The sequence below is a fragment of the Rhinatrema bivittatum genome, unplaced genomic scaffold (assembly GCF_901001135.1).
Source record: "Rhinatrema bivittatum unplaced genomic scaffold, aRhiBiv1.1, whole genome shotgun sequence".
NCBI classification, from domain to species: domain Eukaryota; kingdom Metazoa; phylum Chordata; class Amphibia; order Gymnophiona; family Rhinatrematidae; genus Rhinatrema; species Rhinatrema bivittatum.
Window position 1 is genome coordinate 734,729 of NW_021820334.1, and position 144,179 is coordinate 878,907.

Sequence of the window (144,179 nt, forward strand, 5' to 3'; positions counted from 1 at the left end):
ACTCATTCCATTCCACTCATTTTATAATCTCGATCATATCTCACCGCAGCCGTCTCTTCCCTAAGCTGAAGAGACCTAATCTCTTTAGCCTTTCTTCAAAGGAGAATTGTTCCATACCCTTTAACAATTAGGACATCCTTCTCTGTACCTTTTCTCACAATACTGATGGGGTTTTGAGGTGTTGGAGTGGATTCTTGGATAATGTGGTGATGGTCACTCCCATGGGGAGTAGCCCCGTGAGGAACCACAGTACTAGGCTAGACTCTATACACGCAGATACAGAGAATTTGTATTTATTATAAGGTTTGGTGGTACTGCCCAGGGGTAGCAGCAGTGAGGTAACCCAGTAGAGTAGTCCAGGGGTCCTCAGGAGAGGAGACCAGTCCCACGTTCGTGTAGATGGTAGGCAGCGCAGGGTAGAAGAGAGAGTCCCAAATGTAGACTCCCAGCACTGAAGTTGAAGATGAGACAAGCTGACAATAAGAACATAAGAACATAAGAAAATGCCATACTGGGTCAGACCAAGGGTCCATCAAGCCCAGCATCCTGTTTCCAACAGTGGCCAATCCAGGCCATAAGAACCTGGCAAATACCCAAAAACTAAGTCTATTCCATGTTACCATTGCTAATGGCAGTGGTTATTCTCTAAGTGAACTTAATAGCAGGTAATGGACTTCTCCTCCAAGAACTTATCCAATCCTTTTTTAAACACAGCTATACTAACTGCACTAACCACATCCTCTGGCAAAAAATTCCAGAGTTTAATTGTGCATTGAGTAAAAAAGAACTTTCTTCAATTAGTTTTAAATGTGCCCCATGCTAACTTCATGGAGTGTCCCCTAGTCTTTCTACTATCCGAAAGAGTAAATAACCGATTCACATCTACCTGTTCTAGATCTCTCATGATTTTAAACACCTCTATCATATCCCCCTCAGCCGTCTCTTCTCCAAGCTGAAAGGTCCTAACCTACAGGGGCCGACCAATGGCACTGGTAGCCCCTGTGACATAGTAAGGGCAAAGGCTATCGGCGCCATTTTCAATACTGGCAGCCGACGGTCTGAGTGCAGGAAGTCGCTCCCAGACCCCCGCTGGACTTTTGGCAAGTCATGTGGGGGTCAGGAGGGTCCCCCAAGAGTTGCCAAAAGCCCCTGGTGGTCCAGCAGGGGTCCGGGAGCGATCTTCTGCACTCGGGCCATCGGCTGCCAGTAATCAAAATGGCACCGATAGCCTTTGCCCTTACTATATCACAGGGGCTACTGGTGCCATTGGTCAGCCCCTGTCACATGGTAGGAACACAAGATGGCACCAGCCATCCAGTGCTCCTACCATGTGACAGGGTCCGGCCAATGGCACGGATACCCTGTCACATGGTAAGGGCAAAGAGCCATAGGCGCCATTTTGATTAGTGGCAGCCGACGGCCCGGGAGCGGGAGAACGGCCCAGAGTGGGAGATCGCTCCCGGGAGCAGGAGATCGCTCCCGGGACCCCACTGGACCACCAGGTACATGTAAAAAGTTTTTGGGGGCGTCGGGAGGGTAGGGAAAGCTTAGGGGTTAGTTTTAAAGGGTCGGGGGTGGGTTTAGGGGTTATTTTTGTTTGCTGTTTTTCCCTCCCTCACCCAAAACGATAAGAGAACCCCCATGATCAATATTGTGGGGTTTTCCTATCGTTTTGGGGGAGTCCCCAATTTTTGACGATTTTGAAAATATTGGCGATATTTTCAATCGTCCGAAGCCCGATTCACATCCCTAGCGAGTACTGGTTTCCTGATAATACCTGTGAAGTAGAAGAGGCCCCCGAGGAGCAGATACCCTGATAGTAAACCTGAGGGGTGAAGAGTTCCAGGAGAGCTGGAATGGCAGAGTAGTATAGGTACGGAGAGCAAATCCCATCTGTAGAAATCCCATCTGTAGAAATCCCATCTGTAGAAATGATAGGAGCAATGGATGGCTGGCACCATCTTAGAAAATAGCACGGGCCATCCATTGCTCTTTCCATGTGACAGGGGCCAACAAATGGCACCAGTAGCCCCTGTCACATGGTAAGGGCAAAGGGCCACTGGCACCAGTTTGTTTACTGGCAGCAAATGGCCAGAGAGCAGTAGATCGCTCCTGGGACCCCCGCTGGACCACCAGGGATTTTAGGCAAGTTTTGGGGGGTCGGCAGGGTGGGGGGGGGGTGTCGTAATTAACTAAATTTGAAGGGTTGGGGTGGGTTTTTATTTTTTCCATTTTTTTTTTTGGCGAAAATTGCCGAGAAAAATAAACGACCCCTTGGAAAACGAAGTTTTCCACAGGTCGCCTGACCTGTGGTCGCCTGACCTGTGTCGCCTGACCTGTGGAAAAATGGAAAAAATAAAAACCAACCCTGACCTGGAAGATAAAAACTAAGCACATCTCTAATAAGCAACATAACATGTAACAGAGACTAACATTTTTTAAAATACACCAAGAAACTCTGCCTGATCATGTCAGAACTTGCTCGGGCAAGCCCCAGCTTAGCTGAAAGATTCCAACTTGTTTTCATGACAACGCAGCCTTATATAAGCAGTAGCAATGAGTAATCTTCTATGCAATGTCTGTCTGAATGAGTGAATCATATGCTAAAACTGTATGAAATGTCGTGCCAATGTCGTAATAGCCGTGACATGTTTTGTTACATCTGTGGTGAGTTTACTCTTAAAGAACAGAAAAGGAGTATGACTGCACTCATTAAGAAGGCATATGAGTTATATTTCGGGTGCAAAATTGGTGACCAGAACAGAGCATGGGCTTCTCATATATGTTGCACAACTTGCACCAGTACTCTGTGAGCTTGGCTGAAAAGTGTGTGACCGTCCATGCCGTTTGCCATCACAATGATATGGAGGGAACAGAAATATCATATAACTGATAGTTACTTCTGCATAATGAATGTGTCATGATTCTCATCAAAGAACAGGAATTTTATTGAGTACCCTAATCTTGTATCGGCAATGAGACCAGTGCCGCAAGACGACAGTCTTCCTGTTTCAAAACCACCAGAGGTGTGGACACTTGACAACGAGGATTAGGAGGTAGGCAATGAAGATGAGCTATTGCAGATGGAAGCTGCGGCTGATCCTGACTTTGTGTCAACATCTAGTGATCCTCATTTAATATCTCAGTCAGAACTGAATGATCTGGTCAGAGATTTGGCTTTATCGAAGAGTCAGGCAGAGCTGCTTGGGTCAAGGCTTCAAGGATGGAATCTTTTGTCATCTGATACAAAAATTTCAATATTTCGCAGCCATCATGAAGATTTGACAAAAATATTTCAACCAATAGACAGTCTGACTTTTTGCTGTGACATTAATGGATTGTTTTGTGCTCTCAGATGTGACCACGACCTAACAGAATGGTGACTGTTTATTGATTCATCAGTCTTAAGTTTGAAGGCAGTTTTGCTGCACAACGGCAATATCTACCCATCAATACCTGATGGACATGACGTTCATATGAAAGAAATGTATGAGAACATGCAGCTACTGCTGAACCACATTGAGTACTCAAGGTACAACTGGAATTTGTGTGGTGATCTCAAGATAGTTGCAATTCTACTGGATCTGCAGCTTGGTTACACCAAGTATTGTTGCTTCCTTTGTTAGTGGGACAGTTGAGCAAGAGATTTGCATTATGTCAGAAAAGTCTGGCCTCTTCACAAGAAGTTGGTTCCAGAGCAGAAGAATGTTGCGTATGACCCATTGATGGATCCAAGTAAGATATTTCTTCCACCTTTGCACATCAAACTTGGACTGAGAAAAACTTCATTAAGGCAATGAACAAGCAAAGAAAAGCCTTTGATTATTTGTGTCAAATGTTTCCATGCATAAGTTACGCCAAGGTAAAAGAAGGTGTTAAGGACTGCTGCTGTTGACCTGCCACCTGACTGGTAGAAGGAGCAGAAGTCTTTAAAGGAGCTTGAGGAATACTCATCCCCTTTTCAAATATTAGTGTTCTCTGTCTTGCAGAAGGGGCCCCCTGACTACAGATACTATCAACCAAGGTGCACATTGAAGGGAATGCTGCATGTTCAGGGGATGCTTCATCCCAGAATTAATTAAGTGACCTAGTTGCTTCCCTTCTCACAATAGCTACAACATACAAATCATGGGTCCTCCCACATTCGAAAATTGCTCCAAATCACAGATTTATTTCATGATCCCTTTCTTCTGCCTGCATCCTTGGGGGTGAAAGATGCTGCTGGCACTGAAGTGACGTTGGAGACAGTTGGAGTCTGAGGATCTGGGTCAGAGGATTCATTCATCCTTTCTTCCTGCGCTGTCAGTATGACTTATACTCCCTCACAAACATCAACTCCTGCCTCTCTCTCCTCTGTCAGTGAGGTGGAACCTAGCATGGTACTGACTAAACCCACTAATAGTGAACCTTCAGCTAATGTCTCTCCCATCTCTGCTTCAGGAAATCCTTTAAAGGGAGATTCTTCAAGCTCTGATTCAGAGGAAGTGGATGACAAAACTGTGTTTATGGACTCTGCTGCACTAAAGGATTGTGTTGCTGGTGCTATAGGTTTCACAACTTGTACATGTAGTTCTAAAGGCACTGGTAGTTGTACTCTGTGGCTGCTGCTACTAGTGCCTTCCTCTGACACAACATTATCTGGCAGAGACACTGATGGAACTGGCACATCATCCCCAAATCTCAATTTTTTTCAGCTTGACATGATTGACTCTCTTACTGACATTTTTGATTTTAAAAAAATCCATTTTTTTTTTTTGCTTGGAGGTCTCACTGTTGTCTTGCTAACAAATCCCCTACCAACAGCTGTGGGCTTCCCATGTCCTCTAGTACCTTTGTCTGACATGATGAACTTATATCTTCTTCTGTGCTAGACAAAAGATGTTTTAAGTTAATCTTTATTTTTTAAAATGGATAGAAACATAGAAACATAGAAATGATGGCAGAAGAAGACCAAATGGCCCATCAAGTCTGCCCAGCAAGCTTCACACATTTTTTCTCTCATACTTATCTGTTTCTCTTAGCTCTTGGTTCTATTTCCCTTCCACCCCCACCTTTAATGTAGAGAGCAGTGATGGAGCTGCATCCAAGTGAAATATCTAGCTTGATTAGTTAGGGGTAGTAGCCGCCGCAATAAGCAAGCTACACCCATGCTTATTTGTTTTACCCAGACTATCTTATACAGCCCTTATCGGTTGTTTTTCTTCTCCCCTGCCAATAAGCAAGCTTCTCCCCTGCCAATAAGCAAGCTACACCCATGCTTATTTGTTACACCCAGACTATGTTATACAGCCCTTATTGGTTGTTTTTCTTCTCCCCTGCCGTTTGAAGCAGGGAGCTATGCTGGATATGCGTGAAGTATCAGTCTTCTCCCATGCTGTTGAAGCAGAGAGCCATGCTGGATATGCATCGAAAGTGAAGTATCAGGCACATTTGGTTTGGGGTAGTAACCGCCGTAACAAGCCAGCTACTCCCCGTTTTGTGAGTGCGAACCCTCTTTTCTTCTCCCCTGCCGTTGAAGCAGAGAGCTCTGCTGGATGTGTGAAGTATCAGTTTTTCTTCTCCCCTGCCGTTGAAGCAGAGAACTATGCTGTATATGCATTGAAAGTGAAGTATCAGGCTTATTTGATTTGGGGTAGTAACCGCCGTAACAAGCCAGCTACTCCCCTCTTTGTGAGTGCGAATCCTTTTTTCCACATTTCCTCTTGCTGTTGAAGCTTAGAGCGATGTTTGAGTCACAGTAAGCATGTGTATGTTTATTTAATAAGGGTATTGTCTCCAGGCAGTAGCCATCATTCTGGCGAGTCACCCACTCTTCATTGGCAGCCTCTTGACTTTATGGATCCAGAGTGTTTATCCCACGCCCCTTTGAAGTCCTTCACAGTTCTGGTCTTCACCACATCCTCCGGAAGGGCATTCCAGGCATCCACCACCCTCTCCGTGAAGAAATACTTCCTGACATTTGTTCTGAATCTTCCTCCCTGGAGCTTCAAATCGTGACCCCTGGTTCTGCTGATTTTTTTCCTACGGAAAAGGTTTGTCGTTGTCTTTGGATCATTAACACCTTTCAAGTATCTGAAAGTCTGTATCATATCACCTCTGCTCCTCCTTTCCTCCAGGGTGTACATATTTAGATTCTTCAATCTCTCCTCGTACGTCATCCGATGAAGATCCTCCACCTTCCTGGTTGCCCTTCTCTGTACCGCCTCCATCTTGTCTTTGTCTTTTTGAAGATAAGGTCTCCAGAATGTTTGTGTTGTTGTGAGGGCTGGCCGCAGAACCACGTGGCCAGCCACACTCACCCCCCAAGCTGGTCCAGCCCTCTCCCTGGCATCCTGGAGCTGCCATTATAACTTCCTATCAGTGCGGTGGGGCGGCGATACTGCTACCATCGTGCTGCCTGCTTCAGCTGCTCCTAAGTGCATGCGCGTGGCTCTCTGCTGAACTTAAAGGGGCCACGGCGGGAAAGCTACCCGCAGTCCTGGATGTCAATGTCAGCCAGAAGCTGTATTTAAGGCAGCCCCTACTGCCAAAGCCTTGCCTCAGCAACAGGTTGAACTGAGAATTAGCGAGTTGCTCCACTTGTTCTGTTTCTCTGTGTTCCTGCTCCAGGTCCTGTTTCTCCATGTTCCTGCTCTAGGTCCTGATTCTTTGTGTTCCTGTCCCAGCTCCAGGTCCCGTGCTCCAGTCCCGGATCCACTCTCCTGTCCCTTGGATGGTTCTGGTTTTGACCTCGGTATGTTCTTCAGATTTCACCTGCCTGCTGCCTACCCTGACCTCTGGCCTGTTTCCTGGATTTGTCTGTCTGCTGCCTGCCCCTGACCTCAGCTCATCTGAATCTGCTTTCACCTGTCATTCTCCTGGATTTGTAGCTCAGAAACCCGTGCCTAAGTCCAGCTGGCCCCGGTATACAAGGGCTCAACCTGCAGGGAATGAGGGTTGGTAATGATGAAGGTCCAGTTGGGTCTCTACACCGCTCTGCTCCGCCTGCCGACGGTGGGAACATGCAGAGGGGATCTCCTTTTGCAGGTAGCATCAACCCCACCTCAGCCCAAGGGTCCACATTGCAACAGCTTGCTGAGGCCATGAACCTGGAGGACCTCTGGGGCCTCCAGGCCATACCTTGCACAGAAAATTTAACAACAGCAGCAGTTCTTGGATATGTTGCAATGTCATTGGACTGAATAAATACCCACCTCAACACCTCCCACTAACACTCCTCCTCCCTAGGTGGCACCTGTGGCCTCCTCCATTCATCTTCTGGCCCCCTCCTAGGTATGCCGGCAACCCTAAACAGTGCCACAGGTTCCTAAACCAGTGCTTTATGCACTTTACCTTACAGCCTACACAATTTTTTACAGATGTCATCAAGACCACGTTCATCTTCTCCCTCCTTGATGAGATGGCCTTGGTATGGGCTTCTCCCCTGTGTGAGTGTGGGGACCCACTTCTCCAGGACCTGCAGTGCTTCATCCTGATGTTTAAGCAAACGTTCGATGTGCCAGACCGTCTAGCCGTGACGGGGTCAGATATCCTGCACCTTCACCAGGGGACAAGGCCCCTGATAGACTACACTATAGAATTCCACACCATGGCAACAGAACTTGGCTGGAGGGAGGATTGTCTAAAGATCATCCTCTCATGAAAATCTTTGAATACAGGCGGCATAGAAGCAAGGGAATAACAGTCTATGAACATTACCAAGATTCTTGAATTATCCATACAGATTACTACAAGGGGGTCAATGTTGATATCATTTGCTTTTGAAAATGATAGAAATATGGTATTAATGGGGGGTGTGATGACATCACCGATGAGCATGGAGGCTTGAGGAAAGAGCTCCCGGCACTATCCTGTATATTTTGCATTTAGAGACGGTATCCGCTATTTTTCATTGCTGCAATTCAGATCTCCTGCAACCCCGAAGTCGTGAGATGGCGGGGAAATGAAAAACTGTTAACTTGCAACAATTCTCTTTTGTGAAATTGGACGGAAATAATGGCACACAGGCGGAGGAGCAGGCCTCAGGAGGCGAAATTGAGCCTGATTCAGACCATGCGGCGCCACAAACTTTTAGTGACTTACTGTCGCGTATGGAGCTCCAGGAGTGGTTTATCGAGCTCCGTGCCAATATGAAGCAACACAAACTGGACCTCCAACAGCTCATCACTGATATTAAAGAGGAAATGGCGACCTTGGGCAATCAGGTCGACGAGCTTGACATGCGCATGGAGCGCCAAGAAGAATGCTTACAGAAGGCGGGAGAAGCACAAAACGTGAGTCGGGCAGAGCAGCTAGCCCTAGAGGAAAAAATAAGGACCTGGAAAATAGGTCCCGCAGGAATAACCTGCGCATTAGGGGGGTACCAGATACTCCGTAATTTGCAGACTGCAGGGAGGTGGCCCTACGTATTTTCAGTTTTATCATGGCCTCGGCATCACCTGCGGGGATGGATGGGGAGCCCCTATCGCCGGCCTACAGTATCGAGCGGGCACACCGCATACAGGGGCCTCGCAACGTGGAGAGGCCAAGGGACATATTATTATGCATGCAAATCTTTTGTGAAAAAGAGCGCATCTATTCAGTTGCCTGGAAGCAGCGCGATTGGTTGTGGGAAGGCCATAAAATCAGCGTATACAATGATCTGGTGGCTTCAACCCTAACTAGTGTGACTTCTGCGCTGCAGGAGCGGGCAGTTCGGTATCGATGGACCTTTCCTTTTGGCCTCCTTTTTACCATCGAGGGGGTTACCTATCGGGTCAAGAGCATCGCAGAGGCAAAGGAGGCGTTTAATAAAGCAAATATCCTGAATGAATTGCCTACGGCTCGACCGGGGGAAGTTCCATATTGCATGACGATTACACCACAATGGCAAAGAGTGGGCAATGCCAAACGCCTGGATCGCCAGAAAATTACTCCAACTCAGATAGGCCGTGGCCCAGTGCTTGGACTGTGAATTCCTGCAGCGGACTGCAAGTACTACACTATGCGGAGGAATATGACCGTCGCTTGATTCTTCTTCTTTTCTCGCATCTTACAGGACTTTCACCATCGGTGCTTATCATATGATGGAACCACATTTTTTCTTTTAGTGGTTTATTTTAAACATTGATCTCTTTTCTCTCGATAATGCATCGCAACCAGAGACTATATGCCGGACAGCTCCCTGTTCAAGGTTACACACCAACCCCATATTTAGTGGTATCCTGGGAGAGAATACATTATGTTTGGGGGGGATGGGAAGGGTGGGGATATTGAGCATGAGCTCTTACTGTCTATTGGATATGGACAGCCAAATCATGTTGCTCGACAGGGTTTTCTGGACGATAATGGATCTTTGGTTTTGTGGGGGGGTTAGGACCCACAGATGGCATTGAAATTGTGGTCCCTTAATGTTAAGGGCCTTGATGCCCCTAAAAAGAGACAACTTTTGCAGAGAGATTTGCAGCAGCAGCAGCAGCAAGTCTCTATAGCCCTGATCCAGGAAACTCATTTGTGCAAGCGCCATGAGAGGCTGCTCCAGATTTCTGGATATCCTAATGTATACCCGGCAGTGAGCACACGGAATACCATATATGCTGGGGTGGGTATCCTCATAGCACAATCAGTTACATATGAATACATTTCGCATATAGCAGACCCCGCCGGGAGGTGTATTCTTTTAAAGATAAAGTTGGATCAGCAGGTTTACACCATATTGAATATATATGCTCCTAACCATGATCAGGGGCCTTTCTTGCGCTCTTTCTATGACCCATTGTCTCACTATGTGGAGGGGCTAGTACTCTGGGGGGGGGGGGGGTGGGTGGGTGATCATAATCTAGTCCGGATTCCAAGGGTTGACGCTTCTCATCGCATAAAGTCCTGTAGCTGGGCAGCTTCAGCTGAACTGACTACCATTCTGCGACATTGGGGGTTAGTAGATATTTGGTGATCCTGCAATCCCTTATCTAGGATGTACACTTTTTACTCCCACCCCCATAATTCATATTCAAGAATTGATTTTATTTTGGTGGACAAGGGGCTTCAGAATCAGATTGCAGATGTAGGGTTGGAGACATTACCTGGTCCGATCACCCACCTGTATGGGCATCTATAATACTGGCTCCTCGGGATTCTGGTCTGTGGTTCTGGAGATTGCGTGAGGACCTACTTGGGGATATGGCGCATTGTACATTAGTGAATGAGTATCTCCGGGATTATTTCCAATCTAATACTGGGTCTGTGGCATCAGCAGGATCTTTTTGGGAGTGCTCTAAACTAGTTATACGGGGAAGACTTATGGCATTAGCCACTTGTTAAAAGTGGTAACTTCTGACTAATTAACTCAATGAATACCAGCTTCAAATAGTTTAAAATAGATTTAATAATGAAGGAAGGCATTGATTCCTTCATGGAGAAGCGACACAAAATAAGTGGAATATGATTCTAAGCTTGCTCAAAGATCTGACTTGAGTGCTCAGCCTTATAAAGGGATTCCATCAGTCCATCCCAGAATGTCTGCAAAAGCCAACCCATGTACCTTATAGCCAATCAGTATATTTTAGCATGTGTCGTGCTCTTACTGTAGGGGCCTCTTGTTACCAGAAGTAGAGAATAAGAACAAATTAGTTTCGTTTTCCTGGGAATTATGTCATCTGTGCTGGCTAATTCTCTGGTAAGTTTAGTTATCATAGTGCTTCATAGTGCAATCAATCCACTCAGCGCTGGATATTCTTACATCCGCCCCTTTGAAGGGTGACGGCTAGGAGCCCTTCACACCTATCTGCGTCGCATATCGCCTGTCTTAGGCTGCCCAGCCTAGTTAAGGCTACTCCTTACTGGCGAGAGACATTACCCGTCTTCGTACCGATATGCTCATTTTTCACAGATAGTCGTCACAGGTGGTGGGGAATGGTTTAGAGTCATCGTTGGAATCCAGAAGCATCAGGTTCAATGTTTCAGCTTGATTGAGCATGATCCGAGCGCTGGTCTGTGTTATCAGCATTTCAGAGACTTGATCGCGGCATCTTCGTAGGCAGATACAGAGGCACGGTAAACAGAGGCAGACAACTAGCCCACGTAAGGCAATCGTACACATGGAGCCAATTAGAATTTTGAATCCTGAACCTAAACTAGAAAACCATGAGCCAAGGGATCCAAATGGATCACTGACATCAAGTCCTTTCCAAGTTTGCACTGGTACATGTGCAATTGTTATCATGTTGCGGGTGATCTCTTCAATTACTTCACCCTTGTCGTCTGTTTGAAGACAACAATTACTGAGGTTAAATTTACCACATAATCCTCCTTCTACAACTAGTATGTTATCTAATGCTAGACGATTCTGGTAAATGGTATTCCGGAAACCCTTTTGCTAAGCGGCTAATATTCTCAGTGCTTTAGCAGTTTCATTAGTAATTATTTCAACAACAGCTTGCAAGTTTATAATACGATTTAACATATAAATTGGAGTTCTATAACCCCAAGAGCTATTCTGATAGGTTACAATACTGAGCCAATAAGAATTTACCATTTGGGCTTGCATGGTATAGTTGAGAAAAGATTGAGACAAACAAGAGGAATTGCCTATAGCTATAGTGTGTAATACTGTGTAAGGTCTATGGATGCACTTTGTTGCAACAATGGAGTGGGCCAATATCCACTGCGCTTTACATGAGATAGAATCGGTGCTTTTGCACATGGGTGTCACAAATATAGCAATCAGGAGGGAAAAACCTAACAGAGCAGTTGGATATCATTCTTAAAAGGTACAGAGATAGTATTAAAAGGTAATCAGTTGGAATGGACAAGGAGGAGAAGGAAAAAACAACAAACAAAAACATAAGGCACGTTCTGGTCATAGGTAGGAGTAGGTACAATTGCATATCCCTGTGAGAGTAAGCCTCAGTTAGAATGGGTAAATTTCTACAAGGAGGTCAATCTCAGAATAAGCATAAAGGCCACAAAACTACCAGGAAATATTTTTGAGAGGGTGTAAACAAACTCCAGGTAAAATCTAAGAGGAAGTGTTACAGGAAAAGATGTTCAAAAAGGTTCAGAGAAATCAAAGTATAAAGGGAATAGGATATTGGAATATGAAAGGCCAGCAAAGTAATTACTATAGGTACAGGCTGCAGAAGAACAAATAAGTCAAAGAGATACAGAGGTACCAACAGTAAGACGAGTGGAAAAATGCTAGAAATAGCTTACAGCAAATAGGACAGCATGAATTTAACGTACTCTGATGTAGCAGAAATATATATACACATAAGAAAAGGGACATCCAGAGAAAAACCAGATAGTTAAAGGATAAGGGTGTGTATGGCCAAGCCAAATCATTACCACATCTATAGGTCAAATCCCAGGATGCGGGATACTTAAAAATGAGGGAAACCGACCTTTCGGTAGGGAGTCAAAGGGCAAATGTCATAACTAGATCCTGAGGAGTGTCTCCTTTGTGGACTTGTATCCATTGTTGGGCGGGGGCTTCAGTAGGGTCAAAACAGGTAATAGTTGTTGGTACATACACTGTATTGTGTGGAATTATGGGAAAAATATGTAATTGTCCCTTGACAATCATAATGGGATTTGTATAGCAGAGTGGAAGTTTTAGTCGTACCATCTATAGTTACTGTGATGCAAGCATTACAATTCGGGTCAGTGGTGCATACAGGAAGTATGCCATTCCAAAAGGATAATACACAAAAACATGTTAATGCAAAAAGTGAATACCAAACTGAAAATACAAAAGCAAACTGATAGTAACAAAGAAAAGAAGGCAAAGAAAAAGGGCTGTTGAAACATTAGGCAAGTGCAGTCATGTGACAAAGCATCTGTAGGCCCAATAGTGGATATAATGTTGTCCAAGGATAAGGGATTCAAGAAAATATTTGACCATACTGGGGCATATCTCGCTCTAAGAGAGCAATCAGTGGGATATAGTATGTGGGTAATGTGATCAAGGCAGCTTTCATAAACAAGGGTAATGGGTGAAGAAAAGCATATTACATAATCATATAAAGATATAAGAGGTTGGGGTTAGACTGGGAAAATACTACAAAACTTGGAAAAAAACAGCAGTAATTCTGTCCAAATAATGGCAACTTGCAAATAGGTCCAAACAGCATCTGAGCAAGACAAAAACAATGAATATGATGTATGATGGCAGTCTTTGAAAACAGTTCACAGTCCAAGTCAGGATAATCTTTGAATTCAATGATGCAGATGGGGGGAAACAGGTCATTCAGCTTAGTGCACGTCAGGGACAGGACACAGCTGTGCAGTTCAACAGTAGGTAGGTTACTTGATCAGAATCTACCATAAGGGTAAAATAAATTCAGATTAATTAGGGAGAAGAGTCCACCACAGACATCACATCACAAAGAACATTAAACTTTGACACACAACGGCACTCATTCATCAGGACACAGAAGACAAACAAGAAACACATGGTTTACTTCTGATGAGCTCAAACCCCTGATCAAAAATAAGGATAGGCCAAAAAAAAGTGTAAAAAAAGTACTGAGAAAATGTCTAGATCGATCTAGAATAAAAACAAAAGAAAAAGCAAAAAGAAATCTGTTGAAAAAGGAGAAAATATAATCTTCACCAATCTTCAAATGGTCCAACGGCTCTTGACCTGGGGAAACATAAAATCTGAGAACAGATAAAGGTTAGAGGAATTACAGCTCAATTGAAACTAAAGATCCTGATATGAATTCAGCAAATTGCAGTCATAAAGCTACTGTTGGTTCTTTAATATGGCTGCGCCACTAGGAGGCGCTGTGCTCATTAATATTCAGCATCCACTCTTTTTTTTTTTTTTGCTGGGAAGACAGTCCTGCGACAAAATTATTGTGACTGGGATAACTCTTGCGCTGCCGGGGAAAACTTTCACCTCTGTAAAATGAGGAAACATCATTAATTAGAACATGTAACTTATACAGAAGGGCAATTCCTAATTTACAAGAAAAGACAGGGCGGTACTGTAAGTGTGCCAGCGCGATGATCAAAGCCCGGTATACTGTGAAAGAGACGGAATCCTGACTGCTAAATAATTCGTTTTTGTTCTCAATGTCCCAAGAACTACTATGATTAGCCTCAAAATTGTTTAATTCCTTACCAATCCTGTTTTAAACTAAAGTTTTGAAACTAAACTGATCAATTCATTAAAATGGGGGCTCTTTTTTTTTTTTATGTATATTGTTTGTCCGTAGTCAAATGAAAGGGAAGAATTTAATTAAACCTAAAAACAGGAAACGTCCTGTAAGGCTAGGAGCAAAGAAATCGATAACAGGAAAGAAACTTATAATCACAGAGATTGCACAAACCGTAAACGACAAGCAATGAACACTGGCAGGAGAAAGGGGGGGGGGGGGGGGGCTGATGCTCCCCCTGCTTTCTTTCTCTGTGTGCAAACAAGCCGTAAACTTTAATAGCGGTAATTAGCGGAGAAGCAGGGAAAGGAAAGGTGAACCAGAACTATAAAAAGGGGAGGGGGGGTGTCAACTCCCTCCACGGGAAAACTACAATACCCAAGAGCTCAAGCAAAATGGAAGGAGGGGGGAAAGGGGGGCTAAGCCGAGCAGGCTGATAGTGCCTGCTCTCCCTGATACAGGAATTTACAAAGGTGGGGGCGAACCTGAGTGGGCAGGCTGCGAAAGGGGGCAAGGGGGTGGGAGGAAACGCAAGAATCACTACAAATCCCAGAAAGCAAGAGGGGGCTATATAAGGGGGGGGGGGGGGGAGAGCTGTGCCAGCTCCCTGGCTGATACAGAAAATTGGCAAAGGTGGGGGAGATGAGTACTCTGGGCAAGTGGACCAGACAATGGTACTTGCTCTCTGCCTGATACAAAGAAGGGGGGCTGGGGGGGGAAGTTCTCCTGCTCCCTGTCCCACTACTCAAACAAAGAACAAAAAAAATGGAGCTTCGAAGAAATTGGGCAAGTTTTTAGCAGGGAAGAAAACGTAGATTTCCAGAACTACGGCAGCACTTAATCAAAGCAAATAAAAATGTCAAACAGCGAGCACTCTTAGTTCTCAGCATCACATAACTTTAGGAAGAATACACAGATTGCAAATCACTGAGTCACACAGCTAAGTAATAACTAAAACAAATACTGAGACACGGGCGCTGTGCAGAGAGAGAAGAAAAGGAGGGGTTAGGATACAGTACCTGACACTAAAAATTCCGATGCAAGGGAAGGCTACCGGAAGCCACAGAGTAACAGTAAAGTGTTAAGATGCACACTGAAACCAATTGTAAGCAGTGCAGATAAGCATGTAACTTGAAACTGACAAACGTTACAGCCGAAAGTAATACCAACAAAACTAATTAAATACAAGCACTGAAAGCACTATATCTAGCCAGCACCAGTGAGAGCGAGCAGACTCATTAATTCTAGAAACAGCAAATGAGACAGGAAAAACACAGTCACAAAAACTTGAAAAATAAACTTGAAAAATCAGCACTTAAAACTTAAAAATCTAGTCTCATGGGAAGTCCACACCAATGATGAAACAGTTAAGCAATTCTCCAATGTAACCTCTCCCTGTTCTTTTTAGGTGGGAAAGCAGGGCAAACAGGAGGGTAACTAAGCACCGTGCACAAACGCAAAAGGGAAGGGAGTAATCAAACAGGGAAATGAAATAAAACAGGAGAAGCATGTAGAAAGAAAAAAAAAATGAAATGCATATGGAGCACAGCAGGAGGGGGAGGGGTGTGGGCAATGGCCAAAGAACTGGAGACGAAGCCAGGTACCAGCAGGCACTGACGTGAGAAAAGAGGAATGCCCAGGAGAAAGGGAGGGGTGGAGGGAGGGGGGCGTGACAACTCACAGCACTGGAAAACTACGAGGCAAAGGGTGGAGAAGCAAAACTCAATTTCCCAACATGCACTGGGAGGAGACACAAAAAGCCCAGAAAGCAAAGGGAGGGGCGAGGATGGAGGGATGCTAGGTAGCTTCCTGGCAGATACAGGAATGTGCGAGAGGCAAGTGCAGCGGACGAAGGGACCATCTCAGCCTGATACAGGAATGTGAAGGGGGGGGGGGAAGGAGGGGGGCAAAGGGAAGCGTTTTTTTTTTTTTTTTTTCAGAACAAAGAAAGTTTCAGAAAATCAGAGCAGGGGAATTAGCAATGAAAGAGAAATCCACAATGCAAATAAAATTGACAAACAGTGGCGAGAGATACCTAAATGTAATCAGACCAGAATGCAGAGTGTCATTAACTTTGACTGCAATAAATGAGAAGGCAGAGTCGAGGAGAGAAGAACTAAAATTCCAAACTGCTGTAAAAGTCTTAAGAAAGTTTTAAATAATACAGAACAAAAACAATTGAGGAATGGGCAGCGTCTAAATTAGCTATACACACACGAGGCTACAACTTTAAGAGATTTATACACACACGAGGCGACAACTTTAAGAGATTTATAGCTTCCTAGTAAATCTGAAACCAATACAGACAAGGAAAAGAATGCCATTCAAAGGAGCACTACCTGCAATTAAACTAGAGCAGCAGAGAAGTACAGAGGCGCAATAAACTAGTAAGAAATGAAAGAAAATACACAGACAACTTAAACATTAATCAAATCAACACTTTTAAATAAACTTAAAAATCCAGTCTCATACATACCAAACAAATGAATGCCACACCTCACAATCGGCGTCCCGAGTTGGAAGGATGCAGCTATTAGGGATGTGAATCGTTTTAGGACGATTAAAATTATCGTCCGATAATTTTAATATCGTCTTAAACCGTTATGGAACACAATACAATACAGATTCTAACGATTTATCGTTATAAATCGTTAGAATCGTGAGCCGGCACACTAAAACCCCCTAAAACCCACCCCCGACCCTTTAAATTAAATCCCCCACCCTCCCGAACCCCCCCCAAATAACTTAAATAACCTGCAGGTCCAGCGGCGGTCCGGAACGGCAGCGGTCCGGAACGGGCTCCTGCTCTGAATCTTGTCGTCTTCAGCCGGCGCCATTTTCCAAAATGGCACCGAAAAATGGCAGCGGCCATAGACGAAAAAGATTGGACGGCAGGAGGTCCTTCCGGACCCCCGCTGGACTTTTGGCAAGTCTCGTGGGGGTCAGGAGGCCCCCCACAAGCTGGCCAAAAGTTCCTGGAGGTCCAGCGGGGGTCAGGGAGCGATTTCCCGCCGCGAATCGTTTTCATACGGAAAATGGCGCCGGCAGGAGATCGACTGCAGGAGGTCGTTCAGCGAGGGTTCCGGCGCCTCGCTGAACGACCTCCTGCAGTCAATCTCCTGCCGGCGCCATTTTCCGTACGAAAACGATTTGCGGCGGGAAATCGCTCCCTGACCCCCGCTGGACCTCCAGTAACTTTTGGCCAGCTTGTGGGGGGCCTCCTGACCCCCACGAGACTTGCCAAAAGTCCAGCGGGGGTCCGGAAGGACCTCCTGCCGTCCAATCTTTTTCGTCTATGGCCGCCGCCATTTTTCGGCGCCATTTTGGAAAATGGCGCCGGCTGAAGACGACAAGATTCAGAGCAGGAGCCCGTTCCGGACCGCTGCCGTTCTGGACCGCCGCTGGACCCGCAGGTTATTTAAGTTATTTGGGGGGGGGGGGTTCGGGAGGGTGGGGGATTTAATTTAAAGGGTCGGGGGTGGGTTTTAGGGGGTTTTAATGTGCCGGTTTTTCGATTTTTTGATTTTTCACGATTTTTAACGATTTTTCACGATATTTTACCCCCCCAAACGGCAACAATACGATTCCCTCCCCCTCCCAGCCGAAATCGATCGTTAAGACGATCGAGGACACGATTCACATCCCTAGCAGCTATACCTACATATTGACATTCGGACTACAGCTACGAATTCAGTAGGTTAGGGTCAGAGCTCCCTGCCGTAACCCTAATAAGGAATCAGAGCTCTTGCCTTGACCTCAATTAGGAGTCAGAGCTCTTGCCTTGACTAAACTTAGCTAGAGGTGGCTGCCACCGACCTATCATAACAGAAGATATCTCACTGGGGCCTCCAGATGTTAAAAGTGGTAACTTCTGACTAATTAACTCAATGAATACCAGCTTCAAATAGTTTAAAATAGATTTAATAATGAAGGAAGGCATTGATTCCTTCATGGAGAAGCGACACAAAATAAGTGGAATATGATTCTAAGCTTGCTCAAAGATCTGACTTGAGTGCTCAGCCTTATAAAGGGATTCCATCAGTCCATCCCAGAATGTCTGCAAAAGCCAACCCATGTACCTTATAGCCAATCAGTATATTTTAGCATGTGTCGTGCTCTTACTGTAGGGGCCTCTTGTTACCAGAAGTAGAGAATAAGAACAAATTAGTTTCGTTTTCCTGGGAATTATGTCATCTGTGCTGGCTAATTCTCTGGTAAGTTTAGTTATCATAGTGCTTCATAGTGCAATCAATCCACTCAGCGCTGGATATTCTTACACACTGTTGGGAAAAGGAAAAAGGAAAAATGCAGAAACAAATTACTTTGCGAACTCAGTAGGCTTGCGCGCCAGCATGAGCTCCACTTGAATCCATCTACACTGCAGCAACTGTGCGCTATTCGGATGGAGTTGAATTTATTGGATGCAGCGTGGACAGCTCACGCTTTAGACTGCACAAAGCAGAGATATTTCGAGGGCACCAATAAAGCTGGATGAGTGCTAGCTTGCCAGTTAAAGCATCGTGCTATCCAGAATAATATTGCTAAGATTAAGCACTCGGGGGGACATTACGTTACTGCCACTCCGGATATCCGCGAGTGTTTTAACAAATTCTATGAGACCCTTTACCGGAGGGATGCTACTATCACTGATCAGGCCATAGATCAGTATATCCATACCATGCAACTCCCCAGCTTAACTGAAGCCCAACAGGTGCTTTTAGAAGCCCCACTCAATCAAGCTAAGGTACAGGTGGCTATCCAAGATTTGAAAGTAGGTAAATCTCCAGGTCTAGACGGCTTTATGGAAACTTATTATAAGAAATGTGGGGCAAACATTGTTGCCCCACTTACAGACTTTTTTAAGAGTCTTAGGGATGGGGATCAATTGCCACCTCACACTAATGTAGCAGGGATTACTATTCTAGCCAAGCCTGGGAGGGACCCTACGCAATGCAGCTCCTATTGCCCAATTTCCCTTATAAATATTGACTTGAAGATACTGGCAAAAGTATTGGCAGCTCGCCTCAATTCGGTTCTCCCTGGGCTGGTTCATAAAGATCAGGTTGGCTTTATTCCACAAAGAATGGCTGCAGATAATGTGTGCAAAGTTACTAGAGATGTGCATTCGTTTTTGCCGAATTGGAAAATTGCAACAAAATTGTTCAATTCGGCATGTTTCAGGGAGCCCGAAAAAAATCAGGATTTTCCCATTTTTTCGCAAAAATTCGTTTTTCCGATTAGTGCGCACTAACGGGAGTCAGTGCGCGCTAACTCCCGTTAACGCGCACTAACAAAAACTAACAAAAAGTTATAAAATCTAACGGTTTTTGTTAGTGCGCGCTAACGGGGAATTAGTGCGCGCTAACGGGGAGTTAGCGCGCACTAACTAAAAATCGATTTTTCGCGAAAAAAAAGACCCGAACCGAAAAAAAATGACATTTTCCATGGCGGCCGAAAAACGAAGAACGACACGAACACAAAAAACGATGCACATCTCTAAAGGTTACGTATATTCTTTGGTGGGTAAAGAAGCGGAAAATTCCGCTTTTATTATTAGCGATCGATGCAGAAAAAGTGTTCGATCTTGTGCATTGGGAGTTTCTATTTGCCACATTATGCAAGATGCATTTTGGACCTATGTTCATTCAATGGATATAGGCCCTTTATCATGAACCTGCTGCTCGAATAAAAGTTAATGGGGGATATGGGGGTACATTCCCGGTACAATGAGGGACTAGGCAGGGGTGATCTCGTTCACCTCTATTTTTTGCCCTTTTCCTGGAGCCCTTTGCTGCTAGGGTCCGAGCCTCTGATAAAATCTCTGGGGTACAGATGGGGGATCTGCACCTCAAATTATCCCTTTTTGCGGATGATATCCTTGTGACAATCACCAACCCGACTGTGTCCCTGCCGGAGATCACTACTGAAATTCAAATGTTTAGTGCGGTATCTGGCTTTAAAATTAACCTCGATAAATCTGAGATACTTAATGTATCGGTTGATGAAGCTGTTGTACATAACCTATGCCACCATTATCCATTTAAGGTGGCCACTGATTCGATTAAGTATTTGGGGGTTCATGTTGGGGCAAATGTTGACGACCTATTTAGCCTTAATCATGTCCCTCTAGTAAAAAACATCCAGAAGGATATACAGGCCTGGGATAGGGGTACCTACTCCTGGATGGGTCGAATTGCTATAGTAAAAATGAATATCTTACTTAGATTTTTATACCTGTTCATTACTTTATCTGTATACCTCAGTCCAGCTATCCTGCGCTCGTAGCAAAGGATACTATTTGATTTCATATGGCGCAAGAGGCTTCCTCGGGTATCTCGCCGATTACTTTATCTGCCAAGGGACAGAGGAGGACTTGGTGTGCCTAATTTAGCATGGTATTACACGGCTGCTCAACTTATTGCCATTCCTGATAGTCACAGAGTGGCTTCTGCAAAACAGTGGGTATCGTTTATAGAGCAAGCTTGTGGACAAATGCCATTCTCTGCCATGATTTGGCAGCCACACACCACCTGGGTTGCCACTGGTTATTTACCTCTCTCTCTAGATACTATAATGCGATTGTGGATTAAATGGAAGAAACACATTATAGGGGATCGCATGTGTTTCTACTCCACTCATGTTTCTTACCTGGGTAACTTTCCTGCTGGGCGAAACAATCCCACTTTTAAGGGCTGGTTTGATAGGGGTCTTACTCAATTAGAGCATTTTATGGGGGGAGGCTCGGTGATGACCTGGTCACAGCTCCAGAGTGCATATCAGCTTCCCTCCAGGTATTTCTTAGCGGGTCATCAGATTTATCATTTTCTCCATACCTCTGCTGTGCTTTCCTCTTTGACTAAAGGTAAAACATTATTTGAACACTATTGCAATGACATTGATAAGAAGAGGGGAATGGTTTCCAAATTGTATGTTTTACTGATGGGGGTGGATACCCAGCCCTTCCCTCATACTCAGGCTTGGAAAAGGGACCTGGGTCATTTCATCATTATGGAGAAATGGACACAATTATATCTAGCAGCAAGGAAGTGCTCTGTGTCGGCAATCATGCAGGAGAACTGCTATAAATTGATTATTCTATGGTACTTAACACCGCAACTTTGCATCGGCGATACTCAAATATTAGTGACACCTGTTGGTGCCAGTGTGGGTTAATGGGAACCTTTATTCATATGTGGTGGTCTTGTCCCCCTGTAAAGCTGTTGTGGACACAAGTAGCACAATGGTTGGAAAACATTTTGCAATTACACAACCTCTACGACGCTGGTTTTATGTTAATACATTTACCCCACAGGGTATTGACCAAACCACAAGCTTTGTTGTGCCAACAAGTATTTATTGCCACACGTCTGGTCATTGTGAGTCACTGGAAGCAGACCGATGTTCCCTCTCTCAAGCTTATTCAACAAAATGGTCATTACCTTTGCAAGATGGCTGTGATTACTGCGGAATTACATAATTCCACAGCGCTCTTTAAGGAAACATGGATGCCCTTTCTGGACTGGGAAAAAGCAGCTGTTCCTTAGGACATTTACATTATGGAAAGTTGTTTCCTTCTTTTCTTTTGTTGGAAATTGTCTTCCAGCCTTGTTGTCTTTTTAGTTGTATACATAGTGATATGATGTACCTTTATTGTTATTTGTGAGCTCATGGTGGGGGGGGGGGGGTGATGGGGGGGAATATAGGGTAGTAGGATTCACCGTGGGATCTGGGAGGTCTATCATCTGGGTGAAAAATGTTGAAAACTTCTGTTTCATGCTACAATGATGTTATGTATACCTTTTTTGTTGAGTTATCTTTCAACCTAATAAAATTATAACTTCAAAAAAAAAGAAATATGGTATTAAAATTTTTCTTTAGAAATAGGATGACTAAATACTATGGACAAAATGTCTGGATTTTTCCAGATATAGTACGCCCCACTCAAGAACGTAGGAAGGAGTTTCTGCAGATGAAATTAGAGGTGATAAATTGGGGGACTACTATGACCTTGAAATATTCATGCAAATGTTTTGTTAGGAAGCACTAGGAGAGCGGTTCCGCTTTCCAGGGGAATGTGTGTTCTTGGACCATGACTCGACCCCAGAGGAACTCTGAAGAGGTGCTGCGGCAGGCGAGGCATGCCCGATCATGGGCTGGACAAGAGCGAGGCTGGACTGAAGACAGAAGACTGAAAATATTGATCCTCCTCCAGACCTGCACGCTTCGGGAAGACTAGCAATGCGATAGTGATCTTATGAACAGTCCTCCAACCATTCCAAGACCTTTCAGACCTGCCGCTGGGTATGGCAAGAAGCGGCAGGATGGATGGAGGCCAGGGCAGTGAAGACTGGAACATGGAAATTCAGACAAAGACTCAGGAATGAGGTACTTGGATGCACAGATGAGGACTCAGGAATGATGTACTTGGATGCACAGACGAGGACTCAGGCAAGGTTCAAGGTATTCAGGAGACTCAAGCAAGGTTCAAGGTATTCAGGAGAGTCAATCAAAGTACTGGGTTGAGACTGTGATGCAACGCGCCCTACACAGTCCACTTGCAGGACTGGTCGTGGACCACGCTGGACTTGAAGTAGCCTCTAGACGAGAAATGGAGTAATGAACAGAGCATGTCTCAGAAGCTGTAGAGGCCTGCACCAGGGCACACCCTACACAGCCACCAGTGACTGGTTGTGGACCACGCTGGAATGGCACAGGTATTAGCAGAGTCTTTGGCATGGGCGGAGCGAACACAAGGGACTCCATAAACCAGGGACAAGGATACAAGTGGAAGTCTCCCAGAGCTTTCTGCTGCAGAAGTGAGGAAGGCATTGCACCATGAGGCGCCCTACACAGCCTGCCCGTGGGACTGGTTGTGGACCACGACGTGGCAAGCCAGGAAGGGTGGCAATGAGAGACCAGGGGTTCAGGACATCTGGACTGGAACACAGACTTCAGGAACAGGAGAAGAACATCACGGACATCAGGAAAAGGAGACAAACATCTGGACTGGATCATGGATTGCAGGAACTGGAAGACAGACAAGGCTGACCATGGGTCAGGAACAGCAGGCAGACATCTGGACTGGAACATGGACAACTGGACAAGACCAGGAGCTCCAATGAAGAACAGGAAACACAGGATCTTGAAGAAGAGCTAGAACATGGATGACTCCTGGAGCGAAGGACAGGAAAATCCCAGGAGCGTCTAACTCCTTGTGAAGGCAATGCTGGAATGAACGCTGGGCCCTTTTGTAGAACTGAAGAGGACAATGCCCAGGGAGGAGCCAGCAGGGAGGCCATATCTGGCTGGCCCTTGAAGAGCAGGAGAGAGGCGCGCGCCTGTGCCCTAGGAAGCTGGAAGAAAAATCAGAGTCGTTGGTGGCGTCCCTGCCACGTGGAAGGCCCAAAGAAGCAAGCAGGAGTGGCTCCCACTGTGAAGAAAGAAGAGAGGACTTCAGGCTGGCTGCCAGCTAAGGACCCGGGCAGCAGCAGCAGCATCAGAGCTGCAGCCCTTCTGCGAAGCTGGAGGGAGAGAGGCAGGCTGCAGGAGTGGCACCCGGCTGCGAAGATAGACAAAGGGGCACAGGCAGTGGCAGAGACGGCCTCTCTGCCGCTCGAGGACCCCAACCGTAGCAGCTGTGGCTCCTGCCACGAGAGATGGCTCCCAGCTGAGCACAGCCCTGCTGCGCAGGCCGAAGAAGATTGCGGCGTTCATGCTGAGTCAGGCAGGAAGGCGTCAGTGGCCCGACTGGCTGCGAAGGTAGGGAGCCTGCCCGCACTCCTTGTGGGCAGGTTCACAACATGTTTATTGAAATATCAAGAAGAAACCTATATATTTCTAGAGTCGGAACAACTTAGGAGCTTTCTAGATGAGAAATCTGGAAATGTGTAAAAGGGATAAGTGATGACTCCTCTTATAGAAAGGTTAATGTCTTATATTGATTGAAAAAAATATTTGAGCTCCATATTTCCTGTAAAATCTTGGTTCTGGAATTTCCAAACACATTGAGAGATTTTGTGTTAGAATATGTAAACCATTCCTTTATGTTTGTTGGATATTTTACCTTAGAAAATAAGGTGTACAAATTCTCTATTCTTTTGTCAAATGATATTGTAATATTTCTGAAAATGCAAAATTAAAAATTAAAAAAAATACTCTTCATTATCCTTGTAAATGCGTTGTTAAATTTCATAATTCCATGTATGTATTTTTTGAACCATCACAGCTACGATTCTTTCTCGACTCACACCCCAATTTGACATAACCAGTGCAGTTTGGTCTCTTTATTTTTTCTTTTTGCCTATTGTCTTAGAATTTCTGTATCCACCCCTCTCCAATTAATTATAATACAGTGGTATAAAATATAATTATTACCTGTAAGTGTAGTATAGTAGATTTTTTGCAATAGAATTGTTTTCTGTTTATACCACCTGTTTCCATTCACAAGTTTATTGAGTGTAATAATTAAAAATGCAATAAAAATAAAATTGGAAAAAAAATAGTCATCTGAGAAACATTTTGGGATTGCAAATCTTGTAAGTTTAATATTTATATTAGACTCAAGTACTAGCATTTAATTAGCATTTATTATTGTTATTTCATAAATGAATAAAACAAAGATTAGTACAGAGAAAAGTGCAGCTTCTTGTTTAATAAAAGCTTCCGAAGTCAGAATAAAATGAATTTTTATTCAGAATTAGTAAGGTTACAAGAATTTTGATTTTTGTCTCGGTGCAATATATTGCATTTCTTCTATATACATTTTAGATAAAGAGTATAATCCTTTAAATATGGGAAGGTTCTTTTTTATATTTTCTTCTCAGAATTCATGCTTCTGTTCTTTTAATCTTGTTTGACACATATCTCTGTGATTCCTTCATGTTATTCTCATATATTACTAGTTACTGAACAATTTTGCTCATGCATCCTTATAACACTTTATTTCTAAAGCTGTTCAGTGAAGTAATGACAGCTATACCTGAGAGCTATCTACTTCAGGGTCTTATTTTGTTTAATAAAGATTGCTTTAAAATGAAATCATCCACATTAATTTGGTTGGTGCAACTTGTTTAATCTTGTTGAGTGGGCATTAAACAATTCCTGAGCTGAATATTATAGGATTCCTTCAAATACTTGTATTCTTATATTAACTTACATTTATTGATGTAAGGAAATATGTGGGCTTGTTCATAATACATTAGCCAGCGCTCAACACTATAGAGGCTGAAGCAAGATATTTATATGCATGTATGTGCACCAAAGAAATGTTTGTCAGTTTAACATTTTCTTGTTTTTCCAATGATATATGTTCTAGTGTTCATCTCTGGCTTCATTAAGATGATATAACATTTGGGGAAAAATATACAAACCAGGAGACCTGAACTGGAAGACAGAATGGCAAAGACCTCCACAGCCACCATATACTTCCCTCTGGTGCTTAGGTATGCAGGGATAAAAGTCACCCAAACACTGGCAAAAACCAGCATGCTGAAGGTGATGAACTTTGCTTCATTAAATGAATCGGGGAGATTCCTGGCTAGGAAGGCAACTAAGAGACTTACACAGGCTAAGAAACCCATGTACCCCAGAACACAGGAGAAAAATAGAGTTGAACCCTCATTGCATTCAATGACTATTTTCCCAGTCTCAGCTGCCATGTTGAATTCTGGAAATGGAGAATAATTTGTTATCCATGAAATACAGAGAATGATCTGTACCAATGAACAAGCAGGAACAATATAAACTGGTAGCTTGAAATCCACTAGCATCTTCATCTTGCTGTTGGGCTTTGTGGCATTGAAAGCCATAACCACTGTGATGGTTTTGGCTAATATGGATGACAGGCAGATGGAAAAGATGATCCCAAAGACAACCTGTCGGAGCATGCATGTGACCTTTAAAGGGCGGCTGATGAATATTAAGGAGCAGAGGAAGCAGAGCATGAGAAAGATAAGGAGGAGGTAGCTGAGTTCCCGGTTGTTGGCTTTCACAATGGGAGTGTTGCGGTTCTTAAGAAAAAGTCCAAATATACATGCTGTGAGTGTAGAACAGACAATGGAAATGGCTGCCAGACTTCCTCCCAGGAACTCATCATAGGAGAGATATTGGATGACTTTGGGTATGCACTGATCTCTCATGCTATTTGGCCACTGATCATCTGGGCATTTAATACACTGGTTGCTTTCTGTCAAGACATAGAATATATGTTAATAATACTTCACAAAATTAATGACGAGATGGGCATATGTAATACTCTTTCCTTTCTGAACACAATATCAGAGCCCTTATCTACTCTTTCATCACCTCCAGTTTAGGCTACTCTAACCTGTCTCCTAGTGAGCCATCTCTCTCCACTGCAATTTATCCAAAATGAATCTTTGCAACCTATCTTTAGACCCTCTTCTCAAATCATTACATTATTTATTTATCCATTTCTTCCTCGCTACAGCATCCTTCACCCTGCAATTCCTCACTACATCTCTCCTCTTATCTCTCTCTGCATTTCTCTTTGTGAACTCTGCACACTAGGCAAGTTACTTTTTTCTCGGTCCTTGTTCTCCACTGCCAAATCCCGACTCCATGCTTTCTACCTTGCTGCACCATATGCTTGAATAAACTTCCAGAGTTGCATCATGCTTCCTCGCTGACATTATTCCAACCCTATCTAAAAACCTATCTTTTAGAGGCTGCTTTTAAATCTTTACCCCTGATTATTCTGCGGACATCCTTACTGATTTTAACCATTTCTTCATAAACTAATCTCCCAAAAGGCTATTTTGCTCTGTTTGTCTTGATTAGTTTGTAAGCTCGACAGAGCTGGGACTGTCTCATGTGTTTTTTTACACTTCCGCACATGTTGAATGGCACTATAGAAGTGATAGTAGTAATAGTAGTAGTAGTAGTAGTAGTAATAGTAATATCACATCTTGCACAGTTATGCTTTTAATAAAGTTTAAAGAAGTTAAAAGGCTGGTGTATATAAAGGAGATGCTTATGAAAGACAAACTCTCTTCCACACTGTCTATAATCCTTATATTATTTTCAGGAAACACCTGCTTTCATAAAATAGGAATTAATACATTCAAGGGTAGCTAAATAGATGCTACAAAAGCAAACACGATTCTTTATGGTCCAAGGGTGAAAAGAGAAATGCCACCAAAGCATAAACTAGAATAAATTGCATGATAGATGCCTGTATTCTACTAGGCTTCATTCATCAAGGCAATCAGGGACAGAAAAAGGAACACCATAGGCCACAGGGATGCCAGTTCAGAATCAGCAGGCTATAACTCTCTAGAAATCAACTGGGTTGATGCCAGCAAATTGATAGAGACCGTATACCATTCAGCAGGGTCATCAGATTAGGCAGGCAAATGTTTAAGGAACAGTCTTGCTAGTTTTGTTTATTTTTGATTATTAGAAAGTTTGGTGCTAAGACATTGGAGTGTATGTGTGGGTCAGGAGGGCAGGGCTAGAGACTGGATGTTTGACTAACTATGACAGCTTGTCTGTAATGTCCTCGAGAGACATATTTCAGTAGTCAAGACCAGGATAAATTGAAGCTCCTCTAGTACAGTATTGTTTATCCTGCAGCCCATATTTGAGGGACAGGTCACCAGCTATCAAATTTCTGTTGCATTCGTGCCTGCTTTCGCCCTCGTTCCACCCTCTCTACCTGTGTGGTGACTCCCTCCATGCCTGATGGACAGCTTGATGCCGTGGCATCTCCATGCCGATTCTCCTTGGTGTCCCCAGGCCGGCTCGACACTGCAGATCCGCCATGTTCCTGATGATGTAGGGCGCGGGCACGCGTGCTCTGAAGTATGTACCAGCAAGGGCGCAAACCTCAGGGGCGTCCCCCTGTATTGACATCATCTGCTTCCAACATAAAAGGTCTTTACTTTTGCTAACAACTCGAGTTAGCAAGGACTCCATTTGGACTAGCTCCGGCTGTCCAAAGACCATCTTGCACACAAAGGATTGTTTGCGGGATTTCTCTGGACCCACTTCACTCTTACAACATTGCCTCTCCGGACCTACCAAGGGTAACCACTCCTCAGGGGCCTCATTCTCTTTCTCTATTTCAGATAACAGAAAGGAACCGGTACTCGCTCCTTGAGGGCCCATGATCCTAAACTCTCTGAAGACTCTCCATTGCCTGGAAACGATCACAAGAGACAGACATTGTGAATTATTGTTTCAGACTCAGATAGGAACTGGTGCTCGCTCCTTGAGGGCCTATGTTCCTGAATGCTCTGAAGATTCTCCTTGCCCAGAAGCCATCGCAGGTACAGACATTGTGAGTTACTATTTTCAGATGGTATATAGGAACCGGCACTCACTCCTCGAGGGCCTATGTTCCTGAACACTCTGAAGATTCTCTATTGACTAGAAACTAGGGATGTGAATCGTTTTAGGACGATTAAAATTATCGTCCGATAATTTTAATATCGTCTTAAACCGTTATGGAACACAATACAATAGAGATTCTAACGATTTATCGTTAGAAATCGTTAGAATCGTGAGCCGGCACACTAAAACCCCCTAAAACCCACCCCCGACCCTTTAAATTAAATCCCCTACCCTCCCGAACCCCCCCCAAATGACTTAAATAACCTGCGGGTCCAGCGGCGGTCCGGAACGGCAGCGGTCCGGAACGGGCTCCTGCTCCTGAATCTTGTTGTCTTCAGCCGGCGCCATTTTCCAAAATGGCGCCGAAAAATTGCGGCGGCCATAGACGAACACGATTGGACGGCAGGAGGTCCTTCCGGACCCCCGCTGGACTTTTGGCAAGTCTCGTGGGGGTCAGGAGGCCCCTCACAAGCTGGCCAAAAGTTCCTGGAGGTCCAGCGGGGGTCAGGGAGCGATTTCCCGCCGCGAATCGTTTTCGTACGGAAAATGGCGCCAGCAGGAGATCGACTGCAGGAGGTCATTCAGCGAGGGTTCCGGCGCCTCGCTGAACAACCTCCTGCAGTCGATCTCCTGCCGGCGCCATTTTCCGTACGAAAACGATTCGCGGCGGGAAATCGCTCCCTGACCCCCGCTGGACCTCCAGGAACTTTTGGCCAGCTTGTGGGGGGCCTCCTGACCCCCACGAGACTTGCCAAAAGTCCAGCGGGGGTCCGGAAGGACCTCCTGCCGTCCAATCGTGTTCATCTATGGCCGCCGCCATTTTTCGGCGCCATTTTGGAAAATGGCGCCGGCTGAAGACAACAAGATTCAGGAGCAGGAGCCCGTTCCGGACCGCTGCCGTTCCGGACCGCTGCTGGACCCGCAGGTTATTTAAGTCATTTGGGGGGGGTTCGGGAGGGTGGGGGATTTAATTTAAAGGGTCGGGGGTGGGTTTTAGGGGGTTTTAATGTGCCGGTTTTGCGATTTTTCAATTTTTCGATTTTTCACGATTTTTCACGATTTTTCACGATATTTTACCCCCCCAAACGGCAACAATACAATTCCCTCCCCCTCCCAGCCGAAATCGATCGTTAAGACGATCGAGGACACGATTCACATCCCTACTAGAAACTACTCCAGATACAGATTATTGTGAGTGACCATCGCTCTCTCACAGCTTCCCTGGAACCAGGTACTTGCACCTCGAGGGCCTAATCCTTTCCAGCTACTGAGCTATCTCAAGACCTTGTGTGAGTTATCTTCTAGTACTGGCTATGTATATCTGGATATCCTGTCTATTCACTCTCTATAGTCTCTTTGCAGCTCAGCAACCTGGGAATCGCAGTTCCAGTATCTGAGGGACTTCAGCCCTGCCGGGCCTACCAGCTCATTACTGCCACCTCTGGTGGTTATACTGCTTATCTAATAAAGAACTATCTGTGTCTGTCTCCATATTTCAGCCTAGCCGGTGGTCCCTCTCGGGACTTCTTCCTGGGGGCGTTTTCATCTGCCATCGACCCAAGGATTCACCTATTTTCTTTCTGTCCAGCAGAACACAATCTCTCCAGTACTCCGCTGGTACATATTGTCAACTCTGCAGTCTACATTAACATTGCCATTCCTTAGCAGACCCATAGGAGGTAGTTCTCTACAGATTGTTATTCCTCCCCTGTGGGTAGAACTCTATCAGACTGCTGTTTGCATCTGTTCGTTCCTCCCATCCACATCGCAGATCCTGCAACAGATTGCTAACCGCTAGCAGTATTACAACAGATTGCTGGCTCCTCCCCTTGTGGGAGTATCCAGCCACAGGATCCTATCAGATTGCTAACTCTAGCAGCCGATTCCATAACAGATTGCTGACTCCTCCCTTTACAGGAGTGTCCAGCAGCAGATCCATAACAGATTGCTAACTCCAGCAACAGATCCCTAACAGTTTCAGAGATTCAGGCTCTGCTTATGCAGAAAATAACTACCTTGGAGGTTGTGCAGAGGATGGAGTGTGGGGAGAAAGGAGAGGAAAGGCAAGAGGCGAGGAGGGGATAGAGAGGAGGAAGGATGATGAGGGCAGGAGTTGCAGAGGAAGTAGTAGGAGTAGGCACCAGTGCAGGAGTAGAGAGAGGCATCATGGAAGGGATAGGATGGAGTGGGAGGAGGAAGGGGCTAGCCAGGCAAGTTCAGGGGCGGAGTAGGGCATGCTAGAGATAAACAGAGAGGGCAGAGGGGGAGTTGGAATGGTAGGGTCAGGAGGGGAGAGGGGAGCAAGATGGAGAGTGAGGAGGACACCTCTCCAGGAGAGGAAATGGCACCCCCTTCAGGCAGCAAGTGAGCACCATACCATCATCTAAGGGTCATAAATGTCAGCACACAGGAGAACGACTTGGTCATTGCAGGAGCCCTTCAGGGATCACGCTGTTTGGCAACTGGGCACAAAGGGGCAGATATGGAGCAATATTGCTTAATCCATCACCAGCCGAAGTGGAATCCCAAGAAGTGCCGAATAGGTTACCCACCAATACAGGGACATTAAGGCCCTTCTGAAGGCCAAGGTAGCAGTGAGAGCCAAACACCAATGCCAGATGGAAGGAGGATCACCCTGTCCAATCCAGCTTACGCAGATGGAGGAGCAACTGATGGAAAGGCTGGGGCTGGATGTGTTCGAGGCCATGACTGAGGAGCTGGACACAACATGAGCTGCAGCTGGCAAGCTTACCTCACCCTTAAATGGGCAGGAATCAATGATAGGACACAAAATTTGGCATAAGATGCTCACTATGCCAAGATGAAAAGTACACCTCTCATGCTGAATAAAAAAAAAACAAAAAAATTGCTGACATGTGTATTTATGTCTTTTTTTTCTTTCTTCTCTTTTGTTTCCACAGCTCTCAAGTGCCTAAGTGTCGGTCCCAGCCAGGAATGGCCAGGACCCACCTAGGATGACCCTGGGAGCAGCTTCCCAGTAGCGGTAGTACAGAGGCCTTTACTGATGGATGCCAAGATGCAGTGCAGCAAAGAGGAGGAGGGGAGGAGCAGCAACCACAGGAATCACAGCCATTGTTGTTGTTGCACTACCTAGTCTCAACAAGCCCACTTCAGGTCTCCCTTAATCTGGCCATCTTCATGGAGGAAGGCAATCTTGACTGGCAACCTTCTGGAGTGCACACCACGCCAGCATGTGGTGTCACCATCGCCAGGCCAGGTGGAGGGCAGAAGCCACCTATGCCCATCTTGGTCCCTCACACACCACCAGTGTCATCAGCACCAGCACCGCCAGCTCCACCGGTATTGACACCGTCAGCAGCACTGACACTGCCATCAGAACCTGCACCAGCACCAGCAGCAAAAATGGATGCAGGTGAACTGAGGCACTTGCGAGGAAAAATACGGGTCCTCCGAAGGTCAGTGGACTGACAGAACAGGATACTGCAACAAATAACATCTGCCAGCTCGCAAAATATGAACTTCCTTGTTGCTGTCTTCAGTAATAAATGTGCTGACACACATACTGCACCAGAGTAGCCTTTGGAGTCCTCAGCTCCATCACCATGCAGCTGTCCCAGAGAATCAAGATGCTGGAGACATAGGCCCCAAAAGGTATGCCCCCCCCCCCCCCCCACACACACACACACACACAAGTGTGTATCCTTGAATGGATACAGAAAATGGCCAGGAAGGGCTAAGAAGGCAATTTTTGCAAGAAGAATGCGCCAGCCTCTTTTTTTTTTTTTTTTTTTAATTTATTGCAATTTTACATTAATATAATCAAGTATACAAGCTTGAAAGAAATGGAAATTTAACATCACCAATTATAACAAGGAAATAGAAAACTCAGCATATCTTATAATATACATCAATGTTTAAATATATACTGTCAATGTCATCAAAGTCCTCAAATGAGGGAATCCTAAACACCTAGAAGGCTATCTGGTTCAAAGAAACAAAACTTTTCAAGCAAGCACCAGCATATAGAATTGTAACATTCATTTATAGAGAACTTCTCAGCTTAATGAGGTTGTGTAATAGGCCTGTCATCTACATTGACTGAAGAAATTCTATCAGAAATACATTTAGTAAGTTGAGATGGATAAAAAATATATATATTTAGCATCACGGTACCTGATATTAGATTTGCATGGAAACTTCAACATGAATGACGCTCCCATTGGTAGCAATTTAGGTCTCATAATCTGAAACTGCTTTCTTCTTTTTTGGCTGTCTTTGGCCACATCTTTCAGGCGTCTTGAGTGGAGGGGGAATGGATTAGGGTGCTGTATTTCACATCACCTTTTTCTTTTTCAGCCAGCTTGGGGGGGGGGGGGGGTGTGAGGATCAGGGCAGTAAGGCAAATAGGATAGGCTTTTTCCTAGTTCAGTCCATATTCAGGTGCTGTGCAGCTTAGTTTGTTAGCCGGATAAAGTTATCTGTTCAACTGGCTGCGCTGCTGAATGTATCCAGCTATCTTAAAGTTAGCCAGAGAAATAAATCCTACTAACTTTAGGAGAGGTTTATGTTTATTATTTGATTAATCATATTTTCTTACATCAGTAAAACAAAGAGATGAGATGTCTATGATCTGGTGAGAGTTACCCAGATAAGTTATTCAGCTAACTCTGAATACCGGACTTAGGACCTTACTTTCCAAGACTATTGCACGCCTGAGCTACCTACATCGGGGCGGAGTCAGCCCCGGAAGAGGTGTAGTTATTGGGCGCGATGCCGGCTAGCGCAGGACCGCCCCCCCCCCCCCCCCGTTTCGGCCCCTCGCCCCTAATTACCACATTTTTCTAAAGTACTGCAGGCCTGCGATACTTTAGAAAATGAGGCCCGTTAGCCCGATAACTTACGTAGCTAACTCAGTGCCTCCTAGTTACACCCCCAGGAAAGCCCTAACTTATCCGGTTGAATTCTAGACAGATAACTTATTATCCGGCTAGAATTTAGCTGAATAAATGCCAGAATCTTCAGTTAGACAAATAACTTCTCAGTTATCCAGCTAAATGCTTCTGAATACTTTCCCCTGGATGTTATCTGACTGATTCAGTTAGGATAGTCCTTGAGGAAGAAAGTCACAAAATTCCTCCAAGGTTCATAATATTAAAGATGAAGATGAAAGGGTACTTTTCATTTCCAGCAAGCCTGCAGTGAGGGCTAACGTAAGTGCTGCAGGCCTAGATTAGTGTGCAGCTATTGCACTTTGGGATTAAGACCATTATTAAAGTAAATGCATTTGTTTTCCTAATCAGCAAAAAAAGAGAAAGGAAAACTCAATAAGTGAAAGGCACATAGCAAACTTAAATGCAGATTGCTGCATTGCCTTTGTGTTCCAGATTGAGTGGGTGACCAGTCAAGACATGTTAACAGTATGGAGATATTATATAGTAATTTACTGAAAAGCTGTGATGATTTTCTCAATGATTTGGGGAAAGATAAGCAGAGATGCCTATGATGAGAAACTATGTGTTGCGATAGCGAGTTGGGGGTGGACCCTTGGGCCGGCCTGATGGAACTGGGGGTTCTGTCGTGGACAGGCCGGGAGGCGGACCCAAGCTGAAGCACCAAAGACCACTTCACCCTGGAAGTCCTAGATACCCCCAGGAGGAGCCCATAGGGACCTGGACCGCTGGGACTTAGGAGACAACGAGAGATGAGACGAGAAGGAAGTCCGAGGGTCGAGGCAGGTGGCAGGCAAGGCAGGTCAGAAGCAAGCTGAAGACAAGAACCAGGAAGTCACTGAAGCGAGGAACAGCCGGAGCTGAAGCCGGGGCAAGAATATCGAGAGGACCCGAGGCAAGGCAGGAACAGCGAGGTCAGCAGGAACAGAAGGCAACTAGACACTCCGAAGAGGAACCTCGTTGCAAGGTGTTGTTTGGGAGTCAGACGCCGGCTTAAGTTCTGTGCCGGCGTCTGACGTCATCCAGGGGGCGGTCCAGCACTTCCGGGTGCTGGACCTTTAAATGCTCTGCCCTCGCGCGCGCGTAGCAGCGTGGGGGCGGAGCCAGCGTCGGGCCTCGGCGGTGTCTCCCTCGTGGAGACACCGCGGCCATTCAGCCTAGTAGGCCTGAAGCGCGGCGATTCCGACCGCGGACCGGAGTGGGGGTAAGTGGGCACGGACCCGATCGCGAGGGAGGCGATTGGACCGCAACACTATGGCATGGTGTAAATACATTAGACAGTTTATTGAATTTCTAGAGGAATACAGAAAACCTATCATAGATATCATTAGGGCAAGGGGCGATTCACTTGAATAAGAAGATGCACATGCTTGCAATGGAACAATGTTTGCTATTGGGAGCAATGCAAACTAGCTTGCATGCATATGTGTGTATGTGTGTAACTGTGCAGCCACCTACAAGGAGAGATAAGTGGAAGCAAAGGAAAAATGTGTTATCTTTCCATTGTTAAATGGCAAGCGTCAGCCATTCTCCCCTCCTGCCATCCTCCTGAAGCCGCTGAAGGCATTCAAAGTGGCCTGGAGGAGCAGGGTGTCCCTGGGGATGGAAGATGTCTCACAGACCCCTGGCTTAACTTTCAAAATTATGCAAAAGGTCAGAAGGCATCACAGGTGAGATTGGAAGGGTTGAAGTAGGCAGTCATTTTCAGCCAATGTTGAACAGTCCAAATCTAGTAGCCACATTTTGGCTACCTAGATTTAAGGAATTGTTTTCCAAAAATCTAGGTGCCAGATGCACCTGAAAATTCCTTTAAACCTAGGCAGCTAAAACTTGGCCATATAGATTAAGCACTGCCTTAACTTAAAACTGGCCTGCATACAAACAAATCATTTATTTGCTAATTCTCTGGTCCAATTTAATTAATCATCATGTAATTATGATGTAAATATAACCACGGTTGACACTGTAGTTAAAATATCTGAGCAAACAAGACAGGTTTACAAGGTGTGCATACCAGAAGAACTGAGAATCTCTCCTTCAGAACATGGAATGCAGTCAAAACAGCAAATGGGGTGACCTTTGTGAGCGGCAGTTCTGTGCCCAGGTGGACACCTGGCACTACACACAGAGGCTGGAGCCTTAAAAGATAAAATGGTATAAAAATGTTCTCCAAGGAGATATTATTAACATTATTACATTATATAAGGTCAATAAGTCAATAAAACATATATTCTTTGTCATAATAAGCAGAGGTACAAACAATAAAGAAGACCCAACGTAAGCTGAATTAACTTCTAACTGGTAAAATATGGCCTTGCATATTTGGATTTTAGAAGTAATTTATTTCATTATTCACCTTTTCAAATAAGACCTCATATTTTAATACTGCTTTCAGACATGGTCATTTTGGAGATAGCCAGGCTAGTTGTATATTTACAGTATCAGTGTGCCATATAAGCTTTTAAACTAATGAGAGAAGGAAGATAATTTTTATTACCCAATTAAAGTTGGATAAGCGGAGACACACGGGGATAAAGAAGCACATGTATTAATAGGTGAGAGAACTGATCTTACAACCAGTGCTAAACTACTCTTTAATGAAGTATATTTGTAACTAGTGATATGCAAAATACTGCCATATCACATTGGCAGTGATAGAGTAAGCACAGTCACATATGACTAGCAGATATATAGTAAATAACACTAACATGACCCAGTTAGTCCTGTCTACTCTGCAAGGATATCTCCCAGCTGCCATCTATTAAAGCTTAACTATTTGCAAGATATCAGTCTTTATCAAATTAGTTTTTATTTACTTACTTTTTCATTGGTTCTTTATCTTTCAGGATAGATGCCCATATAAGATCCCATGTTAATTCAATACCCACATCCCTCTTTTAACTATACCTTAAACCCAAACGTTACAATAATCTAGACAGCTACCAAAACTAAAAAGGCTATTGCTGAGCATAGAGTCTTCTAGGTAACTTTGGCGTTGCTGGACATTAATCAGCTACCACCAACCTGAAAGCATCAGCTATGTAGAATTTTGGGAGATGTTACTTGCAACCCAGCTATCCCATAGTCTGAATTATCACCAGGTCATGCTTTGTTTCTCTGCCATTTGTTTTTTCCAAATCACCTTTCCCCTACCTCTGTTCTTGATGGAGTAAAAGGTAGAAGGAATGTGTAGAGAAAAAAATATTGGTTCAGTTCATTCAGTTAGTTTGCTTAGCTCAGTAATTTAATTTTTTCAGTTTAATCCCCTAAAAAAATGTTTATTTGTATCATCTGATCATACATTTCCATTAAAATCAATCGGGAGAGCAAAATATCCTATTTTAAGTTCATAAATTTAAGTTTAGTAAAATTTGCAAGCAGAAGGATGAGCACTTCAGAACATCAAGGGTCACACAAAGTGGCATCAAGAAAGGCATGAACAGATCAAAGGCACCATAACAGGGCAAAACATACGAAACAGAGGCATGAACATCCAAATGCTCCAAACGAGGAGCATAGGCCATCACAACCATGGTCTAAAGATCAGCCCAAAGCACCAAAAGAGGAATAAAGAAGCTTTAACAATGGCAGGAACACCCAAAGACTCTGTGAAAGGGCCAAAAGAGCATCAACAACAGTAGGAACACCCAAAAGCATTGGTGCTAAGATAGATTTGCCTCCAGTCCCTGTATTTTAAAAAAAAAAAAAAGAGTAATTCTTTAAATTTGCTTGGTCATTTGGGCAAAACAGCATTTCTAAGCATGGTTACCTTTGAGAACTACAATTCCCAGAAGTCCTAGCATCCAGCTTCTAGAAGGATTTCATTAAGGGTGAGTTTACCATATGCAGCGATAGGCTGTCAGGTGAAATATCATGAGACAACCTGGAGTTTGTGGTTGTTAAAAAGGAGAAGCAGAAGGAGATGGAGAGAACTGCCTCAATTAAGTCTGAGTCTGAGGCTGATGAGGAGGCAAAAACAGAGACAGGGGGACATGGCTGAGGTCTAAGCTAAATCCATGTCAAAATCTGCTCTAAAGAGACCTTTCTACTTACTTAGAGTGTGACTTTATTTGGGGAACATAATATCTACTAGGATTGTATGAATTTAAAAGCAGCAGTAGAAAAGGCTAAGCTTACACTGTTTAAGTCAGGTAAAAGGCAGAGAAGAAGAAACCCCAGTAAAAGTAAAAACTTAACATTAGTGCCTACAGACCTCATAGAACCTTTAATTAAGTGAGAAGTAAAGTAAAAGCATTGACTAAAAACTAGCCAAAGAAAGACATTTAGGACTACAGGCTAGTAGGAAGCCTGAAAGACATGCACACAGATCATAGGGAAAGCTATCCTGGACTAGGTTGCTGCTTGTGTGGGTGATAACTGGCTGAGTTTGGTATGAACCTGGGAACATTGTTGCTGCTGTTGAACTTATGCTCTGCAAAAGCCTAAAGTTTGGAATTGGTGATAGAAAGTTCTATGGGAAGGTATTTCAAATGTGGCTTTGTAAGTTCTGCAAATGTGCATTTAAACCCAGTAAGTGCAGTGTCACTAATCAGCATTAAGATGTTCTGCATAGTGTGCATTGAAACCAAGGCTGGATTGTTTGCTATAACTGGAGCTTCAGAAACTGACTTGAGTAGGTTAGATTACTGAGCTTGTTCTACCCTGTACTTAAAAAAACAAAACTGTAGTTGGGGGAAGAGGAATAACCTAGTGGTTAGAGCAGTAGGCTTATAAACCAGGAGACCAGTGTTCAAGTCCTGCTATTGTTCCTTGTGACCTTGGGTAAGTCACTATACCCTCCATTGCCTCAGGTACAAAACTTAGATTGTAAACCTTCTGGGGATAGAAAAATGCCTACAGTACCTGAATATAAACCAATGTGATATCTCAGATCAAATGTTGGTATATATTAAATTAACAATTTTATGTGTTTGGGAGAGATGCTTATTGAAAACTCCAAGAAGAGAATGTTTTGTCTTTAGGCATTCTTTAATATATGCTTTGAAAGTGGTGTTTGAACCACAACAGAATGGGAAATAACAAACAGAAAATCTTTAAGAATAAACTGTGGCTGTATGAGTCATGAAGGGATGAGAGTCCAGCTGTCATGTTAACTAAAGGGATGTGTACTAGAGCTATTACAAATGGTTGAATAGCTAGAAACTAAGGGATGGTGCTCATATCCCAGGGGCTAAGTAAGTTCTTCAGTGTGGTCTAGGTGATAGTGGCTGCAACCATGCAGTAAGGTTTCATCACTGTTTGTGATGTCTCCTGTAAGGCCTATTGAAGGTGGGGGGGAGGGAGAGAGAGAGAGAGAGAGAGAGAGAGAGAGAGAGAGAGAGAGAGAGAGAGAGAGAGAGAGAGAGCACCTAGCCATAATGTCATCCCCATAGGTAGGTATTTGTATCCCTATGGTAGGCCTACCTAGTAACTCGAGGTGAAGCTTAGGTATTACTGTAGGTGTTAGGGGCCACTTTGACATTCAGAGTGAGACGTACGAACAGAACAGTGCTCTCTAGTGAAGATTTGATGACCTTCGGCGTGAGAAGACTCACCCAAAGATGAGATTTATGCAATGTTCTCTCCACCTAGCTTGATGGACTCTCTACCTGGGTAATATCAAGCTAGGTGGAGAGAACATTGCCCAGATCTCATCTTGGAGTGAGTTTCCTCACTCCGAAGGCCATCAGATCTTCACAAGAGACCACTGTTCTGTTCGTACGTGTCACGTAGAATGTCAAAGTGGCCCCTATCCCCCTACACTCTTACCTAATCCCCACCTCGAGTTACTAGGAAGGCCTACCATAGGGATACAAATACCTACCTATGGGGATGACATTATGGCTAGGTGCTCTCTCTCTTCCCAAATGCAGGAAATACAACAGATCTGGCACTTATCACAGAATCTGAAAATGGTATCACAATTTGTGTTAACTTAGCTCTTCATACACATAATTAGCAATAAATGCTATATTAGCATAAAACATGCCCCTTTTGCTATCACATGCAGTACTTACCACATTTTGATAAATCCAGGCCAAAGGTAGGGGGGTTTAGATAGGGCTGGGGGGAAGGTGCAAGGGGTGGAAGGAAAGTTCCCTCTGAGATTGCTCTGATTTCGGAGCGGCCTTGGGGGGAACGGAGGCAGGCTGCGTGGCTCGGCATGCGCAGGCTGCCAATTTTGTGCAGCCTTGCGCGCACCGACCCCAGATTTTAAAAGATACGCGCAGCTACGCGCGTATCTATTAAAATCCAGCGAACTCTGGTTTGCGCCGGTCACACGAAAAAAAGTATACGCAGGCGTTCTTTTTTAAAATCTGCCCCATAGAATGAACATTACAGTAGAAATGGAAAAGCCACTGATTTAAAGGGACAAGCTACCTCCTTGAAGCTAAAACACCTCAGTTTTGAGAAATCACTAAGATTGACTACAAACGTTTAGAGATGTGAATCGTTTTCCATATCGTCTTAACGATAGAAATCGTGTGGCAGGGCAAGAAAATCGTGTTAGGCACGATTTGTTAGTTAAAAAATCGTTAAAAATCGTTTTTTCCGATTAGTGCGCACTAACTTCGAGTTAGTGCGCACTAACGGGAGTTAGTGCGCACTAACTGAAAATGATACAATTTGACACTTTTCAGGTCAGTTTAGGAATGAATATGTATTCCTATTGGCTGCCCTCTTATTTATTCATGTTACCAAGCTTCCCACTGACAGTATATGGGGGATGGGAAATGGAAACAGTTAGTAGCTTGACAAAACAAGTAATGTGATCAGTCAATGTGACTAGAACTTGTGCCCTAACCCTGATACCAGGGGTATTGTGATCTTCCTGCACACAGTGCCCTATCCCTATTAATACCAGGAGTGTTGTGATCTTCCTGCACACAGTGCCCTAAGCCTGGCACCAGGGGTGTTGTGATCTTCCTGTACACAGTGCCCTATCCCTATTAATACCAGGAGTGTTGTGATCTTCCTGCACACAGTGCCCTATCCCTATTAATACCAGGAGTGTTGTGATCTTCCTGCACACAGTGCCCTAACCCTGGCACCAGGGGTGTTGTGATCTTCCTGCACAAAGTGCCCTATCCCTATTAATACCAGGAGTGTTGTGATCTTCCTGCACACAGTGCCCTAACCCTGGCACCAGGGGTGTTGTGATCTTCCTGCACACAGTGCCCTATCCCTATTAATACCAGGAGTGTTGTGATCTTCCTGCACACAGTGCCCTAACCCTGGCACCAGGGTTGTTGTGATCTTCCTGCACACAGTGCCCTATCCCTATTAATACCAGGAGTGTTGTGATTTTCCTGCACACAGTGCCCTAACCCTGGCACCAGGGGTGTTGTGATCTTCCTGCACACAGTGCCCTATCCCTATTAATACCAGGAGTGTTGTGATCTTCCTGCACACAGTGCCCTATCCCTATTAATACCAGGAGTGTTGTGATCTTCCTGCACACAGTGCCCTAACCCTGGCACCAGGGGTGTTGTGATCTTCCTGCACAAAGTGCCCTATCCCTATTAATACCAGGAGTGTTGTGATCTTCCTGCACACAGTGCCCTAACCCTGGCACCAGGGGTGTTGTGATCTTCCTGCACACAGTGCCCTATCCCTATTAATACCAGGAGTGTTGTGATCTTCCTGCACACAGTGCCCTAACCCTGACACCAGGGGTGTTGTGATCTTCCTGCACACAGTGCCTATCCCTGGCACCAGGGGTGTTGTGATCTTCATGTACACAGTGCCCTATCCCTATTAATACCAGGAGTGTTGTGATCTTCCTGCACACAGTGCCCTATCCCTAATACCAGGGGTGTTGGGATCTTCTTGCACACATCCCGGTATCAGGGATAGGGCACTGCATGCAGGAAGATCACAACACCCCTGGTATTAGGGATAGGGCACTGCATGCAGGAAGATCACAACACCCCTGGTATCAGGGATAGGGCACTGCATGCAGGAAGATCACAATACCCCGGAGGAGTGAGGGTCAGGCAGCTCCCCCCTGTCTGTGAAGCCAGCCTCTCACTAGTAATGCAGGGAGGGAGCTGTCTCAGACTTCACCATCCTCCCCCCCCTCCCCCACACACCATTCACTAGCTGGGACATGGGGGAAGTCAGGAGTGAGGGTCAGGCAGCTCCCCCCTGTCTGTGAAGCCAGCCTCTCACTAGTAATGCAGGGAGGGAGCTGTCTCAGACTTCACCATCCTCCCCCCCCCCCTCACCCACACACCATTCACTAGCTGGGACATGGGGGAAGTCAGGAGTGAGGGTCAGGCAGCTCCCCCCTGTCTGTGAAGCCAGCCTCTCACTAGTAATGCAGGGAGGGAGCTGTCTCAGACTTCACCATCCTCCCTCCCCCCTCACCCACACACCATTCACTAGCTGGGACATGGGGGAAGTCAGGAGTGAGGGTCAGGCAGCTCCCCCCTGTCTGTGAAGCCAGCCTCTCACTAGTAATGCAGGGAGGGAGCTGTCTCAGACTTCACCCTCCCCCCCCCCCCCCCTCACCCACACACCATTCACTAGCTGGGACATGGGGGAAGTCAGGAGTGAGGGTCAGGCAGCTCCCCCCTGTCTGTGAAGCCAGCCTCTCACTAGTAATGCAGGGAGGGAGCTGTCTCAGACTTCACCATCCTCCCCCCCCCCCTCACCCACACACCATTCACTAGCTGGGACATGGGGGAAGTCAGGAATGAGGGTCAGGCAGCTCCCCCCTGTCTGTGAAGCCAGCCTCTCACTAGTAATGCAGGGACGGAGCTGTCTCAGACTTCACCATCCTCCCCCCCCCCCCCCTCACCCACACACCATTCACTAGCTGGGACATGGGGGAAGTCAGGAGTGAGGGTCAGGCAGCTCCCCACTGTCTGTGAAGCCAGCCTCTCACTAGTAATGCAGGGAGGGAGCTGTCTCAGACTTCACCATCCTCCCCCCCCTCACCCACACACCATCCACTAGCTGGGACATTGGGGAAGTCAGGAGTGAGTGTCAGGCAGCTCCCCCCTGTCTGTGAAGCCAGCCTCTCACTAGTAATGCAGGGAGGGAGCTGTCTCAGACTGGTATCAGGGATAGGGCACTGAGTGCAGGAAGATCACAACACCCCTGGTATCAGGAATAGGGCACAGGTTCTAGTCATATTGACTGATCACATTACTTTTTTTGTCAACTACCAACAGTTTTCATTTCCCATCCCCCCAACCATCACCTCAGTTGGAACCTTGGTAACATCAATAGATAAGAGGGCAGCCAGCCAATAGGAATACATATTCATTCCTAACTGACCTTTACTGACCTGGATAGTGTCAATAATTTGTATCATTTTCTGTTAGTGTTCCTGAGTTTCCATTTCCATTTCCCATCCCCCCAACCATCACCTCAGTGGGAACCTGCTTAACATCAATAGATAAGAGGGCAGCCAGCCAATAGGAACACATATTCATTCCTAACTGACCTTTACTGACCTGGAAAGTGTCAATTTGTATCATTTTCAGTTAGTGCGCACTAACTCGAGTTAGTGCGCACTAACTCGAGTTAGTGCGCACTAACACGATTTAACGATTTTTAACGATAAATCGTTAGAATTTCTATTGTATCGTGTTCTATAACGATTTAAGACGATATTAAAATTATCGGATGATAATTTTAATCGTTAAAAAACGATTCACATCCCTACAAACGTTTGCCGTCAGATTCCTGAAAAATACTGGCTGGACACCACGATCATCACATAGCAGATCAAAGTTGTACAAACTGTGATATGAACAGCCCAAAGTACCAAAAGAGTAGAAAGGGCACCAACAGTATCATAATCATCCCAAAATATAATATGAGGATATGGCAGCAAGCACAGTGCATAAACACCCCTAAATATGTGAAAGAAGCAAAGGTTACCAAAATCAGTGGCATAACCACCCCAATGCCCAAAAGAGGGGCAAATGACACCAACTACAACGTCATAAATGCACAAAGAACCAACAGAGGGTCAAAACAGAATAATCACTGGCACAAACATGTCAAGGCATCAAACCAGGTGGTAGCAATAACAGTGGCATGAAAACCGAAAAGCACCACAAGAGGGAAAAAGCACACAAATAGTGAGCTAACAGCAAATAAATCTCTAGGGAATTTCTGATGTGCAAATTGAATCTCACATCTAGCTATAGAGCAAAAGACTAATCACACTATCTACCAACCAAAATCATACTATCCCTAGGCAGGATGAAACCAGAGGTTGAGTCATTCATGTGGGGCAGACAGGAATAATGATTTGAGGGACATTTATGCAGATGATATCTAGTGATGATACACTAGAAAAAGCCCTTAATATCATTGTAAGGTATCTTAATGCACTAAAACAATTGCCATCCCATCTAAAATTAGTGTTAAATATGGAAAAAACAGAAACCCTGCTATTAGAACATAAATTAAAACTTGATATAATTCCTCCATTAACCTTAGAAAATAATGTAAAAATAACACCTACGACTTATCTCCGAGATCTTGGTATTATAATCGATACTGAGCTTAGTTTTAAAAAACATATAGCAACAAAGGTAAAAGAAGGATATTATAAACTTTTGACCCTATGTAAACTAAAGCCACTATTGGAAAAGAATGATTTTAGAACTGTGCTACAATCGCTGATTTTATCCAACATAGATTACTACAACACACTGCTTTTATGACTTCCCACTTCAATAATTCGACCATTACAGGTGATGCAAAATACAGCTGCAAGAATCTTGAAGAAAAAAGAAAGTATGATCATATAACCCCAACACTGATTTCACTACACTGGCTGCTGATCTCATATCGTGCCCAATATAAAACCGCATGCATACTGCACAAAATTTTGTATACAGAACAGACAGAATGGCTGAGCATGACAATCCGAGTAAGGTCAGCCAATAAAGACTTACTGACAATCTCTAATATAAAATTTGCACATCTATTTGAAGTTAGAGATAGAGCAGTGTCAATAATGGGCCCACAACTGTGGAACTCTCTGCCAGTAGAATTGCGACTTCAGGCTGATATAAAGAAATTCAAGGCAAAATTAAAACCTGACTTTTTAAGTGTGCTTATGCGGAAAGCAAATAGAATTTTATGAATGTTTTAGGAAGTGCTGGTATTTATATTGATTTTAGTATAGAGTAATATAAGTAGTCATTTTATTAATTATTGTAAGTACTTATTGTAGTTTTAGCATTATAATTTTAGTACTTATTTATTGTTATTTTACTGTGCTGATTTGTAGAGATGTGAATCAGTACCGGACTCGTTTCCGGTATCGGGTTCGTAGTAAAACCGCGGGAAATCATTGTTCGCGGTTCTGAACGCTTTCTTTTTCGGCTGTCCGGAGCCAAAAATAAAAAACCCACCCTGACCCTTTAAATCTCATTATTTAGAATCCTCCACCCTCCTGAACCCCCAAAAAACTTTTCTAAAGTACCTGGTGCTCCAGAGGGGGTCCCAGCAGCAATCTCCCACTCTTGGGCCGTCGGCTGCCAGTAAACAAAATGGTGCCGATGGCCCTTTACCCTTACCATATGTCAGGGGCTATTGGTGCCATTGGCCGGCCCCTGTCACATGGTAGGGGCAATGGTGGCCAGCACAATCTTTAAAAATGGCACGGGCCATCCATTGCTCCTACCATGTGACAAGGCTGGCCAATGACACCAATAGCCCCTGTCACATGGTAAGGGCAAAGGGCAATTGGTGCCATTTTGATTAGTGGCAGCTGATAGCCCGAGAGCGGGAGATTGCTGCTGGGACCCCCTCTGGACCACCAGGTACTTTAGAAAAGTTTTTGGGGGGTCGGGAGGGTGGGGGATTCTAAATAATGAGATTGAAAGAGTCAGGGTGGGTTGCGGGTTGTTGTTGTCTATCCTTTCTTCTCACCCCCCCCCCCCCCCCCCCCCCCCCCCCCCACAAATGATAAGAGAACCCCCAAAATTGTTATGGGGTTTCCCTATCGCTTTCGGGCAGGTGTGGGTTGCGCACGCCGGTGACGGCCTGCTCGCGATCCCGGGCACAGCGGAAAATGGCTGCTGTGCCTGGAGGCTCCAGCCCCGCCCCGCCATGGCCCGTCCACTCCCCGCCCATTTTTTCAAGCCCCGGGACATATGCATGTCCCGGGGCTTGCACACGTCGCCGAGCCTATGCAAAAGAGGCTCAGCGTGCACAGGAGGCTTTTAAAAGGGTTACGCACGTATATTACGCGCGTAACCCTTTTAAAATGTGCCCTTTTTCTTTATTTTACAGCTTCAACCAAACATGAGTATACTGTTTAATTTCAGAACAGTGTACTCTCAAATAATCACAGATTGTTGCTGCTTCACTCAATACAGCTTTAGTCCAGCTCAGTGTTTGGACAGCATTATTCTACAGGAGCTGCCTTCCTCATAGAGACCTAGGCCTGGTCTCATTAATCTACCTGGCTCCAACTCTTATTCCTCCCCTGATAGTCCTGCATAGGCTTAAGGGAGAAGATAGAAACACTGTGTCACAACCCCCCCCCCCCCCCCCCCCACTCAGCTTGGACCTGTTTGTCCGAGTGTTTTCACTCCCCCTGGATCCTATCCAGGGAAGTTCCTCACATTCCCACTCCCTCTTATCTGGCCTCCTGCTAGTTAGGTTTGGGGGTCTGAGATCTAGGAGACTATTCACTAGAGATGTGCTTCGTTTAATGCTTTCAGGTCGGGTGCTTTGTGGTAAAATTTGTTTTCCTACGGTTCTTTTTTTTTTTTTTTTCCGGCAAAACAAATAAAAAAAAAATCCCCACCCCAACCCTTCAGTGGCTTTCCCATTTTCAAAGATGGTGCCGCTGTCCATTGCTCCTACCATGTGATAGGGGCCAACCAATGGCACCGGTAGCCCCGTCACATGGTAAGGGCAAAGGGCCACCGGCACCATTTTAATTCCTGGCAGGCCTGACGGCCCGAGAGTGGAAGATCGCTCCTGGGAACCCCGCTGGACTACCAGGGCTTTCAGTAAGTCTTCAGGGGGATCGGGAAGGGGGGGGGCGGGGTTGTAATTAAGTAAATTTGAAGGGTTGGGTTGGGTTTGTTTGTTTTTTTATAAATGTGCCCCTCCCCCCCACCGCTAACTTGAAAAATGAATTTTTCATGAATTTCGGGGAAAATCCATTTTGGGATTCAGGTCTCCCGAACCAGGACGAATTAGGCAATTTCAAGAAATTGCCTAATTCGTTCTAAATGAATGCACATCCCTAATATTCACTTCCATCTACCAGGGTTACCCCAGACTGTACTATGGTTACCACCCACTGTGCAGTGTGCATCACCAGTACTTTAAGCAAGTCCTTTGCCAAAGTTTGAGGATTCCCTGTGATATTCTTTCCCCCTTTTTGCAAAGAATTGGGGCATCCCTGTGTTCAAGGCTGAATGTGGGGTAAGGAAGACCTATTTGTGATATGTCTCCTAATGAGCTTACACAGTGACAGAGTAAAAAATAAAATAAAAATAAAATAAAATAAATAAAAAAGTTGCAGAGGAAGAATATTTTTGCATTAACTGTTTCAAGCTATCTCTTATGTTACAGGCACAGACATTTTAGTCCACCCTTCCTGCTTCTTGCTTAATTTTTCTCCTTTTGGGTTCAACTAAATATTTCCATGTGGAGCTGATAACCACTATACCAAAACTTTAGAAGGATGAGGTCTTTCAACCAGAAAGATACAGAGGTGTTACAAATTCCATCTAATTAAAGGGATCACAGTAAAGTGCACTACCAGGAGAAACAAGGAATATACAAAACAAAGGCAGGAAAGTTATTTAAGGGTATGAGAAATGCCCACCTGCCTAAGGAGTGGAAAATGCAAGACAAAATATAAAGGGATGAGAAGCACCTACCAGGCGCTGACTAAGGAGTTAATAGAATCAAAAGAGAATTCCTGAAAATACAGTGGAGACTGACGGACCCTTCAGGTGCTGCATAAGGAGCTAAAGGTTGTCAAAGAGGATTTCTGGAAGAACATTAAATATTGGGACTGTGTGTATATTCTATATATCTCCCATGAGAAGCGAGAAGAGAAATACATTCAGAAATGAAGGAAGATTAAACTCACTTTAATCTGTATAATCTGAGGAATTAAGAAATGGTACTAGGTGTAATTATAGAGCTTCCCTAGAAGTAGAGACAATTTATTGCTGCTGGTTAATCGAAGGAGTAGCCTAGTGGTTAGAGCAGCAAGCTCTGAACCAGGAAGATCAGGGTTTAAATCCCATTGCTGCTCCTGTTGTGTTCCGAAGCCATCTGCAGCCGCGACCCCCTACCTGACCTATGACGATGGGCTGTCGGGGAAGCCATGGGAGTCTAGTGCCTATTGTTCCCGCGGGCCTCCGCGGTGGCCGCTGGGTTGGGAGCTGTCCCTGCTCCTCCCTCATGGCATCGGACAGCTTTCCTCCGTGGCCAGGAATCCAAGATGGCTGCTGCCATTTTAGGCATGAGGCCGTACCTCCATACTGAATTTAATGGGACCTCGTCCCTTTAATTGCCTACACCTGTTTCCAATGAACCAGACAAGGGAAAGTATATAAGGAGACTTCCTCTACTCACTCCTTGACTTGGCAACTTCGTTGTTCGAGTCTGCTTGCTTCGGTGAGTCTCCTGGTGCTTCGGATCCTTGCTTCCTGGTTCCTGTTTCTTCTCAGTGGTTCCTCGGTGTCTGACTCTGGATTGGCAAGCAGTGATTCTTGGTGTGTGACTTTGGACTGGCAAGCGGCAATCCCTTGGTGTGTGACCTCGGACTGGTAAGTGACGACCCTCTGGCATTCGACCTTGGACTTCTTCCAGACCATCGTCTCCAAGGGCTCACCTAAGTCCCAGCGGTCTGGGTCCCTAAAGGCTCCTCCCGGGGCGACCGTGGGCTTCCAGTGGCGAAACTCCAGTTGGCCCTTGCATCGACCTCACGACTCCTCGACCTCTCAAAGGTCCGCCTAAGTCCCAGCGTCCCGGGTCCCTACGGGCTCCTGCCGGGGGGACCGCGGGCTTCCAGTGATGAAGACCCAGTTGGCTTCTCTGACGTCATGACTCTTCGCTTTCTCCATGGTCGCCTCAGTCTTCAGTGCTGAGGGTCAGCTGGTCACATCTTCTGTTTCACCTCACCACCCTATGGGGGAACCTAAGGACCCATCTCCTAAGGTATACCATCCTCCTGTCGGTCCAAGGGTTCACAAGCCTGATCATAACAGATTGCCAAGTCCATGAACCTGTCAGAGGCGCCTGCCCGCCAGGCCATTCCTGGAATGGCCCAGCATATGATGGACCAGTAAAAGACCCTGGATGCCCTTGTCTCCGCAGTGGAGGGCCTGAATTAACGCTTCGAGGCATTAGGACCCATGAATCCCACATTGCCGTCCCCATCTGTGGCTTCCGGGGGCCGCTCAGTAATCCGCCTGCTTACACTGCCACATTTTTCTGGGGAGCCCCAGGCCTGCAGGGGTTTCATTAAACAGTGCAACATACACCCGCCTACAGTCAGCCCCAACAGCCTACAAACCATCTTCCTTTAGGGACTCAGCCCCAGAATCAAGGACGAGCTCACGAGCTCACGGGCCGGGAACTACCTAGGTCCCTGAATGCCCTCATCGACCTGGCAGAGCGCATTGATCGGCGCCATCAGGAACGCTGCCAAGAGGCCCAGATGACCACGAAAGCCTCGACTCCTTCGAGACGCCCTCAACATTAGCCTTCTTCCAAAGGTTATTCGGGAGTCCCCCGAACACCGGTTGAAGAGCCCATGCAATTGGGCCGTGGGAAACTTTCCACACAAGAGCGCCGATAGTGAATTAGAGAAGGACTTTGCTTCTACTGTGGCGAGGCGGGCCATCAAGTAGCAGCATGCCCAGCGCGGCCAGGAAACTCCCGGGCCTAGGACCTGAAGGAGGTCTCTTCCTGGGCCTCACCTGCACCTCCATTAACCCTACCAGTTGCACTAACGGCCGCGGATGGTGAGTTCCACATGTTAGCCCTGGTAGACTCTGGGGCTGGTGGCAACTTTATCATGAAGAGTCTGGTGGAGCACTTGAAGATTTCACAAGTCCGTGTTCCAGCTCCATTTTTCATCTCATCAATTCAAGGCAAGCCCCTCCTGGGACGAGGGACACATATCACGGAACCCGTACAGCTGAGGGTTGGGCTCCTTCACCGTGAGCGGATGCCCTTCCACATCCTGGAGCATTCCATACACCCTGTCATCCTGGGACTTCCTTGGCTTCAAGAACACTGTCTCCAATTTGACTGGGGAACATTACAGTTAAGTCAATGAGGGCCGAATTGTCATGACAACTGCCTTCAACTGGTGGTTCCAGTTCAATGCTCCACTGCCCTCGACAGTCTCCAAGGCCTGCCGGCCTCCTATACTGTATACTCGGACGTCTTTTCCAAGCGGAAGGCCGAGACACTCCCGCTTCATCGACCATTCGACTGTGCCATTAATCTCCTTCCTGGCACAGAACCTCGTCGGGGCCGTACCTGTGCCCTTTCACCCTCGGAGACTCAATCCATGTCCCAGTACATCCAAGAAAATCTTAGATTCTTTTATCTAATCTCATTCTCAAGGGTTTCTATCTTTCTAGCATTGTTTCTCCCTGTATCACTTTATTCTGTGTTTCTTGTAACTGGGACACCTGTTTTTCTAAGTAATTATCCTTAGTTACTGGTTCTAATTGACATATATGATTTTTAGTGTCTGACATTATATTTGTCAACATGGTGATAGAAGATTCTAAGGATGTCAAAGCTTTCCATACCAATTCCAAAGTAATTTACTGTTTAGCTACTAAATGCAAACCCAAAGGTTATATTTCCATCTCAATCACTTGAACATGGTTCCGCATGTTCAAGTCCCCTCTATCCTCAGATGTCGATGCCCTTGTATCAATATCTGGATTTCCCCCACCAGCAGCCCCAGAAATCTGCTGTTGCAGGTGGGGTTTCCTTCCAGACTCTCCACAAAGCATATTGAGGGTCCCTTCCACATCATTTCTCACTCCGATGGAGGTAGTCTCAGCCATCAACTTTGGAGGACCAGCTATCTCAGAGACCAGATTCCGGTGACCACTTGGGTGGGAGGGAGTCTCTGGAGCTCCGGGGCTTAAGGAAGTATGAGCATCCAAAATAGAAGACGTGTGCTCTACGTCTGTCAATGTAAAGGACTGCCTACTTGGAGTTGAAGTCTTCACCGGAGAAAAAAAACCAGTTAAGGTAGATTGCAGGGTAGCTGTTATCGGAGTAGTTGGTGTCTCTACTTGAATTTTACCTTTGTGCTTTGTATGCGGCATTAATTTGAAGGTATATTAATAATTCTTAATGATTTCCTCCTATCTCAATTACTCATGGTTGGGGTACCAGTGGAGGCAGAAGAGCAAGATCTTTAATCTTATTGTTTATTAAGATGACTAAAAGGAAAATAGTCCTTCAGACGAATCCAAAACCAGACGAAGCCGAAATAGACAAAGCTGCGTATGCGCCTTTGTCGCACGCGGCTTCGTCTGCGCACCGGCGTCAACTGCACACCACAGGGAGGCAATTTAAATACCTTCCTGATTCGGGTAAGTGACATCAGCATCTCCAAGGGAATACAGGAACAGTTCACAGTTCAAATAATCCATCGGGGCCAGCTACTGCTAGACCCCCAGTAAGGTAATATCCTCCCAGTTCTCCTCAGGGAATAAAGCCTTGGAAGGCAGTTTAAATACCTTCCTGGTTTGGGTAAGTGACATCAGCGTCTCTGAGGGAATACAGGAAACTAGGGATGTGAATCGTTTTAGGACGATTAAAATTATCGTCCGATAATTTTAATATCGTCTTAAACCGTTATGGAACACAATACAATACAGATTCTAACGATTTATCGTTATAAATCGTTAGAATCGTGAGCCGGCACACTAAAACCCCCTAAAACCCACCCCCGACCCTTTAAATTAAATCCCCCACCCTCCCGAACCCCCCCCAAATAACTTAAATAACCTGCGGGTCCAGCGGCGGTCCGGAACGGCAGCGGTCCGGAACGGGCTCCTGCTCCTGCATCTTGTCGTCTTCGGCCGGCGCCATTTTCCAAAATGGCGCCGAAAAATGGCGGCGGCCATAGACGAAAAAGATTGGACGGCAGGAGGTCCTTCCGGACCCCCGCTGGACTTTTGGCAAGTCTCGTGGGGGTCAGGAGGCCCCCCACAAGCTGGCCAAAAGTTCCTGGAGGTCCAGCGGGGGTCAGGGAGCGATTTCCCGCCGCGAATCGTTTTCGTACGGAAAATGGCGCCGGCAGGAGATCGACTGCAGGAGGTCGTTCAGCGAGGCGCCGGAACCCTCGCTGAACGACCTCCTGCAGTCGATCTCCTGCCGGCGCCATTTTCCGTACGAAAACGATTCGCGGCGGGAAATCGCTCCCTGACCCCCGCTGGACCTCCAGGAACTTTTGGCCAGCTTGTGGGGGGCCTCCTGACCCCCACGAGACTTGCCAAAAGTCCAGCGGGGGTCCGGAAGGACCTCCTGCCGTCCAATCTTTTTCGTCTATGGCCGCCGCCATTTTTCGGCGCCATTTTGGAAAATGGCGCTGGCCGAAGACGACAAGATGCAGGAGCAGGAGCCCGTTCCGGACCGCTGCCGTTCCGGACCGCCGCTGGACCCGCAGGTTATTTAAGTTATTTGGGGGTGGGGGATTTAATTTAAAGGGTCGGGGGTGGGTTTTAGGGGGTTTTAATGTGCCGGTTTTTCGATTTTTCGATTTTTCGATTTTTTAACGATTTTCACGATTTTTCACGATATTTTACCCCCCCAAACGGCAACAATACAATTCCCTCCCCCTCCCAGCCGAAATCGATCGTTAAGACGATCGAGGACACGATTCACATCCCTACAGGAAACAGTTCACTGTTCAAATAAGCCGTCGGGGCCAGCTACCGCTAGACCCCTGGTAAGGTAATATCCTCCCAGTTCTCCTCCTCCTTTGTTTTTAATGGATGTTGAAACTGTACAAGTATTGATGCTGGGAAGTAAAGGATGGAAACAGAGCTTAATTGCAAATAAGCACGGTATAAGAGCTACTGTTTGTACCTATATACTGGAACTCTTGGACTCAGATTAAAGCTATCCAGTAGGGAGGAGTTGTTATATAGAGACTGAAAGGAGTCATATAGAAAGGGACCATCTCTACTTTGCTTTCTATGTGCCCCTAGGTGTAAAGAAAAAGATCCATCAAATTCAGGGGTTACAAATTATTAGTAATAGGTCTGAAATTTTAAGTTCTTTAAGAACCCTTGGTGTATATCATCCTGTCTAAGTGATTTGCTACTTTTCAGTTTGTTAATCTGGCCTACTACATTCCAGGTTTAACATGATTTTGTTCAGTTCATCTGAATCATCAGCCTTGAAAACCGTCTCCAGAATAGGTATCTCTCCAACATCCTCATTAGTAAACACTGAGACAAAGAATTCATTTAGTCTTTCCACAATGGCCTTATCTTCCCTAAGTGCCCCTTTAACATCTGGATCATCTAACAGGGCAAGCAACTCCCTTACAGTGTTCCTGCTTCAGATATATAACGTTTCTATTATGAATTTTTGCCTCTATGGTCAACTTCTTTCATTTAACTTGCCAATGCATTTTATTTTTCCTTTTTTCATCAGATGGATCCTTTTTCCAATTTCTGGAAGAAGTTCTTTAGGATAACATAGACTCTTTCATCTCACCTTTTAACCATGCTGGCAATTGTTTAGCCTTCTTTCCACCTTTCTTAATGTGTGGAATACATCTGAACTGTGATTCTAAGATGATATTTTTAAACAATGTTCATGCCTGTTGTACACTCTTAACCTTTGTAGCTGCACCTTTCAGTTTTTTCTATCTTCCTCATTTTATCAAACTTCAATAGTTTTGTGTTTGAGCCGTGGATTTACTCATTGTCCCTCTTCCAGTTATTAATTAAATTTGATCAGGTTATGATCTTACTGCAACGTGGCCCCACCACCATTGCCTCTCACACGAAATCCTGCATTCCACAAAGTAATTGATCTAAAATAGCTCCCTCTCTTGTTCGTTCCTGAACCAATTGTTCCATGAAGCATTTTTTCTATCCAGGAACTTTACCTCTCTAGAATGTCCTGATATTACATTTACCCAGTCAATAATGGGGTTATTCAAGTCTCCCTTTGTCGTCACACTGTAAAACTGGTTTGCTTCCCTAATTTCTCTTAGTATTTCAAAATTTGTCTTATCATTTTGACCAGGTGGACAATAATATACTTCTATAACTATACTCTTACCCAACACACATGGAATTTCTTCCCATATAGATTCTACTGTGCACTTAGTCTCTTGCAGGATCTTTATCCTGTTGGATTCTATGCCATCCTGGATATAAAGCACCACCCCTACCCCCACCCCCATCCAAACAACAAGTTGATCCTCCCTTTCACTGATATGTAATTTGTACTCTGGCATAGGATTTTCCTATTGTTTATTAGGGATGTGAATCGTGTCCTCGATCGTCTTAACAATCGATTTCGGCTGGGAGGGGGAGGGAATCGTATTGTTGCCGTTTGGGGGGGTAAAATATCGTGAAAAATCGTGAAAAATCGTGAAAAATCTAAAAATCTAAAAATCGCAAAACCGGCACATTAAAACCCCCTAAAACCCACCCCCGACCCTTTAAATTAAATCCCCCACCCTCCCGAACCCCCCCCCCAAATGAGTTAAATAACCTGCGGGTCCAGCGGCGGTCCGGAACAGCAGCGGTCCGGAACGGGCTCCTGCTCCTGAATCTTGTTGTCTTCAGCCGGCGCCATTTTCCAAAATGGCGCCGAAAAATGGTGGCGGCCATAGACGAACACGATTGGACGGCAGGAGGTCCTTCCGGACCCCCGCTGGACTTTTGGCAAGTCTCGTGGGGGTCAGGAGGCCCCCCACAAGTTGGCCAAAAGTTCCTGGAGGTCCAGCGGGGGTCAGGGAGCGATTTCCCGCCGCGAATCGTTTTCGTACGGAAAATGGCGCCGGCAGGAGATCGACTGCAGGAGGTCGTTCAGCGAGGGTTCCGGCGCCTCGCTGAACAACCTCCTGCAGTCGATCTCCTGCCGGCGCCATTTTCCGTACGAAAACGATTCGCGGCGGGAAATCGCTCCCTGACCCCCGCTGGACCTCCAGGAACTTTTGGCCAGCTTGTGGGGGGCCTCCTGACCCCCACGAGACTTGCCAAAAGTCCAGCGGGGGTCCAGAAGGACCTCCTGCCGTCCAATCGTGTTCGTCTATGGTCGCCGCCATTTTTCGGCGCCATTTTGGAAAATGGCGCCGGCTGAAGACAACAAGATTCAGGAGCAGGAGCCCGTTCCGGACCGCCGCTGGACCCGCAGGTTATTTAACTCATTTGGGGGGGGGTTCGGGAGGGTGGGGGATTTAATTTAAAGGGTCGGGGGTGGGTTTTAGGGGGGTTTTAGTGTGCCGGCTCACGATTCTAACGATTTATAACGATAAATCGTTTGAATCTCTATTGTATTGTGTTCCATAACGGTTTAAGACGATATTAAAATTATCGGACGATAATTTTAATCGTCCTAAAACGATTCACATCCCTATTGTTTATCTTCCTTCCACCAGGTCTCTCTCATCATTCACTGCTATACACTCTAACTCTCAAATATTACTTCTTAGACTTCTGGTGTTGGCATACAGACATTTCAAACTGTGTTTTTTGCTTGTATTAACAGCCTGCTTTTCAGTTGTCAGGGATAATTTGGAATCATTTAACTCTGATGATTCATTACTTTAGGTAAATGGACTACTTTTGCTTTTATTGGAATCTCTCTGTTGGGATGCCCTGTTTCATTAGTATCCTTCAGAGATACTGTTGCGATGCTGCCCATGGGCTCGACCATGAGCAGCCTCTCACCTTCTCGCCAGTTCCTTTGCCTGACCTCCCTGTGACTGCAGTGCTGCAGCTAGAGCCTTCCCAGTTTTTGCCTCACAGCGGGAGCCACCCTTTGCGCTGATCCTCACGGCTGGAATGCCACCGCCAATTTCCCCTTTGCAGCCAGGATGCCATCATCGCCGCTGTTCTCCTTGTGGTGGGGAAGCTGCCGCTGGCATACTTCCTCTTTGCAGCCCTATGCCACCAGTGTTGCCTCCGGGCTCTCTGCTCTTCGCGGCTTGCAGTGCCACCACGATTCCCTCCACCTCAGCATCAGGGACGCTGCTGATGCTGCTGACTCTGGCCTGGCCTGGCTCCTGCTTAGGCAAGTGGCTGTACCTCTCTTCTGGATTTAAAGGACCAGCGGTTGGAAAAAGCCTCGCGGATCCATCTGATAATGTCATCTCTCGTAGTATCTTCAGCTCTTAAAAGGTCTCTTTGCCAGTTCCTCGGAGCCTTCGGAAGGAGCTGCCTGCTCCTGAATTCCTCTTTCCAGCTTGCCCTTCCAGAGGCTTCTGAGGACTATCATCGCTTCTTCAAGTTCTTCTGTTTTTTGTGGGAGCTCCTTTGTCTTCATTCTGGTCTCTCAATGGTTCCTGTGTCCTGTCTGTTCCTGGGTCCAGATGTTCCAGTCTCTTAGGAACCAAAGAGACTGGAACATCTGGACCTAGGAACTGGTATCCACACGACCCAGTCTGGTTTGTTCCTGTCTCCAGATGTTCTTGATTCTCCAGTTCCTGGGTCCAGGTTTTCCAGCCTTGGTCCTCGACACCAGATCCAGTCTCCAGAAGACTACCCTTGAGTTTGATCCTTAGTCCGAATTTGAACCTGAATCCTGTTCCAGTCTTTGGAGCTCTGTTCCAACTGGATCCTCCTTCCACGTGCTGCCCAGATCTCTCTCCCATCCTGAGTTTCAGTCCAGAGCCTGTTCCACTCTCCACATGGTCCACAACCAGCCTCTTTAGGCTGTGTAGGGTGTGCAGTGGGACAGCGTGGTCCATGACCAGCCCATTGGGGGGGTGGGGTATGTAGGGTGTGCTTAGGGGCAGTACCTTGTCTGACTCTTCAGCCCTTGCCTTCATCTTGTCCAAGTCTCCAAATGCCTTGCCATGTCTTTTCCTTGTTTCAGCATCATCATCTGTCCTTGACCTCTGTCCATTCTGATGCACCTGCCGTTCTCATACAGCAGGTCCAAAAGGGCTATAGAGTGGCAGGAGGGTTACCAAAGAAACCAGCATTTTGTTGCTGGGTCTCCTTTTGGTGCATTCAGGTTCAGCAGAGGCTCGAGTGCTCCAAGTCTTCAGCCTGTTCACCCATACTCGGATACATCACATCTGCCACAGCAATCTCCAGTGTCTTCCTCTGAGGTCATGCTGTGGTCTAAGGGCACACTCTCAAGCATGTGGGTTCGCAAAATGCATGGTGATCCCCCACAAATGAAACATATCGTATTAGTTTGCAGTGGTTAGCAGTGCTGCTTACTTAGCAGCTGCTTGAAATAGGAGAAGGCCATGTGGGAGTATCCATAGCAAAATCCAGCCATTTCCTATGAGTCATAAGTGACCTCACAGCCCTGTCATAGAGTGGGTCAGACAGGATGGCAAGGAGACCAGAATTCCAATGTATCACAGTGAAGCATTTTTCTATTTCAGCCAATTGCTGCTCTCAGTGCTCTGTGATGCTGTTCTTGCTGTACTATATCTACCTTAAGCACATGGGTGCCACACACTTTCTTCTTGACTGTTCTCTGAGAAGCTCATTGCTTTTGAGCTCTCTCCGAGTGTCTCAAATCTGTATTCAATTGCTATTGCTTGCTACTTTGATAGAATTTTCCATTGAAAAAGATATTTGTTCGTTTTTGCTGCTGTGCCTGACAGGCAGCCAGGCTTTTCTTTACTGCACTTTTTTTTTTATTGACTAACAGTCTCGTGCCAGTATTTAGCCTTAGATGGAGTTAGTTTACCACCCACGTTCAGCTGCATTCACAAACAACCCGATTCTGAGAAGACCTGGTCCCGGCGTGCCGGGGGCCACTACCACCACCTAACACCATCCGCGGGCTGAGCCTTGCCTTGTCTTGTCTTGTCTTGCCTCCTTGTCTTTCCCCTATCAACACCACAGTGACCTGACTACCTCAGTGATGTAAACTTGCTAGGTAGTTAGCTATCTGTTACACTCTCCTTCTCCAAAGGGGAGGAGCTAGCAATCTGTTACACTCGCCTCCTCCAGAGGGGAGGAGGTGGCAATCTGCTGTCGCTCACTCCGCCAGGAGGGCGGAGTTGGCAAGCTGTTCTGCTGTGCTCCTGAAAGGGGAAGGAGTAGCAATATGACATGACCTGCTCCTCCAGAGGGGAGGAGATAGCTATCTGTAATTCTATTAGCGAACTGCTGTTAGATGCTCCTATAAGGAAAGGAAGTAGCAAGCTGTATCAGTCTGCTAAGGAGTAGCAATCTGTTATGGATCAACTCTCCAAGGAAGAGGAGTTGGCAATAGGTATATAGTACTTCACTATTGAGATAGCAATCTATCATGCCCCCCGCTACGGAGTGGCAATCTATATATATATATATATATATATATATATATATATATATATATATATATATATATATATATATAGATAGATAGATATATAGATAGATAGATAGATAGATAGATAGATATAGATATAAGCTGCTGGCAAGTCTCAGAGAAAGAGGAGTAGCTGTCTGTAATGGTTGGTTCCCACAAGGTGACAATAGTGAAAGGAATGACCACTTGGAGGACATGGCAGATGACAGCGCCCAAAGGAGGAGGTCCTGAGAGGAACCACTGGCTAGGCTAGAATATGAGATGAACACAATAGTTCTTTATTAGACTGGAAGCTGGACCACTAGAGGTGGCAGTAGGGAGTCGCTGTGTCCGGCAAGGCTGAAGTCCTTCTGATACTGGAATATAATCTCTGGGTTACTGAGCTGTATAGAAAGACTAGAAGTAGTGAGTATACTGGATAAACTGGATACGAGATGGTACACTCACAATAGTAGATGTCTACAATGATCTCTATGCCACAGAGAGTCTTCAGTACATTCAGGAACAGGAGCCGTAGGCGAGCACTGGTTCCCACAAACAGTCTGTAATAAGAACTCACAATTGCTGTATATGAAATGGCTTCTAGAGTAGAAGAGATTCTGTATAAGATTCTTGTAATCTTGCTAATGTAACTCTTGATCTCTGTACCTGCGATAATGTCTTGGACGGAAGGGAGTCTTCAGAGCAATAGGAATGTAGGCCCTCGTGGAGCGAGTACCAATTCCTATGTTCACGTCCACGATCGCTTCCAGGAAATGAGGAGTCTTCCGAGTGTTCTGGCAATCTGAAATCAAGAAGAGAGAGTGGAGCCCCCATGGAACAGGTACTCCTGGTAAGTTTGAAAAGGCCGAGCAGTGGGGATGGGTTCCCCGGCTGACTCGGATCATTGTTGCAAGTATTGTGGACTGCCGAAGCAAGTCCCCTTGGAGTTCCTTGCTAACTCATTAGAGGTTAGCAAACAAAGACCTTTTAAAGTGCAAATGGATGATGTCACTATGGGGTTAGCGCCCGAGGTTAGCGCCCTTGCTGGTACAAAGTCTGGAGTGTGCACGCGCGCTCTCTTACGTTATCAGGAACATGGAGGATCTGTAGCATCAGGCCAGCCCGGGGGAACTGGGACCAAGGATGTGGAGAGAAGCCGTGGCTGCACTGTCTGTCAGAGCCAAAGGGAGTCACATCCCAGGTAGAGAGGATAGAGCGAGGGGCGAGAAGAGGCACGAACGCAACACTCAGCTCTGCCAGCCTGTCTTGCCCCATCAAAACCACAGTGACCTGACTATCTCTGCTCTGCCAGCCTGTCTTGCCCCTATCAGCTTTCTGCCACTCTGCCTTGCTGCCATACAACATATGACTCACTCAACTCCTTGTGGTGTTCTTGCCACTATCATGGTTCCTCAGTGTGTTGGTGCTAGACTTTCTGCTTGCTATGTTCCCCCTTCATTGTGCTGTAGGATGTCGATGCCACTTGTCTTGCCACTTTGCCTGTCGTGCTGCCTTCGAGGGTTCATGCAACTGTTATAGGTGCACTCTTTTGAAGCTGTGGTGTGTTTTTGACACTCTCGCTGCTGCTTTGCCCCTCTGTTAAAGCACTCTTGCCACTCCTGGTACCCTTTTGCACCTTTACAGTGCCTTAGGCTATTCATGCCACTTTGGTGCCACTTTGCCACAGTCTAAGTACCTTGGAGCTCTTTTCTCGTTCTGATGATTGCTCCCCAGAAGTTTGATCAGAATTGATAAGAAATCCCCAATTCTGCAGCCAAAAATAGGCTGCAAATACTTCTCCCATTGACTTTAATGGCAAATGAAAAACAAATGAAACTAATAAACAAATTGATTTTTCCTTTATGAAACTAATGAAATGAATTTGGGTCTCGGAAAAATGAAAAATGAAACAAAATTAAGTTTTTCCTTCTGCACATCCCTAATTATATTTTCTTCCTCTGCCATTGTTGCCATTTCTGAATTTTTTCTAGCTTGATGGAATTAAAAACAGATCACTTGTGGCATTGGCTAATGGTTTTGTTACAGTTCACCCAGTAATGTGGATATACACACAGTAGCAGTCACTTTTGTTATGAAACAAAACAAGCACTGCCATGCTGATGAGAGGTGTTTAGTGTTACAATCTACCTAATATTGTGGATACCCACACACAAAAGCAAACAACCACTTTTATTATGCAAAAAGCACATACTGCTGTTCTGTGTCTGCTATGTGCTTGCTGCTGTATTAAACTAAATAACACAAACATACGCTGAAAGAGGAAACACTGCTGACTGTATAGCTCTTCCTCTCACAGTGAACATGGATCTTTTCTATGTGCTGAAAAGTGCAGAAAATGACAAACTGTGTATCTGCACTCTGCATTATAGCATTGCTACATCTACTGATATTCTGTAACAGATATATTTGTATAGTATCTCCTAACAAACACTGATAAGATACAGAAGTTGTCAACAAATCAACATCCATTATCTCAGTCTTTTTAGAAATGTTTCCTCTCTAAACATTGAAGTGTTTCAGAACTAAATTTCTCTTCTTTCTCTGAAATCAAATAGAGAAATGACTTCAAATAAAATGGTGACAATTTTCCTTTCTGTTACAGGAAGTGACCATGGGATAGACTGGTTGAAAAAGTGCTTCATTTTGATTGGTTCTGTTCCTTACTTGCTACTTCTAATTTAGCTCTGGTCTGGCAAGCAGGAAAATAAAATCCCTGCAGTTTTGTTTGCCCTATTGACTTTAATGAATCAAAAATTGAATGGAAACAAAAATGTCATTATTCTTTTTAGCTCTGTTCATTTGTTTTATATGAAAGAAAACAATCTGAAATTAACTTTTCCACTTTGGCTCACCTATTCATTTCAGTCAATTGTGCATCTGTAAAGAGTAGAGTATTTGCCATACTGCAAAATCCTAAATCTGCTCATACTACTGTCATAGAATTTGACAGCTCATAAAAATTATTAGGTCCATCTAGTCTATCCAGCTTCCCTACTGCTGCAACAACACAGACCAGCTGATTTCAGATGTTCCCTTCTTTTTCAATATGAGGAATCCTCTGAGCTTTATAAAACATATGATTTGCCATACTGGGTCAGACCAAGGGTCCATCAAGCTCAGTATCCTGTTTTCAACAGTGGCCAATCCATGAAACAGGTGCATGGTAGTATTCAATAAGATCAATAGATTCCATGCTGCTTATCCCAGGGATAAGCTGTGGATTCCCAAAAGCACAATTAAATATAAGTATATGGACTTTTTTTTCCAGGATTGTGTCCAAACCTTTTTTAAACACAGCTACACTAACAGCTTTTACTACATCCTAATGCAATATTTTCCAGAGTTTAATTATGTATTGAGTAAAAAATGCATAAGTTCTCCTATTTGTATTAAATGTATTGCCAAGTAACTTCATTGAATAGCCCCTAGCCTTTGTACTACTTGGAAGAGTAAACTATTCACATTTGCCCATTCCTCTCACTCATTATTTTAAAGATCTCTATCATATTTCCCCTCAGCCATCTCTTCTTCAAGCTGAAAAGTCCTAACATCTTTAGCATTTCCTCATAGGGGAATCATTCCATCCCCTTTAATATGTTGGTTGCCCTTCTAATTCTGCTGTATCTCTTACAAGATATGGTGAATTGCACACAATACTCAAGGTGCAGTCACAGCATAGAGTGATACAAAGACATTATGCTATTCTCTGTTTCATTATCCATTCCTTTCCTAATACTTCTTCTATTTGCTTTCTTGGCCATTGCCACACACTGAGCAGAGGATTTCAACATACTATCCACAATCATGCCTAGATCCCTTTCCTGGGCGGTGATTCCAAATTTTGGAACTTTGCATTGTGTAGCTATAATTTGGGTTGCTCTTCCCCTACTGCCTTACTTTGCACTTATCCACATTAAAAGTCATCTGCCATTTGAATACCCAGTCTCCCAGTCTTGTGAGGTCCTCTTGCAATTTCACACAATTCTCTTGTGATTTAACAACTTAAATAATTTTGTATCATCAGCAAATTTTATCACCCCCAATTATCATTCCCATCTCTGTCATTTCTAAACATGCTAAAAAATCAGTGGTTCTAGTTCAGATCCCTGGGGCACTGCACTATTCATCTTTCTCCAATGAGCAAAATGACTATTTAGCCCTCTTTTCTGTTTCTATCTTTATATAGATATCAATCCACAGTAGAACATTGCATCCTATCCTATGACATTTTAATTTGCTCAAGAGTCTCTAATGTGGTACTTTGTCAAACGCTTTCTGAAAATACAGATATTCTATATCAGCTGGATCACCTTTATCCACGTTTATTATTTCCTTCAAAGAATGTAGCAAACTGATGAGTCAAAGACTTTCCTTAGCTAATCCATATTGTCCCATTAAACAAGGTCTAGCTTTATGTTCAATAATTTTGTGCTTTAGGATAGTTTCAAACATGTTTTCCAGCACTGATGTCAGGCTTACCCATCTTTAGTTTCCTGGATCACCCCTTGAACCCTTTCTAAAAACCAGCATCATCTTGGCCACCCTCCAATCTTTAGGTACCGTAGCTGATTCTGATAGTTGACAGATTACTAATAGAAGATCTGCATTTTCATTTTTCAGTTCTTTCAGCACTATGGGATATATACCAACTAGTCCAGGTGATTTGCTATTTTTTAGTTTATCAATGTGCCCTCAGGCTCCCTGAGATTTGTCTCAGTTCCTATGAATCATCACCTTTAAATATAATTTCTGGCATGGGTATATGACTAAGGTACTCTAGTTTCACTATCAATATGTAACATACCCATATATTTCTACATTTAAAAACTATTTTATTAAAAATTACTTTTTTTAATTTTTTAATTAATTCCAAAATAAAACATGCATACCCTAAACATTAGACACAGTTTTTAGGATTCACCCATAAGAAAAATATATATTATATTAATTAAAGCAGAGTACACAGACTTTTTCAGTAAACAGAATCAAGCTTATAATCAAGATACCATCATAAGAAAATAACCCTTTTAAAAATATCTTTAATTATTCAAGTTCATTTACATAAAGAACTTTCTAACAGTAAAAGAAAAAAAAATAACACAGTATGACCATTCAGTGTCATTGAGTCTCTTGATATAATATTTCAGTGTTCAATAATGTTTAGGTTTTTCATTCAAAGAAGAGCGCTGCTTATTTCTGAAATTTAAGGAGCAGCAACAATGTTATTTATCTTACAAAAAGAAGCCAACATGACCATTTCCCTGCCACATACAAGCTGCACCAGGGCTGGCTCTAAGACCTAATTCTTCAGTAGCCTCCATCTGCCCATGTCTGAAAGGCTATAAAGCCTGTGCTGTGTGATGCTCGCTGTCTCACCTGACTGTGTCCTCCATTCCACTGGATTCTCCCTTCATCAACAATGAGCTCCTTGCCTTTGGGGGAACGAGCATCGTAAGTTCCCACCTGCACATATCTGCTGCTGCCATTTGGGTACAACTGCCAGTTCAAAATGTCAAGAGAGAGTGGTACATCCCCATTCTTGTCAAAAAAGATCTCTTCTCCAGCAGTGTTCTTAAAATGCACATTTCTAACATAGTGAAGGAACTGAAATGCAGAAACACAGACAGACATTGGCATGAAAATGTGTTTTTGTATTAGTAAGGGTTTGCAAAGAGAAACATGATTCAATGAGTCTCATGACTGGGAGATGCCATATCAGTCTATAGTAGCTTCAGCAAGAATAGGAAAAGCAGGAAAGGAGAAGGTAGGCCACTTTTTGTAAAGAAAAATAACATTAAAACAACCTGAATGCATGGGGAAAAGTAAATATGAAGTGGGTCATCTTGGAAAGGGGGTATAAAACAGGGGTGGGCAATTCTGGTCTTTGAGGGCCACAAACCAGTCGGGGTTTCTGAGGTAGATTGCATGCAAACCTCTTATGCACATTCCTTAGAGATCCCCTAAAAACATGATTGGTTTTCTGTCCTCACGGACCAGAATTGCCCACCCCTGTTGTAAGAGATGATATAAATAAGACTTCAGTGAAATGAGAAGTGAAAGATTTTATTTATTTATATTCTGCTTTTTGGCACTTGAAAGCAAATTATATTCAGGTTTTTCCCAAGAGGGCTTACAATCTATCAGTCAATTTTAAAAAAGGTGCTCGTGGGGGAAACGGGTGTTATGTGTGTGGCTGAGCCTTATGCGCACCGCTCACATTGTAGAAGGGCCCGGCCATGCATATAACCCCTGTCACATGCACAAAAGCCAGGCCTCTTACAAGGGGTGGGCTGGGGGGTGGGGAGGGGCAGGGCATGGGGCAGGCTGGGACAGTGCCATTGTTCACTGGTCGGCTGCCGACATGCGTAACTTCAGCTCAGGAAGTAATCCCCACCCCCCACCCCCGTATATGTGGATTACAAAATCCAGTGTGCATGTGCACACAGCCCAATGATTTTTATAACAGCACATGCATGTTATAAAATTGGCGTGTCCATATGTGCATGCACGAATGTATTAAAATCTACCCTTAAGTATATATACCTGAGGCAATGGAGGCTAAAGGGTCTTATGTAACAACCTGAATGCCAAAGGCGCTCACAATATGTGAAAGATGCTTATTTTTAAAGTTGACCAGTCATAATAGGCTTCATTGTAAGAGCAAGGTGCTGTATGACTCCACCTTATTTTTAATCATCAGTCAATGTCAGTGACAATATATATATTTTTTTAAGTTTTCTAATTTGTTCTTAACACGTGTGTTAAGAACGGCTCCAAAACTAGCGGTGACTTTTAAGATAAGTTACATTCACTGATTGTGGTCAGTGCACAGGCTGGAGAGTTTTCTCTTTGTGGAACTGGAATTTGCATTGTGAATTTTGCATTGTGGCTAAGTATTCTGCTTATTACTTTCAAGTTTTGTGGAAAGCTTCTGTGAATAATTCCTGTCTGTGTTTTCATTTTCTTTATAGTCTGTGATTTATTTCCTTATAGTAAGATATTATTCTAGTAAGTTAATTTGCTGTTTGGTTGCTCTGCTATAAAGCTAAGAAAAAATAACAACCCAAAAAACAAAAAAGCACTCCAGCTTTTAATCTGTTAAAATCTCTTTCTCTTTTGGAGTTAGCTGGCACAAAAAATCTGTTCAAATCTTAATATTGGGGCATAAAGACTGTTTTAAAACAATTGACCAAAAAGGACAAACAAACTTCCAGAAGTGACCTAATCTAACTGGATTGGGTGTGTCTCAGACCTTGGGGGAGGTAAACTTAGTGAGAAGGAGAGCCATTGTGGTCAGTGCACAGGCTGGAGTATATTATTGGTCCCTACCAAACTAAAAATCGCTACAATCACACCATTACTAAAGAAGAAAAACCTTAACCCAGAAGACCTGAACAATTATCGCCCAATATCAAACCTACCCCTCCTTGCTAAATTGACGGAGAAGGCGGTCCTGAAACAACTCAATGAACACCTTGACAATCACAAAATACTAGGGATGTGAATCGTGTCCTCGATTGTCTTAACGATCGATTTCGGCTGGGAGGGGGAGGGAATCGTATTGTTGCCGTTTGGGGGGGGTAAAATATCGTGAAAAATCGTTAAAAATCGTTAAAAATCGAAAAATCGAAAAACCGGCACATTAAAACCCCCTAAAACCCACCCCCGACCCTTTAAATTAAATCCCCCACCCTCCCGAACCCCGCCCAAATAACTTAAATAACCTGCGGGTCCAGCGGCGGTCCGGAACGGCAGCGGTCCGGAACGGGCTCCTGCTCCTGAATCTTGTCGTCTTCAGCCGGCGCCATTTTCCAAAATGGCACCGAAAAATGGCGGCGGCCATAGACAAAAAAGATTGGACGGCAGGAGGTCCTTCCGGACCCCCGCTGGACTTTTGGCAAGTCTCGTGGGGGTCAGGAGGCCCCCCACAAGCTGGCCAAAAGTTCCTGGAGGTCCAGCGGGGGTCAGGGAGCGATTTCCCGCCGCGAATCGTTTTCGTACGGAAAATGGCGCCGGCAGGAGATCGACTGCAGGAGGTCGTTCAGCGAGGGTTCCGGCGCCTCGCTGAACGACCTCCTGCAGTCGATCTCCTGCCGGCGCCATTTTCCGTACGAAAACGATTCGCGGCGGGAAATCGCTCCCTGACCCCCGCTGGACCTCCAGGAACTTTTGGCCAGCTTGTGGGGGGCCTCCTGACCCCCACGAGACTTGCCAAAAGTCCAGCGGGGGTCCGGAAGGACCTCCTGCCGTCCAATCTTTTTCGTCTATGGCCGCCGCCATTTTTCGGCGCCATTTTGGAAAATGGCGCCGGCTGAAGACGACAAGATTCAGGAGCAGGAGCCCGTTCCGGACCGCTGCCGTTCCGGTCCGCCGCTGGACCCGCAGGTTATTTAAGGTATTGGGGGGGGGGTTCGGGAGGGTGGGGGATTTAATTTAAAGGGTCGGGGGTGGGTTTTAGGGGGTTTTAGTGTGCCGGCTCACGATTCTAACGATTTATAACGATAAATCGTTAGAATCTGTATTGTATTGTGTTCCATAACGGTTTAAGACGATATTAAAATTATCGGACGATAATTTTAATCGTCCTAAAACGATTCACATCCCTACAAAATACTACATCCCTCCCAACACGGATTCAGGAAAAACCACAACACAGAAACCCTACTACTCAACCTTTCCGATACCATACTAAGAGGTTTCGATAAAAAAATAGGCCACCTACTGATCCTCCTCGATCTTTACACAGTCTTTGACACAGTTGACCACAGGAGGCTTATATCTAGCCTAGAAACCATCGGGCTCGCTGGCAAAACCCTAGGCTGGTTCACTTCCTTCCTTAAAAACAGGTTTTTCAAAGTCTCCTTCAACAACAACTCATCCGATGCCATCCCCCTTGAAACAGGAGTGCCACAAGGGTCTGCTCTATCGCCCATACTCTTTAATATTTACCTACTACCTTTGTGCTAACACCTAACAAGCCTAGGTATAACTTTCTACATGTATGCTGATGACATGCAACTCCTCATTCCAATAACTTCCACTATAGAAGATGCAATGGCAAGAGCAGCCTCACACCTTGATGCAATTCGAAATATGCTAAACAACCTAGAATTATGTTTAAACATGAGCAAAACCGAATGCATTTTAATCATAAGAAAAAACTCAGGATCAATAACCACATCACCCTTCCAAATTGATGACGTCTGCTTACAACTCAAAGATAACGTAAAAGACCTTGGCATATGGATTGACAGTGAACTAAACTACAAAAAACACATTGTAACAAGAACAAAAGAAGGCTTCCATAAACTCCAAATACTCAAACACCTAAAACCAATGCTGCACCTCCATGAATTCAGAACCATTTTACAAGCCCTCATTTTCACCAGCCTTGACTACTGCAACTCTCTCCTGATAGGACTACCTAAAACGGCCTTAAAACCACTCCTGTTACTTCAGAATGCTGCTGCCAGAGTCCTGACTGGTAAAAAGAAATCAGACCACATTACCCCCGTGCTCAACAATCTACACTGGCTTCCGGTAGAAAAAAGAATAGAACTCAAAGTCCTTACAATTCTACACAATGCAACCCATAAAGCAGATAACACAGCCCTGGCCAATGTCATACATATACACAGGTCACTACGTACGACTAGGTCAACAAGTAAACTACATCTTGATGTGCCATCACTACCGCTAGCCAAACTGTCATCCACAAGAAACAGAGCCATCTCCATCATTGGCCCGAAATTATGGAACTCTTTACCTCAACACCTGAGCTCACAAAAATCCATTAAATCTTTCAAAAAAGAGCTCAAATCATGGCTGTTCAGCCATACCTTCAAAGATGGCATAGGATAAGACAACAGACCACACCCATTGCATTTCCACTTTGGGCATGCAATATCTTTCCAATGACTATTACACTGATTCACTGAAACCTTATCTAGTTTCCCCCTTTTTCAATTCCCCCCTCTCATGATTTGAACACTGATATATACCTCGTTATATTGTAAATATTGTTTTTGGATTAAGTTGCTGTTCGGAACCAGTTTCAGCTACTGTTAAAATGCTTTAAATGTAACCGGAGTGAAGGCGATTTCCGCTATACCTCGGTATATAAAAAACTGCTAAATAAAATAAATAAATAAATAAATAAAAATAAGCATCTTTCACATATTGTGAGCACTTTTGTCATTCAGGTTTTTACATTAGAATCTGCCACAGCACTTCAGTTCCAATATTGGGGATTGCATGATTTATTGTTGGGTAAAGGGTCTTGCCAAAGGTTGCAAGGAATGGCAGTGGTATTTGAACTGGAGACTCCCTGGTTCATATCCCTCTGCTCAAATCAATAGGCTACTCCTGTTTAATGTATCTGATGCTGAATGGAGCATTCTATCTGTAGAAAATGATTGATTTGGTTCTTCCTTTTAAGGGCACTCCTCAGAAATATGGAATCTATAATGGAGGGGGCAATATTAGATCTGCTACATACAAATAGGAAAATATTTCTAATGTCCAGGTAAAATGTCAACTGAGCCCCAGTGATCATCAATGTTTTATAAGAGCCATATACAATCTCAATAACCGCCCAAACTGTTCTGAGAAATGCATATACACAAATGTTCCTCGCAGAACAGTAAATATACGTCATTATAACCTCAGTTAGCAACCTTGCATACTTTTATTTCTCTCAAACATAGACAAAGTAGAAAAAAATAGACCTCTTGTTAACTTTTTCCCTCATACACACACCTCCCCTAATAAAACAGAGAAAAAGTAGAAAAAGATAGAAACGGCTAAAAAGTAGGAAAAGGTCCACATTGAAAATATTATTGTACACTGCTTTTAAAGTTCAAACATAATTTCTCCTGGCAAGCCACTTCTATTCAACAGTAAACACCAAGTGAAGAAGAATCAACAATCCAAATGATTCTTTAAGTACAATGGAACATGCCATAACACAGCAGAAATTCCCATCAATTCAAACTCTTCTTTTATAATTCAAAAAACCACTGATCAGTCATTTAAGCTGTTTAGGATGTTTAAGAGTTGTTGGCAGAACACTGAATAGAGGAAACAACCTCACTGTAAGGCATTCATATACAGTGTCAGCTTAATAAAATATTAGATACCTCCAAATCGCATGGCACTTATTCTCTGCTATTCCATTGTTAACCAAAATGTCAGCTTAATACAGTGGATCGAACCGTCATGTGGCATTCATTCCCAGTGCTGCAGAGTTTAGGCAGACCAACTGAGTGCATCAGGGAAACAACATCACTTACAGCCTCTGTGCCACCAGGGGACCACAAGGAGCTTTTGACCCTGGCTGGTCAAGTCCTTCTCTCCTGCCTACACCACACCCAGATTCCTGTCCTACTTCACCCTGTCTGCCCTTCTCCTAAAAGCTTTTGGCATCTAATCCTCCTCGGCTCCCTGCTTTAGCCACTCTTACTTTGCGGCCTTCCAAGGCCTTTCCTTGTTTTCCTGTGTGGAATCTGGGCCTTCTGATCTCTGTTCTGCCTTGTTTGCTCCTGTGGCCCTTGGGCCTTTTGTCCCACTTCTTCCCTGTTTGCTCTGTGACATGCGAGCCTTATGATTCTGTTACTGTCCTGTGGCCTCCCAGCCTTCTGCCCTGTATCCAGACTTCCTGTCTAGCCCTCCCTGTTTCTAGGTCTCTCTCTACCATATCCCTCGGGGTCCTCCTTGCCTACATCTTCTTCAGGAACTCTATGTTTCATGTTGTGTGTAGTCCTTGTCCTGGTTTGTCCTGTCTTGTTCAAGTCTGTCTTGCCCTAGTCCCTGTTCCAGTATTCGAGCTTCATGCTTACCTTCATCCAGTTCCATGTTTGCCTGAATTCTGTTCCTGTATTCCAATTCCTTCCTTACCTGCACCCTGTTCCAGTGCTCCAGTTCCATGCTTACCTGCACCCAGCTCCAATTTGTTCCAGTAGACTCCTACCTACATTCAGTTCCACTCTTACCCACTTGATGTTCTGGTGTTCCAGTCCACTCTTAACTGCACCCAGCTCCAGTCTGTTCCAGTTGTTCCAGGTCCACACCAGCCTGCACGCTATTCCAGAGCTCCAGCTCAGGTGGCACCTTGTTTCTGAACTCCAGTCCAGCCTGAAGCTTGTTCCTGAACTCCAGCCCAGCCTGCACCTTGTTCCTTGCTTCAGTGTCTACAACACTCCTCCCCCCCCCCCCCCTCATAGCAGCCCACACAACATTTTGGGTGTGTGGATGTGGGCCTTCACCCTCAAATGTAGAACCCCTTGTGGTTATGGAAGCTGGTCTCATTCCCAGAAAGGGGACTGATTACCACGTGTGTGCAATCTATTGCCCCCCCCCCCCTCCAAATTGATGGAAAATGAGCAATGTCATAAAACTCTATCATTGTTTGCAGTTGTTTGTTATTGGGTAAAGAAATATATTTATTAGTTCTCCTGAGGAAAGTACCCAGAGCCTGATCAACCCAAAGGGAGGTGACTATTGACTTTTTTTTTCCACCTGTGATCCCCAAAAGAGGTCTGGAAGATACTAATTTTCAAAAAGGCAAGGGCTATGGTGACTTTGAAGTGGGCTGGAAAAGCATGGCCTCCCTGTGTGGAAGAGAGCAGATCCCCCTCCAATTTCTGGCAGAGGTATACAATAGTTTCTTTATTGAACATGAACCTGCTGATGACTTGCTGCCTGTTTGGGGTCTGTATACCCTCTCCATGGGGGTATCTCCCTCCACATATGCTGCTTCTATGGAGCGAGTCCCAAATTTTCACTATTGTATATGCTGACAAATAGAATTATCTGACTTAAGCAGTATTGACATTTGGCCTATATTTCTCTGCACTTGATGCAGAGATGATGGACTTTTATGATCAGGTAACATATGTGTCTGGCTTATCTGTTCTACAAGGGAAGACTATTTACAGGGCCTCTTGCAAGTTCTCCCCTCCCCCATTTTATGTTGGAAATTTTAGTTATTATGAACGGTTTAAACTTTTAATATATTTTGTTTTTTATGAAATATTGTATTTTATGGGTTGTTTTTTTCTTTTATGCACTCTCTTTTACGTTATTTTAAGGAATATTGTAAACCAGTGTGAAGGTACTCACCAACATCGGTATAGAAAAATTATGAAATAAATAAATAAATACATAAACAAGCACATTTCCTTACAAACCTCTTTTAAATATTGAGTTAATTTCATATTCAAGTTCTGGAAGAATGTGTGCCAAATATTTAACACCACCCTTGACTTTTCTTCTGCCATCCTTAGTTGAATGGACAGACCAAGAGGATTAATCAAATCTTAAAATAATTTCTACATGTGTACATGAATTAACACCAAAATAATTGGGTTTCCCTGGTGCCACAGGCAGAGTTCTGCCACAATAACCACAGTAGTGAATTCATGGACTCATATTCATTCACTATCATGTATGGGAGGCATTCCAAGACACATTTTCCCATGTGACTGACTGCACCTTGCCCAGTGGCAGAAAACATTGCTCAGAACCTTTGTAAGGCATAGCAGGGAAGTTGTCAACTACTTATCAAGGCAGCAGAATGATAGAAGAAGGGAGCTGATACAAAATGCCATCCTGCACCTCAATTTAAGCCAGGGGAAAAGGTCTGGCTCAGCAATCAGAATCTCCACTTAAAGACTCCCAGTGAAGTTCTCTCCTCACTTCTTTGGGCTTTTCTTAATATTCTACCAACTGGAACCTGTCACATATAGCTCAAGTTACCTCCCACCTTACGGACACACAACTCCTTCCATGTATCCCTACTGAAAGATCTGGTACTTTCTTGGGAATCATGGTGGGTTCCTGCCCCGATACTTGTACCAATAAATCCAGATAAAGAAGATGAAGGTCAAGAAATTCTGGATGCCAAGAAAACTCCATTATCTAAACTCTTGGATGGGGTATTGTCCAGAGGAAATCATGTGGGAAACTGCCAAAAACCTACAAGCTCCAAAACTCAACAGGAGATTCCAATGCCTCTTTCTCGATAAGCCCAAGTCAAAAGGCTTAGGAAGGTAGTTTAGAAGAGGGGGGTACTGTAACCCTCAGCAACAACTCTGCAGTAAGCTCTCATATACCACAGAATGCCACCATGCTGCCGGGATCCCCATACAGCCATTTGCTTCTTAAGCATGCACTAATCAATCCTGTAGGCTCCATAGGAGCAGCCGTCCAGCAGCCCTCCCAGATGACATCAGACACATCAGCCATTTGGGACTTCACCTCAGCAACAGGCCTTCCTGCTTCTAGCAGGCTTTCATGTCCTTGTCCAATTACTTTCTCATATGCCTTGTCCAGTCCCTTGCCTTGCTCCTCTACTTTGTTCCAGCTTTTGACTTGATCTGCTCAGATTCCTATCTTATTTGTTCCCTCCAACTGTCCTCTTGCTACTGACTTGGACCTTCACTTGAATATCACTCTGTCTGGTCATCTCCTGGCGTAACCCTCAGCTTGGATACTGACTCTGACTGCCTCATGACTTCACCCTCCACTTGGATATGGATTATGTATGTCTGCTGCCTGCCCTGACCCTTGGATCACTCATCTAGATGTGGATATTCTCCTAAGCCCTGCCTATCTCAAAACCTAAAGGCTCAAACCCCTGGGGTAAAGACTGGTATTGGTGAAGCCTTTCTTGCAGTCCACTCAGTAACACATCTGCCTGCTGCTAGCATGGGCCCAGCCATGCCTCATGAGCTGGACAGTACAAACTCCACTGTAGCCCAATAACTGACATACCATGACATGAATAAGGACTTTGTACATATATATGCATAATAGTTTTTGGCCTTTTGTTTCATGGTAGATTTTATTTCTATTATTATTTTACTGTCATGCAACTGCATTCTGTATAATCTGCAATCTATGAAAGCTTTAGTTGGAAGCCTCAGAGTGCATTGCAAAGGTGAAACTTGGACATGACTAAGGATTAAGTGACCTTCTTCAAAGCATCCATATTCAAAAAGGTTTTCAGCTGCCTCACAAATTTAAACCTAGGAATTCCCTCTTTGCCACAGCCAAGATTTGTCTGTCCAAGTTTAAACAAGCATCAAGCCTAACCCCTAAAAATGTCACTTCCTGTGCCTGTAGCAACAACTGATCATCCAAAACAAAACTCTATTCACGAAATAAGTAAGCCCATGATCCACCTTCAATTATGTCTCGACCACAGAAAGAGATGGGCTAATTAAATCCCTAAACCCCGCCAATCCCAATTCACACCCTAAAAGAAATATCCCATACCATCACCCCAGTAATCAGAAATATCATAAACAAATCGTTGGAAGAAGGCTCATTGCCTGACTGCCTAAAAATCTCTATAATTAAACCCATTTAAAAAAAAAAAGAACCTAGATCCCACAGAGCTTAATAATTATCGTCCCACCTACATACACCACGACGGAACATGAGATCAGCTAATAAGGCCTTATTAGCCATCCCCAAAGTCTCAACAGCCAAACTCAATATGGTATGGGAGAGAATGATCTCACTGGCTGGCCCGAACCTATGGAATACACTCCCCAAACCACTAAGACTCCAGAGCAATATAAAACTATTTTAAAAACACCTCAAAACCCGACTGTTCCAACAAACTTTATATAAGTTTGTTGGAACATTGGCTAAAAAACAACAACACATTTACCTCCCTTCACACTCTACAGTTGCAACCCCTTGTACTTTGTAAATAAGTTTGTAAATAAGTTCTAAAGTTCTAAACTCCTAAGTAATCCTTTCTCTCTTTCCCTTTCCAAACCATTCCCATGTATTGTCATTCAAGAGGAATTTACACTTCTTTAGTACTATTATTTATTGTCTGTTTTACCGTATAACTCCCATTTCTGAAACTTAGAAACCTCCAAAATACTCTTGTTGTAACCATCTGAACTGACCACAGTTGTACCCCGCCATTTATTCATTTATTATACATAAATATGTTATCTGTATTATTGTTAATATTGTAAACCATTGTGAAGGCCAGTACCAAACAACAGTATATAAAAATATCCAAATAAATAAAATAAATAAATAAAAATGGTATTTGGCATGGACCCAACTGCAAAAATAATAGTTCCCTTTTGTTACTATTTCAAACCAAACCTTTCTACTGCAACCAGATGCATATATTTTGAAGACAATTTTTAATGAGGATAAGGATAAATGAGGCAGCTTTCCTAGTGTTCACCAATTTTCCTATGCAGGACTAGGCTAGATGCCTGGTCCACCTTAAATCCACTAAGGAGACTATGCTCTATGGGCCTGATCCTGCTTTCCAGGTGGGGCTCAGAGAGCCTAATCATAGACTGGGCAATAAGATCTGGAATCCAGGAGGGGATAACAAGACCAGGCATAGGTCTCCAGGAGGAAGGCAGCTCCTGTATGTAACACTGGTAAAGCAATGAGCTGAGATGAAGCAGCACAATTGTGAATAGAGAGAGTACAATGTCCAAAGGTAAAGATGGTTTACTGCTATGTAAATGATTGAAGATGAGAATAAGTTCATGTTTTAAGAAAGGTTGGAGTTAGACTGAATTTCTGCCTCCAGGCCTGTGGGAATCACTGCTCGTTCCCAAATATAGTGTAATGCATGGATTTTTTTCTAAAGCTTTGCACAGAAAATAAAAGCCAGCCTCCAAGAACATGTCTATTTGGAGTACAGAAAGAGTTGTGAAGAGGACCTGTGTTGTAAAAAGGGGGCCTACCAGATAACTGTAGAAGCCTGGCTGGAGTTAGCAATGGAATTAAAATTGATTTAGTTAATGCTGGTTATGCAGGACATTTTTGTTTTAATTGCCTTGAAAAAAAAAATTGGAAGGAACACAGATGCAGTAGAGCTGTGCTAAACAGGGTATGACCCTGGAAAAACTGCCAGAGGGGACTATGAGTGTGGTGAACAGAAACAGGATGGGGCCCTCTTCCAGCAAGCAAGCCACTCTGCAGGGAAGATGTTCAACCATGAGAATATCTGCAGGTTATTACAGCACCAGAATGCAGCAGTCTGAGAGCATGACTGAAGGAAGCTGGCAGGCCAGAATCTCCAGGAAAGGGATATAAGGTTACAAGAGAGCCTTACAAGAGCAATAAAGCATGCTGGTCTGTCATCAGCTTCTATTTGGAGTGGAGCTTTATGGCCTTGTCAGGAAGTGGCGGCACAGAGTGCCCAGGAAGGAACACTACAGAATGGTCAGTTGGATGAACTCTAATTTTCCAGAGGATGGTACTGCAGGTGGTCCAGTCGAAGACCCTGAGAGTGTCCAAACACTACCAGGATCCCCAAAACACTTTCTGTGAGAAGCCCAGAGAGAGAGGGCACAGAAAGGCAAGCGAGGGATGCTATGGTATCTAAATCCTGGGAGCCAATACATAAATATCTTGATTTTATTTAATCACTATGTTGTCTATCCCTGAATTTCAGGAAAATGTTTCTCTATTTTGCCTTATTATAATTCTTTGGACTCCTCTGATTGTACAGATTTTTTCAAGCTTGGTTGTCATTGTTTCCTTTCATTATTGTTTGTTATTCTGTTCTTATAAAGAATTTAAAAAGTAATGGGGATAGGGACAACCCTTGTGGAACCCCTTGGGAAACATCTTTAAAAACAGAATTAACTCCCTGGAAATCCACAATTTGAATTCTACCTTGCAATAGGAAGATAACCATTTTAGTGCCTGTCCTCTCAATCCCAGCTCCATATCTCTATCAAGAAAAATAGTGGTCTACCAAACTGAAGGCACAGGATCAATTTTACAACCCCATCTAACTTGCAAAGGATGAGTAACCTGAGCTAAAATAATATATTTAAATCCAAAATTCACTACATAATCATGCATCCAGGAGGAAAGCTCAGTTCCCCATCCTACAATTTCCCTATCTTCCCAAGCTAATTTAGTCCAAAAATCAAATCCAGGATATATCCTTTTTCATGTGCTGAACCCTTAACTATCCACATGAAATAATTTACTGCTAACATTGACAAAAATTGGGTAGCTTTTACGAAAGAATCTAAATCAATATGTAGTTTGAAATCCCCCATCACCCAGAGATAAGTAAATCAAAGATTGTGCTATTATATCTTCTTTGTTCAACCACAATAAGTGCAGAAAGTGTTGCATAGTCCATTTAGGTGTTCAAAATAATCTTTTTATTCATACACAAATGACAACGCCACTGTTATCATCAATGTTTTTCAAAGGGTCCCCCGACATGGACCCGTATTTTGCCGAGGCTGCGTCAGGAGGGACAGATAACTTTTATCAACAAATCTAAAAATAAAATATAAGAATGGACTATGTAAATAAATGGACTATGGACCGATATACATTATAACTTCAAAATTAAAATTTTACACACCATAATATATCCTGATGTTATTTGACAGGGAGCGCATACACAGGTAGTGCAGTGGGGTATTAAACAATGTCAGAAAAAGAGCGAAAACAACGGACCAATCAGAATTTACAGGGAAACATCCAATGAGGATCCAGGCAAATCCAGTCCAATCAAAATCAAATAAAATAAGTCCATTCCAATTCCTTATTGATAAAAGTTATCTGTTCCTCCCGACACAGCCTCAGCGAAACACAGGTCCATGTCGGCGGACCCTTTGAAAACCATTAATGATAACAGTGGAGTTGTCATTTGTGTATGAATAAAAAGATTATTTTGAACACCTAAATGGACTATGCAACACTTTCTGCATTTATTGTGATTGAACTATAATCTTTGAGTGCAGCTTTTGCTCTAGTGCTCTTTTGGATTTGCTATTATATCTTCTGCAATCTTTTCCAATGTTTCCATGGTCACATAGTCACACCTCAATCACAACTGGTTCCAAAAAGACCCATTTTACAGGTCACCACTCCCTAAAAACTAATGACCTTCCCTCCACTCTGTTTCCCCATCCTATTCTGCAATGCAATATTATACACCACTGGACAACTTTGTGAAATAGCTTATGGCTACTTATTATTAATCCATGTCTCAATTGTACAAATCAAATCTGCCTTCCTGTCCATAATTAAATCATATGCATAAAGGCAACATTTTTTAATTGATCAAGCATTAAGCAGAAAAGGTTGCAAAATATAAGAACAGAGAGGCTCATATTCAGCACCAGTTAAATTCAGACTTAACCAGCTAAGTGGCATTGCTTCAATATTTGGCCACGTTCAGTGATCACTACTTATCTGGATAACATTTTATCTCACTAAAAAGTTATCCAGATAAGTGAGGGGCAGGATGGGGCATTCTGGGGCAGAGCTACTTATCCAACAGCAAAGTTGACATTACTGAAGATTTTCTGCTGTTTGAATCGATGGAAGGAACAAGGAGTTGATTTGTACAATGCACTCTCTACCTATTGGGAAATTTTCAGTGATGTCAGCTTTACTGTTTGTACCTCCTTCTGTGTATATGAAACCACTACCTCAAATCTACCCCACCCCCCAAACTCCACACAGAATTAAAAGTGCCCCCTCTTACAGTGATATAAATAGAGAGTGACATATTGATTTCTCTACAGAGGGGTTTTCTCTCTCTCTCGAAAGGCATGCATAGTGCACAGAAAAAAGGTGCAGTTATTTCTGCTTTTAAAACCCACGTTGCTATGCATTAGTCTATCGAATTCCACGTTAGGAACTTCTCATTACCATTAACTCCACCTAAATCCCTCCCATTTGCATAACAAATGTAACATTTGCATACTAGTGCACATTGTGCTATTTAGCATGCGCATTACGGCATTATCACATGTGTTAGGGCCCTAATGTGAACATAAGAACATGTCATACTGGGTCAGACCAAAGATCCATCAAGACCAGCATCCTGTTTCCAACAGTGGCCAATCCAGGCCACAAGTACCTGGCAAGTACCCAAAAACTAAGTCTATTCCATGTTACCATTGCTAGTAATAGCATTGGCTAATTTCTAAGTCAACTTAATTAATAGCAGGTAATGGATTGGACATCTCCTCCAAAAACTTATCAAATCCTTTTTAAACACAGCTATACTAACTGCACTAACCACATCCTCTGGCAAAAAATTCCAGAGTTCAATTGTGCATTGAGTGAAAAAGAATTTTCTCCGATTAGTTTTAAATGTGCCACATGCTAACTTCATGGATTGCCCCCTAGTCTTTCTATTATCCGAAAGCGTAAATAACCAATTCACATCTACCTATTCTAGACCTCTCATGATTTTAAGCACCTCTATCATATCCCTCCTCAGCCGTCTCTTCTCCAAGCTGAAAAGTCCTAACCTCTTTAGTCTTTCCTCATAGGAGAGCTGTTCCATTCCCCTTATCATTTTGGTAGCCCTTCTCTGTACCTTCTCCATCACAATTATATCTTTTTTGAGATTCGGCGACCAAAATTATACACAGTATTCAAGGTGCAGTCTCACCATGGAGCGATACAGAGGCATTATGATATTTTCCGTTTTATTCACCATTCCCTTTCTAATAATTCCCAACATTGTGTTTGCTTTTTTGACTGCCGCAGCACACTGAACCGATGATTTCAATGTATTATCCACTATGATGCCTAGAGTTCTTTCTTGGGTAGTAGCACCTAATATGGAACCTAACATTGTGTAACTATAGCATGGGTTATTTTTTCCTATATGCATCACCTTGCACTTATCCACATTAAATTTCATCTGCCATTTTGTAGGGGTGTGCCTTTGTTTTCGATGTATTGTGAATCCGCAACCTACATGCCATATTTGTTGTATTAGTGGGGGTTCCGAAATGTATGGTGAACCCCCACAAATACAACGGATCACCAGCGAATTGGTCCCCCACCCTCCTGACCCCCCCTCCCCCCAAGACTTGCCAAAAGTACCTGGTGGTCCAGTGGAGTTCCGGGAGCGATCTCCTGCACTCGGGCTGTGGGGCTGCCGGTATTCAAAATGACACTGATAGTCTTTGCCCTTACTATATCACAGGGGCTATCGGCACCATTTTGAATACCGGCAGCCGACAGCCCGAGTGCAGGAGATCGCTCCCGGAGCTAAGCTGGACCACCAGGTACTTTTGGCAAGTCTTTGGGGGGTCAGGAGGGTGGGGGGTTGTAGATAAATAACTTTAAAGGGTTTGGATTGGTTTTTTGGGGGGGAACAAATGCATTTTTGACATATGAACGGATCGGGGGCACCCGAGAACAGATGCAACGGATTTGGTCCCTTACGAATCTGAATCCTGAATAAGACAAATTCGTCCCTGCTGCACATCCCTACCATTTTGATGCCCAATTTTCCAGTCTCACAAGGTCTTCCTGCAATTTATCACAATCTACTTGTGATTTAACTACTCTGAACAATTTTGTATCATCTGCAAATTTGATTACCTCACTTGTCGCATTTCTTTCTAGATCATTTATAAATATATTGAAAAGTAAGGGTCTCAATACAGATCCCTGAGGCACTCCACTGTCCCTCCCTTCCACTGAGAAAATTGCCCATTCAATCCTACTCTCTGTTTCCTGTCTTTTAGCCAGTTTGCAATCCACGAAAGGACATCGCCACCTATCCCATGACTTTTTACTTTTCCTAGAAGCCTCTCATGAGGAACTTTGTCAAACGCCTTCTGAAAATCCAAGTACACTACATCTACTGGTTCACCTTTATCTCCATATTTATTAACTCTTTAATAAATGAAGCCCTACAGGATCAAATGATCAAATGATCCTGTAGGGCTTCATTTATTAAAGAGTTTTAGGTTATTTACCATATGGTAAATGGCCTAACCCAGTGATAATACAAAGTAAAACATCAAATATTATTCAGCTACCAAATATATGATAATGAGCTCATTAGCAAGTGCTTACTAATCAGATCATTACTACCCTAAAATTTGCACATCAAATAATGAAGCTTTCCTTAAAAATTGCAAATGACGGTATTTTGTGGTGAAATTAGCTATATGTCAAGAGTTGTAGCTAACTTCCCCTGGAGCCTCAGCACAGTAACACACATCCTGATACCTCCCGAGCTTTGTCTTAAAGGGGACAATTAGGCCTCATTAACCTCTATTAGGGGTCATCGCTAGACTCCCTGTCCCAACACACTTACCTTAGAGGTGGCTGTAGTGTAAAAAAAAATATATTTTTTTAAATGTATAACTCTGGTCAGTTTCCGCCCCAACCCCCCGAGGCAGAACCACCCACCCTAACCCTCCCTCCCAAGGCCCCTGCACTTAAAAAAGAAGCAGGAGCCAGAGTGCACCTTCTATGCTCTGGGCCTGGCCATTTTATCAAAAAAAGGTGCTGGCTGGTGCTATCACATGATGGGAAAAAGGCAGGGTACAGCTGGCTGGTGCTATCACACGATGGGGAAAAGGTATGGTACAGCTGGCTGCTGCTATCACACGATGGGGAAAAGGCAGGGTACAGCTGGCTGGTGCTATCACACGATGGGGAAAAGGCAGGGTACAGCTGGCTGGTGCTATCACACGATGGGGAAAAGGCAGGGTACAGCTGGCTGGTGCTATCACACGATGGGGAAAAGGCACGGTACAGCTGGCTGGTGCTATCACAAGATGGGGAAAAGGCAGGGTACAGCTGACTGGTGCTATCACATGATGAGAAAAGGCAGGGTACAGCTGGCTGGTGCTATTTGGAAAACTGATCACCGCCAGGCCCAATGCCAGAGGTTTCTCCACACCCCCGCTACATCACCAGGACTCTTGCTGTAGGTACAGTGGAGGGGGGATCTGGAGAGAGGGGTAGGGTGAGTGACTCAACCTCTAAGGGGTGATTTTAAAGTTTACAGGGAGAGTTTGGGGGTTGGGAAGGTGTCTGCCCAGAGCTGTAAAATTAAAATCCCCTTTTTTTGTACACTAAGGCCACTTTCAGGAGCTGCGGGGGGAGGGTGGGACAGAAGGTCTATGAGGACCGTCGTGATCATTTACACATCAGGGGATTCTTGTTGGTGCTGATTGACCCCTGTAAGACATGATGCCCCCCCCCCCCCCCCCCCCCTCCAGTCCCGGGGCAGCCATTGTGCAAAATCTAGGGCTCTTTTAATGCTGCATTATTTTTCCCTGGCAGTATTTTACCACTGAAGAAAATACCAAATGATTTATAAAGCAGCAGTGCAGAGTACCTCCACTTTGTAAGCCCTAGAATATATTTCCCTCCAGTAAAATCACCGTGGCTTAATAAATGACCCCCCAGCAGAAAACATGCCGATATTCAGCTTTAACATAAAAAAATATTCTGCTCATATAATAACTCTAATCATATCTTTTAATCAAGATTTAAAGTGACCTCATATAATACCTCCAATGCATTCAGACTTTATGGGTAAGTCTTGAAAGGCAAGGACCTTGGTATCTTTCAGTGCTATTGGCTTATTAGTGTAGCCTTAAAGCACTACAACTTTTGTAATCATTGGTCACAGTGTCCTTGTCATAACTGTGGCTATCAGTTTTCAAAGTGTGCACAATTAAAGCTTATATAGTACTGTGCAATTATCTTTATAGTCTGATCCTGAAATTGGTCCTCCGACACTGCAGGGTTTCATAAGAACATAAGAACATAAGAAAATGCCATACTGGGTCAGACCAAGGGTCCATCAAGCCCAGCATCCTGTTTCCAACAGTGGCCAATCCAGGCCATAAGAACCTGGCAAGTACCCAAAAACTAAGTCTATTCCATGTAACCATTGCTAATGGCAGTGGCTATTCTCTACGTGAACTTAATAGCAGGTAATGGACTTCTCCTCCAATAACTTATCCAATCCTTTTTTAAACACAGCTAAACTAACTGCACTAACCACATCCTCTGGCAACAAATTCCAGAGTTTAATTGTGCGTTGAGTAAAAAAGAACTTTCTCCGATTAGTTTTAAATGTGCCCCATGCTAACTTCATGGAGTGCCCCCTAGTCTTTCTACTATCCGAAAGAGTAAATAACCGATTCACATCTACCCGTTCTAGACTAGGGATGTGAATCGTTTTAGGACGATTAAAATTATCGTCCGATAATTTTAATATCGTCTTAAACCATTATGGAACACAATACAATAGAGATTCTAACGATTTATCGTTATAAATCGTTAGAATCGTGAGCCGGCACACTAAAACCCCCTAAAACCCACCCCCGACCCTTTAAATTAAATCCCCCACCCTCCCGAACCCCCCCCCCCCCAAATGACTTAAATAACCTGCGGGTCCAGCGGCGGTCCGGAACGGCAGCGGTCCGGAACGGGCTCCTGCTACTGAATCTTGTTGTCTTCGGCCGGCGCCATTTTCCAAAATGGCGCCGAAAAATGGCGGTGGCCATAGACGAACACGATTGGATGGCAGGAGGTCCTTCCGGACCCCCGCTGGACTTTTGGCAAGTCTTGTGGGGGTCAGGAGGCCCCCCCCAAGCTGGCCAAAAGTTCCTGGAGGTCCAGCGGGGGTCAGGGAGCGATTTCCCGCCGCGAATCGTTTTCGTACGGAAAATGGCGCCGGCAGGAGATCGACTGCAGGAGGTCGTTCAGCGAGGGTTCCGGCGCCTCGCTGAACGACCTCCTGCAGTCGATCTCCTGCCGGCGCCATTTTCCGTACGAAAACGATTCGCGGCGGGAAATCGCTTCCTGACCTCCGCTGGACCTCCAGGAACTTTTGGCCAGCTTGGGGGGGGCCTCCTGACCCCCACAAGACTTGCCAAAAGTCCAGCGGGGGTCCGGAAGGACCTCCTGCCGTCCAATCGTGTTCGTCTATGGCCGCCGCCATTTTTCGGCGCCATTTTGGAAAATGGCGCCGGCCGAAGACAACAAGATTCAGTAGCAGGAGCCCGTTCCGGACCGCTGCCGTTCCGGACCGCCGCTGGACCCGCAGGTTATTTAAGTCATTTGGGGGGGGGGTTCGGGAGGGTGGGGGATTTAATTTAAAGGGTCGGGGGTGGGTTTTAGGGGGTTTTAATGTGCCGGTTTTGCGATTTTACGTTTTTTCGATTTTTTACGATTTTTCACGATTTTTCACGATATTTTACCCCCCCAAACGGCAACAATACGATTCCCTCCCCCTCCCAGCCGAAATCGATCGTTAAGATGATCGAGGACACGATTCACATCTCTATTCTAGACCTCTCATGACTTTAAACACCTCTATCATATCCCCCCTCAGTCGTCTCTTCTCCAAGCTGAAAAGTCCTAACCTCTTTAGTCTTTCCTCATAGGGGAGTTGTTCCATTCCCCTTATCATTTTGGTAGCCCTTCTCTGTACCTTCTCCATCGCATTAAAACTCCTTCTTCAGGGAGCTTCAGGAGAGCTTGATCATATGCTGCTGAAAATCGGCTTAAATTAGCTTAGCGCTTTGAAATGGTCAGCTTTATTCGCTGATCGCAAAAATTTGCTTACAGTTCGCCCGGCTATTATCGTTCTTGCTGCATTTTTGCTGCTCAAATGGCTGACTGAATTTAGCTTTATCCAGCTAAATTAGTTGAATAAGTTAGACCTGCTATTCAGCTCATCTAAAGTTAGCCAGATAAACTTATCTGGATTACTTTTAGATTACAAGTATATTCAATGGTGCAGTCATGCTGTTGAATATCTCAGCCAAGTTGACTAACTTGCTCAGTCAGATAGCTGCTGAATATGGACACCAAAGTAGATAATGACAAAGACCAATTGGCCTTTCCTGCCTGTTCAATTATTCTGGTCCACTGATAAGGATATATTCCACCTCTCTTTCATAGAAGCTTCCCATCTAAGAAAGATATCTCTCACTCCTTATCTAAATCACTTTTTGATGTCTTCTTTGATTCTCTACCAAATTATATAGATGAATATACAAGTTCCTATACTATATCCAACACCTATCTCCTCCTCCACCTCTTATATCTTACCAACAAGCATCATGGGTTTAAGTTCAGGGTTATTTATTTCAGTCTGCAATTCTTTGTCTAGATTTAAATTTTCTTTAATTAGCTAAATATGGGTATGAGGAAGTATCTTAAAGAGAAAATCAATTCCAAACTTACCTGCCATGGTTGATAATTATGAATGTTTGCACATGATCCATTTTTGAAAGGTCCCACTCCTGGAACACAAGAGTGCATATTATGTAAAGCATGAGCCAAGGCATACACAGCATTAGATACCTTGTATGAGTATCGGAAGTTGTACACATCATATATTGAGTTCTCAATACTGGTCAGTCTCTCATTTCCTGTGCAAAGTGGAATACCATCTTCTGAAGCATTTCCTCTAGTTTTATCATCCAGCCATTTACAGCCAAATGCAGTCTCCCAGAACTGTGTGATAAAGACATCCTCTGGAGAAGTGGAAGGGTGGATGCTTTGAAGGAACTCCTTAAACCCAGGTATCTGGCCTCTCTGAGGTGCTACTCCCAAGCTGCCATTTAAAGTCTTTAAGATATCTTTCCTGGGAAAGTCTGAATCAATGGACCAGCTGGAACTGCCCAGCCAAATTTTATCTGTCACATCCCAAGATGAAGCCTCTTCCATCAAAGGGATTAAATTCTCCATGGTGGTATAAACCACAATCACTGTGGCTGTTGACTTTTGTATCACTTGCACAATACGAGAAACTTCTTCGTGTGAGTTATGCACAGGTAGAGTTTCCCGGAAAGCAACACAACCTCCATTCTTTTCAATTTCCTTGGTTAAGAGCTGACTGCCTGCCCTTCCCAAGTCATTATCAGAGGTTATTACTCCTACCCAGGTCCAGTTGAAATATGCCACCAATCGAGCCATAGCAGTGACCTCAAAATTGGCATTGGCGATTGTCCTAAGAAAAGAAGGGAACTGAGTTTTATCACTCAAGAGGTGATGAGCTGAGGCATAGCTAACCTGTGAAGAGCAAAGGAGATACGTAATGCATGAGACAAGCAAGAAAAATGGTCAGTATTATGGTGAAAGTAAAACATTCAAGCAGTTACGGCGGTTACTACCCCAAATCAAATAAGTCTGATACTTCACTTTCAATGCATATACAGCATAGTTCTCTGATTCAACGGCAGGGGAGAAGAAAAACCGATACTTCACACATCCAGCAGAGCTCTCTGCTTCAACAGCAGGGGAGAAAATGAGGGTTCGCACTCACAAAACGGGGAGTAGCTGGCTTGTTACGGCGGTTACTACCCCAAACCAAATGTGCCTGATACTTCACTTTCCATGCACATCCAGCATGGCTCTCTGCTTCAACAGCATGGGAGAAGACTGATACTTCACGCGTATCCAGCATAGCTCCCTGCTTCAACGGCAGGGGAGAAGAAAAACAACCAATAAGGGCTGTATAACATAGGCTGGGTAAAACAAATAAGCATGGGTGTAGCTTGCTTATTGCGGCGGCTACTACCCCGAACTAATCAAGCTAGATATTTCACTTGGATGCAGCTCCATCACTGCTCTCTACATTAAAACTGGGGGTGGAAGGGAAATAGAACCAAGAGCTAAGAGAAACAGATAAGTATGAGAGAAAAAATGTGTGAAGCTTTCTGGGCAGACTGGATGGGCCATTTGGTCTTCTTCTGCCGTCATTTCTATGTTTCTATATGTTTCTATGTAATTTTGCATACATGTCCAATCAAATACACACAAAGGGCCTGATTTTAAAAAGCATTTTCTTAAGTAAAATAAGGTTTTACATGAGTAAATGCTAGAGATGTGAATCGTATGCCAGATCGTCTTAACGATCGGGTTCGGCTAGCGGGGGGAAAAAATCTGATTGTGGGTGATGTGAATCGGAATTGGTTCCGATTCACATCGTTATTTTTTTTGTAGTGAGGCCCGACCTTTTAAAATTAACCCCTTACCTTCCCCCACCCTCCCGAACCCCCCCAAAACTTTTTACGATTACCTGGTGGTCCAGTGGGGGCGCGGGGACCGATCTCCTGCTCTCGGGCCATTGGCGCTATTTTGGCTGCCACTCAAAAATGGCGCCGATGGCCTGATAAAAAAACAAAACACCCTACCCTTTAAAAACGACCCCTTAGCTTCCCCCACCCTCCCGAGCCCCCCAAAACATACCTGGTGGTCTAGTGGTGGTCCCGGGAGCGATCTCCCGTTCTCAGGCCGTCGGCTGCCACTCATAAAGATGGCGCCGATGGCCCTTTGCCCTTACCATATGACAGGGTATCCGTGCCATTGGCCGGCTCCTGTCACATGGCAGGAGCACTGGATGGCCGGCACCATCTTTACGATGGTGGCGGCTATCTTTAAATACGGTGGTGGCCATCTTTAAATATGGCGGCGGCCATCTTTACGAAGGCGGTGGCCATCTTTAAAGATGACGCCGGCCAGCCAGTGCTCCTACCATGTGGCAGGGGCCGGCCAATGGCACAGATATCCTGTCATATGGTAAGGGCAAAGGGCCATTGGCACCATCTTTATGAGTGGCAGCCGACGGCCTGAGAACGGGAGAACGCTCCCGGGACCACCACTAGACCACCAGGTATGTTTTGGGGGGATCAGGAGGGTGGGGGAAGCTAAGGGGTCTTTTTTAAAGGGTCGGGTGGTTTTTTTTTATCGGGCCATCGGCGCCATTTTTGAGTGGCAGCCAAAATGGCACCGATGGACCGAGAGCGGGAGATTGGTCCCCGCACCCCCACTGGACCACCAGGTACTCGTAAAAAGTTTTTTGGGGGTTCGGGAGGGTGGGGGAAGGTAAGGGATTCATTTTATAGGGTCGGGGTGGGTTTAGGGGTTTTTTTGGTGTGCCGGTTTTTCCCGCCCTCCCCCTCCCCCAATTTATGATTTTTCACGATAAATCGGGGGAATTTCTATTGTATCGTGACTCAACGATTTTTGACGATTTAAAATATATCTGAGAATTGTTTTAAATCGTCAAAAAACGATTCACATCCCTAGTAAATGCACTTTAACCATGTAAGTGGGCTTTTGAAAATTGCTCAAATATTAACCATTGAATTCTCTTTAGGATTTACTCAAGTAAGTGAAATTTACTTGAGTAAATGGCTTTTGAAAATTGTTATGGTAGTATGTTATATTTTCACCCCTAACTCCTTTGAAAATTATTCCAATGTAGGTTACATCAATTTTCAAAGGAAACGGTTGCACATAAATTCCCTTTCAAAATTATCTCACAAAAACTACCCACACACAATTACACCTGCCAATTGTGCATATGTTTTGGAAGATTAAAGAACATACTTCTGAAAATGAATTGTATGCATATACTTTTGCATTTTTGTAGGAAAGCACTGTTTTACCTACAGAAAGGCCTTTGAACATGACTGTCTTAATCCTTTCACCTCCTTTGAAAACTTTTAGAGTTGATTTTCAAAGTGACCTACTCTCATAAAACCTTACTTTATGCATGTAAGTGTTGCTTTGAAAACCACACAGGGTTTGTGCATGTGAAAGCATATGCAAAACACAATTATATAAGTACTCACACTCATGGTAGGTATTTCAGGGAATGGAACTGGGGTAGAAAAGCATTTATGCTCATACTTTCAATTTTCAAAGGTATGCATGTACAAAGTGACAACTACTAGAGCAAATTTTCAAAGGAGCGTTATGCATGCAAATGTAACATACTATTATAGCAATTTTCAAAAGCCATTTACTTGAATAAAGTGCATTTACTTGAGGTAAAAAAAAACATATACATGCATTGGGCCTGATTTTCAAAACCATTTACACACTTAAAACTGGGTTTTAAACTTCTGAATGCACTTTTCTCTTGCAAGTGGGATTTTGAAAATTGCTACAATATATGCCTTTGAATTGTCCATAGGATTTATGTTATGATTGGTGTGTATGTGGACCCTTGGCCTGAGGTGCAAGTTGATACAGCCCATGGGGAGGAGCCCCACAGGCCGCACCATCACGAGGCAAGATATAGCGGGAAGTTCTGGGCACAGTAGTGGGGATATCCCCAGAGACCAGGAGGTGACCCCGGTACACAGTGCTTGGAGTGGGAGCCTGAAGAGAGAGAGAGGTGCCAGGCAGACCGCGGAGCAGTGGGCGCAGGAATAGCCATGCAGGAGATTCTCCAGTAGGACAGCCCTGAGGGGTGGAGCTGCAGCATAGTGGGCATAGACAGGAGAGCACAGGCCAACCCAGCAGGCAGAGAAGCCTGAGCCCGATCTCCGCAGCTTATGTAGACAGGTACCCAGAGATGGAGGAGAGCCGGCTGAGTAGTAGAGAAGCAGGCCCGAAGAGCGAGACAGCTGGCAGTGGTAGTACACCCCGAAGCAGACCCTGTGGAGTGGGGGAGCTCAAGGTAGTCTCTAAAATGGTGAGCACAACCCGAGGCATGGGAGAGCGTGGGCAGTCTTGATGAGCACAGGCGCAACCCTGAGGAGCGGGGAAGGCCAGCCGAGAGACTCTCTAGTTGCAGCAGTAGTTCCGAGGGAGACCCGAGTGGTAATGCTGGTAGCTGGATAGGACCCAAGAGGCGCAGGGCCAGCCCGAGGTGCGGGGTAGGCCAGGGGAGCAAGTTCCCATAGGAGCACACACTGACCCCCGAGGAGCAGGTGCCAGACAGGGTCCAAGAGCCAGGCAGGGAGCGGCATCTCAGGAACTAGAGGCAAATGTAGAGGACTCGTATGGAACTTGTTGCCAAGATGGCTTCCTGGGGGCGAAGGTGGAACTTAAATACAGGAGTCCGATGACATCATCATACAGGGATGCCCCCAAGGTTCCCGCCGAAGCAGCTTCAAAGGTGGGACCTGTGACGTGCGCGCCTAGGAAGGCCCGACATCAGAGTAGGAAGTAGTGGCATCCATGCTGCCATGAGTAGGCCCGAGGAACGTGGTGGTGTAGGCAGGCCTGTGCAGCAAGCAGACCCGGGAGGGCAGTAGCGTAGGGCAAGCAGTGAGTACTCGCGGTTGCAGCCATCTGCGACTGACAAGCATAACAATTTATCTCAGTTAAATGGCTTTTGAAAATTGCTATGATAGTATGTTACATTTATGCGAGTAACTCCTTTGAAAATTCACCTGTAAACATGAAAATGCCTTTTTAAAATCAGGCCCTTAGGGAGAAGGTGTAGCTTAGTGTGTGTATGTCAATGCATGAACTAGGACCACTCACAGGTTTTCTCAAAGACGACTTATGCTTATAAATCCACTTTTAAAATTTAGGAAAAATATCTAACTCGGCTGGCATGCTCACCTACAGTAAATGCTGATGTTAAAATTAACCAGCTACATTGGAGCTGATGTTAAATTAACCAGGGGCCAGTGGCATCAGTAAGTTTAGTGATTCTTGGTGATTAGGGTGATAATATGTTAATTATGTTATAATTGGCATGTACATGCATGCTTATGCCCCGTTAGTGCATTTTTCTACCAACATTAATTCAGTCTTGCAGTTTACCATTTATTCTGACAGTGGATGTTAGTGATTCAGCTCCCTAGCTGTCTGAACAAATCACTTGACAGTTGAAACAACAACAAAGACATGAACCATTCCCTTCTTCACTTTCCTTTTTTGGACCCAGCTGTTTCTACATGTTTCTTTCAGCTTCTATTTCAATTAGAACTGGGCTACAGCAATGGACTCCCAAGATGGCGGCATGCTGAGTCTAAGGGTGAGCAGTGATCCTTGAAGCTCGTCGAAAAATATATTTTCCTAATAAAAGAATGTCCTTGAAAAGAAAAGGGAAAATTTGGGTTTACGTCCCTATCTTGGTCAGCGTCCCTATCTTCATCAACAGTGCAGCAAGAGATCACTAACTTCCTCAGCTCGATAGCAAAGGAACAAGGAAATGAGGATCCTGATGTGCCAGGTGGAAAGAGAACTTCACCTGTGCCGGTGGAGAAGTTGTCTTTGAGCCCCGACCTGAGGCAAGCACCGACGCAGAGGGCGGGGGAAGAGTTGCTGCCCGAACAGCTGTGTGAGGGAACCTCTTCCGGATTGTTAGCAGAGAGAACAACGCTGACCGCAGCTTCGGTGGAAGCAGGACAATCTTTGGCGGTAATTCTGGTGATTCCAAATGCTGGATCAACAGTTACAAGGCTGGAACCAGGGGCGACAGGGAACAACCTCATGGAGGGATCCCTGCTAACCCCCATGGTGGGAGTACTAGAGTTTCAACCCCTAGTAATTCCTGAATGCCCTCAAGTTTTTACTCTTGCCGCTTTGTGGGATTTAGTGGCTTTGCTGGCACTCTTAACAGCTTCAATACAAGATTAGAGCATTCCATGCAGCAGAATACTCAGGTTTCTCTACAAATGCAAAGTCCATTAAATCAGTTAGCAACAAAAGTTGCAACTTTAGTGGAAAAGGAATCCGGGACTTTGAACTTTAAAGTGGCTACAGTTAGAGATAGAGAATCTCTGGCGAAAAGGATAGAGACTTTGGAGAATAAAACCAAGCAACTTAATTTACAAATATTAAATTTCCCCAGAATTATTGGTGAAATCCCCTATATAACCTTGAAAAGGTTTATGGTGGAGATACTGGGTTTTACCCAAGAAGACATCCCGTCTATTAATACAAATGCTATTTCCTGCCAAAGTCTACAGTAGCATCATCTGGACAAAAGTGGCAGGAGAATCTTAACTGAAATTCTTGAAATTTTGGCCATAGAAGTTCTAGAAAGAGCCACTCTCCTGGTTTCCTTTACTTATTTAACTGATATTCAAACAATTATGAGAAAATATTTCAGAAGTTTTCCTGTAACATTTATGAATGCCAATATTAAGACTTACCCCGACCTGGCTTCATCGACACAAATTAGACGTAGGGGTTTCCTAACCCTGCGCCAAGAAATTGGTTTAGGTTTTTCTTTTCTATTAAAGTTTCTGTGCAAATGTGTGCTAAGGAAAGGGGGTGAAAATTTTATATTTTTTACCCCAGAGCAATTGAAAGTATTTATCGATTTGAGAAAACTAGTCACATCTACTCCCTGAAACTTATAAGTTAATTTGCTGGGTAGCGAGTTAAGTATTGCCTTGATTTTTATTTAACACTATCATTCTCTCTTTAAATTTCTGGCAGTCCTCCGTTAATAATTTTGGTTAAAATGGAAAAGATAGATAATGTAGATTATAAACTAATGGGAGAAATGTTTTTCTTTCTCTCTTTTCCGTTGGATTTCCATGTATTTCCTTTTGCAAAAATGTTTGTTTTTGTAAATCAATACATTGATAAATAAAGAATTAAAAAAAAAAAAAGAACTGGGCTACAGAACCATGAGATTTTATCCTGTTCCACCCCCCTCCTCATGTTTAACAGCCCCTTCTAACTAGACTATTGATAATGATAACATTGCTACTTGTTAGCTGATGGACACCCACCCACCCTGAATCTGGAACCTGGTCTGGTATTTGTGTGTCACTATTTAGGTCCTTCAGTTTCATCTTATAAATATTCCCATGTGGACCCCACACCATTTTGGTTGTTTTTTCCTGGACCACTTCTCTCCTTTCTCTATCCTTTTTAAGATATGGTTCTGTTCTGGAGACCGTATATCAGAAAGGATAGAGAGAGGTCAAAAGTGGTCCAGAGAAAGGAAGCCAAAATGGTGTGGAGTCTGCAATGGATAACGTATAGGATGAGGACAGGAGTGAAGGGGGGATATGATAAGGGTATTGATTAGGCATGGGATTCAAACATTTTCCAGTGGAAATTTGTAGAACTAGCAGACATAATACGAAGCTGCAAGGGGTAGACTTAGTAACAATGGTAGGAAATATTTCTTCATGGAAATGGAATGTCCTCCAAGAAGAGGTAGTGAAGATATGAAATGGAATGGAATTTAAAAAGGCAATGGAAGAAACAAAGGAAGGAAATGAAGAAAAGGGTATCCAGTGATAACTTGGATAACCAGCATGAAGCAGCAGTTGTTACTATAAAGTTGACCACTTGGGTCATTTACTAGATTACTATTCTGTAATGGCTGACACTCCTCTGTCTGATGGACTGTGAGCTCTGCCTCCGCAGCCTTCCTTGCTGCTACCATTTTTCCATTCTAATTTCAATTTAACTCTTCACAAGATTTTGTCACTTACATTCTGTAAATGCTTTTTAAAAATCATCCACAACTACAATTGCAAGTCTTCAATGACCTTTGGGGTGCTATTGTGATGACCTTCAAAAGACTCATTTATATATGCATCACACTGACATGTGAATCGTAAACACTAAAATCGAGCCAAAATATTGAAGAAGATGGCTAATATTGCTGATTTAAAATGCAAATTAATTCATACAACTATTGTACACTTGCCACTGCTATTTTGTTAAAATAAAATCAATTATCAATAAAAATACAACAAGTTAGTTTACTGGAAGAACTATGATGGATACATTGTAAATAATTTGTTCTCAGTTTAGGTTTGCCAGCTCTCAGAGTTCAACTGAAAGAGGCTGCTCCAGTTATAATTTACAGTACCTTTACTGAATGCAAGGAGAAATAAGTCTTATTTTTCTTAGGGAAAACAGAATTACAACTTCATGCTTTGTATTAAGTAAAACTAGAGTGAAGTGGCAACCCTTTTTCATTTGCAATGCACTGAGGGGCAGATTTTCAAAGGGATACGTGCGTAACCCCCGAAAAGCTGCCCCTTCCATCCCCTGCGCGTGCCGAGCCTATGTTGCATAGGCTCGGTGGTGCGCGCAAGCCCCGGGATGCGCGTAAGTCCAGGGGCTTTCCTGGGGGACATGTTGGGGGCATGTCAGGGGGAGTGTCACGGCCGGCGCGCCATTGGTGGTGTTCTGGGGGTGGGGCCATGGGCGTGGTTCCGGCCCAGGGGTGTTCTGGGGGCATGGACCCGGCCTCCGGACCAGCCCCTGGAACAGAACATGGCGCACTGGTGCACACAAGTTACACCTGCCTCAGGCAGGCATAACTTTTGAAATAAAGGTGGGGGGGAATTAGTTAGGGCCGGTGGGTGGGTTAGTTAGGGGAAGGAAAGGGAAGGTGGGGGGCGCTGGAAAGAAAGTTCCCTCTGAGGCCGCTCCGATTTCGGAGTGGCCTCGGAGGGAACGGAGACAGACTGCGTGGCTCGGCGCACACAGACTGCCGATTTTGTACAGCCTTGTGCACGCCGACCCCGGATTTTAAACGATACGCATGGGTACGCACGTATCTTTTAAAATCTGGTGTACTTTTGTTTGCGCTGGTTGCGCGAACAAAAATACGCGCGCGCATACTTTTTTAAAATCTGCCCCTGAATGAGTAAAATGAATGAAGTTATGAGACAGGGAGAAGTAGAAAAATGCATAGGTTAGTCAAACACTAAATGCCTTACCTGTGGGTACCGGTAGAGACCTAGGATTCTAGCAATGGGCATTGAGGACTTGGATGGCATGTCACCAACAATGGTTTCTGGCATGGTTTTCTCATGGCAGTTATAATTTGGCACTGTTTCTAGTCTCCCTGACAAAAGCCACATGAGTCCCAGAAGTGATCTGACTTCATTGTAGCAAGAGTCGTACATTATAAATCCAAGAGAAATATTTGGCAAGATGTTGGGTGCCTTATTAATTTCCTTAACAGCAAATACCATTGCCAAATGAATGCGGTAGTACCTGATATGGAATCTGAAGAACAAGATGACTCATAAAAGTCTGTCAAATTTGTCAGCAAAAATGAAACAAAAACCAGAATTTCCTTGATGAACCAGCAAATTAGTTACATAAATGATATTTTTATTAGGTTAAATAACATTTAAGAATAAAACATTTCATACTAATATTCCTTTTCTCACACTATGTTATTCAACTAATATACAATAAGAACATAAGAACATAAGACATTGCCATGCTGGGTCAGACCAAGGGTCCATCAAGCCCAGCATCCTGTTTCCAACAGAGCCACAAGAACCTGGTAATTACCCAAACAATAAGAAGATCCCATGCCACTGATGCAATTAATAACAGTGGCTATTCCCTAAGTAAATTTGATTAATAACCATTAATGGACATCTCCTCCAAGAACTTATCCAAACCTTTTTTGAACCCAGCTGCACTAACTGCACTAACCACATCCTCTGGCAACAAATTCCAGAGCTTTATTGTTCATTGACGGGCGGATTTTAAAAGCCCTACTCGCGTAAATCCACCCGGATTTACGCAAGCAGGGCCTTGCGTGCCAGCGCGCCTATTTTGCATAGGCCGCTGGCGCGCGCAGAGCCCCGGGACGCGCGTAGGTCCCAGGGTTTTTCGAAGGGGGCATGTCGGGGGAGTGTTGGGGGCGGGACCGGATGACGTGATGTTTCGGGGGCGGGACCGGGGGCGTGGCGCCAGCCTGGGGGCGTGGTCCAGGCCTCCGGACCAGCCCCCGGGTCGGAAGACGGCGCGCCAGGAGTCCGCTGGTGCGCGTAGATTTACGTCTGCTTCTCGGAGGCGTAAATCTAGGGACAAAGGTAAGGGGGGGTTTAGATAGGGCCAGGGGGGTGGGTTAGGTAGGGGAATGGAGGGGAAGGTGAGGGGAGGGCGAAAGGAAGTTCCCTCCGAGGCCGCTCCGATTTCAGAGCGGCCTCGGAGGGAACGGAGGCAGGCTGTGCGGCTCGGCGCGCGCAGGCTGCCCAAAATCGGCAGCCTTGCGCGCGCCGATCCAGGATTTTAGAGGATACGCGCGGCTATGCGCGTATCTTATAAAATCCAGCATACTTTTGTTTGCGCCTGCTGCACAAACAAAAGTACGTGATCGCGCTTTTCTTAAAAATCTACCCCTGAGTGAAAATTATTTTCTCTGATTAGTCTTAAATGTGCTACCTGCTAACTTCATGGAATGCCCCCTAGTCCTTCTATTATTCGAAAGTGTAAAAATTGATTCACATCTACCCATTCAAGACCTCTCATGATCTTAAAGACCTCTATCATATCCCCCCTCAGCCGTCTCTTCTCCAAGCTGAACAGCCCTAATCTCTTAAGCCTTTCCTCATAGGAGAGCTGTTCCATCCCCTTTATCATTTTGGTTGCCCTTCTCTGTACCTTCTCCATCACAACTATATATTTATTGAGATGCAGCGACCAGAATTGTACACAGTATTCCAGGTGCAGTCTCATCATGGAGCAATATAGAGGCATTATGACATTTTCTGTTTTATGAACCATTCCCTTCCTATAATTCCTAATATTCGGTTTGCTTTTTTGACTGCTGCAGCACACTGAGCCGATGATTTTATGGTATTATCCACTAGGGGTGTGAATCGTGTGATCGATCGTCTTAACGGGGGAGGGAAATCTGATCGTCGTGGGTTTTTTTTTTTTTTTTTAATCGTTAAAAATCGTAAATCGGGGGAGGGCGGGAAAACCGGCACACCAAAAAAACCCTAAAACCCACCCCGAACCTTTAAAACAAATCCCCCACCCTCCCGAACCCCCCCAAAATGTTTTAAATTACCTGGGGTCCAGTGGGGGGTCCGGCGCGATCTCCCTCTCTCTGGCCACGACTGCGTTAAGAGAAATGGTGCCGGTGGCCCTTTGCCCTTATCATGTGACAGGGCAAAGGTAGCGCTGGCACCATTTTGGTTCCTGGCTCCCGACGTCACGCGTGCAGGAGATCGCCCCCGGACCCCCGCTGGACCCCCAGGGACTTTTGGCCAGCTTGGGGGGGCCTCCTGACCCCCACAAGACTTGCCAAAAGTCCAGCGGGGGTACAGGAGCAACCTCCTGCACGCGGGCCATATTGCCAATCTTCAAAATGGCGCCGGTGCTACCTTTGCCCTCACTATGTCATACGGGCGATGGTCGCCCGTATGACATAGTGAGGGCAAAGGGCCACCGGCGCCATTTCTCAATGCAGCCATGGCCAGAGAGCTGGAGATTGTGTCGGGACCCCCCCCACTGGACCCCAGGTAATTTAAAACATTTGGGGGGGGGGTTCGGGAGGGTGGGGGATTTGTTTTAAAGTGTCGGGGTGGGTTTTAGGGTTTTTTTTGGTGTACCGGTTTTCCCGCGCCCTATTTAACGATACAATACTAATGCCCCTGACGATAAATCGGGGGCATTTGTATTATATCGTGCACTCTAACGATTTTGGATGATTTTAAAATTATCTGACGATAATTTTAATCGTTCAAAAACTATTCACATCCCTATTATCCACTATGATGCCTAGATCGTTTTCCTGGGTGGTAGCTCCTAATATGGAACCTAACATCATGTAACTACGGCAAGGGTTATTTTTCCCTATATGCATCAGCTTGCACGTATCCACATTAAATTTCATCTGCCATTTGGATGCCCAATTTTCCAGTCTCACAAGGTCTTCCTGCACTTTATCACAATCTACTTGTGATTTAACTACTCTGAACAATTTTGTGTCATCTGCAAATTTGATTATCTCACTCGTCGTATTTCTTTCCAGATCATTTATAAATATATTGAAAAGCAAGGGGCCCAATACAGATCCCTGAGGGACTCCACTGTCCACTCCCTTCCACTGAGAAAATTGCCCATTTAATCCTACTCTCTGTTTCCTGTCTTTTAGCCAGGTTGCAATCCACGAAAGGACATCGCCACCTATCCCATCACTTTTTACTTTTCCTAGAAGCCTCTCATGAGGAACTTTGTCAAACGCCTTCTGAAAATCCAAGTATACTATATCTACCGGTTCACCTTTATCCACATGGTTATTAACGCCTTAAAAAAAGTGAAGCAGATTTGTGAGGCAAGATTTGCCCTGGGTAAAGCCATGCTGATTTTGTTCCATTAAACCATGTCTTTCTATATGTTCTGTGATTTTGAAGTTTAGAACACTTTCCACAATTTTTCCTGGCACTGAAGTCAGGCTAACCGGTCTGTAGTTTCCCAGATCACCCCTGGAGCCCTTTTTAAATACATTTGCTATCCTCCAGTCTTCAGGTACAATGGATGATTTTAATGATAAGTTACACATTTTTACTAATAGGTCTGAAATTTCATTTTTTAGTTCCTTCAGAACTCTGGGGTGTATACCATCCGGTCCAGGTGATTTACTACTCTTCAGTTTGTCAATCAGGCCTACCACATCTTCTAGGTTCACAGTGATTTGATTCAGTCCATCTGAATCATTACCCATGAAAACCTTCCCCCATTATGGGTACCACCCCAACATCCTCTTCAGTAAACACTGAAGCAAAGAAATCAATTAATCTTTCCGCGTTAGCCTCATCTTCTCTAAGTGCCCCTTTAACCCCTCGATCATCTAACGGTCCAAATGACTCCCTCACAGGTTTTCTGCTTCGGATATATTTTAAAAAGTTTTTACTGTGAGTTTCATGCCTCTACAGCCAACTTCTTTTCAAATTCTCTCTTAGCCTGTGTTATCAATGTCTTACATTTAACTTGCCAACGTTTATGCTTTATCCTATTTTCTTCTGTTGGATCCTTCTTCCAATTTTTGAATGAAGATCTTTTGGCTAAAATAGCTTCTTTCACCTCCCCTTTTAACCATGCCGGTAATCGTTTTGCCTTCTTTCCACCTTTCTTAATGTGTGGAATACATCTGGACTGTGCTTCTAGAATGGTATTTTTTAACAATGACCATGCCTCTTGGACATAGTTTTCTTTTGTAGCTGCTCCTTTCTGTTTTTTTCTAACAATTTTTCTCATTTTATCAAAGTTTCCCTTTTGAAAGTTTAGCACGAGAGCCTTGGATTTGCACACTGTTCCTCTTCAAGTCATTAAATCAAATCTGATCATATTATGATCACTATTGCCAAGCACCCTACCACCGTTACCTCTCTCACCAAGTCCTGTGCTCCACTGAGAATTAGATCTAAAATTGCTCCCTCTCTTGTCAGTTCCTGAACCAATTGCTCCATAAAACTATCATTTATTCCATCCAGGAACATTATCTCTCTAGTGTGACCCGATGATACATTTACCCAGTCAATATTGGGGTTATTGAAGTCTCCCATTATTACTGCACTACCAATTTGGTTAGCTTCCCTAATTTCTCTTAGCATTTCAATGTCTGTCTCACCATCTTGACCAGGTGGATGGTAGTATACCCCTATCACTATAGTCTTCCCTGACTCACAAGGGATTTCTACCCATAAAGATTCAATTTTGTATTTAGTCTCATGCAGGATGTTTATCCTGTTGGACTCTATGCCATCCCGGACATAAAGCGCCACACCTCCTCCCGAGTGCTCCTCTCTGATCTGTAGAGTGTGTGCATGTGTGTGTGTCTGAGATAAAAAGCAAGCCAGAGGGAGATGGTTTTCAAGGGTGATAATTTGGACGAACTGAACCAAATCACAGTGAACCAGATAGGTATAGGCCAGATTGACAAAATGCAGCATAGCAAATCACCTGGACCATATGGTATGTGCCCCAGGATTAGGAAGTAAATAAAAAATGAAATTCCAGACCTATTAGTAATAATTTCTAACCTACCATTAAAATCATCCAAAGTACCTGAAGACTGATGTATGACCAATGTAATCCCAAGATTTAAAAAGGGCTCTAGGTGTGATCCAGGATATTATAGACTGGTGAACTTGACTGCAGGGCCAGGAAATATCATGGAAACTGTTCTAAAAAACAAAAGCACAGTACATATGGAATAGATGTGGTTTAATGGGACACTGTCAGCATGGATTTACACCAAGGGAAGTCTTGTCTTCAAATTTGCTACATTTATTTTTGAATGGATTAATAAACATATGGATAAAGGTAAACTAATAGATATTTGGGTTTTCAGAAGGAATTTTACAAACTCACTCATGAAAGGCTTCTAAGAAATTAAAAAAAGTTATGGGATGGGAGGTGATGTCTTTTTGTTCACTGCAAGCTGGTTAAAACAAAGGAAACATGTAAATTAGATTTTTTTCTCAGTGGAAAATGATAAATAGTAGAGAAGCATCTGTACTTGGACTGGTGCTTTTTAATATATTGATGTGATCTAGAAAAGGATAGAATGAGTGAGGTGATCACATTTTATATGACATAAAAGTATTCAAAGTTGTTAAATGAAATGCAGATGATGATAAACTGCAGGAGGACCTAGCGAGACTAGAAGATTGGGCATCCAAAAGGTAGATGAAATTTAACATGAACATGTATAAGATGATGCATATAGGGAAAAAAAACTCTTGCTGTAGGTTCACAATGTTAGGTTCCATATTAGGAGTTACCACCCAGGAAAAAGATCTAGGCATTAAAATGGATAATACATTGAAATTGTCAGCTCAGTGTGCTGTGGTGGCCAAAAATGCAAACAGAAAGTTAGGAATTATTAGGAAGGAAATGATGAATAAAACAGAATAACATAATGTCTTTGTATCTCTCCATTGAAAGATTGTACCTTGAGTACTGTGTGCAATTCAGGTCACTGCATCTCAATAAAGATGTAGTTGCACTCGAGAAGGTATAGGGAAAGGTGACCAAAATGATAAACAGCATGGAAAGGCTTTCCTTATGAGGAAATGCTAAAGAGGTTAGGGCTGTTCAGCTTGGAGAAGAGACGGCTGAGGGGGGATATGATAGAGGTCTATGAATTAATGAGAGGACTAGAACATGTAAATGTGAACTGAGTATTTACTCTTTTAGATAATAGAACTAGGGGACACTCCATGAAGTTAGCAAGAGCACATTTAAAACATATCAGAGAAAGTTCTCTCTCACTCAATGCACAGTTAAGCTCTGAAATTCATTGCTGGAGGATGTGATTAGGGAAGTTAGTATAGCTAGGTTTAAAAAAGGTTTGTATAAGATCTGGGAGGAGAAGTCCATAAACTACTATTAATCAAGTTGACTTATTGGTAAATTTATAACGCCAGTGAGCATAAAACATAGGAGATATGCACGTGGCCGGGCCGCATGTATGCTGTGAGCATTTTGAAAGGGCCTTGGGTATGTACATATCTCCCAGTCCGTGCAGAAGAGCCAGCTTTAAAAAAGTGGTGAGCCAGAGGCGTGGTCTGGGCTGGTTGAATGCTGGCCGGTAAGTAAGGGGATAAAAGAAACCTAGCTAGAGGGTATTTAGGGTCAGGGATAATAGGGGAAAAGGCATGCAGGAGTAGGTAGGGAGTTAAGGACGTTCCCTCCCATTCTGTTCGTTTATAGGAACAGACTGGGAGGGAACTGGGAAAAGCCCTATTAAGTTCCTGTGCTCATGTACCAAAATCCCTCCCCCCCCTGCGCATGAGAATCGGCACTTGTGCGCTGATATAATGTGCGCACAGGTTACTTATTTTATAACGTGCATGCACAGTTCTGAAATTTCACCTTAGGGAATAGCCACTGCTATTATTGGCATTGGTAGGAAGGGATCTACTTAATGTTTGGGTACTTGCCAGTGAATTGTAACCTAGATTGGCCACTGTTAGAAACAAGATTCTGGCCTTGATAGACCCTCAGTCTGACTCAGTATAGCAACTTCTTATGTTCTTATGAGAGAAAAAATGACAGGCAGTCTACTGAAGAAGCAGACAGTTTAGCAAAAAAAAAAAAAAAAATCCACAATATTTCACTTCCTAAGCATTCCACAATCCTTGAACTCCCAACAATCTCCAAAAATTTGCATTGACCACCATTTCATGCACCAAGTCCAAAAATAGAAATGTGGTTTGATTTTGGCACCTTTAATATCATCCACACATGTGATGTGCATGTTTACAAAATCCTGAACTGTGAATGTATTTGCAATCCCAGTCTTGAATGCCCTTGACAAGTCGTCTTGTACACATGACAGAAGAGTATTCCTGCTGTTTTGAAAGAATCATGCATGCTCATACCAGCCCATTATTTGCATCTATTGGATCTATTTATTTATTTATTTATTTATGTAACCTCCAGCCTGCCTATCCCAACTTCTAAGTGGGTAAGAAAATAATACATAAAATAAGTACAGAACTAGACTCAAAACAATGCAAAATACACATAGCTTGCACATATGCTGATTTTACGTGTACAACTCCCAAATAATTCTTTGAAAATTGACCCCTACGTATGTATGTTGTACTTACATGCATGAAATCAGATTTTGTATGCAAAAAATACACACACATGTACATTTGAAAATGCCCAAAACAAATGCTAATCTCTTGCTGACATATTTTCAAGGAGAATTTGCTGGATTTTAGATACTTTGCTGCAATGCATTAGTAGCCCTACTTTGCAAAGAACAACTAATTCCTAGTGCCATCTAAATAAGTCACAATCTATAGAAATATCTGAAAAGAAATATAAGGAAATCTCTTACGCCCTGCAGCGGATAGTCTCTGGCAGGTGCTGGTATTTCACTTCAGGATATTCCACATCCATTTGAATGGGAAAGACTCCACCCAGTAGGATTTCTGCCTCCTTACAGTAACCCCTTACATTCCCACCTGGGAGGATACAGCCTTCCTGAACGATCCTACAGACTCCCCCACATATCCAGAGTAAGATCACGGAAACCCGAGAGATGGGGAAGGAAGATTGTATAAGATGCTGCATGCTAACTAAGCTGCTAATGAAGAGATGGAATAAATGTCAGTGATGGGCATCCCATCACTTCAGGACAATTTATAAAACAGAAAGCTATAGGTGCATTTTTGTAGAAATTCTTATTAGTTGTAGTAGGATTATCACTATGGCTATATTCCAGATGAAATTTCTTTTTTCTAGGCAGAAAAGCATGCATTAGCATGTGTCACCTCTGCTCCTGATCAATTCTGGAAACTTCCTATATATAAATTGATGAACTCTATAATTATACAGGGCATAATTTAATAAATGAATGGCTTTGTCTTTCAAACACGTTAATATAATAATTGCTGTCTTTCATGTGCAATAATAATAGTTTTGAATTAAAAGCAGCCCATGGGAGTTGGAGTGTAGCATATGCTATAAAGTCCTAAACCAGGATAGCATCTCTCCTGATATTATAAGGAAATAAAATGGCCCTACAGTCTGTGCAATTATCCTCTTTAGAATCAGTGGTTGTTTTTCAAAGTTATCTGGATAGTTGCCTGGATAAGGTGAACCGAATATTCACTGAGAACTGGAGGGGATGGTCATCCTGGGCAATTATTTTCCCAATGCAATATGTCACCACCTTTTAATACTTCCAGCCTCCTATTATGGGATTTATTTATTTATTTTTATTTAAAAGTGTTTATATACTGCTTTTACAAATAAATTCTAATCAAAATGGTTTACAATATAAAAGCATGCATAAAAAACATTTTATAACCATGAAATTAAAAGACCATTGGAAAAATAAAAACAGAATAAAAATAAATAAATTGTAAACAATTATACAAATTAACTAAATTAAACTAGAAGTAAAACAAGTGCCTTAATACCGCTGGGAAATAATTTGATATGGGGTGGGAGAAAGGAAAGGGAGAGAGGATAGGGGAAAAGGAACCTTTTGAAAAATATGATATATGAAAAAATTATGTATGTTCTATTGCTGGATTTTGAATGCTAGTTGGAAAAGATGGGTTTTTAAAGATTTTTTAAATTGTTGTAAATTTGGTATATGACGGAGAAGATTGGGTAGAGAATTCCAGAGTAATGGACTGGAACAGAAAAAAGCTCTTTTACATGTGACTGATGTCTAGTCTAGCTAGACGAATTGAGGGAATATCTAGAAGGTTTTTTGATAGAGATCTTAAATGTCTTGTTGGGCAGACTGGATGGGCAGACTGGATGGGCCGTTTGGTCTTCTTCTGCCGTCATTTCTATGTTTCTATGTTTCTATGTTTTAAATGCATAGGGTGGAACATAACCAGGTTGAGGAGGGGTTGTACATAAGTGAATGAATTATGGTCAAAATTTTATATTGAATTCTAAATTTTATTGGGAGCCAGTGAAAAGAGTAGAGAATTGGAGTAATATGGTTTCTGGAGGAAGCGCCTGATAATATATGTGTGGCAGCATTCTGAACCAGTTGTAGTTTAGTAGGGATAGTGTAGTTTTCCATTGACATGAAATTGTATTCTGCTTGCCTGTCATTTCACTGTAGGAATTCCTTCAGGAATGGGTGGGCAGGCGGCGAATGCTAGGGCCCACGGCTTACCTGGGGCCGTGGGCCCGGAGGCGTTGAAAGGGACACCGGGGGTCATCATTGGTAGGAGCCTCGGAACAGGGATGGTGTGGGTCTGACGTCGTCGGGGCGTCCCAATGACATCAGATGCATCGTGGCGCGCTTGGGGCGGTCCTAGCAGGCCGGCGTCACTGGGGGCCGACGCAGCCGGCCCCGATGATGTCGGCCCGGGCTATTTAAATGGCGAGCTGCACCGCAGCCAGCCTCTTTTCCATTTCCCAAGGGAGCAGACCGGCTGCGGCGTGATTCGCTCTGGACCATGTGGCCCGATCTGCACATGGCAGATCATGGCACTGCGGCACTGGTCCACTTAAAAAAAAAATATATATATATATAAAATAAATTTAAAAATATATTTAAAGGAGCTGCTCAGTCAAGGAGCAGCCAGGGAGCATCCGGGCAGCGAGCCAGCCAGCCATGTGGGGCGAACAGCCAGTGGACTGGAAAGCAGACGGCCGCGTGGGGACAGAGTTCCCACATCGGCAACAGACATTAAAAAAAAAAAAAAAAAAGAAGTCATCGGAGTCCGAATCCGGAATCTTCATCACAGGAACAGCGACGCAGTGAGTACCCAATCCGGAATATGGGAAGGGTACCGAGGACTTGACAAGTAGAGCAGAGGGGCTCCTCTATGCAGGGCTCGATGAACCAAAGGGGAACCAGGGGCGCCCGAAGCTGAAGGGGAACACCGGCGGAGGGGAAAGGTCATGGAAGGGACCCCCCGCAACATGATACCAAGCGTACGAACAGCTGGAGCTTGAATCGTGGCGCTGTAAGGACAAGGATCCTGCAACAAAACAGGGGACAGTGTGAGACGGCAGTAACCCGTACAAATAATACTGGGCCGACATTATCAAAGCCAAGCATGAGGGATCAGACCCAGCCCTTTGGCTTCCCTTATATACCTGTTTTTTCCCCACCATGGACATGCAGCCCTTGGATGCAGCCAGCCAGCCCCGATGGCATGAGCAGCAACACAGGACCTAATGTATACCCACAATACTCACAAACGGCCTACGCTGGAGGGATGCCATACCGAGTATATCCATGTGGATATTGGCCAGGACAACAGGGCATGCGAGATAACCGAGAGGCAAAAGGGAGAGAAGATGAGAATTCAACAGTGGTTGAACGCGGCGGCTGAACTCGGCACACGTCAAGAGGTAGAAGATGTACTAGCACTGCGGTTAATAGTCAGTTCGAAGGGGAGACACAGTATAGCTGTGTTTAAAAAAGGATTGGATACGTTCTTGGAGGAGAAGTCCATTACCTGCTATTAAGTTCACTTAGCCACTGCCATTAGCAATGGTAACATAGTTTTTGGGTACTTGCCAGATTCTTATGGCCTGGTTTGGCCACTTTTGGAAACAGGATGCTGGGCTTGATGGACCCTTGGTCTGACCCAGTTTGGCATTTTCTTATGTTCTTATGTTCTTATTTGGATGCCCAATTTTCTAGTCTCAGAAGGTCTTCCTGCAATTCCTACAAGTGTTTGACCTCGATTGCTGTGCCTATCTGTCCAGGCCTTATGTCCCTAGGTGGGATTGACTCTCTCCTTGACTGCTGTGCCTGTCCATCCAGGCCTTATGTTCCTACAAGTGTTTGACCTCTGTCCTGTAATGCTGTGCTTGTTTATCCAGGCCTTATGTCCAGTCCTAACGGCTAAACCCTCTTTGCAAAGGGAAACCTCAGTCTCTGGCAATTAAAACTAGTAATCCTTCACAGCATGGGTACTTAAATAAAACAAACAGTTTTATTTAGTTTCAGGGCATAGAAGAGAACTTCCTCAGTCTTGCTTATGAAGTCATGATCTGTTTGGAAATGATTAAATCCTAACAATTTGTACCATTATACACTCTAGTGGCCAATCCATTCCAGGGAGCCTTTTCCTGCTCAAAGAAAGGGAACTCTCCCCGGTGTTGCAGCCTATCTCTTACTACCTGTTGACCCATGTTCAGAACGAGAAAAGATCTCCAAGGTGCTTAGACTGTGGCAAACACAGTGAGACCATGCTCACAGTAAGACCCTGCTCCAGGTTACCATGCTTTGAAGGCTCATGCTCCACTCTAGGGGCCAACCCATTCCAAGGAAGCCCTTTCCTGCTCTTAGGAAAAGGAAATCTCAACGGTGTTGCAGCCTATCTCTTAGGACCTGTTGACCCAAGTCGAACTGCTGTTTAGGGGCGAACCCATTCTAGGGTGCCCTTTCCTGCGCAAAGGAAAGGGAACTCTCCACGGGTGTAGCCTGCCTGTATCTACCCTATGACCCATGTTTAACCGCTGTTCCATTTTGAAATCAGCCTCTTTGTATGCCAAGCAGTACTCTGACTGCTTTCTGGCCTACCTGTCTTTTGTCAAGGATATTCTCACACTAAATTCCCTCGGGGTCCCATGTGTAGCCTGCCTGTTTCTACCCTCTGACCCATGTTGAACTGCTGTTTAGGGGTGAACCCATTCTAGGGAGCCCTTTCCTGCGCAAAGGAAAGGGAACTCTCCCCGGATGTAGCCTACCTGTTTCTACCCTTTGACCCATGTTGAACCGCTGTTCACATTCACCCTCCTCTGTCTCGGCCTTGAAAACTCTCATTTGTATATCAGCTATGGTCACCGGATTTTAAAAGACCAGTGAGAGCTCACTGGATGCCAATGGAAACATCCCACTCTAGGGGCGAACCCATTCTAGGGAGCCCTTTCCCATTCATAGGAAAGGGAACTCTCCCCGGGGCTCTTGTTTGAATATTTACTACTACCACCAAAATCGGCACCCGCAGAAGCTCCACTCCACCCAGGCATAGTTCATCATGTTTCAGGTCCTAGCACTCGTGTTAGACTCCCTGGTCCTTGTTTCAAGACGGGTCGGGTGCACAGTATGCCCAGTTGACAGTCCCACCACATGTTGAGCCTTGTCTTGCCTCCTTGTCTTTCCTTTATCAAACCACAGTGACCTGACTACCTCAGCTCTGCCAGCCTGTCTTGCCCCTTTCAACTTTCTGCCACTCTGCCTTGCTGCCAATCACCAGATGACTCACTCAACTCCTTGTGGTGTTCTTGCCACTCTCATGGCTCCTCAGTGTGTTGGTGCTAGTCTATCTGCTTGCTATGTTCCCCCTTCATTGTGCTGTAGGATATCAATGCCACTTGTCTTGCCGCTTTGCCTGTCGTGCTGCCTTCGAGGGTTCATGCATCTGTTATCGGTGCTCTCTTTTGAAGCTGTGGTGTGTTTTTGACATTTTCGCTGCTGCTTTGTGCCTCTGCTAAAGCACTCTTGTCACTTCTGGTACTCCTTTGCACCTTTACAATGCCTTAGGCTATTCATGCCACTTTGGTGCCACTTTGCCACAGTCTAAGTACTTTGGAGCTCTTTTGTTGTTCTGATGATTGCTTCCCAGACGTTTCATAAAAATTGATAATAAAACCCCAATTCTGCATCCAAAAATTGGCTGGAAATCCTTCCCCCATCGACTTTAATGGGAACCGTAAAACAAATTCACGTATCGACGTATCAGGGCGCCATACGTCCGAATGTAACGGAAATGACCCCTGACGAATATGTATCCCGAATGCAACAAATACTTTCTGGCTGCACATCCCTACTAGTTTGGTGATTTTTTTATGCCTCTTTATGTTTTAATTGGAGTGGTGTACAGGCCTCCAAACCAAAAGGAAGAGCTGGACAGAGATCTGATTGAAGACATCCATAAGATAGGCAGGAAGGGAGAAGTGGTGATCGTGGGTGACTTTAATATGCCAGATGTAGACTGGAAAATCCCATCTGCAGAAACTAAAAATAGTAGAGCAATAATGGATGCCATGCAAGTATCTTTGTTCAAACAAATGGTGTTGGAACCCACGAGAGAAGGTGCTATACTCGACTTATTGCTCAATAATGCAGATAATGTCTCAGATGTCCAGGTGGGCGCCCACCTCAGCAGCAGTGATCATCGAACGGTATGGTTTAATATCACTAATAGAATAGGGAAAAGAACCACAAAGACCCGAGTTTTACAGTTCAAAAACACAGACTTTGAGGAAATGGGAAAGTACCTGGAGGAAGAACTTAAAGGATGGGAGAACGAGAGAGATGTGGATCAGCAGTGGACCAATCTAAAAGGAACAATCACCAAGGCAACTGCTCTATATGTTAGAAACATAAAGAAAAGCTCAATAATGTTCTCTCTTTTTTAATGAGGCAGGTTTATTTACCTTGGTTCTATTTACCTTGGTCATTCTTTTGTTATCTCAGTGTTAATCTCTCTTTTGCCTTCTCTTCATTCCAAGTTGCATTTTATCCCTGTTTTATTGTAACTGCTACCTTATTCTTCTATCACATGTTAATGTTTTTAAGTTATTAAGTATTTATTCTGTTGTCACACCTTGTTATTTGTAAACCGGCATGATGCGACTCCCATCGCGAATGCCGGTATATAAGAAATTTAAATAAATAAATAAAAGAAAATTGAAAACTATCTGGTTCTCAAAGGAGGTGGCTGACAAAATTAAAGCTAAAAGAACAGCATTCAAGAAATATAAAGGATCCCAAAGGGAGGAGCACAAAGAATAATATTTGTATCAACTGAGGGAGACGAAGAAAACAATCAAGTTGGCAAAAAATCAAGCAGAAGAGAGGATTGCCAAGGAGATAAAAAATGGTGACAAAACATTTTTCAGATACATCAGCGAAAAGAGAAAGGTCCAAAGTGGTATAGTGAAATTGAAAGGTGGTAATGATCAATGTGTGGAGACAGACGAAGAAATGGCAGAAATATTAAACGAATACTTCAGCTCTGTGTTCACTAAAGAAGACCCTGGAGAAGGACCATCTCTACACAACAAGAAACTGGAGGGAAGTGGAATAGATGAAAATCCTTTTACAGTAGAAAATGTGTGGGAAGAGCTAAAGAACCTGAAAGTGGACAAAGCCATGGGGCCTGATGGGATTCATCCAAGGATATTGAGGGAGCTCAGAGATGTTCTGGCGGGTCCGCTGTGTGACCTGTTCAATAGATCCCTAGAAACGGGAGTGGTGCCGAGAGATTGGAGAAGAGCGGTGGTGGTCCCGCTTCACAAGAGTGGGAACAGGGAGGAGGCTGGCAACTACAGGCCGGTTAGCCTCACTTCGGTGGTGGGAAAAGTAATGGAGTCTCTGCTGAAAGAGAGAATAGTGAACTATCTACAGTCCGGAGAATTGATGGACCAGAGGCAACATGGATTCACCAGGGGAAGATCCTGTCAGACAAATCTGATTGACTTTTTTGACTGGGTAACCAAGGAATTGGATCAAGGAAGAGCGCTCGATGTCATATACTTGGATTTCAGCAAAGCTTTTGATACGGTTCCGCACAGGAGACTGGTGAATAAAACGAGAAGCTTGGGAGTGAGTGACAAGGTGGTGACCTGGATTGCAAATTGGTTGACGGACAGAAGACAATGTGTGATGGTAAACGGAACCTTCTCTGAAGAGAGAGCGGTTTTAAGTGGTGTACCGCAAGGATCGGTGTTGGGACCAGTCCTGTTCAATATCTTTGTGAGCGACATTGCGGCGGGATAGAAGGTAAGGTTTGTCTTTTTGCGGATGACACTAAGATCTGCAACAGAGTGGACACGCCAGAAGGAGTGGAGAGAATGAGACGGGATCTAAGGAAACTGGAAGAGTGGTCGAAGATATGGCAGCTGAGATTCAATGCCAAGAAGTGCAAAGTCATGCATATGGGGAGCGGAAATCCGAATGAACTGTATTCGATGGGGGGGGAAAGGCTGACGTGCACGGAGCAGGAGAGGGACCTTGGGGTGATAGTGTCTAATGATATGAAGTCTGCGAAACAATGCGACAAGGCGATAGCAAAAGCCAGAAGAATGCTGGGCTGCATAGAGAGAGGAATATTGAGTAAGAAAAGGGAAGTGATTATTCCCTTGTACAGGTCCTTGGTGAGGCCTCACCTGGAGTACTGTGTTCAGTTCTGGAGACCGTATCTACAAAAAGACAAAGACAAGATGGAAGCGGTACAGAGAAGGGCAACCAGGAAGGTGGAGGATCTTCATCGCATGATGTACGAGGAGAGATTGAAGAATCTAAATATGTACACCCTGGAGGAAAGGAGGAGCAGAGGTGATATGATACAGACTTTCAGATACTTGAAAGGTTTTAATGATCCAAAGGCAACGACAAACCTTTACCATAAGAAAAAAATCAGCAGAACCAGGGGTCACGATTTGAAGCTCCAGGGAGGAAGATTCAGAACCAATGTCAGGAAGTATTTCTTCACGGAGAGGGTGGTGGATGACTGGAATGCCCTTCCGGAGGAAGTGGTGAAGACCAGAACTGTGAAGGACTTCAAAGGGGCGTGGGATAAACACTGTGGATCCATAAAGTCAAGAGGCCGCCAATGAAGAGTAGGTGATTCGCCAGAATGATGGCTACTGCCTGGAGACAATACCCTTATTCAATAAACATACACATGGTTACTGTGACTCCAACATCACTCTAAGCTTCAACAGCAAGAGGAAATGTGGAAAAAAGGATTTGCACTCACAAAGACGGGAGTAGCTGGCTTGTTACGGCGGTTACTACCCCAAACCAAATGTACCTGATACTTCACTCTCGACGCATATCCAGCATGGCTCTCTGCTTCAACGGCATGGGAGAAAGACTGATACATCACGAATTTCCAGCATAGCTCTCTGCTTCAACGGCAGGGGAAAAGAAAAACTGATACTTCACGCATATCCAGCATAACTTCAACGGCAGGGGAGAAGAAAAAAGGATTCACACTCACAAAGCGGGGAGTAGCTGGCTTGTTACGGCGGTTACTACCCCAAACCAAATGTGCCTGATACTTCACTTTCGATGCATATCCAGCATAGCTCTCTGCTTCAATGGCAGGGGAGAAGAAAAAAACTGATACCTCACGCATATCCAGCATAGCTCCCTGCTTCAACGGCAGGGGAGAAGATAAACAACCAATAAGGGCTGTATAACATAGTCTGGGTAAAAACAAATAAGCATGGGTGTAGCTTGCTTATTGCGGCGGTTACTACCCCTACTACCTCTAACTAATCAAGCTAGATATTTCACTTGGATGCAGCTCCATCACCGCTCTCTACATTAATGGAGGGGGGGGAAGGGAATTAGAACCAAGAGCTAAGAGAAACAGATAAGTATGAGAGAAAAAATGAGGGAAGCTTGCTGGGCAGACTGGATGGGCCATTTGGTCTTCTTCTGCCGTCATTTCTATGTTTCTATGTTTCTATGTTTCTATAATTGTAGCTTTTTGTATGTTATTCATTTTAGTTTGTACTGTGTTATTTTATGTATTTGCTTTGTGCTTTATTGGAAAAGTGGAATGTAAACTGAATGAATAAATAACTAAAAGTTCTTTAGTGTCCATGGACAGATACTGTATATATATTGGTTCCCTGCATGTCAGCCATTGTACATGCCATATCAGGAATGAGACTTGCAGGCCAATATAGCTGATCATTGCCCCTCTACTGTAATTTCCAGTATTGTCAGTCAGCATTCTATAAGGTAGCATACTTGGTGGGTAGGTGAAAAAGAGGTATAGCTTGCATCATAGGCCAATAACCAGGATCTTTATCACACTCTTCCTTTTTCAGTTTGGAGATGAGTGCCAAAATGTAATTTAAATTGTTGGGGGCTGGTCAGGAATAGAATTATGTATTCTGGTGGAGAATCAGTCTGTGTGTTGTACCTGTGCTTTTCGCTGCCTATGGCTAGGGAGTGGAGTCACCAAGGCATCATGCCCAGGGACTGATGCCAGAAGGCAGTGGGCCCAAGTTCATTCTGTCTCTGTCCTTTGGGGAAGATGTGCAAGCTCAGCACAGGAGATATATTAATTGACTGCTTCATTGGGGTTCACTCTTATTGCATTTTTTAGTGATGTGCACAGATGTTTTCATTTCGCAACATTATCTGTTACAGGATCTTAGGCAGTATGGTTTTACCAGAGAGAGATAGAGATTGTGTCAATGAAGCTGATTTCCTTGCTTGGGTGATGAGAAAATTAGATCAAGGACATGAGCTGGATGTGGTTTGCTTGGATTTCAGCAAAGCTCTTGATCCAGTCCTGCACAGGAGACTCAAAAATAACCTGAGCAGCGGGAGAGTGGGTCCCACAGTGTGGACTGGAGTAGGAACTGGTAGATGACAGAGGGCAGTGGTAAATGGAATTTAGTTTGAAGAAAGCAGGGCATGCAGCAGAGTGCTTCAGGGATCGGGTCCAGGGTCGGCTCTGTTTAACACTTTTGTGAATGATAGTGCAGAGGTGTTAGAAAGAAAAATGTGCCTCTTTGCAGATGACAATAGGATCAGAAACCTAGTGCACATCCCAGAGGGAATAGACAGAATGTGATCTAGGAAAGTCTGGGCAGTGGTTGAATGTTTGGCAATTAACATTCAATGCAAAAAAACAAAAACAAAAACAGGATAATATCATTCATTTGAAACATAGAAACATAGAAACATAGAAATGACGGCAGAAGAAGACCAACCGGTCCATCCAGTCTGCCCAGCAAGCTTCACACATTTGTTCTCATACTTAACTGTTTCTCTTGGCTCTTAGTAACCTTATGTTCTAATTCCCTTTTCACCCCCACCATTAATGTAGAGAGCAGTGCTGGAGCTGCTTCCAAGTGAAATATTAAGTTTGATTAGTTGGGTAAGCGGCAGCATAGCTCTCTGCCATGAAGCAGAGGGCAATGCTGGAAATGTGTGAAGTATCAGTTTTTCTTTTCCCCTGTCATTGAAGCAAGGAGTCATGCCGGACATGCACCGAAAGTGAAGAATGCCTTGAAAGTCACATTAACTATCATCAAATATTGAAAAGCCTAATAATTGGTAATACCTATAAGCCCATGAACCCATCCCTGTTTTTTTTTCTTTTTTTCTTTTCTTTTTTTAATTGGGAGATGGATGCCCTTCATCCTTCTACTCTGTGAAGGTGGACACCTACCACCGGCCACTGGCATCCCGCTCCGTTAATGCCTCTGTGGCTACTGCCGCTCCATGCAGTGTTTTACTACCTGCTCTTTATATGCGTCCTCTAGAACTGATGGATCCCATCCCTGGGTTTTTTTTATTATTTATTTAATTGGGAGATGACAGCCCTCCATCCTTCCGCTCCGTGAAGGTGGACACCTACCACTGGCCACTGGCATCCCGCTCCGTGAATGCCTCTGTGGCTACTGCCGCTCTGTGCAGTATTTTACTACCTGCTCTTTATATGGACACCTACCACTGGCCACATTGGTACAGAAATTTTGCCACTGGAAACTTAAGAACATAAGATCATGCTATACTGGGTCAGATCAAGGGTCCATCAAGCCCAACATCCTGTTTCCAACAGTGGCCAATCCAGACCATAAGAACCTGGCAAGTACCCAAAAACTACCGTATTTTTCGCTCCATAAGACGCACCTAGGATTCAGAGGGGGAAAATTTAAAAAAAAATAAATTGTGCTAAACCGGCTCTGCGTCTGGGCGTCTTATGGAGCAAATTAGGGGAGTGCATAGCTTTTTTTTTTTTCTCCCCATTTTGTTTTCGGGTCTGGGGAGGGCCATTTCGGTCCACTCCCCAGATCAGAAAACTTTTCTTTCTCTGGGAACCCCTCCCCATCCCAACCCTTTAAATTAACAACCTCCACCCCCCTGACCCCCAAGTCCTGCCGAATTAATTTCCTGCAACCCCCCACCCTCCTGACCCCCCCAAGACCTGCCAAACGTCCCTGGTGGTCCAGCGGGGGTCCAGGAATGATCTCCTGGGTGTGGGCCATCGGCTGCCAGTAAACAAAATGGCGCCGACGGCCCTATGCCCTCACTATGTCACTGAGACCGACCAACAGCAGCGGTCGGTCTCAGTGACATAGTGAGGGCATAGGGCCGACGGCTGCCAGTAAACAAAATGGCGCCGACGGCCCTATGCCCTCACTATGTCACTGAGACCGACCAACAGCAGCGGTCGGTCTCAGTGACATAGTGAGGGCATAGGGCCGTCGGCGCCATTTTGTTTACTGGCAGCCGACGGCCCACACCCAGGAGATCATTCCCGGACCCCCGCTGGACCACCAGGGACGTTTGGCAGGTCTTGGGGGGTCAGGAGGGTGGGGGGTTGCAGGAAATTAATTTGTCAGGTCTTGGGGGGGCGGGTCAGGAGGGTGGGGGGTTGTAGGAAATTAAGTCGGCAGGTCTTGGGGGAGTCGGGGGGGGGGGGGGGGGTTTGTTAGGTGTTTTTTTTTTATATTCGCTCCATAAGACGCACATACATTTTCCCCCCACCTTTGGGGGAAAAAAAGTGCGTCTTATGGAGCGAAAAATACGGTAAGTCTATTCCATGTTATCATTGCTAGTAATAGCGGTGGTTATTATCTAAGTCAACTTAATTAATAGCAGGTAATGGACTTCTCCTCCAAGAACTTATCCAATCCTTTTTTAAACACAGCTATACTAACTGCACTAACCACATCTTCTGGCAACAAATTCCAGAGTTTAAATGTGCGTTAAGTGAAAAAACTTTCTCTGATTAGTTTTAAATGTGCCACATGCTAACTTCATGGAGTGCCCCCTAGTCTTTCTACTATCCGAAAGAGTAAATAACCGATTCACATCTACCCGTTCTAGACCTCTCATGATTTTAAACATCTCTATCATATCCCCCCTCAGCGGTCTCTTCTCCAAGTTGAAAAGTCCTAACCTCTTTAGTCTTTCCTCATAGGGGAGCTGTTCCATTCCCCTTATCATTTTGGTAGCCCTTCTCTGTACCTTCTCCATCGCAATTATATCTTTTTTGAGATGCAGAATTGTACACAGTATTCAAGGTGCGGTCTCACCATGGAGCGATACAGAGGCATTATGACATTTTCCATTTTATTCACCATTCCCTTTCTAATAATTCCCAACATTCTGTTTGCTTTTTTGACTGCCGCAGCACACTGAACCAACAATTTCAATGTGTTATCCACTATGACACCTACATCTTGTGATTTAACTACTCTGAACAATTTTGTATCATCTGCCTTTGGTTAGTCATCATAACCCTTGTAAATATCTGTACTAAAGAAGGAAACTGGATATCATGTCTTGGCTGTACTAATAATAATTATTACACAAAAATCTGAAAACATGAATGATGCTCATTATTTTTGGTTGAGTGAATGAACATTAGTGTCAGGTTATGGATTTAAGATAAGGGTTTGTAAAGTGCTTCTTGGTGATAATATTAGATGTTTTATACTTGAGAGCTGAATAATATGTTTTATTTGATTTAAACAATTGTTTTATATTGTATTTTATCTTGCTATTTGTCACTTTGTGTGTTTTTAACAGTAAAACGCTTAATAAATGTAATAAATAAAATAAATGCTTACTTTTAACAAGCAATAAACTCATATGTTAAGGCCATGAATTGTATTTTTTTAAATTGAATGTTTTAATTAGAAATGACAAAACCATTTTAAACAAATAAGCAAAACAGCTCAGCAAACATTTTGTTTCTTTAAACTTCCCACTGCTGTGGATGCCTGTAATGGATGATTTGAATATGTTTAAAAAAACCTCTAATCTAACACATTTCTTATAATATGTCATGCCGATATAATCAATTTTTAAATCTGGTTATTTATTAGATGCCACATTCAAGTTCTGCATTTTTCTGAACTTTCCATTATTGAGGGCAACTCATAAAAATGTTCTCTTCTATAATTTCTTTGGAATGATTTTCATCATTAGAATTTTTTAACATCTTACAACTAGTTTCAATTATAATCTTTAGACTATGATTTATAATAAATGTGCTTGTATTTCTGAACTGTGTTTGGTGTGTAATTCAACTAAACACATTTTAGAATCATTTATGGGTGAAAGATGCTTACTGCAGTTGGCAGCTAAAAGATTTCCCATTTTTTAAATCATAGGTAAAGAGGGGAGTTGTTTCTCTAGAAAGATGTATACATGAGGTTTACATGGATTGAGTTCTATATGTCTCCACCATTTCCCACTCCACCCAGGACATCAGAGGTTACAAGTCTCCAGTCCCTTTCACAGTTTCCATTTCATTGCATGTTAGTTAAAATGTAAATGACCTCAGCCCAAGAGGGTGACCCTCAGAACAGTGAATCTACACTCTTGTACTATCTACTAGAGATGAGCTTTGTTTTTTACTACCGGGTCATTTTTTGAGTCGGACGCTTCGGGGCAAAGTTTGGTTTTCCTCTATTAGATTTTTGGAAAAACTAAACTGGGAAAACCGAAACCGGCCCAAAAAACGACGCGAGAAAATGAAGCTAAAAAAACCCACCCCAAGCATTAAAACTTTGTACAAAACATTAAATACAATCCCCCCCCACCATCCCGATCCCTCCCCAAGACTTACCAACATCCCTGGTGGTCCAGTGGGGTCCCGCGAGCTATTTGTCACTCCATGCCCGGCGTGCCTGCCTCGCTCAAAATGGTGCCGATAGCCTCTGACCTACTATGTCACAGGGGCTACCGGCGCCATTGATCAGCCCCTGTCACATGGCCATCGGTGCCATCTTGTGCTCCTACCATGTGACAGGGGCTGACCAATGGTGCCGGTAGCCCCTGTGACATAGTATGGGCAAAGGCTATCGGCGCCATTTTGATTACTGGCCATTTTGATTACTGGCAGCCGATGACAAGATCATTCCCGGACCCCCGTTGGACCGCCATGGACTTTTGGCAAGTCTTGGGAGGGTCAGGAGGCCCTCCCAAGCTGGCCAAAATCCCTAGGGGACCAGCGGGGGTCCCGGAGTGATCTCCTGCCCTCGGGCCATTGGCTGCCAGTAATCAAAATGGCGCCGATAGCCTTTGCCCATACTATGTCACAGGGGCTATCGGCACCATTGGTTGGCTGCTCCTACCATGTGACAAGGGCTAACCAATGGCACAATTGAAATTGCCTAATTCGTGATAAACAATTGCACATCTCTACTATCTACTCTCTTCCATTTATACACTGATGCTTACATTTCTTTCCCCTCACCCATCTCAGGCATAGCAGGCATCAGCTTTTCTTGTCATTCTCACACCAAGAAGTTTTGCTTTGGCAGAAGGGCTTCAGTGAATGTGAGCTGAACTTATGTTCTTGTGGGGATTAGTTTGTTTTGAGAGTGTGCTTGAGAAATAAGTCCATGTAAGAGTGTGATAGCCCACTGAGTATGATTCATCATGTTATGGATTGATGAATTTAAATAATAGCATGTTGAATAGACCAATGTTTGTGAAAGTGTATGGGATGGTACTGCATCCATCAAGAGGTATTGGGAAGCTGATTGTGAATGACTGTGTGCTGGATAGATAATAATAATGTGTGGAAACGGCAAGAAAGTGTATTAGATTGATGGAGTGCTAGTGTCTGATGAGTAGGAATGGGTGTGGAAAGGGTAAGGTGGGCATGAATGAGTGTGTAATGATGGATGTGAATATAAGTCGGTAAACAATGGGTGAGTGAGAGTGTGTGCTCTTGCAGTGTGATTTGGGAGCAAGAGCATATAGCAGTGTTTGAGCTTGTTGGATATTTCGTGTTCAACATTTTCCTAGGTCCTGATGAAGGTGAAGTGTGCATATTCGACTTAAGAGGAACAAGACTGAATTCAGCTCAATTGAAAAAGAAGGAAAAGTTCAGTGGACAATTCATGAATAAGACCTTTTCTCTTTTAAGTGCTTTGTAAGGCCAACTAAAAGGTTTCACGCCAATAAGCTAAATCAAGTTATGGGGTGGGAATTATTTCCTTTTATCTAACAACCACACAATACTGCATTATCTATAAGCTGGTGAAAGGGAGACTACTGTACCCAAGCATTTGTCTTAGCCTGTTGGACAATAGGTGGACTTCTTCAATTTTAATCATCATAAACCCATATCTCCACCTGTTTTCTTTATTTCATACAGTCTTTGAAGTTCCATGAGGTTTATGAAAGTACTTATCTTTCAAACTAGAAAAAAGGGGAAAGCCGACAGTCGCTCAGCAGCGCATGGTTCAGAGGGAGGTATCTTCAAAGGATACTAATGATGCTTTAGAATTAGGGCATCCCAACAGTGAGATTCCAATAATAAGAAAAGTAGTCCAAGTGCCTGTAATTAAAAACTCATTTGAGCTAAAGGATTCCAATGTATCCCTATCAATTAAAAATCAGAATGAAAATACAAACAAAAATCACACTTTGAAATGTTTGTATGCTAATGCCAGAAGTCTAAGAAGTAAGATGGGAGAATTAGAAAGTATAGCAATGAATGATGACATAGGCTTAATTGGCATCTCAGAGACATGGTGGAAAGAGGATAACCAATCAGGCAGTGCTATACTGGTGTACAAATTATATCGCAATGACAGAGGAGTATGTGGGAGGCGGGGTAGTGCTTTATATGTCCAGAATGGCATAGAATCCTAAAGGATAAAGATCCTGCATGAGACTAAATGCAAAATTGAATCTTTATGGGTAGAAATCCCTTGTGTGTTGGGAAAGAGTATAGTAATAGGAGTATACTATTGTCCACCTGGCAAAAATGGTGAGGCAGACAGTGAAATGGTAAGAGAAATTAGGGAAGCTAACCAAATTGGTAGTGCAGTAATAATGGGAGATTTCAATTACCCCAATATTGACTGGATAAATGTAATATCGGGACATGCTGGATGGAATAAATGACAGTTTTATGGAGCAAGTGGTTCAGGAACCGATTAGAGAGGGAGCAATTTTAGATCTAATTCTCAATTGAGCACAGGATTTGGTGAGAGAGGAAATGGTGGTGGGGTTGCTTGGCAATAGTGATCATAAAATAATCAAATTTGAATTACTGACAGGAAGGGGGACAGTAAGCAAATCCATGGATGTACTGCTAAACTTTCATAAGGGAAACTGATGAAAATGAGAAAAATAGTTAGAAATGTTATGGCTGCCAGTTGCAACGGTCCGCGACCAGGGCCAGCTCCTCACCCAAGGCAGTGAAACGCCGCTGATGCTGTCAGGATCATGGCTGCCGGCCGTGGTGGTCCGCGACCAGGGCCAGGTACTGGTTGCCGCTTCAGTCCTCCTCCAGGGCTCCTGCTGGTGCTGGCAGCCCTCGCTGAAGCTCCCTGCATGGCCGCTACCGCTGCTGAGCCTGGCCGCATGGATCCTGCTCGGCCAGGTTGACTCCTCCCCCTTCAGGCTGCTAGAGCCGCATGCGCGGCTGAAGATTTAATTTAAAGGGGCCACAACAGCAAATTGTCGTGGCTCCTTCCTGTCTACTCCTCCCTCGACTTCGTATTGAGGCACCTTGCTGGATTTGTTCCTGAGCTCCGTGATCCTGGTTTTGTTTGACTCTTCGTCTTGTTTCTGTTTCTCCTTCCCGTGGATTGATTCTTGGCTTTTTGACCTTTGGACCGGATTTCATGCTTCCCTTGGCTTGATTCTGGAATGGCTTCTGACCCTTCTCCTGGTTTGCTCTTGGACTGGTTTCAGACCACTCTCCTGGCTTACTCCTGGACCGGCTGATGACCCTCCTCTTGGATTCGACCCTTGGACTGGCTCTTGACTATTCTTTGACTCCCACTCTTGGACTGACTACGGCCTGCTGGAGGCACCAGCCGTCTGGAATCCATGACCTGCAGGAGGCGCCTACATCCAGACCTACCTTCAGTCTTCGGGGAGTTAAGTCCTAGCGGCCGGGTCCCTTCGGGCTCCTCCTGGGGGGATCGCGAGCTTTCAGGGTGAAGTCTTCATTCAACGTCTGCATCATCAAGCCTTGCCCTCCGATGGTAGAAACCTAGAAGGGTTCACTCCTTCTTGGGTAGCGCTGACTCTACCTCAGAACAGGGGTCCACCTCCTGACTCATAGCAGAATACCAAGGCCATGGACCCAGCAGAGACTTCAGATCACCAGGCCATTCCTGGACTGGCCCAGAAAGTCATGGAGCAGCAACGAATATTAGAATCCATGGCATCTTCCTTGGAGAGACTCAATGCCCGTCTGGATTCTATAGCTGCAGCTCAGGCAGCTCCTCCATCCATACCACTATCCTCCGTGATGCAGGGAAATGCCCACTCCACGATTCCGTTACCCATCCCTTCACGTTACTTTGGTGAACCCCGCTTTTGCCAAGGCTTCCTTGACCTGTGTAACATGCACTTCCATCTGCAAGCTTCCCTCTTTCTGGATGATCTTACTAAGACTACATATATCTTGTCTCTATTAGAGGTTAAGGCCCTGGCCTAGGCCTCTCCCTTCTGGTGATGTTCAGACCCAGTCCTGCAAAACCTTCCTAAATTCTTGGAACTGTTTCAAACTGTATTCGATGATCCAGGGAAACAAGTAGTTGCTGGTTCCAAGCTTTTACAACTTCGACAAGGAGGTTGGCCACTGGCTGATTACACAATTGAATTTAGGACTCTTGCATCTGAACACCATTGGGAGGAGAACTGTCTACGGTCCATATATTTGGAGGGTCTGTCGTCCATAATTAAGGACGAAATGGCAGCCTGGGAGTTACCTCGCTCTTTGGATGCTATTATTGAGTTAGTAACCAGGATCGACTGTCGTCTACAGGAAAGAGCTCATGAGGGATCAAGCACAAGAAGGCACATGGTGGTGACCACTCCGTCCCGCTCTTTTGCTCCTGTTTCTAGATCTGCATCTACCATGGAAGGGATGTTGAAGAACCAATGCAATTGGGTCATGGTCCTCTCTCGCCTGAAGAACAGCAAAGATGCCATAAGGCAGGCCTCTGCCTATATTGTGGAGGATCAGGCCATCTCATTGCTCGATGTCCCACATGACTGGGAAACTCCCAAGCCTAGGCTCCATCAGGAGAGTAACCCTAAGCATCACATCTCTGGCTCCCCCACTAACTCTGCAAGTCACCCTGTGTCATGGAGACCACCAGTTCCCCACTCTGGCTTTAGTAGACTCTGGAGCCAGAGGAAATTTCATTTTGCAAGATTTAGTAGAACAACTGCACATTCCTACTCGGTTATGTCTGAAGCCATTAATTGTATCTTCCATTCATGGGGATCCTCTGCCAGGGAGGATAACTCATCACACAGTTCTCTTGAGTGCCACATTGCACCGAACCACACTAAAACGATTTATTTTTATGTCATCCGGAAAGCTATTCACCCAATAGTTCTCGGTATTCAGTGGTTGCAACATCATAATCCACAGTTTGACTGGACTGGGGTCCAGCATGCCATAAAACCTGCATTAAAAGAACTAACGTCACATGTAGTTTCATCTACACCTCCCGTATTCAGGGATTACCGTCACAATACAGTCAGTTTGCAGATGTTTTTTCCAAAAAGGCTGCTGACACTTTGCCTCCACACCAAGAATTTGATTGCAGTATAAATGTGATTTCTGGAGCTATCCCGCCTCGTGGTAGGGACTATCCGTTATCTGCCTTGGAAACCTGTGCTATGACTGAATATATCCAAGAAAATTTACAGAAGGAATTTATTAGGCACTCTAAATCCCCAGCAGGGGCTGGTTTCTTCTTTATTGGGAACAAAAAGATGGGACTCTGTGTCCATGTATTGATTTCCGTGGGCTAAATGCCATTACTATTAAAGATCGGTATCCATTGCAGCTCATAGCTGAATTCTTTGACCGTTTACAGGTGGCCAAGGTGTTCTCTAAATTGGACCTTCAAGGAGCATATAACCTTATCAGGATATGGGAGGGTGATGAGTGGAAGAACATAAGAAAATGCTATACTGAGTCAGACCAAGGGTCCATCAAGCCCAGCATCCTGCTTCCAACAGTGGCCAATCCAGGCCACAAGAACCTGGCAAGTACCCAAAAACTAAGTCTATTCCATGTTACCATTGCTAATGGCAGTGGCTATTCTCTAGGTGAACTTAATAGCAGGTAATGGACTTCTCCTCCAAGAACTTATCCAATCCTTTTTTAAACACAGCTACACTAACTGCACCAACCACATCCTCTGGCAACAAATTCCAGAGTTTAATTGTGCGGTGAGTAAAAAAGAACTTTCTCCGATTAGTTTTAAATGTGCTCCATGCTAACTTCAAGACGGCTTTTAAAACCAGAGATGGACATTATGAATATCTTGTCATGCCTTTTGGATTAACTAACACTCTGGCAGTATTTCAGCATCTCATCAATGAGATATTTTGAGACCTGTTTTATGTCTGCGTTGTTGTCTATTTAGACGACATTTTGATTTTCTCCTCCGATCTACAATCTTATCGACAACACATTACTCTGGTTCTTCAACATATAAGAGAAAATCATCTCTATGCTAAGATTGGAAAATGCATTTTCGAACAGGAGTCACTACCATTTCTGGGGTATATCATCTCCAAACAGGGCTTCCAGATGGATCCCTCCAAAATGAAATGTATTCAATGGTCACAACCTAAAGGGTTACGAGCACTCCAGCGTTTCCTTGATTTCACTAACTACTATCGTAGTTTTATTCAGAATTTCTCCAAGTTGGCTACACCTCTCACGGCACTTACTAGCAAAGGGGCAAACATTAAGTCCTGGCCTGTAGAGGCTGAAGAAGCGTTCTTTGCACTCAAGAACTCTTTTCTCAAAAAGACTTGTCTTCAGCATCCTGACACCCGATGTTTGTTTGTGGTAGAGGTGGATATATCAGCTGAAGGCGTAGGAGTCTGTAAGGCAGCTAGTAAGCAGAACTGAGTGTTTGTATTAAAAAAAACAACCACAAACTCCCCCCCCCCCCAAAAAAAAAAGTATCCAGAAGCTAGAAATAAGCTAGGAACAGTGTATACCTAAGTATTTATTTATTTATTTATTTAGAGCTTTTCTTATACCGGCTTTCTTGATACAAATCAAATCAACTCGGTTTACAAAGAACAAAGATCTTAACAATAACAATAACAATTAACATGAGACCGTAATTAGAGGAAGTATAAAGTTACAATAAAACAAGGGGATACAACTGGGAATTGGAAATGAAGAGGGGGATAATATGATAATAAATACTAAATACCGATAAGAGTGTGGGGAGGCTTGAATGGCCTACCTCTAAACTATGACCTGTTTATGTGAACAGTTCAGTTACTCACCTTGGAAAGGTGTTGAGGTAGTGTGATTTGGATTGAATAGGTACCAACATTTGTTAATCAAGAGAGCAGTGAGTCACTCTGGCTGACTAACTGAAGTTAGACTGTATTTCCCAACCCTCCCACCCCTCGCCCATCCACCCCTAGCTCATCCTTTAATTTATAGGCAGGTGCCACTTTCACAAAAAAAAGAAAAACAACAACAAAAGCTTTATTGAGAGTTTGATCAGACCCCTGAAGGCCACTACCAGACATATAGTGAATTCACTAATACATTTAAAGGATGTTAATTAGACACATTCCTACTCCCAGAGCAACGTAAAACTTAACTAGGAACTGATCAAAATTGAGATGAAGGCAGCAGTCCAGCAGCAAGAGGAGGGCTTCCCAGTCTTTTGCATCGAGTGTCACATGTATGATTTTTTACTCGCTGGTGAGAAGTTGTACATATGCATGCGATGAAAGAGCTCCTGGCTCTCAGAGAATGAGTCCATTCTCTGGAGGCTAGAGTGGCAGACCTGGAGGAGCTGAGGCAGACAGAGAGGTATATAGATGAGACCTTCAGGGACATAGTAGCCAAATCCCAACTTCAGACTGGCAGACCTGGTGCTGCCTTGGGGGAAGAAGGTCTCATGATTGGAGAGCATCAACCTGGTGTAGCAGGAAAGGATCCTGTAGCAAGGACTTGCTCTCCAGGTGATGCACTGTCCTTTCGTGCCGAGGACATCTCCCCAAGGCCTACTGCCCAGGAGAGAAGGGTTAGGTCAGCCGTCATAGTTGGTGATTCAATTATTAGGAATGTAGATAGCTGGGTGGCTGGTGGGTGTGAGGATCACCTGGTAACATACCTACCTGGTGCGAAGGTGTTGAACCTCACGCGTCACCTAGATAGGATTTTAGACAGTGCTGGGGAGGAGCCGGCTGTCGTGGTACATGTAGGCACCAACGACATAGGAAAATGTGGAAGGGAGGTTCTTGAAGCCAAATTTAGGCTCTTAGGTAGAAAGCTTAAATCCAGAACCTCCAGGGTAGCATTCTCTGAAATGCTCCCTGTTCCACATGCAGGTCACCAGAGACAGGCAGAGCTCCGGAGTCTTAATGCGTGGATGAGACGATAGTGCAAGGAAGAGGGATTCAGTTTTGTTAGGAACTGGGGAACCTTTTGGGGAAGGGGGAGTCTCTTCTGAAGAGATGGGCTCCACCTTAATCAGGGTGGAACCAGACTGCTGGCACTAACCTTTAAAAAGGAGAGAGAGCAGCTTTTAAAATAGAACAAAGGGGAAAGCCGACAGTCACTCAGCAGTGCATGGTTCGGAGAGAGGTATCTTCAAAGGATACTAATGATGCATTAGAATTAGGGCATCCGACAGTGAGGTTCCAATAATAAGAAAAGTAGTCCAAGTGCCTGTAACTAAAAACTCACCTGAGCTAAAAAAATTCTAACTTATCCCTATCAATTAAAAAGCAGAATGAAAATACAAACAAAAAACAAACTTTGAAATGTTTGTATGCTAATGCCAGATGTAAGATGGGTGAGAAGCGGTGAATGATGATGTAGACTTAATTGGCAAGTCAGAGACATGGTGGAAGGAAGACAACCATTGGGACAGTGCTATACCGGGGTACAAATTATATTGCAATGACAGAGAGGAGCACCCGGGAGGCGGTGTGGTGCTTTATGTCTGGGATGGCATAGAGTCCAACAGGATATACATCCTGCACGAGACCACATGCACAATTGAATCTTTATGGATATAAATCCCTTGTGTGTCAGGAAGACTATAGTGATAGGAGTATACTACCGTCCACCTGGTCAAGATGGTGAGACTGACAGTTAAATGCTAAGAGAAATTAGGGAAGCTAACCAAATTGGTAGTGCGGTAATAATGGGAGACTTCAATTATCCCAATATTGACTGGGTAAATGTATCATCGGGACACGCTAGAGAGATAAAGTTCCTGGATGGAATAAATGGTAGCTTTATGGAGCAATTGGTTCAGGAACAGATGAGAGAGAGGGAGCAATTTAGATCTAAATCTCAGTGGAGAACAGGATTTGGTGAGAGAGGTAATGGTGGTGGGGTCGCTTGGCAATAGTGATCATAATATGATCAAATTTGATTTAATGACTGGAAGGGGGACAGGGTGCAAATCCAAGGCTCTCGTGCTAAACTTTCAAAAGGGAAACTTTGATAAAATGAGAAAAATAGTTAGAAAAAAACTGAAAGGAGCAGCTACAAAAGTAAAAAGTGTGCAGGAGGCGTAGCCATTGTTAAAAAATACCATCCTAGAAGCACAATCCAGATGTATGCCACACATTAGGAAAGGTGGAAAGAAGGCAAAACTATTACCGGCATGGTTAAAAGGGGAGGTGAAAGAAGTTATTTTAGCAAAAAGATCTTCATTCAAAAATTGGAAGAAGGATCCAACAGAAGAAAATAGGATAATGCATAAAGATTGGCAAGTTAAATGTAAGACACTGATAAGACAGGCTAAGAGAGAATTTGAAAGGAAGTTGGCCGTAGTGTCATAAAGCCTGTGAGGGAGTCAGTTAGACTGTTAGATGATCGAGGGGTTAAAGGGGTACTTAGAGAAGATGAGGCCATCGTGGAAAGATTAAATAATTTCTTTGATTCAGTGTTTACTGAAGAGGATGTTGGGGAGGTACCGTACTGGAGGTTTTCATGGGTAATGATTCAAATGGACTGAACCAAATCACGGTGAACCTAGAAGATGTGGTAGACCTGATTGACAAACAAGAGTAGCAAATCACATGGACCAGATGGTATATACCCCAGAGTTCTGAAGGAACTAAAAAAAAATGAAATTTCAGATCTATTAGTAAAATGTGTAACTTATCATTAAAATCATCCATTATACCTGAAAACTGGAGGATAGCTAATGTAACCCCAATATTTAGAAAGGACTCCAGGGGCAATCCGGGAAACTACAGACCGGTTAGCCTGACTTCAGTGCCAGTAAAAATAGTGGAAAGTGTTCTAAACATCAAAATCACAGAACATTTAGAAAGACATGCTTTAATGGAACTAAGTCAGCATGGCTTTACCCAAGGCAAGTCTTGCCTCACAAATCTGATTTACTTTTTTGAAGAGGTTAATAAACATGTAGATAAAGGTGAACCAGTTGATGTAGTATATTTGGATTTTCAGAAGGCATTTGACAAAGTTTGTCATGAAAGATTAAGGGTGATGTCCTTTCGTTAATTATAAATTGATTAAAAGACAGGAAACAGTGTAGGATTAAATGGACAATTTTCTCAGTGGAAGGGAGTGGGTAGTAGAGTGCCTCAGGGATCTGTACTGGGACCCGTGCTTTTCAATAATTTATAAATGATCTGGAAAGGAATATGACTAGTGAGGTAAAGATATTTGCAGTTGACACAAAATTATTCAGAGTAGTTAAATCACATGCAAATTGAAAAAGGACCTTGTGAGCCTGGAAAACTGGACATCCAAATGGCGATGAAATGTAATATGGATAAGTGCAAGGTGATGCAAATAGGGAAAAATAATCCATGCTATAGTTTCACGATGTTAGGTGCCATATTAGGAACTACCACCCAGGAAAGAGATCTAGGCGTCATAGTGGATAACACATTGAAATCATCGGTTCAGTGTGCTGTGGCAGTCAAAAAAGCAAATGATGGGAATTATTAGAAAGGGAATGGTGAATCAAACGGAAAATGTCATAATGTCTCTGTATTGCTCCATGGTGAGAACACACCTTGAATACTGTCTACAATTCTGGTCGCTGCATCTCAAAAAAGATATAATTGCGATGGAGAAGGTACAGAGAAGGGCTTCCAAAATGATAAGGGGAATGGAACAGCTCCCCTATGAGGAAAGACTAAAGAGGTTAGGACTTTTCAGCTTGGAGAAGAGATGGCTGAGGGGGATATGATAGAGATTAGGGGTGTGCATTCGTTTTGACCGCATATGTAAAATGCAACTTATTTTTTTTTTTAACTTAAAAAAGTGATGAGGCGAAAACGATCGCGCTGTTAACGCGATTTGCGAATGTAAATTCTTAATTTAGTATTCAGGGGGTGGGGTTGGGGCGGAGTTTATGTAAAGTTATCGTGTGGCGAAACGGCCGCAGTGGTAGCGCAGCTCATAGCTACAACCCTTTCATTCGCGATACAGGCCGGTAAAGAAGTATCGTGGTTCACAATATTCCCAGACAGCCTGTTTCAGGGGAGAGAGAGAGGAGAGAGAGAGAGAGAGAGAGAGAGAGGAGAGAGAGAGAGAGAGAGAGAGAGAGAGAGAGAGAGAGAGAGAGAGAGAGAGAGAGAGAGAGCACCTTCCTATAATGCCTATGCCCTAGACAGGTATTTGTATCCCTATGGGAGGGCCATCTAGTAACTCGAGGTGGGGATTAGGTATGAGCGTAGGGGGTTGTGGGCCACTTTCACATTCAACATGAGACCTATGGAAAGAACAGTGGTCTCACTCCAAGAAGAGATTTGGGCAACATTCTCTCAACCTAGCTTGTTGTTGCCCAGGTAGAGTGTCCATCAAGCTAGGTTGAGAGAATGTTGCCCAAATCTCTTCTTGGAGTGAGTGTCCTCACTCCGACGGCCAGCAAATCTTCACTAGAGACCACTGTTCTTTCCGTAGGTCTCATGTTGAATGTGAAAGTGGCCCACAACCCCCTACGCTCATACCTAATCCCCACCTCGAGTTACTAGGTGGCCCTCCCATAGGGATACAAGTACCTGTCTAGGGCATAGGCATTATAGGAAGGTTCTCTCTCTCTCTCTCTCTCTCTCTCTCTCTCTCTCTCTCTCTCTCTGTGTGAAATGGGCTGGCTGGACACTTTCGTGTACTGCGATGATTCATTGGTTGTTTTATCGCGGTGCACGATGTTTTCGCGATTTGCGACTCCAGTTCCGCGAATGGCGAAAACATCGCGTGTGGCAATGTTTCCCCACTGCACGAAAAATGCCTTATTTGCATAGGACACGCCCCCTCATGCATTACCACTGCGATATTGGAAAATGAGGCCCTAAGTTGGAAAATCTATGGGTCGGATTTTCAAAGCCCTACACTCCAGCAATGGATGTAAAGCCCCGGGATGCATCTAAGTCACAGGGCTTCGAAAAAGGTGATGGTGAGGGGTGGTCCAGAGGGCGGGCCGGGGCAGGGCCAGAGGCCTCTGGCAGAGCCGCCATTTGCCACTGTGTCAGAGGATTGCGTGCCGGCAGGCTGCCGGCGCATGCAAGAGGTAGTATAAGGTCGGGGGGGAGTTAGAATAGGGCTAAGGGGTGTGAAGGTTAGGGAAAGGGGTAGGAAGAATAGAGTAGGGGGAACAGGGGAAGGCCAAAGGCATCGTCACGGAAGATGCACTACTGTGCACCCCCTTGCGCGCGCCTACCTCCGATGTTTTAACATGCGCCTACCTGCGCGCGACTGTTATAAAATTGGGGTTCCATGTATGCAGGAGGGTTGTGCGTGCACATGTACAGTGTATACCCATGCACTTCTTTTAAAATATACCCCTATGTGCATAAGTGTCCTTTAATAGCAATTCATGTGTGTGTAAATTTTGGCCCCATCCCAAAACACCCCAGACTGCCTCCTTTTCCATGCGTATAAATCTCCATGAAAGCAAAAATATTTGCATATGTTTGATGTTTATTAAATAGTTTGTACTTGAAAAGATTATACTTATGTGCATATATGATCATTTTTATGCATATAAGAATTTGAAAATTCACCCCTTAGGGAGAGATTTTAAAAAGTATTTACATGCTTTAAATTGGGTTTAACACAGAATGCTGGGCTACATAGAGAGCGGAATAACCAGTAAGAAATAGGAGGTGATAATCCCCTTGTACAGGTCCTTGGTGAGGCCTCATCTGGAGTATTGTGTTCAGTTCTGGAGACCATAACTCAAAAGGGACAGAGACAGGATGGAGGGGATCCAGAGAAGGGTGTCAAATATTTTATTTATTTTATTTATTTAGTTATTTTCTATACCGGCTTTCATGACCAGGGGTCACATCAAACCGGTTTACATTGAACAGTTTGTGCATTAAAACATAGAACTGGAACAACTAACTGGTGCAGAAAATACAGTTACAATGAACAAGGAATTATACAACTGGGAGAGTGGGAAGAAGAAGAAGAGAGTATAAGAATTGATAGAAATGCATTTACAATGGATCTTTACAAAATATGTAACTTAAAAACCCAGACTGAGAGCAGTCCTGGTCTGGAGTAGGTGGTGGATGATTAAGACTTTATAGTGGAGTTATGAGATGATGCGAACTCTGAAAAAGTAATTAAGGGATAATATTAACATGGGTTAATCTAAGATCGGAAATATGGTGAGGGGTCTCCATCAATTGACTTATGAGGAGACATTGAAGATCTTAAATATGTGGAAGAGAAGAGGTACAAGGGAGATATGATACAGACCTTTAGATACCTGAAATGTTTTAATGATGCACAATCGATAAACCTTTTCCATCTGAAAGAAAACAATAGAACTAGGGGGCATGTAATAAAATTCCAGGGAGGATGACTCCGAACCAATGTCAGGAAATATTTCCTCATGGAGAGGGTGGTGGATGCCTGGAATGTCCTTCCGGAGGAGGTGGTGATGACTAAATCAGTGAGAGATTTCAAAGTGGAATGGATCCCTAAAGTTTAGAGGATGGAAATGAAGAAAAGAGTGCATGGGGATAACTTGCTGGTGTGGCGGTTACTACCCTTAAACTAATAAGCCTTCATACTACTGATGCAACTCCACCATTCTCTCTGCTTCAATGGCAAGAGGTGGTGGGGAATTCGACTCAATCAGTAACCAACAAGGCCTCAGGCTTGATGGTCATGGAAGCTGATAAGTATGGAGGTGAATTGTATGGCACTGTAGATACTACCATAATCTTGCTGGGCAGACTGGATGGAACCATTTGGTCCTTTTCTGCCATCATATCTATGTTTCTACTGATATAAATGCACTTTACTATTGCAAGTGGGCTTTTGAAAATTGTTACAATAATGCCATTTAATTGTCCCTAGGTTATACATGTGGAAGTACACAAACGGCCCGATTTTAAATGGCCGGCACACGTAAAAAACTGGGCTCACCTGCTGCATGCATTTTAGAAGGGACCTGGCCAGGCACCAAACCCTCGTTACATGCAGAAGAGCCGGGCTGAAGAAAAGGGGCAGGGACGGGCAGGACTTGAGGCACCGGTACAGCAGCCATTTGCCACTGTGCTAGGGAAGCGGGCGCCAGTAGGGTGCCTGTGTGTGCAACTTGATACTGCTCCTTTGGAGGAGCAACATGTAAGATAAAAAAAACAAGGTTGATAGGATAGGGGGATAAGGGGAGAGGAGGAGAGGGGAAGGGAGGTTAGGAGGGTAGGGGGTAGGGAAGTTCCCTCTCTGTCCACTCCTTAATTGGAGCAGACTGGGAGGGAACTGAAGAAGGCCGCAATGCATTGCCGCGAGAAACTTGCAAAATTCTACCCCCCTTGCATGGACCACCCCAGATTTTATAACATGCACATGCCGGTGCCTGCATGTTATAAAATTGTGCATCCATGTGTGCGTGCCGGGTAGTACACGCACAGAGACGCAAGTGTGTATGTTTTTAAAATCTACTCCTTTATGCGAATTAATAGCTTTTGAAAATTGCTATGCTGTATGTTAAATTTACTGACATAATTACCTCCTTAAAAAGGTAATTTTCAAAGGAGTTATATGTGAAAATATAACAGAGTATCATAGCAATTTTCAAAAGCCATTTACACATGTAACGTGTGCTTAATAATTCAATGGAATTTACTATAGCAATTTTCAAAAGCTCACTTACAATAGTAAAGTGTGTTTACATGTGCTAAATCCAATTTTACATGTGTAAATTGTTTTGAAAATTATTCCCATAAAGGTGAATTTTAAAATCCCTACACATGCCAAAGCCAGGAGATATGTACAAGTCTTGTGCTGGCATATACCGCAAGGATTTTAAGAAGCACCTGAGTATGCATGTATTTCCCAGTATGCGCACAAATAAAAAAGTTAAAAAAAGGGGCATGGTGTTGGCATGGTCTGGGCAGAGCATGGGCGGGGCATGGGCATTCCAGGAAGCTGACTTGAAATGCGCACGTATTTCATGCAGAAATGTGCACTGGAGCTCTCTACTGCGTAACTCTACTTCTGCTATGGATGGCTTGTAAGTCATAAAATAAAAAAAATAGAGCTATTTAGTTGGGTTTCAAGGGTCAGGGATAATTTCCCTTCAATTTCTCAAGTAAAGATTGTCATTTTTTTAATAGCAAAAATTGGTTTTTGGTCAAAAGCACTAGAAGATGACAATATTATATATTATTTATTTATTATAATTTAGTTATTCCCCTAAGTTCCATGTAAACCGGCCTGATATGAATCCCTTCATGAAGACCGGTATAGAAATATGTTAAATAAATAAATAAATAAATACATATATGACAATGTTTATTTATTATTTATTTATTTACTTATTTATTATTTTACAGCTTTTCTATACCGACATTAAAGTACACATCATATCGGTTTACATAAAACAAAAGGTGGAATTCTTAATTTCAATTTCCTTAATTTCAAATGTTTTCATAGAATGGGGCACCATACAAATAATCCTAGAAGGTACATCCTTTTCATTGGAAAGAAGATTATCTCTAGTAGCATATAGAGCCCTTTTATACCTTTTTTTATACACAATCTAGAGTATCCTCGAGCCAAAAATCTACTACTCAATTCCTCTGCCTGGATCTTAAAGTCCAAATTAGAGCTACATAGACGTCTATAACAGAGAAATTGTCCTATGGGAATGTTATCTTTTAATCTCTTAGGGCCTTACTTTCCAATATCACATTGGTAATGCATTAAGGGGCATTACCAATGCAAATGAGGAGAGAGAGAGAGAGAGAGAGAGAGAGAGAGAGAGAGAGAGAGAGAGAGAGAGAGAGAGAGAGAGAGAGAGAGAGAGAGAGAGAGAGAGAGAGAGAGAGAGAGCACCTTACTATAGTGCCTATGCCCTACATAGGTATTTGAATCCCTATGGGAGGGCTACCTACTAACTCGGGGTGGGGATTAGGTATGAGCGTCGGGGGTTGGGGGCCACTTTCGCATTCCACATGAGACCTACGGACAGAACAGTGGTCTCTAGTGCAGATTTGCTGGCCGTCGGAGTGAGGACGCTCACTCCAAGAAGTGGTTTGGGCAACGTTCTCTCTACCTAGCTTGATGGACACTCTACCTGGGCAACAACATGCTAGGTGGAGAGAATGTTGGCCAAATCTCCTCTTGGAGTGAGCGTCCTCACTCCGACGGCCAGCAAATCTGCACTAGAGACCACTGTTCTGTCCGTAGGTCTCATGTGGAATGCGAAAGTGGCCCCCAACCCCCGACACTCATACCTAATCCCCACCCCGAGTTAGTAGGTAGCCCTCCCATAGGGATTCAAATACCTATGTAGGGCATAGGCACTATAGTAAGGTTCTCTCTCTCTCTCTCTCTCTCTCTCTCTCTCTCTCTCTCTCTCTCTCTCTCTCTCTCTCTCTCTCTCTCTCTCGTCCAGAACTATCGTGGATGGTGATAATCCTTTTCTGGCCCGTTGCGCAGTCCATAACGCGAAGTTGGAGTTGTAGTTATTAGCCGCGATAGCAGCTGTTTCGCCGCACACGATACACAGGTTCCCAATTTGCATTCGCAAATCGCGATTTGCGAATTTATCGCACGCGGTAAAGTGCTTGGAAAATGAGGCCCTTAGAATGAAAACTTCTATAATGGAGTAATGTATTTTTATCCATCTTTTTTCCATGATGAGGTTGATAGTGATCAATCTGTATATTTGTTACCACAACAAGACTTTCTTAGAGCAGCACCCGAGAGGGGGCAGGTCCAGTCGGACACCCAAGTTTCAGAAAGGCAGGAATGTGCCCATGAATTACAACCTACGCCAGTAGGATCTACTTTTGAAGATGGAAATATAAACATATTGGATTCTCAGTCAGCACTATTTAATTTATCCTCTAAGAATTTGAGTCAACTAATGTTATCTTTATTGAATAAAGGTTTTTCTTATGTACCCACCTGCAAGTATGATTACTTGTCCACTCAAGTTGAACTTCATAAATTTTTCAGGTGTTTACATTTGAGGGAGTTTTTTTCTGAAAATTCTGTACAAATGCAGCCATCTAAATTAGGGATGTGAATCGTTTTTCAACGATTAAAATTATCGTCCGATAATGTTTATATCGTCTTAAATCGTTATAGAACACGATACAATAGAAATTCTAACGATTTATCGTTAAAAATCGTTAAATCGTGTTAGTGCGCACTAACTCGAGTTAGTGCGCACTAACTCCCCGTTAATGCGCACTAACTCGATTTAGTGCGCACTAACTGAAAATGATACAAATAAACACTTTCCAGGTCACTGAAGGTCAGTTAGGAATGAATATGTGTTCCTATTGGTTGGCTGCCCTCTTATCTATTGATGTTACCAAGGTTACCACTGAGGTGATGGTTGGGGGGATGGGAAATGGAACTGGAAACTAACGAACACCAACAGAAAATGAAACAAAGTGTTCACACTTCCCAGGTCAGTAAAGGTCACTTAGGAATGAATATGTATGTATGTATTCCTATTGGCTGGCTGTGCTCTTATCTATTGATGTTACCAAGGCTAACACTGAGGTAATGGTTGGAGGGATGTGAAATGGAAACAGTTGGAAGCTTGACAAAAAAAGTAATGTAATGATCAGCACTCATGTGACTAGAACTTGTTTGTTTATTATTTTTGTTAGCAGGCACCTGAAATGCTAGTGCATGTTGAATTTGCCAATCACTGTGCATTTTAGAAAGGTGGTCCTGGCTGGAACTGTACACAGTTCAAATATATGTAATTGATTGTTGGTAAGTGTATTTTTTAAGTAGCCACACTGGCACAAGTATGTTTACTTTCCTCCTACTTAACTCACTAGCTCAGCTTTGTAAGAAGGGCTTCTCTGCTTGTGTGTTGTTTTTGTGTGGTGTGAGGAGAGCAGAAACATCAGATCTTTATTCAATCTACTACAGTCATCTCATACAGTGCCCTATCCCTATTAATACCAGGAGTGTTGTGATCTTCCTGCACACAGTGCCCTAACCCTGATACCAGTCTGAGACAGCTCCCTCCCTGCATTACTAGTGAGAGGCTGGCTTCACAGACAGGGGGGAGCTGCCTGACCCTCACTCCTGACTTCCCCCATGTCCCAGCTAGTGAATGGTGTGTGGGTGAGGGGGGGGGGGAGGATGGTGAAGTCTGAGACAGCTCCTTCCCTGCATTACTAGTGAGAGGCTGGCTTCACAGACAGGGGGGAGCTGCCTGACCCTCACTCCTGACTTCCCCCATGTCCCAGCTAGTGAATGGTGTGTGGGTGAGGGGGGGGGGGAGGATGGTGAAGTCTGAGACAGCTCCCTCCCTGCATTACTAGTGAGAGGCTGGCTTCACAGACAGGGGGGAGCTGCCTGACCCTCACTCCTGACTTCCCCCCATGTCCCAGCTAGTGAATGGTGTGTGGGTGGGGGGGGGGGGGGGAGGATGGTGAAGTCTGAGACAGCTCCCTCCCTGCATTACTAGTGAGAGGCTGGCTTCACAGACAGGGGGGAGCTGCCTGACCCTCACTCCTGACTTCCCCCATGTCCCAGCTAGTGAATGGTGTGTGGGTGAGGGGGGGGGGGGGGGGGAGGATGCTGAAGTCTGAGACAGCTCCCTCCCTGCATTACTAGTGAGAGGCTGGCTTCACAGACAGGGGGGAGCTGCCTGACCCTCACTCCTGACTTCCCCCATGTCCCAGCTAGTGAATGGTGTGTGGGTGAGGGGGGGGGGAGGATGGTGAAGTCTGAGACAGCTCCCTCCCTGCATTACTAGTGAGAGGCTGGCTTCACAGACAGGGGGAGCTGCCTGACCCTCACTCCTGACTTCCCCCATGTCCCAGCTAGTGAATGGTGTGTGGGTGAGGGGGGGGGGGGGAGGATGGTGAAGTCTGAGACAGCTCCCTCCCTGCATTACTAGTGAGAGGCTGGCTTCACAGACAGGGGGGAGCTGCCTGACCCTCACTCCTGACTTCCCCCATGTCCCAGCTAGTGAATGGTGTGTGGGTGAGGGGGGGGGGGGAGGATGGTGAAGTCTGAGACAGCTCCCTCCCTGCATTACTAGTGAGAGGCTGGCTTCACAGACAGGGGGGAGCTGCCTGACCCTCACTCCTGACTTCCCCCATGTCCCAGCTAGTGAATGGTGTGTGGGTGAGGGGGGGGGGGGGAGGATGGTGAAGTCTGAGACAGCTCCCTCCCTGCATTACTAGTGAGAGGCTGGCTTCACAGACAGGGGGGAGCTGCCTGACCCTCACTCCTGACTTCCCCCATGTCCCAGCTAGTGAATGGTGTGTGGGTGAGGGGGGGGGGGGGGGATGGTGAAGACTGAGACAGCTCCCTCCCTGCATTACTAGTGAGAGGCTGGCTTCACAGACAGGGGGGGAGCTGCCTGACCCTCACTCCTGACTTCCCCCATGTCCCAGCTAGTGAATGGTGTGTGGGTGAGGGGGGGGGGGGAGGAGGATGGTGAAGTCTGAGACAGCTCCCTCCCTGCATTACTAGTGAGAGGCTGGCTTCACAGACAGGGGGGGAGCTGCCTGACCCTCACTCAAGCAGAGAAGCCCTTCTTACAAAGCTGAGCTAGTGAGTTAAGTAGGAGGAAAAGTAAACATACTTGTGCCAGTGTGGCTACTTAAAAAATACACTTACCAACAATCAATTACATATATTTGAACTACAGTTCCAGCCAGGACCACCTTTCTAAAATGCACAGTGATTGGCAAATTCAACATGCACTAGCATTTCAGGTGCCTGCTAACAAAAATAATAAACAAAGAAGTTCTAGTCACGTGAGTGCTGATCATCACATGTCAAGCTTCCAACTGTTTCCATTTCACATCCCCCCAACCATTACCTCAGTGGTAACCTTGGTAACATCAATAGATAAGAGCACAGCCAGCCAATAGGAATACATATTCATTCCTAAGTGACCTTTACTGACCTGGGAAGTGTGAACACTTTGTTTCATTTTCTGTTGGTGTTCATGAGTTTCCAGTTCCATTTCCCATGCCCCCAACCATCACCTCGAGTTAGTGCGCACTAACGGGGAGTTAGTGCGCACTAACTCGAGTTAGTGCGCACTAATCGGAAAAAACAATTTTTAACGATTTTTCAATGAAATAATCGTGCCAAACACGATTTTCTTCTCCTGCCACACGATTTCTATCGTTAAGACGATATGCAAAACGATTCACATCCCTAATCTAAATTGTATAAACCCTCTAAGTGGCTTCTCCCTAGTCCACCTAGTCTGCTATTACAGGTGTTTCAAACTTTGGTTTTGTTGGATTTGAAAGAGATTGAATGTCAGAAAAAATTCCTATCGTATAATCTAACAAAAGAGGAATGGTTGGCTTTGGGCCAGCTATGTGCGGACACATCCATTCGAATTGTTGCAGCAGACAAAGGGGGAGGGGTAGTGGTAATGAATGAAGTGGATTATCATCAGGAGGAGGTGTTGAGACAACTTAATGATGGGGTGTCATATAGACGATTAGAGGAGGATATGTCAGAAAGTTTAAATACTCGGATCAATGAAATTCTGGATAGTGCTGTGAAAAATAAAATAATTACTGAGAAAGAACATCAATACTTGACTGTTCCATATCCAATGATGGCATATTTCTATATTTTGCCTAAGGTTCATAAATCCCTGGTAAAACTGCCGGGAGACCTATTGTAGCCGGGATAGGCTCTATACTAGAGCCCTTGGCAAAACTGATAGATTATCATCTCCAGTCTAATATGAACAAGATTAAATCTTATGTGAAGGACACTACAAATTTTATAACACAATTATCTTCTCTTCCGCATGTAGGAGACAATTGGATTCTTGTGACAGCAGATATTTCATCATTATACACGAGTATTCCTTAGATAGAGGCATTACGTGTTATTGAATTAGAACTCAGGAAAAATGAGTTGTCTGATCGGAGGATTGAGTTCCTTATGGAAATTGCTGAAATTACTTTGACATCAAATATTTTCAGTTATGAGTCTAATCTATATTTACAGACTAAGGGGATCCCTATGGGGTCCCCTATGGCACCGAGTGTTGCTTGCCTGTATGTATCACATTTTGAACAACGCTATATATACTCTTCTAGCTTGTTCCATCATGTTGTGAGCTGGAAGAGATATATTGATGATTTGTTCTTTATTTGGCAGGGTCCAGTTCCAGAGTTGAATCAAATTTTGTGTATATTGAATAACAGTGATGTAAATTTGAAGTTCACTGTAACTATGGACACACAAAGAGTAACGTTTTTAGACACACACATGTCGTTCATCAGAAATGACTGGTGATGTCTATATATAGAAAAAAGACGGATAAAAATACATTACTCCATTATAGAAGTTTTCATCCTAAGAGATTAAAAGATAACATTCCCATAGGACAATTTCTCCGTTATAGACATCTATGTAGTTCTACTTTGGACTTTGATAAGTGTGCTGGATATGGCTAAGTAATCTTTATTGGTTGATGTTTCAGATCATGTATTGAGTACCGGAATCTGAGATATATGGTTACATATGGTTATAGTGAATGTACTTCCCTGTTGAAAATTTCTTGTGGTTTGTTGAAAATTTCTTGTGGTCTGCTGAAATATGATACTGGATTAAGGTCAGTATCATTATATCCTTTTAATGTTGGTCTTTGTAATTCCTGAAGTGGTTAGGAGGTATATTTGGTCTAATGTTTTGGATTTTTCTGTTTATAGAATTATGTTTGGAGTTGGTGGTAGTATACCATCAAGTCGGGGATAAAACATTGAGTAGGTGGATGTGTTTGAATTGAGCCATTTACGGTGTAATTTCTGGGTATGTCGGTCTTTTTGAGGTGGGTAGTGAAGTTTATTCAGCGAAATATGTTGTGCATTTTAGTCAGATACAGTACACAAATTTAATATTTTATGAAAATTATTATTTCAGAACTATAGGTTGATTGTGAGGAATTTATATGTGGTTCGCATTGGAATACAATTAGAAATTTCATCCTTATGTGAGATAAAGTCTATCCCTGAGGTAGCCTTCTAAAGAAAAAGGCGAAACAAAGATCTTTGTAGGAGTTATGAACCACCCTATTGTTCCTTTTACAGTGATTTTTGGAAAGTTATCATTATTTAACAATTATTTGGGTGGATTTTAAAAGCCCTGCTCGCGCACCAGCGCGCCTATTTTGCATAGGTGCGAGCAGAGCCCCGGGACGCGCATAGGTCCCGGGGTTTTTTTAAGGGGGCGGGTCGGGGGCGTGTTGGGGCGGGGCCAGATGACACAGCGTTTCGGGGGCGGGACGCAGCATTTCGGGGGCGGGACCGGGGCGTGGTGCCGGCCCGGGGGTGTGGTCCAGGCCTCCGGACCAGCCCCCAGGTCGGAAGATGGCACGCCAGCAATCCGCTGGCACGCGTAGATTTACGTCTGCTTCTCGCAGGCGTAAATCTAGGGACCGAGGGACCGTAAATCTAGGGACCGAGGCCGCTCCGATTTCGGAGCGTCCTCGGAGGGAACGGAGGCAGGCTGCGCGTCTCGGCGCACGCAGGCTGCCCAAAATCCTCAGCCTTGCGCGCACCGATCCAGAATTTTATAAGATATGTGCGGCTATGCGCGTATCTTATAAAATCCTGCATACTTTTGATTGCGCTGCTGCGCGAACAAAAGTACGCGATCACGCTTTTTTAAAAAATCTACCCCAATATGAATTGAAATATTAATGTACATGTATTTAAATATTGGTAATTTATAACATATTTTGTTGCAAACATAATTGATTTTATTGTGATGAGAGTGTGTGTGAATGAATGTGTGAGTTAGAGAGATTTTAAAAGTTAGGTGGTTAGTAAATGTTGAGTTAAATAAATGTAAAAAAATACAGTGATTGTATTTCTTCTTTTTGTGTTTTATGACATAATTGGTTAAAGAAGATTTGATAAAGTTTACCCATGTGTAGCTATACAATAGTGTGTAAATGTCATTTTAGGTGCATAAAATCAAATTCAAGCTCATTTAAAAGAAAAATGAAAAGGAATATATGTCCCGATAGAAGATATTTTAATTTATTTTCTTCAACTCCTCTAACACGAATTTTAAGAAATGCCTGAGTAAACACATAGGGCCTCATTTTCCAAAGCTATCGCGATAGCTAGCGAAAGTAGCGCAGGCCTGCGCTACTGAAATCAGGGCGAAGTCGGCCCTGGAAGAGGAGGAGTCGGGGCATCTCTGGGGCCGACTCTGCGACAATGGCGCGCACAGCGAAAAGGTAAGTGCCTTTTCGCTGCCTATTTCGTGCCCAATAACTACACCTTCTATGGTGTAGTTATTGGGCGCGATACCGGCAGCGATCGCACCGTGGCGGTGCGATCGCTGCCGGCTAGCGCAGGACCGTCCCCCCGCCAGACCCCCTGCCCCCCAGTAGCACAATTTTCTAAAGTATAGCAGGCCTGCGATACTTTAGAAAATGAGGCCCATAGGGGTGGATTTTAAAATGGTTACACACGTATATTACGTGTGTAACCCCGAAAACCCACTCCTTCATGCGCCAAGCCTGTTTTACATAGGCCCGATGAAGCGCACAAGCCCCGGGACATGCATATGTCCCGGGGCTTGAAAAAAGAGGCGAGGAGATCTGGGGGCAGGGCGGGACAGAGGCCTCCGGCACAGTGGAGGCAGGAACAACTTTCTCAACAAAGGTCAGGGGGGGTTTAGATAGGGTTGGGGTGCGGGTTAGGTAGGGGAAGGGAAGGGAAGGTGGCGGGGGGTGGAAGGAAAGTTTCCTCCGAGGCCGCTCTGATTTTGGAGCGGCCTCGGAGGGAATGGGGAAAGCCATTGGGTTTCCCCTAGGGTTCGGCACGTGCAAGGTGCACAAGTGTTCACCCCCTTGCGTGCACCGACCCTGGATTTTATAACATGCGATCATGTTATTAAATCAGGCGTAGATTTGTGCGCGCGTGCACAAATCTATACCCGCGCATACCTAGTAAAATCTGGCCCATATTTCCTGGTATATGCACAAACCAAAGTTAAAAGAGAGGCAGGGAATGGTAGTGGTCTGGGTGGAACATGGGTGGGATATGGGCATTCTGGGAAGGTCACTTGAAATGTGCGCCTAAGTATTTATGAGCGCAAGCATGCGCTGTGGTCCAGTACTGCATAACTATTTCTGCTATGGATGGTGCGTAGGTTTTAAAACTAAAAAAACAGGGCTCGTCAGTGGGGTTTGAAGGATCAGCCCCAATAGGGTAAAAGGGAGCAAGGTTAATTAAGGGGGTTAGGGAGTCTTTACCTGGGTAAACTCTGAATAGACCGGAGAAACTGTTACTTGTATTGGTGCGTATCTAATAAAATCTCTACACAAATGTGTGCACATGTACGCATGTACAGTTATTTTTGTATCATACACACTGGGGCGGATTTTAAAAGCCCTGCTCGCGTAAATCCGATTGGATTTACGCGAGCAGGGCCTTGCGCGCCGGCGCACCTATTTTCCATAGGCCGCCGGCGCGCGCAGAACCCCGGGACGCGTGTAGGTCCCGGGGTTTTTGGAAGGGGGCGTGTCGGGGGCGGGGCCGAACGGCGCAACATTTTGGGGGTGGGACGCGGGGTTTCGGGGGTGGGCCCGGGGGCGTGGTTTCGGGGCGGGCGTTACGGGGCGTGGCCGCGCCCTCCGGAACCGCCCCCGGGTCGGGTCTCGGCGCGCCAGCAGCCTGCTGGCGCATGTGGATTTACGTCTCCCTCCGGGAGGTGTAAATCCATGGATAAAGGTAGGGGGGGTTAGATAGGGATGGGGGGGTGGGTTAGGTAGGGGAAGGGAGGGGATGTGAGGGGAGGGCGAAAGAGAGTTCCCTCCGAGGCTGCTCCGATTTCGGAGCGGCCTCGGAGGGAACGGACGCAGGCTGCGCGGCTCGGCGCGCGCCGGCTGCCCAAAATCGGCAGCCATGCGCGCGCCGATCCAGGATTTTAGAGGATATGCGCGGCTATGCGCGTATCTTATAAAATCCAGCGTACTTTTGTTTGCACCTGCTGCGCAAACAAAAGTACGCGATCGCGCTTTTTTTTTAAATCTACCCCACTGCTTGTTAGAGGCATGCAATTCAATTACAGCATTCTCTTTTGTAGAGGAGAGTAATCTCAAGCTCTGCATTAAAGAAGAAAAACAGATAATCTCACGCAAATCAAACATTACTCTAGAAATGATAAGAAATGTATTTGGATACACATTGTCAGGTAGATTTTAAAAGGGTTATGCTCATAAGTTATTCGCATAACCCTTTCAAAACGCCCCTGCGTGCGCCGAGCCTATTTTGCATAGGCTCGGCGGCGCGCGCAAGCCCCGGGACACGTGTAAGTCCCGTAGCTTTGCTAGGGGGCATGTTGGGGGCGTGTCGGGGGGGGGGGCGGTGCGACATACGGGGCATTCCGGGGGGCATGTCGGGGCATGGTGCGGACCCAGGGGCATTTCAGCGGCATGGCTGAGGCCTCCGAAATTGCTCCCGGGCCGGGGAATCACGCGGTGGCGGCTGATCGGCGCGCGCGAGTTACGCCTGCTTGGAGCAGGCATAACTTTCATGATAAAGGTAGGGGGGTGTAGATGGGGCTGGGGGGGTGGGTTAGGTAGGGGAAGGGAGGGGAAGGAAGGGGAAGGTGGGGGGAGGCCGAAGGAAAGTTCCCTCCGAGGCCGCTTTGATTTCGGCGAGGCCTCGGGGGGAATGGGCAGCGCGTACAGGGCTCGGCATGCACAAGGTGCACAAATGTGCACCCCTTGCGTGCGCCGACCCCAGATTTTATAAGATACGTGCGGCTATGCGCGTATCTTATAAAATCCGGCGTACTTTTGTTTGCGCCTCGTGCGCGAACAAAAGTGCATGCGGGCGTACATTTATAAAATCTACCTGTTTGTTTTTTTCATTGCAATTCTATTATTACTGATAAAAATGTATATTTTATAGCAAATTAATTTGATAGTTCATATTTATAGACTTTCATGTAATTATTTTAATAAATCTTTTGTGAAGTCTTTGCCGATATTCTCATACAAATGCAAAGATATTATGCATTTTATTATTCATGGGTAACCAACTAGATTTTTGCTTGTCAGGCAATGGAAAGCTGTTAATATAATCTCTAAAGTTCAAAGAACCCTACACTGTAAACCTCCACCAAATGCTAATACTTTCAACTTTTACAAATCAAAATAATGTCCAATTAAGTTCATTAAAACTAAGTGCCCCATGATAAAACAAAGTTATTAGCATCTCAATAGGTTAACTGTTTGAGTTCTTATCTCTGTGAATTCCCAAATTTCCAGCAATCAGGTCCCGAATGTGTTGGCCATCTTTATTAGCTGACTAATCAAAACCGATAAGTCTTTCAGAAAGAAGATACCGTCTATCACATGACTGCATACAGTAAGTAGTTTCACATTTCTCAAATTTGTATGTAGCACTTGTGAACTGCTTTTAATCTGTACAATTGAACTTTATTTAGGTGCATAACTCATGGATGAGGAATTCATTTTTAGAAGTAGAATTAAAAATAATTTGTTATGGACCAAATTAATTTCCTTGTCAGTAGAATAAGAAATGCAACATGTATATACTATATAATATCAAAACCTAATTAACATTATATATCAATTAAATAAGATACAATTTTAATTGTTTAAATTTTTGGTAATTATACATAATGTATGGACCTACAAGGCATAATTTCAATTGAATTTGTATTTGGAGATGCATCTAGAATAAAGCACATATCTTAACCAGGCGATATGATTTTAATTGTTACTGTGATCAAAATCTAGAATCATAAATTCAAAATGTAATTGCTTTTAAAAAAACATGAAATAATTCACTCCTAAATAAGAAAAGTATATTCTGCAACAGAATTAATGGAAATGAATGAATAACTCAGATTGCAGACACTGATAGGAAAGACAATTAATAATTTTACAGAAGGAAAGGGTAGTTGTGTATCTTGAACTGAGTGTGTTGCAGGATCAGAGGGAAATCATGTCAAATGCATCTGATTACGTTTTTGGGTGACTACAGAGTTAGATCAATGTCATGAACTGGACATGGTTTGTTTTTATTTCAGCAAAACCTTTGATACTGTCATACATAAGAGGTTCATAAATAAACTGAGCAGTCTGGGTATGGGTCCATAGTGGTAGCCTAAAAACTGGTTGTATGATAGATGACAGTGGAATTTATTCAGAAAACTAAAAGTAATTAACGGAGTACTTCAGGGATCAGACCTGGGGCCAGTAAAGTACATCCTGAGTAATACTGTAGAGGAGTTAGAAACATAGAAACATGATGACAGAAAAGACCATATGGACCATCTAACCTGCCCAATTAATTTAGTGGTATAATTCTTAGGGGTGTGCATTCGTATTGACCGCATATGTAAAACGCTACTTATATTTTTTTTTTTAACTTAAAAAAGTGATGGGGCGTATACGAGCGGTTTTCCCACATATCCAACATAGCTATGTTGGATACGGCGAACCACGATGCGCGCGCTTTCTCGCCGCCATTAGCTGTGAGCTCGGAGCCCCGGATTACCTCAAAATGGCGGCGCCCCTGCGGTAACCATGCCAACCTGTCTGACCCTGTCCTGTGAGTCGCAGTGACTCACAGGAAAGGGTGGCACAGGTCGGCATGGATACCGGAACGCAGCGAATCAGCGTTCACTTTTCAGAGAAGCACTGAATGCAGCGAATCGCGCTGTCATTCAGTGCTTCTCTGAGGATTTCCTGACGAGCCAGCACTATAAAAGCAGCAGCAGCACGAGGAATCACGGACATTTTCAGCGATTGAGTGGGGAGGTGGGCTCGGGATCGGGCTGGGTGCAGGCTCAGGCAGGCTGAGGCAGACATGAAAGCAGAACCAGATTTGATAGACACAACACAGAACAGAACCACATTTGATAGACAACACAGAACAGATTCTTTGTTAGGGAAAAAAAAAAAAAAAGAACATTGTTATTGAGTGATTCTGTTCATTTTATCCTGGGCAGTGCCAGGGGTGGCACTGGCAGTACTCTGCCTCATATCTACTTTAGTTCTATGTGCACTGCAGTGCACAGACACAGACACATTCAGTGCATTGCCAGGCAGGCAGTGAGGCAGTGGGCATAAACAGAGTGAACATTTGCCTTCAGCGAGTCTGTTCAATCTGCTATTTTTAAACAGACTTAAAAGCATTGTGGTTCAGTGCTGGGTGGGCAGTGCCAGGGGTGGCACTGGCAGTACTCTGCCTCATATCTACTTAAAAGGAAGCTAGTCATCCTGTGTGGACTCACCGCACAGTGACACACAGAGACAAATTCCGTGCATTGCCAGGCAGGCAGGGGCATAAACAGAGTGAAGATTGGCCTTCAGCGAGTCTGTTCAATCTGCTATTTTTAAACAGACTTAAAAGCATTGTCCTTGAGTGCTTCAGTGCTGGGTGGGCAGTGCCAGGGGTGGCACTGGCAGTACTCTGCCTCATATCTACTTAAAAGGAAGCTAGTCATCCTGTGTGGACTCACCGCACAGTGACACACACAGACAAATTCCGTGCATTGCCAGGCAGGCAGTGGGCATAAACAGAGTGAACATTTGCCTTTCAGCGAGTCTGTTCAATTTCCTATTTTTAAACAGACTTAAAAGCATTGTCCTTGAGTGCTTCAGTGCTGGGTGGGCAGTGCCAGGGGTGGCACTGGCAGTACTCTGCCTCATATCTACTTAAAAGGAAGCTGGTTCTCTGTGCACTCACTGCACACACACAGACAGACACATGCCGTGCATTGCCAGGCAGGCAGTGAGGCAGTGGGCATAAACAGAGTGAAGATTGGCCTTCAGCGAGTCTGTTCAATTTCCTATTTTTAAAGAGACTTAAAAGCATTGTCCTTGAGTCTTTCAGTGCTGGATGGGCAGTGGCAGGGGTGGCACTGGCAGTACTCTGCTTCATATCTACTTAAAAGGAAGCTGGTTCTCTGTGCACTCACTGCACACACACAGACAGACACATTCCGTGCATTGCCAGGCAGGCAGTGAGGCAGTGGGCATAAACAGAGTGAAGATTGGCCTTCAGCGAGTCTGTTCAATCTGCTATTTTTAAACAGACTTAACCGCATTGTCCTTGACT

The 144,179-nt window shown here is 44.3% G+C and overlaps 1 protein-coding gene across 1 annotated transcript; it reads right to left on the reverse strand.

Moving 5' to 3' along the window:
• Positions 1-25,411: 25,411 nt before the first annotated feature.
• LOC115081507 (extracellular calcium-sensing receptor-like) lies at positions 25,412-93,270 on the reverse strand. Its single transcript, XM_029585961.1, has 5 exons — positions 93,127-93,270; positions 84,038-84,748; positions 63,296-63,523; positions 47,241-47,244; positions 25,412-26,319 (listed from the first exon to the last, which is right to left on the reverse strand). Exons 1-5 carry the CDS (start codon positions 93,268-93,270, stop codon positions 25,412-25,414), a joined length of 1,995 nt encoding a protein of 664 aa, XP_029441821.1.
• Between the last annotated feature and the right edge of the window lie 50,909 nt (positions 93,271-144,179).

Excerpts from the sequence above, each read along its gene's own strand:
- LOC115081507 (XM_029585961.1), bottom strand. The coding sequence starts at position 93,270 with ATGTGGCTTTTGTCAGGGAGACTAGAAACAGTGCCAAATTATAACTGC. Across the intron at positions 84,749-93,126 it reads GTCTCTACCGGTACCCACAG|GTTAGCTATGCCTCAGCTCA; the intron begins GTAAGGCATTTA and ends TGCTCTTCACAG. Across the intron at positions 63,524-84,037 it reads ACTTCCGATACTCATACAAG|TTCCTTCACTATGTTAGAAA; the intron begins GTATCTAATGCT and ends TCTGCATTTCAG.